The sequence below is a fragment of the Carcharhinus amblyrhynchos genome, chromosome 18, assembly GCF_965287045.1.
Source record: "Carcharhinus amblyrhynchos chromosome 18, sCarAmb.v2.hapA, whole genome shotgun sequence".
Classification (NCBI taxonomy): Eukaryota; Metazoa; Chordata; class Chondrichthyes; order Carcharhiniformes; family Carcharhinidae; genus Carcharhinus; species Carcharhinus amblyrhynchos.
Window position 1 is genome coordinate 9,152,517 of NC_137341.1, and position 144,179 is coordinate 9,296,695.

A 144,179-nucleotide genomic window follows, 5' to 3' on the forward strand; every position below is an offset into this window, starting at 1 on the left:
CACTTATCCTTGGGAGTTCTGCAGTCCACCGCAACAGCAGCATGTAGCTATGGTAATATAGACAACATACCAAGGTTTACAGATTAGGACAGCTGACAATGTGTGGGGGGGTATGAGACGGAGAGAGATGGTTAAGTGGAAACTGGATATGGCCCCTGTGCAAGTCCACAGCTATTGGTCAGCCCCGACTGACAGGCTCAAAGACCAACCCGAAATTGATTCCCAGGCCTCATTGACATGCATCCACTGGCAGCTCAGTATGTACAATATCAGGTTGCATCAAAAGAGCACCACCTCTGGTGGTGAGGCACAGGATGGAGTTTGCAGCAGCAATAAAGGAGGACATAGGTAACTGTAAGGCCTTTCGAGTCAAGACAGCACTCCTGCCCCCCTTGGCCTCATAGGTACATCTTTTAAAATTTTACATAATGAACCTTTGGGTGGCATTCACTGCTTGTCCCCCAACTCTTGCTCCTCTCAATTGCAATGGTGTTCAAAACATCCCTTAGATTCTTTAGTTATATGTGTAAAAAGCTTAATAGCTGTTTTAAATAACAGCAAATTGTCACCTTTGCTTACATGGCACCCTCTGGTGTATATGGCACCTCTAACCTACATGGTATCTCTGGCCTATATGACAGCCTCTGGCCTACATGGCACCCTGTGGCCTACATGGTACCCTCTAGCCTACACAACACCTCTGGCCTACATGGAATCTCTGGCCCATATGGCACCCTCTGGCGCACATAACACCCTCTGTCCTACATAGCACCTCTGGCCTATATGGTGCCACCCTCCTACATGGCATCCTTTGGCCTACGTGGTACCTCTGGCCTATATGGCACTGTCTGGTCGACATGGTACCCTGGCCTAATGGTGCCGTCCGGCCTATATGGCACCCTCTGGCTTACATGGCAACGCCTATCCTTTTTCACTCTTCTGAGAGCTATAAAAAAATCACCAGAAAACAGCAGTTGATGCCAAACCCAATAAAGACCTGCAGAAAGTAAAATGTCTTGGGCAAAGCTTGGTTTGGGCATGATACTGGGACGATGCTAGCGGGGCTAGGGACAAGAGTTCGATTCCCGGCTTGGGTCACCATCTGTGCAGGTCTGTCTTTCTTGTGTAAAACCAAGGCTGTGCTGCTTCACTGGGTCTTTACTTCTCCTTTGGGCTCTGAATGTTTTCTCTTAGTGCGTACAACAACAACACCTTACATTTACACAGCACCTTAATTAATACAAATTTAGGATTTGTTTTTCATCAATGTTTCTGAGGAAAGTAATCCCAATGCTTTTCATTATTGGTTTTTGACGAGTTGAAAACACAGAAATATAGAAAATAAAAGCAGGAGTAGGCCATTCGGCCCTTCGAGGCTGCGCTACCATTCACTATGATCATGGCTGACCATCCAACTCAATAGCCTGATCCTGCCTCCCTCCCTCATAACCTTTGACCCCCTTCGCCCCAAGAGCTCCTTTTTGAAAACATATGCTTTGGTTTCAACTGCTTTCTGTCGTAGAGAATTCCACAGGCTCACCACTCTCTGGGTCTCATCTCACCTTGGGGTGGCACGGTAGCGCAGTGGTTAGCACCGCTGCTCCACAGCTCCAGGGACTTGGATTCAATTCCCGGCTCAGGTCACCGTCTGTGTGGAGTTTGCACATTCTCCCCGTGACTGCGTGGGTTTCCTCCGGGTGCTCCATTTCCTCCCACAGTCCAAAGATGTGCGGGTGTGGTTGATTGACCATGCTAAGAAATTGTCCTGAGATGCACGGGTTAGTGGGTGGATAGGGCCTGGGTGGGATTGTGTTCAGTACAGACTTGATGGGCTGAATGGCCTCTTTCTATACTGTAGGGTTTCTATGATTCATTGCATTGTAAATGTAAGCCTACTTGTGACACTAATAAATAAGCTTTAAATGGGTTACCTTATCCTTAGACTATGATGAGGTCTGTTCTTGGCTTTCAGCAGAAGGGCTGCAGGAATTAATAGTTGTTTTCAAATCTCACAACATTGATGGCCAGGAATTGTTGAACCTTACTAAAGAAAACCTTGAAGAAGACCTGGAAGTTGGTAAGTTCAGTAAAATAGTAATGCTTAGAACAATGTTGTGATTTAAATGAGATTTTTAAAAATATTAAATGTGAATGGTTATACTTGGACATGTACTCAGTACTATATCACAAAATAATTCAGTTCGCTTTTATCAGTGCCCACAAGACTAAACCCCATATTTCAGCTAAAGCTAGGTTCCTAATTGGGGAAAAAAGACAGATTATGAAATTTGCGGTCGAAGCTAACCTGCTGCTTTAATGAACAAGGTTCAAGTGCTTAACTACTTTGAAGAGGTTGTAAACCAAATGTAGTTTCTATCATAAAGTTGAATCCGAATTACTGGCACTTTGAGGCAGTGGTGCTAGCCACTGTGCCACCCCAAGTATCAGAAAGAGACTCAAATACTCGTAAGAGGGAATTAATCATGGTGAGATTTGTAAAGTTGGTTCTTAAGGAAGTAACAGATCCAGAGACCAAGAAGTCCAGGTCTGATGATTAATTTAATTTTAAACTCGTGTCCTAGTTTGCAAATCCTACCATGGCCTATCTCTCACCTCTGCAAACCTTGCCACGCTCCTGCAAAAATATATGCACACGCTTAGCAATCAGTTTGTAAAAGGCCTGTTCGTTTCTGCAAGTTGTGGGGTGGGATATTGTACTTGGTGACACCAGGATTCTCAGCCCACTGATATCTGTGTGCATGTGCTGAGGACAAGAGCAGGTTTGAAGTCAGTCCACCTCGAGTCCGACGAGGGGCGTACACGCGATGAGTCGTACTGGGGCTGCTCTTGGTTGTTCGAGATTGGCCTGGTGCTTCATGTCATTAGTGTGTGCCTAAACTGGACAAGTTACTGGGCAAGACGACAGCTCAGTGACTATTGCTGATTGCTGTGCAGACACGTGGATTTGGGCCGGTGTCTGTGGGAGTTTGCGCATTCTCCCCGTGCTTGCGTGGGTTTTCTCCGGGTGCTCCGGTTTCCTCCCACACCCCAAAGATGTGCTGTTAGGTTGATTGGCAGGAATAAACTGTCCCTAAATCAGTTTCCCTCAATCTGGATGGCCATAAAACATTAGACAGGGGTCGTGGGTGGAGAGGGGGACTGGTGGTGTTGAGATGGTGGCGCGGGCTCGTTGGGCCGAAGGGCCTGTTTCCCGGGCTGTTTTTGTTCTTTGTTCTTTGACCCCTGGTTCTGGACACACCTGACATCGGGAACGTTTACCCTGCCTAGACTTGTTAGGATTTCTTACATTTCCATAAGATCCCCCCCCTCATTTTTCTAAACTCCAGTGAATATAATTCTCACCGACTCAATCTCTCCTCATTTGCCAGTTCTGCCGTCCAGGAATCTGTCTGGTAAACCTTCATAAGAACATAAGAAATAGGAGCAGGAGTAGGCCATCTAGCCCTTCGAGCCTGCCCCGCCATTCAATAAGATCATGGCTGATCTGTCGCTGCTCAGTTCCACTTTCCCGCCCTCTCCCCATAACCCTTAATCCCCTCTCTTATCAAAAACCCATCAACCCGCGTCTTAAAAATATTTAGCGAGGCAGCCTCCACCACTTCAACGGGCAGAGAATTCCAGAAGTTCCTCCTCAACTCCGTTCTAAACCGCCCCCCTTTTATCTGAGGCTGTCCTTCCAGTCCTTGTTCAGATGAGACCAAAACTGCACACAATATTCCAGATGTAGTCTCACCAAGGAGCTGTATAATTGCAGCAAGACATTCTTGTTCCTGCACTCGAATCCTCTCGTTACGAAAGCCAACATATCATTTGCCTTTTTTACTGTGTGCTGCACCTGCATGCTGGCAGTTAATGAATGCATTTATCTCCATGAGCCCATGTTTAAATGATACATCTTCTCAGCCTCTCTCTCTTTGCCTGAATCAGCCTGGTGATGTGTCAGAGACTGACAGCGACTCTACCACCAGGGTCCTTCCTCATCCGTCTGCTGCCTTTACAGCACAGATGTTTACTGAGCAGCTCTCGGTCATCAGAGGTTCTGCGGGAGTTAGGTGGGTGATTGTTTCCTGCTAAATGAGACAGCCCCGTGAGTCAGTTTGCGTTCCCAGCTGGCCATTCTGAATGGTTGGAATAACACAGCAAGACAAATTCTTGTGTTACATTCACCTGATCAAATAGGTGGCACTGCTGCCTTACAGCGCCAGGGATCTGGGTTTGATTCCCAGCTTGGGCCTCTGTCTGTGCGGAGTCTGCATGTTCTCCCCGTGTGTGCGTGGGTTTTCTCTGGGTGCTCCGGTTTCCTCCCACAGTCCAAAGATGTGCAGGTTAGATGGATTGGCCGTGCTAAATTGCTCCTGAGTGTCCAAAGATGTGCCTGTTCAGAGAATTAACCATAAACGATGGATTCCTTCCACAAGTTGAGAGATGTGCTGGTTATGGTGCATTGGCTATGCTAAATTCTCCCTCAGTGTATCCGAACAGGCTCCAGAATGTGGTGACTGGGGGTTTTGCACATGTTAACGTAAGCCTATTTGTGATACTAATAATAAATAAACTTAAAACATTATCAACAGGTTCATATAGGGAGAGACGACATAAAACTGCAGAATGTCTGAGGCATCAGTAAATAAGTCTCCACTAGTTTCACACGTTGAATCTTTTGAAATGTGTAGTTTGCATGAATAGCAATAGATTTGTTTTATTTTTTTTAAAAATGCATGCCTTGTCAGCCTGACACAAATGTCCTCTGGCAATAGGCCACAAATACGACACGAATTCTTAGAAAAACACGATTACTGTAACATTGACTCATAATCAAGATTATTGCACTTAACACGGCAGCTTGTTACTCTCAGAGAAACGTGACAATGATAAATAGGCAAAACATTTCTTTGTACAAATACCGTGTGACATGCATCAACAAAAGACGGAAAGTGTTTGTACCAAAAATGCAAAGGATTTACAATACCACATTTCTATCCTTTGTAACAGAAAGCAGCTGTCCAATAAAGTATTAGAAATGGTTACATGAATATTCCAGGTAGACAACTATTTTAAAAATAGCTCCGCACACCAACTTTCTGACAGGTCATTCTTCATGCGGGTATCCTTGATGACTATGTACAGTGGCTTAGAATGAGCACAGTCACGAAGCTCATCTCAACCTGAGCTACCCATTTTTAACAGAGCATAAACTGCTTTACCAAGTCTGGTAAGTTCTGGCTACCAGAGTGTGTATATTTCTGTGGTGTAAAGGAAATGCGTGCAGCCCAGCGGATCTTCCAGTCCACAGAGGCTTGGTCGAGGAGTAAAGGTGGGGAGGGGTGCGGAATAACTTCAGCAGCCAAGATTTGACCAGAGACTCTTCCTTGGTGATCCTGAAATCCATAGATGCTGATGTGGAGGATTTGGATCACTAGGCCACAGATAATGCTGCATTTAATCTTTCGCATTGGTAAGTGGAGGGATTTAGTTTGCTTAAACTCCATCATGATGCAAAGAAAATCTTGAGGTTTCAACCTCATCTCTTATCAACCTGTCCTGGAAATCTCTGGGCTTCAGTCAGTTGACTGTGTTCGTTTGTCAAGAATTCCCTTTGTTCCTGACTTTGGGGCTCTTAAGCAAGCTCATGAGTTCTCATGCCTCCCAGACACCCAAAGGCCCTGAACTAAAAATGATGCTCGGTTTTGTGTCAAATATCATGAGGAGGTGGAAAATGAGGCTGGATTTTGAACCATAAAATCCCTACAGTACAGATGGAGGCCGTTCAGCCCACTGGTTCTGTACTAACCCTCCAAAAGAACATTCTACCCAGGCCCACCTGCCCTATCCTCATAGTCCAGTGCTTTGACCATGGCCAGTCCACATAACCTGCACATCTTTGGACACTAAGGGGCAATTTTGCATGGCCAATCCACCTAATCTGCACATCTTGGGACACTAACGGGCAATTTAGCAAGGCCAATCCACATAACCCATTCACCTTTGGACCGTGGGGAGAAACCGGAGGAAACCCATGCAGACAGGGGAAGAATGTGCAGACTCCACTCTGAGAATTACCTGAGGCCAGAATTGAAGGCGGTTTCCTGGTGCTGTGAGGCAGCAGTGCTGAAGGGAGGCTGATTGAATGGTTGGACTGTCTGGGAGTGGTATTGCGGCCGATTTTAGTGACAAACAAAATGGAAATAGGAGAGGGGAGGCATGAAAGTTGAGCTGCCTGGAGGAGGCCTCAATTAAGCCATTATGAAGCCAGGTGGTGATGTAGGAATGCGGACAGCAATCTTTTACTTGATTTATTTACAGAATTCCACATTACAAATGACTGCCTCCTCCCTCAATATCCCAGAAGCCCCTCTTCATACCCTCTTGGGCTAACTACAAAGTAATAAACCACCCCAATCAGGGAGTCCGAGCTGGCGTGGGAAGACGCACAAGTTTCTGTTTATACGCCTTTGCGTATACCAATAAAGTAAGTTAGTTAACTAATTAACAGCCCCTTAAAGGGGCACTGTAAGGAACGACAAAACTTTAAAGTAAACTTAAATTGTTAAATTAACATGAAGAGTAATATAGAGTCAAAGGGCCGGATTTAATGGCCTCGCTCATCCCGAAACCATGAAATCCTGTCAATGGATCTTCCCATTGTCTTCCCCTCGTCTGCTCCCATACCTGTGGAGGGCGGGATGGGAAAACTCCAGCCATAGAGCCATGCAGCACAGAAAAGACCCTTCGGCCCATCAAATCCGCACTGACAATATCTACCACTAGAGGCGCGCTAATTCCATTTTCCTGCACTTGTTCCATACCCTTGAATGTTATGATATTTCAAGTGCTCATCCAAATATTTTTTTAAAGGTTGTAAGGTATCCGGCTTCCACTGCCTTCCCAGACAGTCTATTCCAGATTCCCACCACCCCCTGACTGGAAAGGCTTTTTCTCAAATCCCAGCTGAATCTCCTGCTCCTTACTCTAAAACTATACCCCTCGTGATTTATAGTCTTGCTATATTAATAAAACAAAAATCAATAAATAAAGTTTATTTATTGGTGTCACAAGTAGGCTTACGTTAACACTGCAATGAAGTTAGTGTGAAAATCCCCTAGTTGCCACACTCCGGCACCTGTTCGGGTACACTGAAAGAGAATTTTAGGAGGAAACCCATGCAGACATGGGGAGAATGTGCAGACTCCACATAGACAGTCACCCAAGGCAGGAATTGAACCTGCGTTCCTGATACTGTGAAGCAGTAATGCTAGCCACTGTGCCACCATATCAAATTAATGGGAGGGGGTGAAAGACACTGTTGGGGCATCATAACAAAAAAGGAAAATCAGAATTTCGAAAGGAAGCTTACAAAATAAAATCAAAATATCACCCCCTGGGGCGATGATGCATCCCAGCCTCTGTGGTGCCCACTGAGCATGTAAGGCCAAGATTTTCTTTATATTCTTTTTGATAAACCAAAACAAATTAAAATGAGAGGGGGTGACTGGTAACAAAATAATTGAAGCTGCAAAGGAAACTTACAAAATCAAATCAAAGTGTCACTCCCAGGAGTGTAGACCCATCTCTATTCCTTTTGAGAAGATAATAATCAGTGAATTAAACAAATTAGAGAAGGCGTGATAATCGATAGTCCTTGGTGGGACACTAAAACAAAACATCAAGCAGAAACTTAAACTAAATTAGAATATATTCCTGGAGATGAGGATACAGCACAGCCCCCGCCCCACTGGATATAACCAATTAACAATGAAATAAACTATTTGAAAAAGTGTGACATCCCCGATGGAGTGTATGCCTTTATTCCTCTTAAAGTAAAACTAATTTCCAATAAATTAAACTGGGGGGAGGGGGCGGTGTTGACAGCCCCTTATTGGTGGCACAGTGCTTAGCCCTGCTGCTTCACATCACCAGGGACCTGGGTTCAATTCCTGGCATGGGTCACTGTCTGTGCGGAGTCTGCACGTTCTCCCCGTATCTGTGTGGGTTTCCTCCGGGTGCTCCGGTTTCCTCCCGCAGTCCAAAAGACGTGCAGGTTAGGTGGATCGGCCATGCTAAATTCTCCCTTCGTGTACCCGAGCAGCGCCAGAGCGTGGCGACTCGGGGATTTTCACAGTAACTTCTTTGCAGTGTTAACGTAAGCCTACTTGTGACACTAATAAATAAAGTTTCACTTATTCTTAATATTAAATAAATTAATTAATCCAAAACGAGAGGGGTGACAGTCCCTGGTGGGGCACTGTAACTAAGATATTAAAACATCAAAGGGAACTTCCAGAATCAAACAAAAATATCATTCCTGGGGGCAATAATACATGCCAGCCCCTGCAGAGCTCACCATTCACGGAAGGCCAAGTTTCTCTTTATATGTACTCGAGGTACATCATCAATAAAGGTCCTCTACCCATGTGTTCTTAAACTTAATAATGCAATTAGCGTACCATTAACAGTCTCTGAGTCAACACAAGTGCTGAAATGGGGGAGGTAGTGTGTTCGGGAGCAAGCACACGATGTGGAAAGTGTGGAGCACGGTGAGATGTGAAGGTTGAGTGGACAGAGGTAGGACAGGGTGTGGGCCTTGCCAAGCCCACAGAGCGGAGGTCTGTGAGACTCACAGGAGTACTCATAATCCTCTTGATTCCACAGAGGGAAGGTTAAAACTGAGCTTATTACACTGCCCCCAGAAGCCCTATCCTGCCTCATTCCTACATGACTTTGGGTCCAGTCAATGGCCTCAAGACAACTTGACCATTCACTGCTCCCTTCCTGGATTTCCCCACTGTTGTCCATTAAAACCAGGTAGGCCACACACTGAGCCTCACTCACAGTCCAATTCATAGGCCTGCAGAACCCAGGCAGTTTAAAATCACAACTCGGCAGCAGAAGTGGGTAAATTCATCCCACCCGTCAGAAACAAGGCACAGGGAGTTACAGCGTAAGGAACTGGACAAGGGAGAGTTTATTTTTGGTTTAGTTTTGTTCTGGGGAAGGATGGTCATTGTATCAAAAAATACCCCTTCCGAGATCTACAAGTTTAGCACTAAATTATTAAAAATTGCACATTAATTGATAGATTTTAAGTGGCAATCGTCACTCCTTCCTGTCCCTTCAGCACATTTTAAAACACCCCCATGGATGGAGAAGCAAGTCGAGTCTGTGCAAACCACAAACATCAACCATTGGCATCAATTGTTGGATGGTGACCTCTGAGACAAGGAAGGATGACTAACTGAGGGGCGGTTGGCATCCTGTCACCTCTCTGCTGGGCACTTTGGGTGTGTGTGTGGGCGTGGGTGGATGCAGAAGTTATGAAAATCTTCACGGTTAAATTCAGAAGAGAAAAAAAAATCTTCGCAATTCCTTGAGTGGAGGGTGTCGAAATTTGCTGATGACACGAAGATAAGTGGAAAAGCAAATTGCGCGGAGGGTGTGGAAAGTCTGCAGAGGGATCTAGATAGGCTGAGCGAGTGGGCGAGGACCTGGCAGATGGAGTATAATGTTAGCAAGTGTGAGGTTATCCACTTTGGCGGGAATAATAGTAGGAGGGATTATTATTTAAAAGGTGAAAAGCTGCAGCATGCTACGGTGCAGAGGGACCTGGGGGTCCTTGTGCACGAGTCGCAAAAACCCAGGTGCAGCAGGTGATCAAGAAGGCGAATGGGATGTTGGCCTTTATAGCGAGGGGGATAGAATATAAAAGCAGGGAGGTCTTGCTGCAACTGTACAGGGCACTGGTGAGGCCGCAGCTGGAGTACTGTGTGCAGTTTTGGTCGCTGCACTTGCGCAAGGATATTTTGGCCTTGGAGGGAGTGCAGAGGAGGTTCACGAGGCTGATACCGGAGATGAGGGGGTTGGACTATGAAGAGAGACTGAATAGACTGGGTCTGTACTCATTGGAGTTTAGAAGGATGAGGGGGGATCTTATAGAGACATATAAGATGATGAATGGGATGGATAGGATAGAGGTGGAGAGATTCTTCCCGCTCAGAAAGGACAGTAGGACTAGAGGGCACAGCCTCAAGATAAGGGGGGGAGCAGTTTAGAACAGAGTTGAGGAGGAACTTCTTCACTCAAAGGGTGGTGAATCTCTGGAATTCTCTGCCTGTTGAAGTGGTGGAGGCTACCTCGTTAAATATATTTAGGACACGGGTAGATAGGTTTTTTGTAGGCAAGGGGATTAAGGGTTATGGGGAGAAAGCGGGAAAGTGGAACTGAGCCACTTCAGATCAGCCGTGATCTTATTGAATGGCGGGGCAGGCTCGAAGGGCTAGATGGCCTACTCCTGCTCCTATTTCTTATGTTCTTATGTTTTCACATATTCACTGCATCGCAAAATACTTTACAACAGAAGAAGTACCTTTGAAGGCTAGTTATCATTGTCAGGTGGCACAGTGGTTAGCACTGCTGCTTCACAGCTCCAGGGACCTGGGTTCGATTCCCGGCTCTGTGTGGAGTTTGCACATTCTCCTCGTGTCTGCGTGGGTTTCCTCCCACAGTCCAAAGATGTGTGGGTTAGGTTGACTGGCCATGTTAAAATTGCCCTTATTGTTCTGAGATGCGTAGGTTAGAGGGATTAGTGGGTAAATATGAAGGGATATGGGGGTAGGGCCTGGGTGGGATTGTGTTCGATGCAGACTCGATGGGCCGAATGGCCTCTTTCTGTGCTGTAGGGGTTTCTATGTGGCAGATAACCTGTCAAAGGACTAATAACGCTCAATGCTGCCAGACCTGCTGAGTATTTCTGACACTTCTCGTTTTTATTTCAGATTTCCAGTATCTTTCTTTCAGGTCAGAACTCGGCATGACACGTGCAAAATGGACACCTGAGATAAGTCGTGGTGTAGGGTCCCTGGTAGCCATGGCAACCGAAGCTCCGTGCAAATCACCACCGTCAGGAGCAGAGGGAGGAGAAAGGGAGACGTAGGAAAATACACAGTGGAAGTCTTCTGAGATCAGCTGGCATCCTGCAAGTGCCTCACGATACATTCTGAATATTACCTGTGGGACAGCCACTCACATATACATAAAGACTGTACCAAAGGTGGCGGATGTTCAAAAAAAGGAGCCAGTTCAGTCAGATTTGGTCCTCCTTGCTTTGAAAGGAGTGGGGAAACAAACAGAAAAGAGAATTTTCTTGGCAGACGTCAGTAGAAAAATAAAATCACCTTTCCTGAAACATTCCTGCTACTTCCAAGACCCGGTCCTTAGAGTCTGTCCGTGGAATCGAAGGAGGCTTCGGCAGTGACTTCCCCCAGAGATTGCTTGGGCTGGTCCGGTTTGTCGAGGCCAGAGTGCATGATGGGAATATAGATGTCATCCATGTTGGGCATCACAAAAACTTTCTGCAATTGAAAATGGTCGCTGGGTTAGATTCACAGAACACAAACTTTAATTTGTGGTACGCACCTATTACCACACAACACCGTAGTGAAGTATCTCAGTCAGTGGAATGTCTTTGGTTCATCCTAGTCTACAGCCAAGATTTTCCACTCCTGTTGGCTTGGGTAAGTTTGGCACTGGGGAGGGAGGTGCGGGAATATTGTGAGAAGGACAAAGTCATGTTTTATACAGATGGAAATTAGGTGAACCAGATGGGTTTTTACCAGATAGTCGACAATGGTTTTATGGTCATCAATAGATTCTTAATTCCAAAAATGTTTTATTGAATTCAATTTTCACCATGCGCCATGGCGGGATTTGAACCCGGGTCCACAGAACATTAGCTGAGTTTCTGGATTAATAGTCCAGCAGTAATACCACTATGGCATCACCTCCCCAGTGTCAGCTGCTGCTAGAAGCATGTGGTGTGTCTGTCTCTTTCTTTCTCTATCTCTCATTCTCTCAAGGCTTTTAGGAAAGTTCCAGGATTGGACCAATTCACAGCAGGTGTTAAAAAGCTTAAGATCTAGTGTCATGTGAGCATTCTTGTTTCTGTGGCAAGTCTAAAGAAGGGTGAATAGCTGTGGGACGGTGTTTAACTTGGAACAACATAGATAGCTAGCTGTAAAGGTTTATACTGTGTCACGTTTACCTCTTGTAATTGGTAAACGTCAAATCTTTTTGTTAAATTCTCTTCGTTTTACAAAAGCTTCCTAATGGGTCACTTGAGTCATACCTGAAATGGAACACCTTATGCTCACCCTAATGTCAAAATCAAATGTAGAACTTAGGGACTAGGCTAACTTCACAAAACATCTTGGAGTTTCTGGCCTGGGTTTTAACAAGTGAATCTTGTGCTCTGGGTCCCACTACAACATGGGAAATCCTATCCCATGCACCCAAGATCTGTGGGTTCAGTCACATGAAGACCCTGGCTGGTTCCCGCCAACCGGCAGAATCTTCCAATCCCTTTGTCCTGTTTCCTAGCAGTGAGATAGATAGAACCCCATGGTGCAGAAAGAGGCCCTTCAGCCCATCGAGTCTGCACTGAACACAATCCCACCCAGGCCCTACCCCCATATCCCTACACATTATACCCACTAATCCCTCTAACCTACACGTCCCTGGTCACTAAGGGGCAATTTCTTAGCATGGCCAATCAACCTAACCCGCACATCTTTGGACTGTGGGAGGAAAGCAGAGCAAACCCACGCAGACACGAGGAGAATGTGCAAACTCCACACAGACAGTGACCTGAGCCGGGAATCGAACCCAGGACCCTGGAGCTGTAAAGCAGCAGTGGTAACCACTGTGCTACTGTGCTGTCCAAGTCCAAAGTCTAAAGAGGGGGATGCTTATGACGGGAAAGCCCATTGGCAATGGTAGGATCAGAAGATCCCTCCGTCTACCAATGGTGGCCTCTGCCATTGTGATACCTGCTGCAGGGGGAGTGGAAAATCAACCCCCCCGCCCCACCCTCGGCAGGCAGAAGCCCACAATCCTTGAATCGAGGGACAACCTACGACTTTCAGTATCTACATGTCAACCAATAGAAAGGGTAAAACTTGAACATCTTCATCTAAAGAGCAAAGTTCAGCAGTTAGGAGAAGGTTTATTTTCTCACTGCGGATGGCACACTGACCAAACTGTACCAGAAGCAGGAGAATGAATTTGAAAGGGAAGTAGGTAGATAAAGGAACAGGTAATTAAGGAGTTTGGAGAAAGAGCAAAGAATTAGAATTAAATCGATTATATTTTCAGTGAAATGCCACCAATGTTACGGACTGAATCCAGACTCCTTCTTGCTGCTAAATTCGAATGACGAAATGACTTTCAATGATTGTTACCATGTCAGCTCCCTGAAGTGCTTTGCGAGACCTGCCTACCTGGAACTCATGCTGCAATTTCTTCTCGATCCACTCAGTCACGTGCGTGAAAGTGACTTCCCGCTCACCCAGCTTGGGTCGCACCTTAAATTCGAGTCGGGGAGGAGTCCGGAAGCTGTACCTAATGGTGGAAAACACACACAGTACTCACAGCCTTCTCTCCCGTTAGGTTAGCCAGTCTGTTCCGGCATTCTTGGGCGGAATGTTACTCCCGCCGTGGGGGAAATTTTCCAGACCTGCTGGAATTAACAGTCTTTCAAACGGCTTGCTGCATTTTCCAGCCCATCCCCACTGTGACGGGGCCATGAGACCCACTTGTTTTAGGCTAATTGCCCACACAAAGATAGTCATGTTCAACCTCAAATATTTTTATAATGTTCTTTCATTACTAATAAAAGCTATGGAAACATATTTGTCCTTCAACAGTGAAACGTCCCCTAATAACTCACAGACAGATAAACAGCTAATTCTCAAATGCTTATATTTTGCTCTAGCTCTTAGACCAAGCTGTGTCATTTCTCAGGAAAATACAACTCTTATTATGAGTGGATCTTTCATTCCCGATCTGTGGGGTAAAATTAATTATCTGTCTTCGCTGCATATTATCACTGTTCCAATTCCTTGACTGAAAGGATTGCACCGTTTGAAGAATAAGCAGGTTCACTTTTAGTAAGCGGTAGGCACTGCTGCCTCACATCACCAGGGACCCAGGTTTGATTCCCAGCTTGGGCTACTGTCTGAGCGGAGTCTGCACATTCTCCCCGTGCCTGCGTGGGTTTTCACCAGGTGCTCCGGTTTCCTCCCACAGTCCGAAATACACGCTGGTTAGGCGCATTGGCCATGTTAAATTCTCCCTCAGTGTACCCGAACAGGTGCTGTGGCGACTGGGGGATTTTTGCAGTAACTTTAAAAAAACTTTAAAAAAGTGACTTCAGAACTTCACTTCCAAACTCACAACCAAAACTTGCAACATTGTTATTATGCAATAAGGGCCCTGGCTCAATTTGACTGGAGGACCAGAGACAGTTGTGTGCAGTTCACTGACCCTATTATCCACTCTGTATTGTGTCAAAGTGACCGGTCTGTTATATCCTGCTATATTGATATTACAGAATGGAAACCTGTGCAATGTTTATAATGGACCAAAATTTAAAGGATGGGTTAGGAAGCAGCAGTAAAAATATACATAGCTCCAGCATTCAGATCTGTAAATGTGGTTTGTGGATCCTCCTTGTGTTTAACTTTCAACAGAGATAGTTTTAAATAACAAGAACAGAGGAAACTGGAAATACTGAATACGTCCTGTCAGCATCTGTCAGGAGAAAAACAGTTTGTTTTATTATTGTCAGATGTGTTAGTATACAGTGAAAAATTTTGTTTCTTGCATGCTAAACAGACAAAGCGTACCATTCATAGAGAAGGAAAGGAGAGAATGCAGAATGTAGTGTTCAGATGGAGAGAAAGAGCAACTTCATATGAGGAAGGTCCATTCAAAAGTCTGATGGCAGCAGGGAAGAAGCTGTTCTCAAGTCAGTTGATACATGACCTCAGACTTTCGCATCTTTTTCCCCGACAGAAGAAGATGGAGAAGAGAATGTCCGGGGTGCATGGGGCCCTTAATTACGCTGGCTGCTTTGCCGAGGCAGCAGGAAGTGTAGACAGGATGGGACAATAGATGGGAGGCTGGTTTGGGTGATGGACTGGTCTTCGTTCACGACCCTTTGTAGCTTCTTGCAGCCTTGGGCAGAGCAGGAGCCATACCAAGCTGTGATACAACCAGAGAGAATGCTTTCTATGGTGCATCTGTAAACGTTTAAGTCATGGACCCTTCATTGTAAGTGAGAGGGAGAACGTTACAGCAAAAGAAACTGCAACAAAAAGTAGCAACTTTGAGAAATCTATGTTTTTAAGTAATTTATATTTATATTTTTGAGTATTTAAAAATAAGGTATAAATTGAAGCTTAATTTGTGTTTTTGGAGTTGTGAGCTCTCAATGTTATAGTAAAGCAGCTGTGGTGGAAGAATCACTCCAGACTGGTCTTCAGGTTCAAAGCTGTTTTATTGTCAGACACTTCCTCACTGCTACGAACCCACAGGAAGCACTGAGACCCATCTGTTCCAGTTGTCTGTCGTTCTAGTACAATCAATGTCACATGTTTAACCAGCAATTCTCTTAACAAGGTAATTGCCAAACACTCTCTGATGATTGGAATGTTAACCGTGAAAGGATTAAACATTTAGGTAGATTCTTGTTGAACAAAGCTGTTGCACAGATGGGGGTTTTGGTTTCATTTTGAACTGCATTGTGATTGGACTTTAAATGAAGATTGGGCTGTTGCTTAGCAACTAAGGGCAACATTTTAAGTCTAGTTTTAAGCTAGACCCAGAAGCTGTTGGAACCAGGTACCAGAGAGGAAGCAGCTCTCACAGAAACTATCAGCAGAGAGGCAGGTCAGTGGAGTAAGAGGCAGGAAAGCAAGTCTCCTAAGCTAAAGAGTACATCATTCTCGAAACCAGGAAATGATCTGGAATCTGGAATTTTAAAGCTAGTTATCTGTATTGGTGACCGTGAAGCTTTTATCAGCTGTTGTGAAAAGAAAATCTGGTTCATTAATACCCTTTAGGGAAAGGAAGGAAATCTGCCATCCTTACATGGTCTGGCCTACATGTGACTTCAGAGCCACAGCAATGTGACTGACCCTTAACTGCCCTCTGAAATGGCCCAGCAAACCTTAGCTCCTGGGCAACAAATATTGGGCTTGCATTCACACCCAGAGCCTATGAAAGAGAAGAGCTGCTCAGGATTTCTATTGTCTTGAACTAAATATTTATAAATGTTGGGCAGGATTTTTTGTGGTGGCAGAGGCAGCCCACCATTGCAGATCTTCTGGTCCCACTGTTGTTTCCCGCTGACTGCATCCCTTGCTGCTGGGAAATCTGCAGTGGGGGTTCATCACTGGCAGGACTGGAAGATCCTGCTGGCATGAATAGATGGAAAGATCTGACCACTTATTCTTGTTGTGTCCTGAACTGATTCATTGTTGACTCTGTATAATTTTATTTCTTGTAATAAATCTGATGAATAAATTCCATAAGGTGGCATGTTTCCATTGGAGAAATCCAGATAACGGTTAGACCAGCGTGAGAGACAGGTTTGTTTTACCCTACTGATGATATGTGTTGTTGCAATAATAATCCTGCTCAGTAAGAGAGCAACCTCAGGTTCAGACCTTTAGTGTCTGTGCTTGTCTGAGGAGCCAATGCCATGAAGCTACCATCTGTGGGATTATGACTGAACACCTTTAATCAGAAGCCAGCCTAAAAGTAATGATACCCTAGAGCCGCGGGTCACTGGTTGGCTTGGGATAGCTGAGTCCGGGTGCTGCTCGATTCAGGGCTGGAGTATGGCTGGATAGAATCATAGAATCACTACAGTGCAGAAGGAGGCCATGAAGCCCATTGAATCTGCACCAATCACAATCCCACCAGGCCCTATTCTCATTAGCCGACGTTTACCCTGCTAATCCCCCAACACCAGGATCAATTTAGCATAGCCAAACCACCTAACCTGCATGTCTTTTGGACTGTGGGAGGAAGATGGAGCACCCGGAGGAAACTCACGCAGGCATGGGGGGAATGTGCAGACTCAGCACAGACAGTCACCCGAGGCCGGAATTGAACTCGGGTCCCAGGTGCTGAGGCAGCAGTGCTAACCACTGTGCCACCACGTCACCTCTCTCCTGTTAACTGCTGGAATTCTACTCCCCCACCCAACATGGGACTTGGAGCGGGCGAGGGGCAGACAATGGGAAGGTCTGTTGACCTCGGATGGGATTTTCCAGTCTTGGGTGGAGTGAGGCTGTAAAATCCCGCCCATGATGTTTGTGGGGAACCTGGTGCTAAAATATTCGTGGACAACCTGATTCTGGCTCAGGGTTTGGTATGTGGCAGAGCAGCTATCTCACCATGATCTAGTTAGTGGGCTGTGTGATCTTTAACGTACAGCTTAATCCATCCATTTTTAGGATTTGGGCATTTTTAACAAAGCCAACATTTATTGGCCATTCCTGGTTACCCTTGCGAAGGTGGTGGTGGGCCTTACGTCTCGAAGTGCTGAAGTTTGTGAAGGGGGGTTTAACTTCTCCAGAGCAGAGAGGGGGATGGATGTGCAATAATTGCTGTTCTTGCTACCAACACCCACAGCCCGAAGATGAATATTAAAGAAGATTGTGATAATTGCTTGCCTGGTGACAAGCTATCTCATTTACTAACATATGATTAAGGTATGATTCACAGGAAATGTAATATTTCACTTTGAACACGAATAAGAAATATTCAGAAGGAACTTGGATCATTAGAGTGGGTTGGTGCCAATGAAGTTACCTGCGAGCATGAATATTTGGAAGAGAAACAAAGATTTTGCCAGCTACTTGTGTGAATGGCTATACTCTATTCATATGGAAATGGCAATGTACATTTTATAATCATGGAACCCTACAGTGCAGAAAGAGGCCCTTCGGCCCATCAAGTCTGCACTGACCACAATCCCACCCAGGCCCTACCCCCATATCCCTGCATATTTACCCACTAATCCCTCTAACCTACACATCCCAGGACACTAAGGGACAATTTTAGCATGGCCAATCAACCTAACCCACACATCTTTGGACTATGGGAGGAAACCGGAGCACCCGGAAGAAACCCACACAGACACGAGGAGAATGTGCAAACTCGACACAGACGGTGACCCGAGCCGGGAATTGAACCCAGGACCCTGGAGCTGTCAAGCAGCAGTGCTAACCGCTGTTACCGTGCCACCCTAATAATTAAGAAAGTTGCACAAATTCAGACTAACTTGAAAATAAGTTGAAGCTCCTTATAATTTTTTTAGGAAGTCTTTAGCGAACAGGGTCGTGTCCCTGCCTCTGAATCAGAAGCTCTGGGTTCGAATCCCACCCCAGGCCGAGATGGCCAAGGTAGATGCCTCCATAACGTGACCAAACAGGTTGAGTGTCAGCCTGTAAAATCCTTCCAAACACGCCAGTGGCTGGTGGGGAGAGCGGGAGAGACTCCTGGTCAGCCACACTTGATGTGGAGTGGGCGCTATCAGCCCCCCAGGCAACAGACCTGTTCTGAGATTAATAGTTATGGAAACAGAGGAAACAGACAAAAGTCTGCCTTAGTGCACCACGAGGTGTCGGAAGAGAATTTAAATTGAATTTCTTTTTTAAGTGTAATTTCTTCCAATTTAATGACCCTGATATTTTAATTTGACTGATTGTTTCCCTTTCTGAAGCTGTCCTTCTCTCCAGATGCAGGTCTGATGGTTGCTTTTTTAAGCTGCCGATGGAGTGATAAATGTGGGCACTACGCTTTGAAGTCTGTTTGGTGCTTTACTCGTTTGCAAGGTCAGTACATTTCAATTTATTTCACTCATTCCACTTGACTGCACGCAGTGACTGGAGGCAGAGCAACTGGTGCTGCAGCTCGTACAGTCACATTCACTTCCCATTAAAGGTGGAAAGTGGTAGTGTGCTGGTACGTCTGAGGCGCTGGATTTAGGCTCTGGTCTCATTGGAGCCTGGGTTCAAATTTCACCACTGCCAAAATTTCACAGGGGGGCGGGCACAGTGGTGCAGGGGTTAGCACTGCTGCCTCACAGCACCAGATACCTGGGTTTGATTCCAGCCTTGGGTCATTGACTGTGTGGAGTCTGCAAGTTCTCCCCATGTCTGCGTGGGTTTCCTCCAGGTGCTCCGGTTTCCTGTCACATGGATTGGCCATGCTAAATGGCCCCTTGGTGTCCAAAGATGTGTCGGTGAGATGGATTAGCCAAGGAAAACGCATGGGGTCATGGGGAGAGAGCCGGGCTGGGCCTGGGGGGGATGCTGTTTGGGGGAGTCAGTACAGACTCAATGGGCCAAATGGCCTCCTTCTACAGTGTAGGGATTTTAAGGTGTTTAATAGTTTACATTTTGAAGCCCAGTAAAACTGAGGACTTATAACAGGGATGTGAAGATGGTTTTCTCATTCACTTGGGCCAGCCTGTGACTAGGTTCAGTGGGTGCTCTGGGGGTCGAGGTGGTTCCAAGATGACACAACTGGTTATGAACCCATATCACCCCTTACTGCCGCTGTGGGTTTAGCTCCGTTGGCTGGTCAGCTGGTTCATGATGTGGAGCGACGTCAACAGTGTGGGTTCAATTCCCGTAGGCCTGCCTTCTCAACCTTACCCCTTGGCTGAGGTGTTAGAATCCACAGGTTAAAATAACCACCAGTCAGCTCTCCCTCCTCAAAGTGTAGAGCAGCCTATGGTCATCTGGGATTATGGCCACATTAACTTTACCTGAAAACCCATTACCTCCACCATGTCAGTTCACAGTGAACCAGGTACGACGACAATAATCTCTCCCTCAATGTCAACAAAACGAAGGAGATAGTTATCGACTTCAGGAAGTATGGAGGAGAACATCCCCATTCAATGGGGATGAAGTAGAAATGGTTGAGAGCTTCAAATTTTTAGGTGTCCAGATCACTAACAACCTGGGCCCTCGAAGCAGACACTATAGTTAAGAAAGCCCACCAACGCCTCTACTTTCTCAGACGTCCAAGGAAATTTGGCACGTCTGCTACAACTCTCACCAACTTTTACAGGTGCACCATAGAAAGCATTCTTTCTGGTTGTATCACCGCTTAGAATGGTTCCTGCTCTGCCCAAAACCGCAAGAAACTACAAAGGATCGTGAACGAAACCCAATCCATTGGTCAAACCAGCCTCCCATCCATTGACTCTGTCTACACTTCCCACTGCCTTGGAAAAGCAGCCAGCATAATGAAGGATCCCATGCGTTCCGGACATTCTCTCTTTCACCTTCTTCCATCGGGAAAAAGACACACAAGTCTGAGGACATGTACCAACCGACTCAAGAACTGCTCCTTCCCTGCTGTCAGACTTTTGAATGGATCTACCTCGCAATAAGTTGATCTTTCTCTACACCCTAGCTGTGACTGTAACACTACATTCTGCACCCTCTCCTTTCTTTATCTAGGAACAGTATGCTTTGTCCGTACAATGCCCAAGAAACAATACATTGTACACTAATACATGTGACAATAATAAATCAAATCAAATTAAAAAGAGGATTGTTGGCAATTAACCTATAGGATGTAATAGGGATCCGATCGGTCGTTCTGTCACTGGAGTTGGGATTCTTCCCAGTTGGTTCCAGACATTCAGATAACCTGACAACGGGTAAGATTCTCCTAGCCGCCTACCTAATGGGTAATTCACCAATACTCAACTGATTATAATACTGCGGATGCTGGAATCTGAAACCAAAACAGAGAATGCTGGAGAATCTCAACAACCCTGACAACATCTGTGGAGAGAGAACAGAGCTAATGTTTCAAGTTTGGAGCTCTGGATTACCAGCCCACTGACAATACCACGACGCCACCGTCTCCCAGCAGCACGGGTACATACCATATTCGGTCAGTTGGAGGGGGTGGTATATTAACAGCCAGAATTCCCGCCAGCTCCTGAACCTCGACGGTCAGCAGCAGTGGAGTGTTCGACACTTCTTCTATTTTCTTCTTGATGAACTCATTCTCTGTGGCTTTCTGAAAGTACTTTGATTTGGCAATCTTATCCACAAAGCGAAGAATCCTTCTGCTGGTGCTGCCTCCTGCGGTATACCTGGAAGAACAAGGGAGCCTTGTTTGAATGAGGGGATGTGGAGGGATAGGGTCCAGGTACAGGGCAGTGGGACTAGGCAGAAAAATGGTTCGGCACAGCCAAGAAGAGCTAAAAGGCCTGTTTCTGTGCTGTAGTGTTCTATGGTTCTGTGAGGGGCTGCGAGATGCTATTTGATCTCATTTTGTCCCCCAGGAGGTGTTTCCCCCTCATTCAGCCACTCCCCTGCCCATCATCTCCCACTATCAACCATCAGTAAACTCCTTCAGGTCAAACCAAGCTGTGGCTCGCTCAGTGTGCCATCCCCACACAGCGCCAAAATTGTTTGGTCAACGAAGGAGCAGAGGTTGTTGTCTGGTTGCCTTTGGCCGTTGAATGGGAAGGCTGATGATAAGCAAGTTGTCCCAGTTGTGAAGCAGATTCTATTCAATCACAGAATCAGATGTTTCAGTTAATATGGTATCGATACCATTGAGTGCTCTCTATGTTCACACAACTCATGCAAACCAGAGGGTGAAAGGAACAATTACAGGGTGATAACGCAGCTGAGAGATTTACAAGAGTGAGATTGACGCTATTCACAGAACCATCTTCACCACAAGGGTGTATTGTGCTCATGAACATGTTCTCACTATTAATCATAGAATCCCTACAACACAGAAGGAAGCCATTTGGCCCATCAAGCATGCACTGATAACAAACCTATCCAAACTCTATCCCCGTAACCCCAACTATCACATATATACCCTGCCAGTCTTCCTGACACTAAGGGGCAATTTAGCATGGCCAATCCACCTAACCCACACATCTTTGGAGTGTGGGAGGAAACCGGAGCACCTGGAGGAAACCCACGTGAAAAACACAGAAATGTCACAGGCTATGATCCAAGGCCGGAATAGAACCCGGGTCTCTGATGCTTTGAGGCAGCAGTGCTAACCACTGTGTCACTGTGCTGCCAATGTACATGGTTAATAAGTGTATGTTGTTATTTCTAAGGCTGTATAGTCAGAGACCTTTACTGCTACTATTAGGTCAGTTGACTTGTACTCCCATTTGCTTAATGATGTGCAATAGTTTAAATGTCTTGGATTGTGATAGCATTCAAAAATATAAATATAATCCACCACACGTGGTTTATGTGGCCTCCATACAGGTCTGTATGGAGCTGTACTGGATGAAGACTACCAGCCAGTTCACTGTGACCTACTGGCTGCACGTCCTTATATTAAAAACAGCTCCCATTTACCCCTCTGCCCCAGTGGGTGCCAGTTTCTCCCCCGTCAGTCCTTGCTGTGGTTCTGCTGGAGGCACTTCCTCTTCATCTGAAGACCCAGCGCTTGAAGATTCCTCATCGCTGTCTGTGAGCACAAGTGTCCGCGGCTTAAACCTGCAGGAAGGGAGACGTAAGCATTAGCATATCACCCCTACAGCAAAGAAAACATTTCACACTGGGATTTAATCCAACAGAACGGTATCTATTCACTTTCCTTGTCCTCTGTTCCCCTTATTTGCTGCTGGTAACATTGCTGTAGTCATCAGATAAACTGAAGCAGTGACAGGATGACTGCTCGAGACTGTAATAATGAGCTCCCACTGTGTCAACTGTTCTCATTCATTCACTTCACACAACCTTCCACTGCCCTAAATATGTCGATCAGAACTTACTGTCCTTTCCTGCCTCGATTCCTGTAGCATGAGGGGCAGCGTGGTGCCTGTAAACCTGTGGGGTTTTAGATTGAGTCAGTATCCCTGTCGGTCAAAAGCATTCCTGGAGCAAGGTGACCTAAGGCAGTACGGTGGCACAGTGGTTAGCACTGCTACCTCACAGCGCCAGGGACCCGGGTTCAATTCTCGGCTCGGGTCACTGTCCGTGTGGAGTTTGCACCTTCTCCCCGCGTCTGCGTGAGTTTCCTCCGGGTGCTCCAGTTTCTTCCCACAGTCCAAAAGACGTGCTGGTTAGGTGCACTGGCCATGCTAAATTCTCCCTCAGTGTACCTGAACAGACACCGGAGTGTGGCGACTAGGGGATTTTCACAGTAACTTCGTTCCAATGTTAGTGTAAGCCTACTTGCGACACTAACAAAATAAGCTAAACTTGAAAATATTTATCATTCACCCAACAACTAAACCAGATCAGCTGATTGCTGTGTGCAAAATGGCAGCTGCCAATTTCCCACATCAGTGACTATATTTCATAAAATAGCTGATTGGCTGAGGTTGTGAAGGGTGCAGTATAATGGTTGCATGGCAGCACAGTGGTTAGCACTGCTGCCTCGCAACGCCAGGGACCTGGGTTCAATTCCGGCCTCGGGTCACTGTCTGTGTGGAGTCTGCACGTTCTCCCTGTGTCTGCGTGGGTTTCCTCTGGGTGCTCCGGTTTCCTCACAAAGTCCAGAGATGTGCAGGTTAGGTGAATTGGCCGTGCTAATTGCCCCTTAGTGTCCAAAAATGTGTAGATTAGGCTGATTAGCCACGGGAAATGTGTGGGGTTACGGGGAAAGGGATTGGGTAAGATACTCTGTTGGAGAGTCGGTGCAGACTCGATGGACTGAATGGTCTCTTCTGCGCTGTCGGGGCTCTATGATTCTTGCGATCACAAGGAGCAATGGATGGGGGGGTTTGAGCTTCAGGAATCTTTACAAATAGCTGCTCTGGAGGATGGCGGGCGGGAACAACAGGGATGAACTTTCTCTCCAGTGCTGCTTAATTCCCAATACTGGGATTCTCATTGTCCCCACTAGTAAAGCACGTCGCGGGCATTTGGTCAGATTCCCATGACAAATGGTCTGCCTGCTATATTGTCAATTCCTTAGCCAGCACAGGGAGAAAGCGGATATAAATGGGAAATTTCAAATACGGTCCAGCGAAAAGGACTCTCTGTAATTGGGCCCTGAAATAGATTTAAAAGCTGCTCACTAATCATTCTGTTTTCTTCCATTTGTGAAATATGACTTCTAGCACATGAAGCACAGTCTCAGCTAGATTATTAAACCATTGACAAATATGTGACTCTGAGTTTTGATACTGTATGCTTGTTGTTGTTTAAACCTGGTGTTTGTACAAGTCTGGTTAAAACTCTACACTGGTGTCTGAAAGAAAAGAGTGAAATGGAAGTGTGAGTGTTGTTATAAAATAGCCGTTTTCTGTATTTATCCTCACCGTGACATTGAGCTGCCTAACCTTCAGGGTTCTGGAGTGACAGATTCCGAGTTAGTATCAATGTGGAATCAGTGCTGTGCGCACACTTCTGGTACGGTCCCTCCCAGGTGCCATCTCGGTAAGAGTGTGAGCTCAGAAGCCATGTATGTTCACATCTGGCTGTGCAAGACACAACCCAGAGATGTACCGGAACTGCATGGGTTACCACTCCCTGACTGTCCTTTGTGTGTATCTGTATGGGCGGCACGGTGGCACAGTGGTGGCACAGCTGCCTCACAGCGCCAGGGACCCAGGTTCAATTCCTGGCTCAGGTCACTGTCTGCGTGGGTTTCCTTTGGGTGCTCTGGTTTACTCCCACAGTCTCAAAGACATGCTGGTTAGGTACATTCACAGCGCCGGATTGTGGTGACGAGGGGATTTTCACAGTAACTTCATTGCAGTGTTACTGTAGACAGCCTTACTTGTGACTAATAAATAAATCTTATTTTAAAAAACTTTATTCGTTGACCATAATGGATGTGCTTACTAGATTTACAGAGACTATTCTATTATGCAATATTACAGCTAAAAGGATACAGGGAAGTCCAAAGGTGTGTGGATTACATGGATTAGCCTTGCCAAATTGCCCCTTAGTGTCAGGGGTACTAAGAACATAAGAACATAAGAAATAGGAGCAGGAGTAGGCCATCTGGCCCTTCGAGCCTGCCCCGCCATTCAATAAGATCATGGCTGATCTGTCGTGGCTCAGTTCCACTTTCCCGCCCTCTCCCCATAACCCTTAATCCCCTCTCTTATCAAAAACCCATCAACCCGCTTCTTAAAAATATTTAGCGAGGCAGCCTCCACCACTTCAACGGGCAGAGAATTCCAGAGATTCACCACCCTTTGAGTGAAGAAGTTCCTCCTCAACTCCGTTCTGAACCGCCCCCCCTTTATCTTGAGGCTGTGCCCCCTAGTCCTACTGTCTTTTTTGAGCGGGAAGAGTCTTTCCACCTCTATCCTATCCATCCCATTCATCATCTTATACGTCTCAATGAGATCTCCCCTCATTCTTCTAAACTCTAACGAGTACAAGCCTAGTTTATTCAGCCTCTCCTCATAGCTCAACCCCCTCAACTCCGGTATCAGCCTAGTAAACCTCCTCTGCACTCCCTCCAGGGCCAAAATATCCTTGCGCAGGTGCGGCGCCCAAAACTGCACACAGTACTCCAGCTGCGGCCTCACCAATGCCCTATACAGCTGCAGCAAGACCTCCCTACTTTTATATTCAATCCCCCTCGCTATGAAGGCCAGCATCCCATTCGCCTTCCTGACCACCTGCTGCACTTGCAGGCTGGGTTTTTGCGACTCATGCACAAGGACCCCGAGGTCCCTCTGCACCGTCGCCTGCTGCAGTTTTTCGCCACGTAAGTAATAGTCCTTCCTACCATTCTTCCTACCAAAGTGGACCACCTCACACTTGCCAACATTAAATTCCATTTGCCATTTCCTGGCCCATTCGCCCAGCCTATCTAGATCCTTCTGCAGACTCTCCACACCCTCCGCACAATTTGCCTTTCCCCCAATCTTGGTGTCATCAGCAAATTTCGACACCCTACACTCGGTTCCCTCCTCCAGATCATCTATATAAATGGTAAATAGCTGAGGCCCCAGCACCGACCCCTGGGGCACCCCACTAGTCACCAACCGCCAATCCGAATAACACCCATTGACCCCCACTCTCTGCCTCCTATTTGACAACCAATCCTCTATCCACGCTAACACCCTACCCCCAACTCCATGTCCTCTGACCTTCTGCAGTAACCTCTTGTGAGGTACCTTATCAAACGCCTTCTGAAAATCCAGAAAGACCACATCCACCGGCTCTCCTCTATCCACCGCCCTAGACACATCCTCATAGAACTCCAGTAAATTTGTCAGACACGACTTCCCTTTAATGAAACCGTGTTGCGTCTGCCCTATCAAGCAATTCCCTTCAAGATGCCTCGCAATTTCCTCCTTAATGACGGATTCTAACATTTTACCTACCACAGACGTTAAACTAACCGGCCTGTAATTCCCCGCCTTTTGCCTGGCACCCTTCTTAAACAACGGCGTAACATTAGCCGTTTTCCAATCTTCCGGCACTTCCCCGGAATCCAGCGACGTCTGGAAAATAACCACCAAGGCATCCACTATCACCTCCGCCATTTCTTTCAGAACCCTCGGATGCATTCCATCCGGTCCTGGGGACTTGTCCACAATCAGCCCCTCCAGTCTGTCGCGCACCACCTCTCTAGTAACAGTAATGTCATTAAGACCCTCCAGTCCTACCACCTTTCCATCGCTAACACCCGGCAAATTATTCACGTCCTCCTCCGTGAAGACAGAAACAAAAAAGTTATTCAAGACCTTAGCCATATCCCCATCCCCTACCACTAGGTCCCCTTTCTCATCCTCTAAAGGACCAACGTTCACCCTAGCCAGCCTCTTCCTTTTTATATATTTATAAAAACTCTTGCTATCCTTTTTTATATTAAGCGCTAGCCCAGCTTCATAGCTTCTTCTACCCTCCTTTATCAACTTCTTTGTCAATCTTTGTTGACATTTAAACCTTTCCCAATCCTCTTCTCGCCCACTGCTCTTAGCTACTCTAAATTCCTCCGCTTTTAATTTAACACTTTCCTTCACCTCCTTCGTTATCCACGGCTTATTACCTCTCTTCCTACTGTCCTTTTTAACCATCGGAATAAATTTCTGCTGAGCACCAAGAAAGATCTCCTTAAAGATCCTCCACTGCTCCTCAGCAGACCTACCTTCCAACGCACTCCCCCAGTCCACATTCGCCAATTCTTCTCTCATCCTACCGTACTCCCCTCTATTCAAACAAAGGACGCGTGTCCGGGAACCCACTTTCTCCTCCTCCATCTGCAACAGAAACTCCACCATACAATGATCACTCTCTCCAAGAGGATCCTTCACCTCAAGGTCCCTAATTCTACCCGCCTCATTACATAGCACCAGATCCAAGATAGCTCGCTCCCTCGTCGGCTCCAACACACACTGTTCCAGGAAACTATCCCGGCAGCATTCCAAGAACTCCTCCTCGAGCCCACCTCGTCCAACATGGGTCGACCAATCAATATGCAGATTGAAATCCCCCATAACTACTGCCGTCCCATTCCTGCACGCCGCACTTATTTGCGCGTTAACAGCCCGCCCCACCTCCAGATCATTATTCGGGGGCCTATAGACGACACCCACCAGCGTCTTCCTCCCTTTGCTGTTCCTAATCTCCACCCACAACGATTCCACTTTCTGCTCTTTGGCTCCGATATCATCCCTTGCTACCACCTTGATGCTGTCCTTAATCAGCAGAGCTACGCCACCCCCTCTTTCCTCCTGCCTATCCTTCCTAAACACTTGATAGCTCTGTACATTCATCTCCCAGTCCCTGTCACCTTGCAGCCACGTCTCTGTAATGGCCACCAGATCGTATCCATTTGTGTCGATCTGCGCCACCAGCTCATCCACTTTATTCCGAATGCTTCGTGCATTCAGATAAAGCGCTTTCATCCCAGCCTTCTTCTGGACCCTATTTGCCATAACGCCACCACTTGGGACATCCTCAGCCTCTTCCCTTACCTGTACCCTATCCTTAACTGTAGACCTCCTAACATCACCTACCCTCGCACCCTCCCCCCCCCTAATTAGTTTAAAGCCCTGTCTACAGTCCTCTTTACTCGATTCGCCAGCACTCTGGTCCCAGCACGATTCAGACCAACCCCATCCCGCCCGAACAAGTCCCACCTACCCCAATACTGGTGCCAATGCCCCATAAATTCGATCCCATTCCTCCCACACCAATCTCTGAGTGGGAACTGGTGGACCCCAGGGTCCTTCCCAGTGACCATGTCTGCAGTAAGTGCAGGTTGCTGGAGGAGCTCCAGCTCAAGGTGGATGAGCTGGCCTCTGAGCTACAGACACTGAGGCTCATCAGGGGGAGAGAGGGTGCCATTGTCAATGGGGTGCAAGTGACATCCACCCCGCCCCCAGACTGGCTAACTCTAAGGGTCAGGAACAAGAGGGGGCTGCTGAGAGGAGGAAGGGGGGTGAGGAGCGGAGGCCTCAGCCTCTTAATCTGCATAACAGGTTTGAGGTTCTTGCTTCCACTCTGGAAGAGGACGAGGCAGGTGAGGTTGGTGAGCAAACTGCACACGGTACAGTGATGCAGCAGGACATAGGCAAAGAGAAGGGGAAAAGGAACGTAGTAGTGATTGGAGATAGTGGGGTGAAGGGTATTGACACTGTCCTTTGTCACAATGACAAAGTGCACAGAAGGGTGTGTTGTCTGCCTGGTGCTCGGGTACAGGATGTCGCAGCTGGGCTGCAGAGGAATCTGGAGTGGGAGGGTGAGAACCCAGTTGTGGTGGTACATGTGGGTGCCAGCGACGTAGGCAAAGTGCGGACTGAGGATCTGGGGAGGGAGTATGAGAAGCTGGGAATGGAATTAAAAAGTAGAACCGACAAGGTGGTCTTCTCTGGGCTACTGCCTGAACCGAGTGCAGACGGGCGTAGGGTTGACAGGATAAAGGAAGTGAATGGGTGGCTAGGTAGGGTAAATGCATGGGGGTATGGGGATAGGTTCTTGTTGGGTTTGTGGTTGGTGCTGACTTGTTGGGCTGAATGGCCTCCTTCTGCACTGTAAGCTTCTATGATTCTATGAGTAACTTGAATTTTTTTTTACCATATTCAGACGACCTACAGAAATCCAATCAGATCAAGGATCTAATTTTATGCCAGAGTTATTCAGCTTTGGGTGTGCAGGCTGGGAGATGAGGGGGAGGCTCGTAGGGGTGCTCAGTGTCTGAGGGTGAAGCGAGGTTATGAACATTGTGCATGTGCTATGCCAGAGAGAGAGATTGTCGGGTGTAGAGGGTGTGCTGAATGGGGCAGCACCTGAGGATGGTGGCTCTGTTGTAAGAAGAAGATGCATTTAAAAGCCATGACCACTTGTGCGAGGTCATTGTACTGAGTGGAGGACTGCCACGGGCTCCCCAGAGCTGGCACTGCTGGCACTCACCACAACAGAAGATGCCCGCTACTGGCACGGGTCAGGATCTCCTGTTCCTCTGAGAGGAAAGGACCACTCTCCTCCTGGACCCAAAGCTTTGTTTTGATTTGATTTGATTAATTATTGTCACATGTATTAGTATACAGTGAAAAGTATTGTTTCTTGCGCTTATACAGCCAAAGCATACCGTTCATAGAGAAGGAAATGAGAGAGTGCAGAATGTAATGTTACAGTCATAGCTAGGGTGTAGGGAAAGATCAGCTTAATGCGAGGTAGGTCCATTCAAAAGTCTGATGGCAGCAGGGAAGAAGCTGTTCTTGAGTCATTTGGTACAGCGTCTCGGACTTTTTCCGATGGAAGAAGGTGGCAGACACGATGTCCGGGGTGTGCGGTGTTCTTAATTATGCTGGCTGCTTTTCCGAGGCATCAGGAAGTGTAGACGGAGTCAATGGATGGGAGGCTGGATTGCATGATGGACTGGACTATGTTCACAACCCTTTTAGTTTCTTGTGATCTTAGACAGAGCAGGAGCCATACAAAGCTGTGATACAATAGAAAGAATGCTTTCTACGGTGCATCTGTAAAAGTTGGTGAGAGTCATAGCGGACACACCAAATTTCCTTAGCCTCCTGAGAAAGTAGAGGCTGTGATGGGCTTCCTTAACTATAGGTTTTTAAATGATTGGCTGGAATTGGGGATGGCTTTCTCTGCATCCTAGCTATGACTAACATTATATTCTGCACCCTCTCCCTTCCTTCTCTGTGAACAGTATGCTTTGTCTGTATAGCATGCAAGAAACAATATTTATCACTGTACACTAATATGTGTGACAATAACAAATCAAATCAGTGAGGGGAGGGTAGAAGACATGAATAGACCTTCTTTGCTAAAAAGGGCAAGCTCTGATTTGTGATGCCAGAATAAACTCGCAGCTTAATTTACACCGGTTTCTGTAGCTGACTTGATTTCACATCTTAAACACAACAATGTTTTGAAAAGAAATTGCTTTGACTCCCTTAAATCTCTTCATTCAACTTCACAAAGGGGATGCAATTCGAGCCGTCACAGAAAAGAGAAAAACAATCTCTGAAATCCCGGCATGGATAACGCCGATTCCTAACTGGGAAATCTTTCCTCAAGGTCACAAGGGCTGCTGAGTTGGCCGGGCAGACCTTGTGTAACAGCTCTGCTACAGTAACAAAGCGGAGACGGGAGAGGGGATATTCAGTTTACAGCATGGACCTGGATCGAGGCAAACAGCCTGAGATTCAGAGCGAGCCCAGTTATCTCACCCTGTCCAATTTTAATCATACCACAGCCTGACATCCAGATTAAACAAATGAACGGTGTTGGATATAAATGTATAAAGACTGGGGAAAGGCTTTGCTATTGCGGTGAGACAGTGAAACCAATTGAACCAAAATAATATTCCAATGGGACATTTCCTTCTGCCCAATATGACCATTCCCTTATGTCTAAAGCTCAGAAGAACTTTTTGAGTGTGCAACATAAGACAAGAATTTTGGCCATTTGAGAATCGATTTTATAATAATTCAGCTTGAACAGTCTTTATATGCTTTTTCCATACTTCTGATATTTACCAGAAATGTGAGCTCATCTCAGTGTTTACAATCTTACATTTGAACCGTTACTAGGATGACACAAGAATCTAAATCCGCAAAACTGGATCTCTCTGTAAGGGTTGGCAATGTGACCACTGGGGTATCTGCCACAGGGTTCTGTTGGACTTCCCAAGGACGTGTCAGAGCACTGGCAAGGCGCAGAATGTTGATTCACTCAGAAGGAAATCTTCAGTTGTAGGCAATGAAATAAAACGAGACTTACTCCAACTTGTAAATCAAAGAAAAAGGTTTAATAAAGAAACTTCATTACTCCATCACTTGAGGCCTCACCCTGGGCCACCCCAAGCTCTCCCCAATTCCCAATAGATTCTTATTTATCCTGACTCAGCTGGTTAGCTGGCCACCACATCATTTTGTCATTGAAGAACAAAGAACAGTACAGGAACTAGCCTTTCGGCTTTCCAAACCTGTGCCGATCATGATGCCTGCCTAAACTAAAACCATATGCACTTACTGAGTCTGTATCCTTCCATCCCCATTCTATTCATGTATTCATCGAGATGTCCCTTAAATGCCATAATTGGACTTGCTCCCATCACCCCTCTGGGCAGCATGTTCCAGACATTCACCACTTTCTGTGTAAAAAAAAACTTGCCTTGCACATCTCCTCTAAAATTTTCTCTTCAATCTACCTTTCCTAGTACTTGACTTTTCCACCCTAGAACAGAGTATCTGCCTATCTACTCTCTCCACGTCCCTCATAATCTTGTAAACCTCGATCAGGTCACTCTTCAACTTCCGTCATTCCAGTCAGAACGAGCCAAGTTTATCCAACCTCTCCTCATAGTGAATACCCTGCAGGCTAGGCAACATCCTGGTTACATAGTTTACTGGGTCAGCTGACCCTTACAACATGATACCATTGGTCACACTACAACAGATCCAATGTTATCGTTGGTCACATTCTAATACCGAAGAAGGCCATTTGGCCCATCATGTCTGCACCAGCTCTCCGAAAGAGCAATACACTTTGTGCCATTCCTCCACTTCCTTCCCGTAACCCTGCGCAATCCTCCTCTTCATGTCTAATTCCCTTTTGAATGCTTCACTTGAACCCACTTCCGCAGAGCATTCCACACCCTAATAACTCTCTGTGTGGCAAAGATTTTCCTCCGATCACTTTTTACTTTTTTTTTACTAATGATTTCAAATCTGGGCCCATGAGGGAGCTTTCCTCTTTATTTGGCCAATGGCACAAGCCTCACACCACCAGAAGCACAAATTTTCCAAGGCAATGTTCTTATTCCTCAGTGCTGCCAATGAAAGGTCATTGACCTGTAACACTGGGTGGGAGTTCCTGCCCACCGCAGGAATCATTATGGTGGGGGAATGGAGCTTGGGCAAGAGTTTATGTGGAACTGGAAAATCCCCCACATTAATTCTGTTTCTCCCTCTACAGATGCTGCCAGACTACAACCACAGTCACATTTTGCCTATCAAATGGGAGGAGTTCTAGCTTGCACGCTTTCAGTCATCAATATCATGACTTTGAAGTCTGTGGGTATTTTACTCTGGACAGTATGAAGTACAAAATCTGCTTACCCGTCCGTCCTTGTGCCAACCGGTCTGTACCCCTCTGGCACCGACTCTTTCCCCAACTTGCACAGGTTCATTTTAGTCTCCAGCGTCATCTGCAAGGCCCCAGTGTATGCCATCTCCAAATCTACCCAGAGGCCTGTAAAAGGACAGAGCCACACAGTCATTCCTTCCATTGGGAACCCTGTACGCTCTCGTCTCTCCCATCATGGCAGAACCTCCACCCTCCCGAATTAGGGTTGTCAACTCTGGCCAGATGTTCTCCTGGATGTTTCATCACATGACCTTCCTTCTCCAATGACCTTGTCCTCACCGTTGGTTGTCTGATTGTTAGGTGCCCCCTCACTTACCTGGTACCGACCCCTGACATTCAATTGGATGGTAGTTGTTTTCAGTGCCAGCTTTTCCCAAAACCTTTATAATAAGCGAACAAAAATGTTCAAACAAAATTTTTTAGAAGTAATTTTTTTCTTAAAGCCTCTTTGATTTTGCTTTTCTTTCTCGGATTGTTCATATTGATGTTCTAGCAGCTCCAGAACAACCTGGGAAAGTTGGCAGCTCTAATTTACCACTGAGTGAGATGTCACCTCATTACCCAGCCTGCTGGCGTACCTGTTGTTTCTTGGTGAATGATTTGGCACGTTCAGGTACACGCTTGTTCACACTGCGCTTCACATTGTTCTCATTACTGAGCTGATGGATACTTTAGCCTGTTTGGCAAGATTTCCGTTCACTTATTATGAGTTCCACTCAATTTGTTTATCATTGATTACAATAAATTGAAATCATAGGTGTTCAGTAACACAGGTGAAAGGAGATTGCAAGATTTTTGCTTGTGTGGAAGTAAATTTATCTTTAATGTAACATTTCTTTTACACCTACTTGTATCTGCGTTCCATGGGGTAAGACTGGGCTCACTATCCACCAACTTCAAACAGTGCTAGGTGTTACCACCACTAATTTTACTGTTTACATGGAAGAGATTAGCCTTGAGTATCTGACCATTAAGCTCAGCCAAGTAACATTCGCACCACACAAGTGCCAGGCAATGGCCATCTCCAACAAGAGAGAGTCTAACCATCGCCCATTAACATTCAATGGCATTATCATCGCTGGATCCCTCACTATCAACATCTTGGGAGTTACTGTTGACCAGTAACTGAACTGGTCCGCCTATATAAATACTGTGGCTCCAAGAGTAGGCCGGTCTCTGGGAATTCTGGGGAGAATATCTCACCTCCTGACTCCCCAAAGCCTGCCCATCATCTACAAGGCACAAATCAGGATTGTGAAATATTCTCCACTTGCCTGGATGGGTGCAACACTCAAGAAGCTTGACACCATCCAAAACAAAGCAGCCCACTTGACTGACACCCCATCCACTACCTTCAACACCCTACTCTCCACCACCGACGCTCAGTAGTATCTACAAGATGCACTGCAGCAACTCAAGGTTCCTTAGACAGCACCTTCCAAAGCCACCACCACTTCTATCTTGAAGGACAAGGCAGCAGATACTGGGGAACACCACCTCCTGGAGGTTTCTCTCCAAATCACTGACCATCCTGACTTGGAAATATACCGCAGTCGCTGGGGCAAAAATCTTGGAACTCCCTCCCTAACAGCACTGTGGGTGTACCTACACCACAGGGACTGCAGCAGTTTAAGAAGGCAGCTCACTACCACCTTCTCAAGGGCAATTAGGGATGGGCAATAAATGCTGGCCAAGCCAATTACACACAAATCCTATAAGAATATATTTAAAAATACATTGTGGCTTGGAATTACCATTCTCTCGTCATAATTTTCCCCTCTCCATTCTCATATCAATAAACTAATTCACGATATGATGAAATAAATGAGACAAAAGCAGGAAGGTTCTGGTTCTACTGGACCACGGATGACAGGAACCTATGGCTTCTCTGCAGAGACAGATTAATCTTTTGTCTAATCCAGATAAGTACAACTAAATGCATATGTGGGAACTGCGGATAAAAGCAACCCACTTCCATCACAGATTGCACTGAATTCACCTCTGTGAATGTAATCTACAGATTGATGTGACATTAGGAAGGTTGCACATTTCAATCAAAAACATTTTGGAATTCTTTAGGCAAGGCAGTCACATTCCGCAAAGGAGCCAGCAGGATCACGAAGCTCGGAGAATTCATTTAAATTCACATGGCCATGTCGATATAATAAGAACATAAGAACATAAGAAATAGGAGCAGGAGTAGGCCATCTAGCCCTTCGAGCCTGCCCCGCCATTCAATAAGATCATGGCTGATCTGTCGTGGCTCAGTTCCATTTTCCCGCCCTCTCCCCATAACCCTTAATCCCCACTCTTATCAAAAACCCATCAACCCGCGTCTTAAAAATATTTAGCGAGGCAGCCTCCACCACTTCAACGGGCAGAGAATTCCAGAGATTCACCACCCTTTGAGTGAAGAAGTTCTTCCTCAACTCCGTTCTAAACCGCACCCCCTTTTATCTTGTGGCTGTGCCCCCTAGTCCTACTGTCCTTTCTGAGTGGGAAGAGTCTCTCCACCTCTATCCTATCCATCCCATTCATCATCTTATATGTCTCAATGAGATCTCCCCTCATTCTTCTAAACTCTTAACGAGTACAAGCCTAGTTTATTCAGCCTCTCCTCAAAGCTCAATCCCCTCAACTCCGGCATCAGCCTAGTAAACCTCCTCTGCACTCCCTCCAAGGCCAAAATATCCTTGCGTAAGTGCGGCGACCAAAACTGCTCACAGTACTCCAGCTGCGGCCTCACCAATGGAGAGGTAGCGTTTGCTGTCACCATACATCTGGCATGTTTCTTCTTATAATGTCCGTCTGCACGCATATGTCTGAAACTGGAGCGGGTGAGGAGGCGAGGGAGAGCTGGGTGATAGTGACTGAGGGGGAGTTGGGTGATAGTGGGCGAGAGGTGAGGGGGAGTTGGGCGATGGGGGTGAGGGGGAGTTGGGCGATAGTGAGTGAGGGGGCAAGAGGGAGTGGGTGATAGTGGGTGGGGGGAGTTGAGTGATAGTGGGTGAGGGGGTGAGGGATGAGGGGGAGTTGGGTGGCGGAGGGTGAAAGGGCTAGGGGGAGCTGGGTGATAGTGGGTGAGGGGGAATTGGGTGATAGTAGGTGAGGTGGAGTTGGGTTATAGTGGGTGAGGGGGTGAGGAGAGTTGGGTGGTGGAGGGTGAGGGTGTGAGGGGGAGCTGGGTGAGGGGTTGGGGGGAGTTGGACAATAATGGGTGAGGGGGAGCTGGGTGAAAGTGGATGAGGGAGAGTTGGGTGGTGGAGGGTGAGGGGGAGGGGGAACTGAGTGAGGGGGAGTTGGGTGGTGGAGGGTGAGGGAGTGGGATGTGTGGGTGAGGGGGAGTTGGGTGAGTGGGTAAGGGGGAGCTGGGTGAATGGGTGAAGGAGGGTTGGGTGAAGGGCTGAGGGGGCAAGGGGGAGTTGGGTGAGAGTGGATGAGGTGGAGTTGGATGGTGGAGGTGAGGGGGTGAGGAGGAGTGGGGTGAGTGGGTGAGGGGGAGTTGGGTGAGTGGGTGAGGGAGGGTTGGGTGAGGGGGCGAGGTCGAGTTGGGTGAGAGTGGATGAGGTGGAGTTGGATGGTGGAGGAGAGGGGGTGAGGAGGAGTGGGGTGAGTGGGTGAGGGGGAGTTGGGTGAGTGGGTGAGGGAGGGTTGGGTGAGGGGGCGAGGTGGAGTTGGGTGATATTCGGTAAGGGGACGGGGAACTGCAACATTTAGTTGTTGAATTTGAGGTCATTCCCTCCAGCTTGTTTGACATCACATTGTAACTGATCCCATTAAAATTTACACATACAGGGTTTTACTATTTGTGTCACATTTCTACTTTTCAAAGTTGAGTTTGACCATGAACTGAGCCTGTTTCAATTGCTCAATACTAAATGTGTTCACACCTGGAATATATTGCAGGAGAATTATATTGTGCTTGTAACAAAAACACTTTGTAACTTCCTGACTCCCAACATCAGGAATGGAATATTCTTCAATGATAAAACATCAATAAATCTCCCAAATAGGAGAACATTTAAGGGCGAGGACATTGCTATGTTTAAACCATTGTATAACATTTCAATTCTACTGGGAAAACGAATCCCGCAATCTGAGAGACTAAACAGTAGCAAGTTGTTGGGGAATCTCAGAGCTCCGCCTGACCTCACACTCACATCTTCCCATGTGCTCTTTCCAGCAGAGGTCACTGTCTTCAGTCTGCATTTGGGAGCCAGAAGCAGGCCTGCTGCCAATTCCTTCTTCAATTCCCTGCTGGTATTGAGGCTAATTTAAGGGTAACCGGTGTCAGTATCTTGGCTGAGATTAGCTGAGCAGGAGGTGTGCACGGGCCAAAGTGGTGACATTCTAAGTTGGGCAGAGGTTGATATGGCTCAAATGACAGGGTAGTGTGCACCCACCCCACCCCCACCTGCGCGCGTGCGCGTGTGTGTGTATATATATATACATATAAATGTGTGTGTGTGTATCTCTGTATGTGTGTGTATACATACATGTGTGTATACATACGTGTGTGTGTATATATGTATGTGTGTGTATACATACGTGTGTGTGTACATACGTATGTGTATATATGTGTGTGTGTGTGTATACATGTATGTGTGTGTATACATGTATGTGTGTGTGTATACATATGTATGTGTGTGTATACATATGTGTGTGTATATATGTATGTGTGTATACGTGTGTGTGTATACATACGTGTGTGTATATATGTATGTGTGTATACGTGTGTGTGTGTACTTGTGTGCGTGCGTATGTGTATATATGTATGTGTGTACGTGTGTGCATGTTCGCAATTTCAGCAACATTAACACAAATTCCCTCCCACTAATCTTCAAGCAAACGCGTCAGACTCGTCATAATTATGCCAAAAGTAGGGGAAAACATAATCTTACTGGCCGTTCACGCCACGCTCCCGCTGCAGCGAGGTGGGAGAGTTTGGCGGCAGGAAACTCCCTGTTCACTGCGGCGGGATGGGAAAATCCCACTGGTGTGAACGGACGTAGGATTCTGGCCATGAGCCGGACATGTGGCAGGATTTTACAACCTCGCTCAGACGAGGCTCGTAAAATCCTGCTCGAGGCCAACAGAGAATTCCGTTCTGCGAACCTCGCCCGCCCCAATTCCGGGGGTGTGGGCGTGCCGGTAAAATTCCGGCCGTGAAGGTGGAAGATCCAGACGTTAAGCCGATGAGAAATTCAATGCTCAGGTTTGTGTCCTGAGAGAATATACAAATTATTTTCTGCAGCTGACGGAGGAAGAGTATTAAGTTTTTGATTTGTAGAACTGTTTAAGCAGGCTGAAATATTCAGCACTCTAATCCTGTTCCCTCACGTGACCAAGCTGCTTTATTAAGGTGAGGAACGCATTACCGTCAGGGAGTTCTGAGTAGTTTGAAACACTCACCTTGCTGGTTAACAGATGGGCTGGAAGCGTGAATCACCACCGGGAGCAAGGTCCCCATGTCCAACTCTGTCAGGGTGAGCTCATTCATAAAGTATGGCAGCTAACACAAGAAATAACATCGAAATTGAGCAGCTTATTCACTAGCGTGCCTTCTTCCAACAACATTCAACATAAGTGATATGATATAGCCCCTGATCACTTAAATTTTACTTCTATCTTCAGCAACAACTTGGTTTTTTATAATGACTTCAACACGCACAGGAACATTGGCCGGGAATCCTCAGTTCAGTCCATCCCGCAAACCAGCCTCCCATCCATTGACTCTGCCTACACTTCCCGCTGCCTCGGCAAAGCAGCCAGCATAATTAAGGACCCCACGCACCCCGGACATTCTCCCTTCCACCTTCTTTCGTCAGGAAAAAGGTACAGAAGTCTGAGGTGACGTACCAACTGACTCAAGAACAGCTTCTTCCCTGCTGCCATCAGACTTTTGAATGGGCCCACCTCACATTAAGTTGATCTTTCTCTACACCCTAGCTCTGACTGTAACACTACATTCTGCACTCTCTCCTTCTCCCCTATGTACTCTGTGAACGGCGTGTTTTCTTTGCATAACACGCAAGAAGCAATGGTCTTCACTGTATCCCAATACATGTGACAATAATAAATCAATTTAATCATCACCGGTGGGCATTGTTGTGGGTGAGAATGGAAAAATGTTCTTATCCTGCCCTTATCGGAGAATCCTGCTTATTATCAGACAAATGTTATACCAAATGGCATACCAAAGTGGCGTTTAAAAGCTTGGTCAGAGATAGAGGTTTTAAAGTATATCTTAAAACAAGAGGTTTAGCACCTGGAATAAACCCACACAGATACAGGGAGAATGTGCAAACTCCGCACAGACAGTGACCCAAGCCGGGAATCGGACACAGGTCCCTGGTGCTGTGAGGCAGCAGTGCTAACCACTGAACCACTCACATAAAGAAGTGTTTCAAATTTTTACTCTTGTCATCTTTGCCTGGGGATGTTTATTCCTCACTGGGATATCTTTCCAAAGGTGTAACATGCTCTCAGGAACAGGTGTGTCACTAGCTATTATCCATCTATGACAGTGAACACTGCTGAGCTATTTGACCATGAGTAGCATCACTCTAAGCCCATGCTTTCCTTTACCCATTGTACACACATCCAGCAAGGTGCTAGACAGTGATCGGGAGCGGGAACCATTTCATGTTAAACAGGGTTAGAGTGGCCTCCTGGATTTGTTTTAAGTGCCTAAGATGGATTAATGAGGACATTTTCCCCCCCTAATTATCCTGGATTTTATTTGTCTTCTTCATCTCTCCATGAGATGGCAGTGAGATGGGGAGAGTCTACACTGTGATACACAAGGCATCGTCATTGTGTGAGCCTCAATCTTTCCTTGTCCCTATTATAGTCCACATCTTTGTGTCATCTTTCCTGAATGGAACAGTTCTGAAGGTTGGCTCCACTCACCCTGATTTTGCTCAGCTTCTTCTGAACTTTGCAAGCGACTTGATCCGCCCAGTATTTCTCCCGCAGGAAGTCCCAGAAGATCCGGCCAATCAATGCATTTATCCAGGACACTTGGGTTTCTGCACTGACTCGGATATCAGCAGGTATCTGGGAAGTGGAGGGAGAGAGAGAGCATGGGCATCAGACAGGAATCTATCCAATAGAACCACAAAGGCAGAAGAATTCTGAGGACTGGTTTGTTTGTGAGTGAATTGTCCATTCTGTCAATGCAGAAGCCCGGTTTATCAATAAAGAACAGTTTTTTTATTATTCATTCATGGGGTATGGGCACCACTGGCTGGCCAGCGTTTATTGCTGCATTTGTAGTATTTAGGGCAGCGCGATGACACAATGGTTGGCACTGCTGCCTCACAGTCCCAAGGGAGCCGGGTTCGATTCCAGCCTCTGTTCACTGTCTGTGTGAAGTCTGCGCATTCTCCCCATGTCTGCGTGGGTTTCCTACGGGTGCTCCAGTCTCCTCCCGCATCTGAAAGATGTGTGGGTTAGGTTAATTGGCTGTGCTAAATTGCCGCTCAGAACACTAAGCAGCAGTGTGGGGGTTACAGGAATAGGGCTGGGTGGGATTGTGCAGACTCGATGGGCCAAATGGCCTCCTTCTGCACCATAGGGATTCTATGATTCTATTCTGTGATTTTATTGCCCATCCCCAGTTTCCTGAGGGCAGTTGAGAGTCAACCACATTGGAGTCACATGTAAGCCAGACCAGGTAAGAACGGTAGATTTCTTTCCCTAAGGAATGTTTGCGAATAGGATGAGTTTTTGTAATAATGGGTAATGGTTGTCATGGTCACCATCACTGAGACTTCCTGATTTTTACTGAGTGAAAATAAAATTCCTGATTTTCAGGAATTGAATTTGAACTCCACCAGCTGTTGTGGTGGGATTTGAACCAGTGCCCCAAAGCATCAGCCTGGGCCTTTGGATCATACAGCATACTTGCCTTCATCAGCCAGGGCATTGAGTTTAAAAATTGGCAACTCATGTTGCAGCTTTATAGAACCTGAGTTAGGCCGCACTTGGAATATAGTCTTTAATTCTGGTCGCCACACTACCAGAAGGATGTGAAGGCTTTGGAGAGGGTAGAGAAAAGATCTACCAGGATGTTGCCTGGCATGGAGGGCATTGACTACGAGGAGAGGTTGGAGAAACTTGGGTTGTTCTCACTGGAATGGCGGAGGTTGAGGGGAGACCTGATAGAAGTCTACAAGATTATGAGGGGCATGGAGAGAGTGGATAGTCGGAAGCTTTTTCCCAGGGTGGAAGAGACAATTACTGGGGAGAATAGGTTTAAGGGGCAAGGTTTAAAGGAGATGTACGAGGCAAATTTTTTACAGAGAGTAGTTGGTGCCTGGAACTCGTTGCCGTCGGAGGTAGTGGAAACAGATATGGTAGTGAATTTTAAAGGGCATCTTGACAAGTACATGAATAGGATGGGAATAGAGGGATAAGGAACCCCCGGAAGGATAGGGCGTTTTAGTTAATTCGGGCAGCATGGTCGGTGCAGGCTTGGAGGGCTGAAGGGCCTGTTTCTGTGCTGTAATTTTCTTTGTTCTTCATAAGTAGACTGACAATACCATGACAGCATCACCTCCCCTTGTAGGGTCTCAGAGCATCTTGAGAGTCATTAAGTTTTTTTGATGCACACTGTCACAATGTAGAAAATGCAGCAACTAACTTATGCACAGTGTGGTTCTTTGAAATAACTTCCTTGTTACTGCGGTGGGACCTCTCCCAGGGCAGGGCAGTGGTGACTAAGCTCCCTCTTAATAGTGAATGTTTTCAATGACCCCTGACCCAGGGTGAGAGTTCAGGATGAAGTGGGAAGGGCTGATGAAGTTTGGCCTCACTGGCACTCCATCCTGCGGGTAGCAGTGTCGATCCCGCTGAAAGTACCCTTCAGCTATAGGCAATAAAATGAAACAAAACTTACTCCAACTTATAAATCAAGGAACAAAAAAAGGTTTAATAAAGAGACATCATTACTCCAACACTCTGAGCCTCATCTTGGGTCATTCCAAACTCCCAAAAACTCCAGCAGTTTCTTATTTATACTGAGTCAGCTGACCACTGTATCATTTTCTCATTGGTTACATAGTTTACTGGGTCAGCTGACCTTTACAGCATGTTACCATTGGTCACTACAACAGATCCAATGTTAACATGAGTTACATTCGAACAAGAATCCATTTGGGATGTATTGTTTGTTTTTAAAATGATCAAATGGTTGTCCACTGCCACGGAGCGATCACTCCGCCTGTCACCTTGCTGTGTCATCCACCATTCGCAAAATACTCACGAGGTCTGAGTTAAATAATGTCCCATTCTGAGAAATCATGACCTTTAGAACAATCAGAAATCAGCATTAATTCACTTGGGGTGCCTTATTATCTTTAAAAGCTCATGTTTGTGTATTAGTCTCACAAGTAGGCTTACATTAACACTGCAATGAAGTTGCTGTGAAAATCCCCTAGTCACCACACTCCGGCGCCCGTTCGGGTACACTGAGGGAGAATTTGGCAGGGCCAATGCACCTAACCAGCGCATCATTCGGACTGTGGGAGGAAACCCACGCAGATATGGGGAGAACGTGCAAACTCCACACAGACAGTGACCCGAGCCGGGAATCGAACCTGGGTGCCTGACGCTGTGAGGTAGCAGTGCTAACCACTGCACCCCCGTATGAAAGGAATATTACAGGGTGAGTGATTGATGTTTAGAAAGCACCAAATCAAACATGTACATTTTATAATCTACATTTATAAGCTCATTAGATATAGGAGCTGGAGTCTGCTTTCACTTGCTCTACCATTCAATAAGATGATGGCTGATCTGGTTGTGGTTTTAACTCAACTTCCCTGCCCATCCCCCATAAGCTTTGAATTGAAGGTTATTTAGCCAAGGGGTTGACTCCTGTAATTTCTGACAAGAGATTACTAATAAATCCTAACTTCCTGCCAGGGTGGCAGCCACACAAATGTGGAAATAATGCAGGCAGTCTCGCACTTCAGTACAAACTAGGCCAGCTCTGCTGACTGGGAGAGAGTCTGGGCCAAAGGAACAGAAAATGCTGCAAAATCTCAGCAGGTCTGACAGCATCTGTGAAGACAGAAACAGAGCTAACGTTCCGAGTCTGGATGATTCTTCAGCAGAGCTCTGACTGGGAATCCGGCTGGGATCTGGATCTGTCTCCTTGTCTCACCCATGGTGGAGGTTATGGCATTGTGGGCCAGACCTATCTTTGGGCAGAGAGGACTGAAGAAAAAGATGGCAGAGTGGTGTTACGGTGGTACAGTGGTTAGCAGTGCTGCCTCAATGGACTCGGGTTCAATTCCTGACTTGGGTCGCTGTTTGTGTGGGGTTTGCACATTCTCCCCGTGTCTGCGTGGGTTTCCTCCCTCAGTCCAAAGATGTGAGGGTTAGGTTGATTGGCCATGCTAAGTTGTCCCTTAGTGCCCCAGGACTTGTAGGCTAGAAGGATTAGCGGGATAAATATGTGGGGTTACGGGGATAGGACCCAGGTCGGATTGTTGTTGGTGCAGATTTGATGGGCCGAATGGGATTCTATGATTCCAGAAAAAACGCCAAGAACTCTTTCAGCCCCTGTCTGACCAGCCTAATATTGTTGAGGAAGCATATCTGCAATGCTTTGTCCACACGTGTGTGTGTACATATTGGTATTGAACAGCTCATTTTTATAATTCTAATTAGATTTCACTATTTCCTTGGCTGCTTCATTAAATTTGGCTGCATCCCTTCACTAATCAGCCACGTGAATTCAAATTGAAACATATCACATTTCTGAAGTCAAGTTGCTTAAATAGATTGGCAATAGCAGCAATCCCTGGGCCAGTTCACTCGGTAAGAAGTCTCACAACACCAGGTTAAAGTCCAACAGGTTTATTTGGTAGTAAACACCACTAGCTTTCGGGGTTTGCCCTGGACTTTAATCTGGTGTTGTGAGACTTCTTACTGTGTTTACCCCAGTCCAACGCTGGCACCTCCACATCATGACCAGTTCACTCCTGGTCTGGCATTATCATAGAGTCCCTACAGAGCAGGAGAGGCCATTTGGCCCATTGAGTCTGCACTGACTCACTGACGGAGTACTTTACCCAGGACCTTGCCCCGCCCTGTACCCATAACCCCATGCATTTTCCGTGGCTAAGCCAAAATAGTTCCCTTCCTGTTTCTCAGTAAATTCCCCAGTTTAAATGGGGTATCTGATAACTCTACTTAAAGATGGAATAACTTGTAGGAAGCCTATGATCATGCGAGCTGATTCATTCCATTCAATTTATTAGGGACAGCGTGGTGGCACAGTGGTTAGCAGTGCTGCCTCACAGTGCCAGGGATCTGGGTTCGATTCCCAGTTGGGTCACTGTCTATGTGGAGTCTGCACATTCTTCCCATGTCTGTGTGGGTTTCCTCTGGGTGCTCCAATTTCCTCCCCTGTGCTGGTTGGGTACATTGGCCATGCTAAATTCTCCCTCAGTGTACCTGAATAGGCGCCAGAATGTGGCAACTAGGGGATTTTCACAGTAACTTCATTGCAGAGTTCATGTAAACCTACTTGTGACTAGTAAATAAACTTTAACTTTTAATTTTAACCAAACCTGACATTGACAGATTCCTGTTAACCGAAGGCATTCAGGGATAAGGAGGTAGCCTTTCAAGGAACGGACAGGCTAATTCTGTTCCTATCTTCCCACATTCCTCAGTGTGTGCTGTATTAAGAGGTCCATCTCAATAAAGAACTATGCGAGCAGCATCGTAGATTCCTAACCCAAATTTGCCTCAAGCTAAGTGTGTTTCTGATTACTGGTTTACTGTAATTAATTCACTTGAGCTTACTTTACAGTGCTTTATTTCCTAGTGGTTGCTAGGCAATAACTCAAAAACCTAGCAACCTGCATCAGTCCTAGAAAAAAAGGAGTAACAATATCATAATTAGCTCTGGTACCTCCAATATTTAAGTGTCTCCTGTTTAAAGGGTCCAATGTTAAATAGCTTTAGTCCTGGTGTTTGAGCTCAATTTTATGCTTTGTGATAAGAAGGTTCAGGGTTTGATCCCATGCCAGGCAGGTGTAGTCATTGGAGGCTGGAACTCCATCTCTGAATCCTGGGTTGACAGCAATAGGACACTGAGTTCAAGTGGCTTCCTCTTGTATACATGATGTGGAGATGCCGGCGTTGGACTGGGGTAAGCACAGTGAGAAGTCTCACAACATTGGCTCACCTGATGAAGGAGCAGCGCTCCAAAAGCTCGTGCTACCAAATAAACCTGTTGGACTTTAACCTGGTGTTGAAAGAATCTTTACTGTCTCATTGTATAGATGAAGGTAACCCATAATATCTCCCTGACCCTCCGAGCATAGCGATGGACAAATCATTGACCTGCCTAAAGATACTGAAAGGCCATGGCAGCAGCATTCATATTGGTCAGGTTACCAGGCCTTCCACAACTTTATATATCATAGAATCCCTACAGTGCAGAAGGAGGCCATTCAGTCCATCGAGTCTGCACTGACTCTCTGACAAGGAAGAGGTTAATAACTTGAATGAATAAACAGGGACAAACCTTCCCAAAGCAGTGCACAATGTCACTTACACATATTTTAAACATATCCTAGGGCTATAAGGCAGGGCATATCCTAGGGTTATGAGGCAGGGAATTATAGGCCGGTTAGTTTAATGTCTGTTGTAGGTAAAATGTTAGAATCCGTCAACAAGGAGGAAATAGCGAGGCATCTTGAGGGGAATTGCTTGATAGAGCAGACGCAGCACGGTTTCGTTAAGGGGAAGTCGTGTCTGACAAATTTACTGGAGTTCTATGAGGATGCGTCTGGGGCAGTGGATAGAGGAGAGCCGGTGGATGTGGTCTTCCTTGATTTTCAGAAGGCGTTTGACAAGGTACCTCACAAGAGGTTATTGCAGAAGGTAAGGGGGCATGGATTTGGGGGTAGGGTGTTAGCGTGGATAGGGGATTGGTCGTCAAATAGGAGGCAGAGAGTGGGGGTCAATGGGTGCTATTCGGATTGGCGGATGGTGACTAGTGGAGTGCCTCAGGGGTCGGTGCTGGGGACTCAGCTATTTACCATTTATATAGATGATCTGGAGGAGGGAACCGAATGTATGGTGTCAAAATTTGCTGATGACACCAAGATTGGTGGAACGGCAAATTGCGCGGAGGGTGTGGAGAGTCTGCAGAAGGATCTAGATAGGCTGGGCGAATGGGCCAGGAAATGGCAAATGGAATTTAATGTTGGCAAGTGCGAGGTGGTCCACTTTGGTAGGAATAATGGTAGGAAGGACTATTACTTACGGGGCGAAAAACTGCAGCAGGCGACGGTGCAGAGGGACCTCGGGGTCCTTGTGCATGAGTCGCAAAAACCCAGCTTGCAGGTGCAGCAGGTGGTCAGGAAGGCAAATGGGATGCTGGCCTTCATAGCGAGGGGGATTGAATATAAAAGTAGGGAGGTCTTGCTGCGGCTGTATAGGGCATTGGTGAGGCCGCAGCTGGAGTACTGTGTGCAGTTTTGGGCGCTGTACTTACGCAAGGATATTTTGGCCTTGGAGGGAGTGCAGAGGAGGTTTACTAGGCTGATGCCGGAGTTGAGGGGGTTGAGCTATGAGGAGAGGCTGAATAAACTAGGCTTGTACTCGTTAGAGTTTAGAAGAATGAGGGGAGATCTCATTGAGACGTATAAGATGATGAATGGGATGGATAGGATAGAGGTGGAGAGATTCTTCCCGCTCAGAAAGGACAGTAGGACTAGGGGGCACAGCCTCAAGATAAAGGGGGGGTGGTTTAGAATGGAGTTGAGGAGGAACTTCTTCACTCAAAGGGTGGTGAATCTCTGGAATTCTCTGCCCGTTGAAGTGGTGGAGGCTGCCTCGCTAAATATTTTTAAGACGCGGGTTGATGGGTTTTTGATAAGAGAGGGGATTAAGGGTTATGGGGAGAGGGCGGGAAAGTGGAACTGAGCCACGACAGATCAGCCATGATCTTATTGAATGGCGGGGCAGGCTCGAAGGGCTAGATGGCCTACTCCTGCTCCTATTTCTTATGTTCTTATGTTAGTTTACAATAAAATGAAGGCTAAATCAGCAATGTTAAAAAAAAGTCCTGGGATGGAATTCTCCCAGAAAGTTTCAAAGTGTCGAATTCGCAGGAAAACTGAAGTAATTCACGTTGGTTTTTTTCAGTGGGAGTTCAGAGGAGAATCTCCTACACTCTGCAACTGCGGAGGCCACCAGTGTGTATATCACTAAATTTCAGTGAGCTGGGTCCATTCCCACTGTCGAGGTAACATAGCACTGAGCGAACAATTGTGTATGTCGATCTGTCAGTGCCTGAGATCGGTGCATGTGCAGTAACCCTGCACTGATGGCCTCTCGATCGCTGGCCAGTCCCGCCACCCTACAGCCTGATCGATGGCCCCCCACCCCGACCGTTCCTGGGCCCGGCCCTGACCCCGCCCAGCCCACCCCAATCTCCAGCGACTCCATCCCCTCCCGACAATAACATCCTCCACAGTCCTGCCCCACCCCCCAACCTGCAGTGACAACTCCCCCCTCCCCCAGCAGGCTGACTGCCCCCTGGCTGATACCCCCCCACCCCACAACCCGTCCCGATTGCTGGCCTCCCTCCTTTCCCCATCCATTGTTATGCAGAGTGGCAGCGGGACCTCTCACCCCCACCAAGCATTCCTACGCCCACCGCCCCATCAGGCCCTGCCCCCTAGTCTCCACCCCATATGCCCCACCCCTTTGGCACTGCCCTATGCTTGATGGGCATTGACACTTTGTCTCTTGGGCAGTGCCGGGGGCCCTGGCTGGCACTGCTCAGCTGCCACTGCCCAGGAGGCACCAGCCCACCCCTTCCCCCATCACTGCCTGACCCTCTGGGGGGACCCGATTAACTCCCCTTCACTTCAGCAGGGTCAGGTCGCTAGTTTCCCCAAAACTGAGGAGCGATACTAAACCCTGCTGGGGTGAAACACTCTGGCAAAGGGGGAGAGGCTAGCGCGCTTGCAGGCTTCTGTCCTGGACCTGCTAATCATATTTAAATTAGATTCAAATGAGGATTTAAATACTTACCCTGCCTCCCCTCTGATTTCCAGTGTGGGGTAGATGCTGCCAGAAATCCGGCGCTGGGAGATGCTATCGCAGCATCACATGCGCAAATCCTGTGCAGCGCCCACCACGAGATTCTCCCAGCTCACCGTGCTACAAAATCAGCACAGCATCATGGGAAAATCACCCCACGCCGTGTTTGTGGACAACAAAATGTATATGTGAATGTGGGTGAGGGGAATATGCTTTAGAAGGTTTTAAATAATCACTGCAAACAATTGTTTGAACTTCCCTAAGATAGAAGTGAGTGACATTTCTAACCAACATTTCAACTTGCTTTGTCCATCATGGACTTCATAGATTCCCCACAGTGGAGAGGAGGCCATTGAGCCTGCAACGACAACAATCCCCATTTGGGCCATATCCCTGTAATCCCACATCTTTACCCTGCTAATCCCCTAACACTAAGGGACAATTTAGCATAGCCAATCAACCTAACCCTTTGGACTGTGGGAGGAAACCAGAGCACCCCGGAGGAAACCCACGCAGACACGGAGAGAATGTGCAAACTCCACCCAGTCACCCAAGGCCAGAATTGAACCTGGGTCCCTGGCGCTGTGAGGCAGCAGTGCTAACCACTATGTCACCGTGCTGCCTTTGACAATAATCTGGTAGCAAAGGCCATTATGGCACTAACTGATTGGCACAGCGGTGAGATTAAAGGGCGCTTTGCATTTCCTCTTGGTCTACCGTGCTCAGTGGGCCAGAGGTGCCCACGTCACTGAGATGCTGACCGCTTAGCTTCACAAGCTCTGGGATCCAGCAGCTTCAGGTCCCTTACCTGGTTCTTGGTGGGGCTGCTGCTGGTGCTATGCTCAGGGCTCTGCAATGGGCTGGAGCTGTCGGTGATGGTCAACTTTGACATGTAGGTGCTGTAATCCAGCTGAATCTTTTGCCTGATGTTCCCAGCCAAGTCCTTGGTTTTGAAAAGGGAAGGGAGATCTTCTGTGCTGTCTCTGCTGCTGTTATCGCTGTGAACTAATCTCCCCAATGGGCTGGAGCCGAGATTCTGAGTGAGATCTAGAGAATAAATTGAAATATTTCAGTGAGCAAAGAAAAGCCTTCCCAAATTGCAGCCTAGTGATGTCAGTTTCATTTTGGATGTAAACTACCTCTCCTGATATTCATTATAAGCTAGTGGCATATGGTATTGTCACTGGACTAGTAATCCAGAGAGCCAGGGTAATGCTCTGGGGACCCAGGTTCAAATCCCACCACGGCAGGTGGTAAGATTTGAATTCAATAAAAATCTAGAATTAAAAGTCTACTAATAACCATGAAACCATTGTCAATTGTAGTAAAAACCCAACTAATTCACTACTGTCCTTTTGGGAAGGAAATCATAGAAACCTACAGTGCAGAAGGAGGCCATTCAGCCCATCAAATCTGCACTGAAAACAATCCTGCCCAGGCCCTATCCCCGTAATCCCACATATTTAGCTCACTAATCCCTCCAACCGACATATCCCAGAACATTAAGAGGCAATTTAACACGGCCAGTGCACCCTACCTGCACATCGTTGGACTGTGGGGGAAAACTGAAGCACCCAGAGGAAACCCATGCAGACATGGGGAGAACATGCAAAATCCTGTGACCCAAGCCTGGAATCAAACCCAGGTCCCTGGCGCTGCGAGGCAGCAGTGCTATCCACTGTGCCACCAAGCCACCCTTATCTGCCATCCTTACCTGGCCATGACTGTGACTCCAGACCCACAGCAATGTGGTTGACTCTTAAATGTCCTCAAGGATGGGCAGTAAATGCTGGCCCAGCCTCCAACAGCCACATCTCACAAAAAAAAGGAACATTGTTTAAAGTTAAAATTGCTTGCTGATTGTGCATCAGGAGGGCACAAAAGGAAGATCTCCCCTGGATATACTGACTGTTTATAACCTTATACTCTACTCATGATGAATAAAATACTTGGAGCTAATTGTCAACCAAGCAAAAATATAATTGTGCAAGGTATTGGAAATATTCTTCTTCTCCAATTCATTCATTCTTACCAAATTCCACAAATTCCTGATTCTGTTCCTTCCTTGAGTTTCTTAGTGTTTGTCTCTAAGCGTCTGGAACCAGTTTGTACACATTAAATACAGCAGTCATCACTGTCTGCAGATAGTTAGAATCATAGAATCCTACAATGTAGAAGGAGGCCATTTGGCCCATCGAGTTTGCACTGACCACAATCTCACTCACACTCTAACCCCATAACTCCATTCATTTGCCCTAGCTAGTCCCCTTTGACACTGAGGGAGAATTTAGCATGGCCAATCCATCCAACCCGCACATCTTTGGACTATGGGAGGAAACCTGTGCACCGTACAGACACAGGGAAAACATGTAGACTCCGCAAAGACAGGCAACCAAGCTGGAATCAAACACAGGGCTCTGGTGCTGTGAGGCAGTAGTACTGTGTCACCGTGCTCCCACAATGTCATCAGAAGAAGTTGAATAAATCTCCAAAGCTACCCAAACACTTTGCAATAAAATCGTCCAAATTTCTTGCAGCCATTGTAACTTTGGAGGAATTAATGTCAATTGAGACAAAATACACTTCAACTCCTTACTCACTGAATTTAGACACTAGCTAAATAGTCCTTGCCAATGCAAAATCTGGCATTCAACCTGACCCATTGTCAAAATAACGTGATACTTCCCGTTCCTGTACCACACAATTCAAATTTTCTACCTTCCCTCTCTCTTGACAATTCAAAGATTCCTGGTTATTTTTTCATTCTTTGACATTCTAATTCAAGGTTTTGCATTTTTCCTTCATTTTCAAGTTCAATTCTTAGCTTTTCTCCATCCCTTTCCAATTCAGATTGCTTCATTTGTCACTGAATCCTGGCCAACTTGACTTGTGTTTTATCTGGATGACTTTTATCGTTCCTCCATGTTCCAACATTGAGCCGGTACCTCACCTATCTCAGTCTCCTTCGCTCCCATTACAAATTCTATTTCTAATTTTGCCTTCAAGTTAAACTTTGCTAATAGTTCCAAGGCGTCCAAAGACATGTTCTCTTTATCAAGGAGTGCTTAAGCAATGACAAAGCCACTTTAACCTTTCAACAAATACAGCAAACTTCACTGTGAGATCTTGTTTGTTTAAACTCTGTCCAAACCCAGTGTGCTTGTCTTAGCGTGTGGATTGGAAATCCTGCAAGAGTCCCAATTCATTATGACCCCTGTAAAAATTGATAACATTTAAAAATAAACTTGAATCATCAGTTAACCACCGAAGGAATGACATTGAATCATTGATTGGTTACAGCACGGAAGGCAATCATTTAACCTCAGGAGTCCATTCTGGCTCTCTGCACCAGCAATGCAGCTTGTCCCACTCACCCATTTCCCTAATTTAAAGGAGTTTGTTAGAGAACAGTACGGTACAGCACAGGAACAGGCCCTTTGGCCAACCTCGCCTGTGCTGGCACAGATGCCTCTCTAATATTTTCTCGCCTCCACATGGTCCATATCCCTCTATTCTCTGCCTATTTGGTGTTTCTGCCTGGTTAATAAATAAAGTTAATAAACTTTTGCTGTAACAAATGACTATTGAGTAAACCCAGTTTTTGTAGACGACTTATTCATCAAATACAGAAAGGAACATTCCCCTTTTATACTTGTCACACATTTCACAGAATTAGCTTCCTTATAACAAACAATCCGCAATTGCTCCCTGATTCCAGCGGGTTCATAATTCCCTCTTATTTTGCTGAGTATTAGCTTCAAGTGACTGCCTCTCAATGATTCCCTTGGTTTTTGGGGAATTTTCTAAATCCAATACCAGCAGTAAAACCTCATCCGATGATTCTTACCTTTTGGCCGCAGCAGGACACATGTCTTCAATTACAGACTATCTCCCTTCTGCACCCAGCAAAGACAAACAGACTCTTTCCTCTGCTGACCACCTAAACTGCTATCTGTCTTGTACTATTCATTGATTTGTAGGGAAGCCTGTAACCTGATCTCAAAAATGGTTTGCTCTTCACTCTTCCTCACGGGAACATGAAACACATTAGCCTTGATTTCAGGTTGAAATACTGATTCGATATACTTGACCTGCCCCACCACTTCCCCCCACCCCCCACCAACCCCCATCCCTCCCAACTTGCTTTCATCTTAGAAGTAAAATGGACAATTTGCAGCACAATTGTTTACAGCATAACCTAATACTTTCAACACTTTCTTGGGACTTTGAGAGGCTCAAGGTGAATTCAGAGACTGTTGCCATTGTCACCAAGCATGAACACCTCACGCTATCTCAGGTTTCCTTTGAGCTTTAACTGCCCCAGGGTTGATGTCAAGCAGACTTCATAACAGATCACATGGCCTCCTCCTTTTTTTGAAATAATTCATGGATCATGGGCATCACTGGCTGGCCAGCATTTATTCCCCATTCCCAGCGCCCGAGGGCAGTTGTGAGTCAACTGCATTGCTGTGGCTCTGGAGTCACATGTAGAGCAGACCAGGTAAGGACGGCAGATTTCCTTCCCTAAAAGACGTTAGTGAACCAGATGCGTTTTCCAACAATCGGCAATGGTTTCGTGATCATCAGTAGACTCCAGATATTCTTTATTGAATTCAAATTCCACCATCTGCCGTGGCGGGATTCGAACCCGGGTCCCCAGAACATTAGCTGAGTTTCTGGATTAATAGTCTGGTGATAATACCCACTAGGCCATCGCCTTCCCAGTTTGCCTTAAATTAAACATATGGGGGGGAGTTTTCCCATCCCGCCCGCCATGGGAGTCATAGTGGGTGGGGTGGACCATGCAAAGGTCTGTTGACCTTGGGTGGGATTTTCCGGTTTTGGAAATGGCTGGAAAATCCTACCCCCAGTTTCAATCTTCTAAACCTCATAATTGCAACAGGTCAGACAGATCTTTATGGATGAGATGAGCGTCAAATTATGGGGCGTGATATTTACGTTGGAGCAACAAATACATTGTACTTTATCCTAATCATAATCCTAGTTAAATTCAAATGTACGTAGTAGTCCCTCCAAGGAAAATGTATCTTCACTAAGTTGCAACACCTGGATGCTCATTCTTACTCCCGGTTTGGCCCAGTCTGTCAGTGCTCAGATCAGCATCAATATAATTCCTATTACCAGGTTTCCCACCATCCCTGCTGGGGCTCTGCCTCTCCTCCGACTGCATCCTGGAAGCCAGCAGGAAGTAGCGAAACCATTCTTCTTTTTCCCTTCCTGTTCTTCCAAAAAGAAAGAGTGTGTTTTCCCCGCCATCTGTGGGATGTCTCAGAAGGACGTCTGGTGTCGGTGCAAGTCTCTCTGGCCTCTCTCTCTGCTCCTCAGTGTCTGTCTCCACCTTCAGCTCTCTATCTCCAGAGCATCTGAATTTGCAGTGCTCAGCCTCTCTGAGGAAAATACAGATGGGATACTTCTTATTCCACATTCTTTTCTTTGCCAAGCCTGGCGGGACAAGAAAAACCTACAGAAAAAAAAGATGGGATGATTTAAAAACTCAAAAGATCATTTCGTTCATCAAACACATTCTTTCCATAATCTGCTCAACCCTCTGCTCAAATCGCTCCATTTCTTGAAGGAACATTACTCTCCACCTTCAAGTTAAATCAAACAAAACTTCAGAATCATGCCAATTGATTCTAGGGCAGCATGGTGACACAATGGTTAGCACTGGTGCCTCACAGCTCCAGAGACCCGGGTTCGATTCCTGACTTGGGTGACCGTCTACGCAGAGTTTGCACGTTCTCCCCGTGTCTGCGTGGGTTTCCCCTGGGTGCTCTGTCTGAAAGATGTGCAGATTAAGCACATTGGTGATGGTAAATTGCTACTTAGTAGGGGACTAGTTAGGGTAAATGCATGGGGTTATGAGGATAAAATGTGGGTGGGATTGTGGTTGGTGCAGGCTCGATGGACCGAATGGTCTCCTCCTGCACTGTAGGATTCTATGCTTCCTATTGGCTATCAATGTTCTTCTGGAGCATACATTCAGCCAACACTTTGTTACAGCCATTGACCTACATTGCACTAGCTCCTTTCACTAGGAGTGGGAGTGAGCAGGATACATCGATTACGCACTGTGTGAGTAAAGGACTCTGTTCTCGCTTTCCTTGAGTTAGAACAAAGAATAACACCCATGTTCACCTGCTCCATGTTGCTTTTACATCATGTTTAGTGTTGTGCTAGTGTGTCTTTTTTTTATTCATTCATGTGGGCATCGCTGGCTAAGCCAGCACTTATTGCTGGCCTTCAGAAGGTGGTGGTGAGCTGCCTTCTTGAAATGCTGCCATTCATGTTGTGCAGGCACACCCACAGTGCTGTTAGGGAAGGAGGGAGTTCCAGGCTTTCGACCCAGCAACAGTGAAAGAACGGCAATTTATTTCCAATTAAGTCAGAATGGTTTGGAGGGACATGGGCAGCTGGTGATTTTCCCCTGCGTCTAACACGATAGTCAAGGGTCAGGCAGGAGCTTCCGTCAGAGGAGCCTTGGTGAGTTGCTGCGGTGCGCGGTACACACTGCTGTCACTGTGCGTTGGTGGTGGAGGGAGTGTGTGTTCAAAGTGATGGATGGGGTGCCAGTTAAAGTGGGCTACTTTGTCCTGGATGGTGTTAAGCTTCACGAGTGTTGTTGGAGCTGCACCCATCCAGCTTGTCCAACACAGTTCACACATAGCCAGTGGCAGCACCAAACTAAACTGATCACGTTCTCCCAGGAAGCTATTTTGACAGGGAGGGGGCAGGACACAAACCCCTGCATTTGAATGGTTGGAAGGTTGGGACGATTTGATGCACTAGGCACTGAAGAGGCCAGTGTGACCCCCCAACATCTCGGAGACAGATGCAGAACGGTTTGTTCTTCCAAATTAAACAGTGCAGGGCTGTAATCGCTGGGCTTACAGCCAAGGGGAAAGAGTTGGCTGCAGCTGGGAGTGGAATCTGCAGAACTCCAAGGATCCCATGGCAATGCCAAGGTAACATCACCAGATCAGCAAAGCTAAAATTGTCATCAGATGAATGACAGGAGAGTGAACTGAATAATAGAGAAACATGGAACTGTACACGATATTCCAGCTGAGGCCTAACCAGTGTCTTGCATACGTTCAGGATAACCACCTTGTTCTTGTACTCCATGCTGATATTATTAGAGCCCAGGCTACTATATACTTTATTAACTCCTCTCTCTACCTGTCCTGCCACTTTCAATGATCTACACAGATATATCCAGATCTCACTGATCTGACACCCCCTGAAGAATTTTACCTCTTATTTTCAATTGCTTCTCCATGTTCTTCCCATCAAAATACATCACTTCACACATTTCCACATTGAATTTCATCTGCCACCTATCTGCCCACTCCACCAACTTGTCTATGTCCCTTTGAAGTTTTATGCTGCTCACAGTTGACAATGCTGCACACCAAGGTCTAGACCATTAAAATATATCAGTGTTGAATCCTATTGGATCTTGGCTGACAGCAGTAGAGTGGGCAGTCCACCATCACCCCATGCCGGAGTGTCAGTGGATATTCCCTGGAACAATCCATTCCAATTCTCTTCCCACACCTTGTGGTGCCCTAAGCAGACTTTCCACCTGTCTCCATGGACAGTAATTCCCAGAACAAGTCACTAGTCTATCGCCAGGGGCTTATAGCTTGAGGGACACCACTCCACAGCAAGCTGACCAAGATCTCTCCCGCTTTTACCGCCATTGGCGTGTTTGGAAGGATTTGCAGATGGAAACTCAACCTGTTTGACCGTGTTACGAACGCACTTTCCTTGGTCATCAAGTCCTGAGGTGGGAGTCGAACCCAGAGCTCAGAGGTAAGGTTGCTACCCACTGTACCACAAGACCTTCCCGAGCACATTACCTCAGTCATATCCTTTGGGATTTCACATGTTACATCACACTAACCATGTCATGTGCTTTGCCATTTGTAATACACACGGGGGCATTGAAATCTTCCATCTTATAACCTTGCCTCGTTATTATTATCCATTCGGTGAATCCTATGCGCTCAGGGCTGCAGGAGCTGGCGACAAATTAATACAAAGAATTCCACCAGACATCTCATGTTGGTCAATGTCAGACCATTAGGGGGGAAGGCACTAACGTCCAATATTTCGCACAATATGAAGAGGAGATGAAGGCAAAAACTTAGCAACACATTTAGCCTGGCAGCTAGTACGGGAGATTTGCCAGTTTGTGAGGAATTTTTCTTATTTGATGGTTCTATCTATTCTCCGCCAATTTCCTCATAAGCCATCCACCAAGTTGCTGATTTGGACAGGAGGCTGCCCAAGGCCACCCAGACTAGCTATTACTTCATGGCATCATTCAGATGAAGGCCGAAGAGGAAAGACTCTGCAGCACCCTCTGCTTCTGGGAGTACTAATGGCCACAAACTCCACTCCATTACCCACTCTTCAGCAACCCAGTGTCACTTTCCTGAGGGGGTCCAGAGAATGTTAGATGTGGAACTGACACACATTGAGACACAAAATACACTAAGAGTGGACTTGGAGCCCCCTGTTGTTGGGTGAATGTACAGAAAAATATTTGATATACACCAGGCTTTGCAGAATATTAAAGCTCTCATTCTGATGGGAGGAGATCCAGGAAAGCTCAGAATTTTCCAGAGAACATTCCCACCCACCTTGCTGGCAGCTAGGTCACAGGATCGATGGCTGATGAATGCCATGTCATGTTTGCCTTCGTCGAAGGTTGCACGCCTGGAGATGTTGGTCCGAGGGTATGAGAGTTTCAGCGCAGTACCCTCCAGCGTCACATAGACCGAAAAGGTCAGCGATGGGTGGTAGGTCTCTGGATCATAGTTATAGATTTCATTCATCCAACCCTGTAACATGGAAGAGTGAAAGACAGGAAAACATAAAACCAGGCTTGTCCAATATTGTAGCAGACAAAACCCATACAATAGTCTGAAATCTGTAAGAAGTCCATTCCTATGCTGAACAAATTGGTTTCTGAGACAGATGAAGCACTGCAATTCTCCCTAGGTGTATCGGTGGCACAGTGGTTACCAGGATCTGGGTTCAATTCTGGGCTTGGATCATTGTCTTCACGGAGTCTGCACGTTCTCCCCATGTCTGCATGGGTTTCCTCCCACAGTCCGAAAGATGTGCTGGTTAGGTGCATTGGCCATGCTAAATTCTCCCTCAGTGTACCCGAACAGGCACAGGAGTGTGGCGACTAGGGGATTTTCCTAGTAATCTAATTGCTGTGTTAATGTAAGCCTACTTTTTATTTTTTATTTATTTGTGGGATGTGGGCGTCGCTGGCCGGCCAGCATTTATTGCCGATCCCTAATTATCCTTGAAGTGAATGGCTTGCTGAACCATTTCAGCGAGCAGCTCAGAGTCAACCACATTGCTGTAGCCCTTGGTTCACATGTAGGCCAGACCAGGGTAAGGACAGCAAGTTTCCTTCCCTAAAGGACATTAGTGAACCAGATGGGTTTTTCCTACAATCGACAACGGTTTCATGGTCATCAGTAGATTCTTAATTCCAGATGTGCTTTACTGATTTCAAATTCCACAAGTTGCTGTGGCAGGATTCGAACCCAGGTCTCCAGAACATTAGCTGAGTTTCTGGGTTAATAGTTTAGTGATAATACCACGAGGCCATCGCCTCCCCTTGTGACATTAATAAATAAAGCCTATAGACATAATCAAATCAACCCCAATGTGAGAAATCATGCTGATACATTTTGTCTGTAAGACGCATTTTGTTCCGATTGAAGGTTCATGTGCAGTTTCTTGGATCTATTTGAGTAAAACATACTGTGGCATGAATTTATCCTGACAGAAGTCTATAAGATTGACATTATTTGTGTCAGAGCATTGTCGGTATGTTTAAGGATGAGAATGTTTTATAAATGGCATGATCACAAATACAGGCAAGAAGAATTCAATGCTGCAATATTTCAATCTGATTCTTGCTAAGATGTTAATAAGAAAACTGCACAGGCGATGGAAGTGACAACTTTTAATTTCTGCTTCTCTGAATTCACTGAGAACTTGTTTGTATTTAAATATAATGGGATTGTGGAAACGTCCCACTTTAAGGGGATGATCCTGAGGGCTACATGATTAGATTGGACCCTATGGAGAGCCCACTCAAAAGGCTGAGCCAATCAGGAACAAGGGTGCACATCCTGGGTTGGTGAGGAACCACATCTGGAACCAGGGAGGAGTGGAGAGTTGAAGTGTATTGTAGTTCTGTCAGACCTTATATGAGTTGTGGTTTCAGGTTATTGAATACACTACATGGGCGACGAGGAAAAACTTTGGTAGTTGTCAGGTGACCTCATTTGGCAGCTAGAGGGGGAAGAGAGTAAGTGTTGGAGCTTCAAAAAGACAGGTTTACATGCTACAAAAATGCCTTTAATTGGAAAGATTGAGTCATTTGACCCAGAAGTGGAAAATTGTGGGGGTCATACGTCGAAAGGGTGCATAATTTCTTTATAGCTAATGGGATTGCAGTCGTAAAACAAAAGGTGATTCTATTCACAGTCTGTGGCACACAAACTTACAGCCAAATGAAGAGTCTAACACTACCTGATGATCCAGACACACTTTTGACCAGATTGTCAAAATGATCAAAATTTATTTGAACCCCTGACCGAGAACTGTCAAGCTGAGGTATAAATTTCATTCAGCAGCCCGGGAGCTTGGGGAAATTGTCTCTGGCTTCATGGCCAGATTGAGAGGGTTAGCAGAGAATTGCCCAGCTTTAGGGGAGATGTTAAGAGATCTTTTGGTCTGTGGGATAAACAGCCTTGCAATGCAGTTACTTGTTCAGAATAAAACCTCTTTAGAGAAAGCTGTGGAGTTGGCCCAGGCTTTGTACAAAGCAACGGGTTCATTCACGAGAGTGAATTTCAGCCATCCACCATCCCACTGGGGAGATGTTTAACTCGCGGCATTGCGGTTTGTGTTCCTCCTGGGTGGGGGAAGGAAGGCAGGACGATGGCATGGCTGCTCCAGTTGTATAAAACGGGAGGAGGCAAAATGTCCTTGGTCTTTATGGCACGGTTCCGTCACAATTCCAATTCGAATCCAGCAGTAGAACCGGTTTAGATCGGGAATCAGATTAGCGGCTCTCAGTTTTAAAATGGAGATTCCTGTGACCTCCCCCCACACGTTCAGGCACTGAGAGAAAAACGGTCAGTTATTGCTGTGGGGCAGCAAAAGCCATGGACTAGTCATTTTGCTTCCTGAATTCTTCCAGGACAGAGGACAGCTCTTCCCTCTTGGAACTGAGGCTGACACCTGACTGGGCCTAGGCACCAGGGTGGCAGTTCTCAGCCTCTTTGGCCTGGTCTGGTGCTGGACTCTGTACTCTCACAGTCACACACCCATTAGGATTCCTCACCTTTGACCCCACGTTCTGTTGAAGCAGCGGAGAATGGCACCGTGGTTAGCATTGCTGCCTCACAGCACCAGGGACCCGGGTTCAGTTCCATTTTGCCCACTGTCTGTGTGGAGTCTGCATGTTCTGCCCGTGTCTGTGCAGGTTTCTTCCGGGGTGCTCCGGTTTCCTCCCGCCTTCCAAAGATGTGTGGGTTAGGTGGATTGGCCGTGTTAAATTGTTCCTCAGTGTCAGGGAGACTAGCAATGTAAATACACGGGGTTACAGGGATAGGGAGTGAATGGGATTGTTATCATTTCAGAATTGGTGGGCCAAATGGTCTCCTTCTGCATTGTAGGGATTCTATGATTCTAATTGTGTTCTGCTTTCATGTTGCCTGCGCAGGCAGCCTTTCCACTCGGAATCTGCTGAATCCAATGTCTTGAGATTAAGATCATGCTGCAGAACGGAGTGCTATTAAAGATCTGCTTCAGACTCCGCAGTCCATTCATTAACTTCACTATTCTCAGGACAGCGTCTGGCACTGCGGAATGAACTATTACAGCTGGAACAATCCAGGAGCTAAGAAAGGTTGAAGTGGGCACTGTTTGATGATTGGAAAATCTCACAGTTCAATCTTTTGTTTACCAACTTGAAACACTTTGGTTTTACTCATTAAAAAGTACATTAAATTGTTCAGAAAATAGTGCAGGTTAGCCCACACATTCTTCAACAAATAGGATGGGCAGAACTGTAAATGTTACAACCCTGTTCAAAGGGAGGATGGGAAGTGAAACCCAGCAACTACAGAGCAGTCAGTTTAAACATTGAGGAACCTTTCAGGAATGGGAATCAAGAACAAGGCACAACACAGGAGTGTGATGGAATACTCCCCATTTCCCTGGATGGGTGCAGCTCCAACAACACACAAGAAGCTCAATACCATCCAGGGTAAAGCAGCCCACTTGATTGGCACCCCATCTACAAATATTGACTTCCTCCCTCAGTAGCAGCAGTGTGTACTGTCTACAAGACGCACTGCAGCAATTCACCAAAGATCCTGAGGCAGCACCTTCCAAACCCACAACCACTTCCATCTAGAGGGACAAGAGCAGCAGATACAGGGGAACACCACCACCTGCAAGTTCCCCTCCAAGCCACTCACCATCCTGAATTGGAAATATATTGGCGTTTCTTCGCAGCCGATGGGTTAAAATCCTGGAATTCTCTTCCCTAACGGCATTGTGAGTCAACAACAGCACATGGACTGCAGCAATTCAAGAAGGCAGCTCATCACCACCTTCTCAAGGGCAATTAGGGATGGGCAATAAATGCTGTCATAGTCAGCAAAGCCCATGTCCCAAGATTGAATGAAAAAATTCATTTTGATTAGCGTGGATTCATTACTGAAAGCCAGCAATGTTTTGTCAAAGGCACATTGTGTTTAGCCAACTTGATTACACTTTTTCTGCTGAGGTAACAGAGAGGGTTGACAAGGGCAATATGGTTGATGTGGTATATAGGGATTTCCAGAAGACATTTGATAAAGTGCCATATAACAGGCTTGTCAGCAAAGTAAAAATCCATGGAATAAAAGGGATAGTGGCAGCATGGATATGAAGCTGGCTGAGTGACAGGGAACACAGGAATAGAAGCGACTTGTTTTCTTTTAGACTGGAAGAAGATACACAGCGGGGTTTCCCCAGGGATAGGTACTAAAATCACTGCTTTTCTTCATAGATATTTGTCACTTAGACTTGGTTACAATTTCAAAATTTGAAGATGAGATAATACCTGCAGGTATTAGCAACTGAGGAGGACAGCAAAAGACCTCAAAATCACAGAGCCAGGCTGGTGGAATAGACAGACACACGGCAGGTGTAATTTGAAATCTGAAATGATACATTTTGGTAGGAAGATCAAGAAGAGACAATAGAAAGGAAAGGGCAGTTTGAAAGGGAGTGAGGAGCAGAGGGACCTGGGAATATTTTAGTACGCATGAGGTCACCTTCAGCTAGGCTGGAAAATCCCACCGATGGAAAGGGCTGGAAAATCCTGCCAAAGATTCGCCATCTCCAAACATGAGATTGGTGGGAGGCTTTAACATGAAGATAAGGAAGGGAGGTAATACATGGCTGATGTGAAATATTCTGGGTGAATGAAATGTTATAGAAGGAGATCTTAAAAAAGAAATTCTAAGTGTCGAATAAGCATGAAAATGGCAGAGAATTGTGCCATTTTTGGATGAGCTCCCAAATGCAATTGTATTTAAAAAAGGGAAAGTGTGAGTCTTGCCAGTAGGGGGAGTGGACGGAGACTCTTCACACTGAGAAGCCTACTGCTGAGCTGTATGGGTGCTAATGTGCATGTGCCTTGATCTCTCAGTGCACTGTGTCAAGAGTACACTGGGAGATCTCTCAGTCTCCCGCTCTCCTGGATGTTGCATCTTCCCCATCCACACTCCTGATCATCAACCCCCCTCCCTGGACATCTCCCCCTGAATTGGACCACCCCCCTCCCCGGATATTTCCCCCTGAACTGGACCACACCCCCCCTCGGACATTGCTCCCCAACCCCATCGCCCCCTCCAGGCATCACCCCTTGAATTAGACCATCCCCTCCGCTGGACATTGCCTCGCAATCGCCCCTTCCAGACATTGCCCCCTCCCTGATCGCTGGGCCTAATCACTGCCCTGCTTGCGTCGCTCCCCCCTAATTGCAGGGCCCGATGCCCCCTCCCAGCTGATCACTGGCCCCAATCCCACTCCCTCCCCACACCGCCCCTGTTGATCACTGGCACTGCCACACCAACTGACCAGCATGACAAGCTGGCAAGATCGTCCCCAAAGTGGGGGGGGCGCACTGTAAAGAAGGAGACTACACTTGGTAGTGTAAAGAAATATGGTTAATTATATTTTGGTGAGAACACACAGCAGAGCAGAATGTATTGATTGCAGAGTGCTGAGAGGTACACATTATGGCTTTGACTGGTTCAGGGCATGTGTTGGAGATAGAAACATGGAAATAAGAACTCTCCCAAATAGCCGGTAGATTGTCCCCACGAGGACTCCAGTGTGTTTGAATAAGTCTCACAGAGACGGTTTCAAACAGAGAGTGGAACTAATTTGGGAAAGAATACCATCTGTTGGACAAACTGTACTGAACGAAGTGGGTGCCCAAAGGTCGAGACTTGCAAAAATCCCTGGAGGACAGCCAAATGTCTGGGGCTGATAGAATAGTGATGAGCAAAGCAGATGGACCATCACGGACTGGATTACAAAACTCTCCGCAAGAAAGTAAAAACTGAGACAAAACACATAGGCAGCAAAGATGCAGGGGGTAAAGGGCAGTCTAAAGAAACACACAAGGTTGGCACAGCTCTGTCATAGTTGGCATTGCAAAGGGGCAGGTGGAATATGGAATATGATCCATTGAGTTTGGTCAGTGAAAGGTACGGTGGCAACAATACCTCGTCCAGCTGTATGGGTCAGGATGGAATGTAGTAAGTACACAGATATAGCTGGAGAGGGGAAAGAGCGAGAGGTGATTAGCACAGTGTTTCGTATTGCTGCCTCACAGCACCATTCTGGCCTTGGGTGGGCTCAATTCTGGCCTTGGGTGGGTCACTGTCTGTGTGGAGTTTGCACATTCTCCCCATGTCTGCGTGGGTTTTCTCCAGGTGCTCCGGTTTCCTCCCACAGTCCAAAGATGTACAGGTTAGGTTGATTGGCCGTGCTAAAACCTGCCCTTAGTGTCCTGAGATGCGTAGGTTAGAGGGATTAGTGGGTAAATATGTAGGGATATGGGAGTAGGGCCTGGGTGGGATTGTGCTCGGTGTGGACTCGATGGGCTGAATGGCCTCTTTCTGTACTGAAGGATTTCTACGATTTCTTCTATGATCTTTCAGGGCACAGAATTCCAGAGATTCACTACCCTCTGCAACAAGGTATTTCTACACAGCTCAGTTTTAAATGATCAGCTCTTTATCTTGTAGCTGTGTGCCTTGTTCGAGACTCCCCCACTAGTGAAACAAGCTTGCAAAGTCATATCAGTGGCTTTAGTGACAATGATGGAAACGCCTTCAACTCTGCCTGGTGTAGATCTGTCCTTTTCAATTCAAATATCACGTTCTAGAATCCCTACAGGAGAAGGCCATTTGGCCCATTGAGTCTGCAATGATAACAATCCCACCTATCCTCGTAACCCACATATCTACCCCTCTAGTCCCTCTAACCTACACATCCCACATCATTAAGGGAGAACTTAGCATGGCCATTCAATCTAACCTGCACATCTTTGGACTAAACCGGAGCACACGGAGGAAACCCAATCAGATATGGAGAGAACGTGCAAATTCCACACAGACAGTGACCCAAGCTGGGAATCGAACCCAGGTCCCTGGAGCTGTGAGGCAGCAGTGCTAACCACACATTGTCTTGAGAGAATAGGTGAAGGTTAACTCTGCCAGGTTAGCAGGCTAAAGGTCTCTCTCCACCAATCATGTAGCTTGGGACTGGAGTGGAGTGAAGTTCAGACCAAGCAGAGGTGACAGACTGACTTCCCTGAAGGATGTCAATGAACATATGTGACCAAATGCTCACAAAAACTATCGGTGGGTTACTACCCCGTTGCCCTTAAATGTCGAAATCATCAGCTGTTCTTGCCCCAAGACCAAAAGAATCCTGTCTGAGGACAATGGGCATTTGCTTGGTCCTGTCCCACTCGCTGTGATTTTCGTGGTGGGTGGGACGAGAAATTCCACCCATTGAGTACTAAAATGGGCCAAAGTTTAGGTGCTACATGGCCATTTAATAAGCAAATATAGGGTGTGAGGGGCAAGCACAGACTTTCGACAGGAAAGACACCATCTTGGTAAAAGGAATTTGTGCGCATAAACCTGACCTGTGTTGGCAGCATCCAGAACAGGCAGATTGTGACATTATTAAGTGTGTACGACCAACTTGATGCCAATGCTGCCATTTCCAAACTGCTCAAGTGTCTTATTTTAACCTTACACAGTCCTTCCCTGGTCTGGCCTACATGTGACTCCAGACCCCGCAATATGGTTGGCTGTTCACAGCCCTCTGAAATGGCCTAGCAAGCCACTCAGTTCAAGGGCAATTAGGAATGAGCAATAAATGCTGGCCCAGCCAGTGATGCTCTCACTCCCATGAAAGAATAAAGAGACAGCACTGGCTCTTTGATCTCTTCTGTCAATTGCACAATGCTTACTTACAACAGATAAAGAGGTTTCAAATGCTTACAATTTTGGCCCTGGATATTTTAAAGGGTTGGGGTGATTGACATTATTATTGAGCTGTCGTGAAAGAATTTTTTTTAAAGAAAGTGGAAAGTTACTGGTTTCTAGGGCAGAGCTAGATAGATTCTTGATTCACACGGTGGTGAAAGGTTATCAGAAATCGGCAGGTATATGGGGTGACTAGAGCAGCAATGATCTTACTGAATGGCAGAGCAGAGTCAAGGGGCTGCTCCTAAATTGTATGTCTGATCATAATGAATGACTTTTTTTTAAAGCTTTTTTTACACATCCTATTGTCACTATAGGGTTCATTGTTTCTATATGGTGAGTAATGGGTGAATGGGTTGGAAGTATCATACCTTTGCATGGGGCATGAGGACCACAGGGAATGGGTGGGGGAATACAGAGAATAGGTGAGGTACGAGGCAATGTGATGTACAAGGGATTGAACACTTTCTTATCTTGAACATAACTGGGATTAAGCCCTGCTTTACTGAAGCATTTTTAGCCTATCGCCACACCTAGTCGCCATTGTGGCTACCTCCGAACTATCGCCTGTGTTGGCATGCCTGACCGCAGCCTACACCCACCTCCCACAGTGAATATCTCATCCTTGTGGGCACTTCCTCCCAAGGAGGCCAGGCCAGGAATTTTCCCAAGCCTTGCTCCCTGTCTTGAGGATGCAAATCTAGCCCGAACACTTTGCCTCACTCAGGAGAGTGAAAATGGACATTATTAATAATTTTAACTGTTCAGCCTCATTTATAACCACACAAACAGACTTGTAAGAAACCCCAGAGTTGGGAAAACTCCAACTGTTGATATTCCACACCGCAGGATTTAGTGGGCGGCACGGTAGCACAGCGGTTAGCACTGCTGCTTCACAGCTCCAGGGTCCTGGGTTCGATTCCCGGCTCGGCTCACTGTCTGTGTGGAGTTTGCACATTCTCCTCGTGTCTGCATGGGTTTCCTCCCACAGTCCAAAGATGTGTAGGTTAGGTTGATTGGCCGTGCTAAGAAATTGCCCCTTAGTGTTCAGGGTAGCAGCGGTTCGAGGGATTAGTAGGTACAGTATGTAGGGATATGGGGGTAAGGCCTGGGAGGGATTGTGTTCAGCGCAGACTCAATGGGTGAAAGAGCCTCTTTCTGCACTGTAGGGTTCTATGATTCTATGACTCTTCATTTTCGTTTGAACATGAGTTGAGACACCATCTATTTGCTTTCCATCCTCTCCTTCTAACTCCAGCTCCTCAGTGCAGCACTCCTCAGGTGTATTCAGGTTTGCTCTGCTTCCCAGCTCCTGGCTGCAGTTCTGTCCATCTCTCTCTCTCTCTTTCCATGAGGTTTTTCAGATGCATGGATGCTGTCACTCAGAATGACCTACATCTCAATTCCCCTTCCTGGCTCTTCATCCACCTCTGTGGGCTTCTAGTTGTCTTCGGCTCCTGTTACACTGCCACTGTCCTTGCCTTGTCCTGGTTGTTCTCTCTTTCTCTCTTTCTCCATAGCCCTGTCCCTCACCTTGTCAAATGCAACTTGCTGCGGCAAGAGACTCACAGGAGTACCCTGTTTGGAAGTCTCCCCCAGCATTGCCACCTGCTGCTGGAGTCCTCCTACACCATGTGAAGCATAGCCACATGTCGATGAGTTTCTAAAACCAAACCCTGAAAATACTGGGGTCAGTGACTGCTCCTCATGACGCAGATGACTGACCGGTTAACCTTGGTTGGACTGTCAGAAAGGATAACTTATTTTTTGACGTGAGCCATCCTTAAACACAACCTCCAAGGGACACTTCTTTCAAGAGGATTTACAATCTGTGTCACTCCTGTTACTCAGGAATCTCACTCCTCGTGTTTCTTCATTGTTGACACCCTGGGCACTGACAGTGGCGTGGTTCACTGGAGGCTGTGTGGCCCCCCTGGATGAATAGCAGCACATTTACGCCTGGGTTCATTTACTTCACCCGGACTTGGTGCTGATAAACCTCACCCTGACTGTGTCAGAGTTACAATGGAATGATGCACTGAGGGGGAAGGGTGGAATCCAAGACCACAATTTCCAGTAACCAGATCCCATCGCACGTCGTTTAAAACTACGCAAATAGTAAGCTCAGTATGTCGAAAGAGAGCAGATATTTGAGACACAGGATTCCCCAGGTCTCTCGGTGTGTGGGTTTTCCTATGCGGGGAGCTGAACTTGACTCTTGCTCACAGTGGAGTGTAAAGAGGACACTACAGCTACTCACCCTGGCTAATAGAGTGATTGGTATCATTACGTAGATTGTCTTGTATCTCTGGGTTCAATCCATGAAACTGCATTAGTCAGTACTTACCAGTGCCTTGGTAAGCATCTGTGTCCCACCTTAAGGCATTCATGACTGCAGTGAATTAACTAAACTTAACTGACAGGGAAAGCAATCTTGTTTTGCTCCTAATGTACCTACAGTGTAAACCAAAGGCAGGCTTGCAAAGAGGGTTCAAGGCACAGAATCGTAAACTGGACTTGGGTTATCATGTTGCATATAAATAACTGCCAGCGTTTAGTATGTGGGTAACCTCACTGATCACAGATACTTAGAATCCCTACAGTGCAGAAAGAGGCCATTTGGCCCATCAAGTCTGCACTGACTCAGAGCAGCCCACCCAGGCTCTCCTCCCATCCCCATAACCCCACGCATTTACCATGGCTAATATACCTAACCTACATATTTGGACACAGAGCAGTTTAGCATGGCCAGTCCGCCTAACCTGCACACTTTTGGACACTAAGGGGCAGTTTAGCATGGCCAGTCCGCCTAACCTGCACACTTTTGGACACTAAGGGGCAGTTCAGCATGGCCAGTCCACCTAACCTGCACACTTTTGGACACTAAGGGGCAGTTTAGCATGGCCAGTCCTCCTAACCCGCACACCTTTGCAGTGTGGGAGGAAAGCAGAGCACCCGGAGGAAAGCCACACAGACACGTGTGCAAACTCCACACAGACAGTGACCCAAGGCCAGAATCGAACCTGAATCCCTGGCACTGTGAGGCAGCAGTGCCACTGTGCCACTCCTTAGGACCCTATAATTGCGTAACTGATTAAATCTTCGCTGGAAGAGTTAATATAGCCTGCTCAGCAAAAGATGATCAAAGTTTAAAGCATTAAGAATTAAAATGTAGTATGACAAGCAACAAGGACTTACAACAGGATACATTAAACTCCTGACAACATTTTCAACGTTTGGCAGTTTAGGTCTGTGTCTGGTTGTGGGCTGCGGATGCATCGAGTTTAACTCTGGCTGCCTGACAGGTAATTGGGGCATTAAGATGCCCAAGGCTACTAGAGGTGATATGAGACTGTTCAGAGCTGAAAGGGTTAACATGTCGGACTGGCAAAACCGCACCACCCATCTGACCATGTACAAGATACGTGAGAAAGGGTAAAAAAAGAAGAATGCGTGTGGCTTAGTCTCAGTAACACTTAGTCATGTACATCCGTCTGTAGTCAGAGAAATGCAAAATCCTGCCATTGCTGGAATCTGAAACAAGAACCAAAAATGCTGGAAAACCTCAGCAGGTCTGACAGCATCTGTGGGGAGAGAACAGAGCCAATGACTTGAGGCTGAATGACCTGCATCCAGGTTCAAAATGTTGGCTCCATTCTCTCTTCGCAGATGCTGCCAAACCTGCTGAGGTTTTTCAGTATTTGTTGTCTACAGTTACATTTATCCCCAATAAACCAGTTACTGTTTAGACATATCTTATGTTACCACATTCATTCCTTAACCAGCAACAACCAAGAAGTGGGATCTCACAACACTAACGAGCTGAAATGTTGCCAGAATATTGCCATTTTCTAATTTAAGTGAGGCTTCTGGATGGACAGCTAAAATGCTTGGCCAAAGCTCACAGGGTCCTCATTCAGGGGCTGATATAGGCCCTGGCAGTGACTTGGTCTGGACAGGTAAATGGATGCATCTGTCCTGACAGGTGAAAGGAATTGAAGTTATGTTGGGATTTTTAACTTTAGGAACAGCAGCTGGTGATCGTTCAGGCCCCAGAAAGGGGAATATGGGCCTTTCCTGTCCCAGGCATCCCCGACTGCAGGAACCACTGAAACTTCCTTCCCCATCCAAGCCTGAGTGTCGGGTAACAGAAGCTACATCCTGCCCATCTCCTTATAGCTGAAGATTCAATAATTTCACTGAATGGGGCATGCTTAGCTGCTAACAGGGAATGCCTTTTCACAGGAATGAACAAAGGTGGAGATCATTACATCTTTTAAAGGGAAATGGAATACATATTTAAACCCCAGGAAGACGGTAAAGTAGGGGGAGAAGATGGGTTCAGTCTGGATCGCTCTTGTTCGAACGTAGATTATGGGCCGAATGGCCTTTTTCTACGTTCTTAACATCTAATGATTCTTGCAGTGCGCTAATACTTTTTTATATTTGGCCTAATTTTCTTCCAGATTATACAGTGAAAGGAATATTCAGAATACACCGAATAAGTCTCTCAACTTGTCCTTCTATTGAACTCTCTTTTGTCATTCTCGTTAACCGCGAGTCGCTGACTAGGCCACCATTTATTGCCCATCCCTAATTGCTCCGAGCTGACTGGTTGGTTCGGAAATTTCAGAGGCCTTTATTCAAAGCCTGCAGTCACATGTAGGCCAGGCCAGGCAAGGACGGCAGATTTCCTTCCCTAAGGGGCATCAGTGATCCAGATGGGTTTTCCAACAATGGGTTCGTGGTTAGACTTTTAATTCCAGATGTTTTATTGAATTCAAATTTCACCATCTACTGTGGTGGGATTCGAACCTGGGTCTCCAGACCATTACCCTGGGCCTTTGGATTCCTCGTCCAAAAAAGGTACCACTCCATCACCACCATTTGATATTATTCTGAATCAGACTTTAGCCAACTGAGCCAACCAATGTCTTTACAATATATCATGAGTGGGGGGACAAAAAGCTTCTTTATTGCCATTTAATGAGATAAGTTTTCACAATATTGTGATTATATTGTCATGTCTAATAATTAAAGTGTTTCCCCAATGAAGAATAAGTTAATGGAAAAGGTCCTGAGGGAGAGGATTTATGACCATTTGGAAAGATGCAGCTTAATCCGGTTTTGTGAGGGGTAAGTCCTGCCTCACAAATTTGATTGAATTCTTTGAGGAGGTAACTAAATGTGTAGACAAAGGTAGAGCAGTTGATGTCGTGTACATGGATTTTAGTAAGGCGTTTGATAAGGTTCCCCCTGGTCGGCTCATGAAGAAAGTAAGGAGGTGTAGGATAGAAGGAAATTTGGCCGATTGGATAAGTAACTGGCAGTCTCATAGAAGACAGAGGGTGGTGGTGGAGGGAAAATTTTCAGGTTGAAGGCCAGTTACCAGCGGTGTACCACAGGGATCACTGCTGGGTCCTCTGCTATTTGTGATTTTTATCAATGACTTGGAAGAGGGGGCTGAAGGGTGGGTCAGTAAATTTGCTGATGACACCAAGATTGGTGGCGTAGTGGATGAGGTGGAGGGTTCTTGCAAGCTGCAAAGAGACATTGATAGGATGCAGAGCTGGACTGAAAAGTGGCAGATGGAGTTTAACCCTGATAAGTGCGAGGTGATTCATTTTGGTAGGACAAACTTGAATGTGGATTACAGGGTCAACGCAGGGTTCTGAAGAATGTGGAGGAGCAGGGAGATCTTGGGGTTCATATCCACAGATCTCTGAAGGTTGCCACTCAAGTGGTTAGAGCCATGAAGAAGGCTTATAGTGTGTTAGCGTTTATTAACAGGGGATTTGAGTTTAAGAGCCGTGGGTTTATGCTTCAAGTATACCGGACCTTGGTGAGACCACATTTGGAATAGTGTGTGCAGTTCTGGTCACCTCACCATAAGAAGGATGTGGAAGCATTGGAGAGAGCGCAGAGAATATTTACCAGGATGTTGCCTGGTTTGGAGGGTAGGTCTTATGAGGAAAGGTTGAGGGAGCTGGGGCTTTTCTCTTTAGAGCGGAGGAGAATGAGATGTGATTTAATAGAAGTTTATAAGATGATGAGCAGGATTGATAGAGTGGATGTGCAGACACTATTTCCTCAGGTGGATGTAGCTGTTACTAGGGGGCATAATTATAAGGTTCATGGTGGGAGATATGGGAGGGATGTCTGAGGTAGATTCTTTATACACAGTGGTTGGGGTGTGGAATGCACTGCCTGCTGTGATTGTGGAGTCGGACACTTTAGGAACTTTCAAGCGGTTATTGGACAGGCACATGGAGCACACCAGAATGATAGGGAATGGGATAGCTTGATCTTGGATTCGGACATAGCTTGGCACAACATTGAGGGCCGAAGGGCCTGTACTGTGCTGTACTGTTCTATGTTCTAAACTGAATAAAATCCAACCGTTGGGGCACAGTAGTTAGCACTGCTGCCTCACAGTGCCTGTGACCCAGGTTTGATTCCCGGCTTGGGTCACTGTCTGTGTGGAGTTTGCACGTTCTCCCCGTGTCTGCGTGGGTTTCCTTTAGGTGCTCCGGTTTCCTCCCACAGTCCACAGATGTGCGGGTTAGGTGGATTGGCCATGCTCAGTTGCCCCTTAGTGTCAGGGGGCCTAACTAGGATAAATATATGGGATTACGGAGATAGAGCCTGGGTGGGATTGTGGTTGGCGTAGACTCGATGGGCCGAATGGCCTCTTTCTGCACTGTAGGATTCTATGATTCTATAACACTTCAGAGGATGGCTTACAAAGTATTAAATCTGTCGCCACATCAGAAGAATTATGATGCTTTACCTTCACAATTTCAGGATCCTGAGGTTCCCTGACAATGTTATCCAATTGCAGACTCTCATTAGCCAGGCGGGAAACATGGATGGGCTGCGAGGCCCGTGGTATCTGCAGTGAGATAATTAGCAGGCCCATCAAAAATCCACAGGTAAGTCCAAGGCAGAGGCCGGAGAAGAACAATGGCAATGGCAATACGAAATAGCTATAGGCGAGAGTGATAAAACACATCAGAGTTTTACTCGGCACTTTCGGAGGAGGTTGGGATGGAGCGAAGGCTGGTCTGGAGTACACGGCTTCCTGTCCACACAGCGTGCTGTCTTCGCTGGGCCCTGCTTCGACAATCTGCAGCACATCTCCATCCGAACAGATCTCATACCTTGGCTTGTTGTCCCCAAAGATCTGCGTAAAGGACAGACATTGCTTCTTCTGCTTTTCTTTCGAATGTCGCCCAGGGGAAGTCTCTGTGTTGGATGACCTATCGCTCTCTTTCTTTTCCGATTTGAGTATCTCCATTCTGAACTTATCAAAGCCAGACCTTCTGCTCTTACTATATAGATCACTGCTGCATTCTTCAGAGCCAGGGGCACAGGAGGAGTCAGTGCCACAAGTATTGGATTGGGATGTTTTCGATTTGGGGCTTCCACTGCTTTCATCTCCAATGATCTTGCTCAGCATGTTGAGTGGCTCCTGTATAGCCTCGGAGAACTTCCTTTTCGTGTCTTCCAGCTTGGCTTCCACCTCGGGAACTTTGAAGAAACTAATTTTGCTCTCCGTGGGTGAGAGCAGAGGCGACGGTGGGGCAGTTTTGGAATCCCCATTTCTTCCCCTGGGCTGTGTTAGTTGGCGCCAAAGGTGCAGGTTTAGTTTGGAGTCCGATTTTGACTGGGTGACCTCTGGCTCATGGCGTGAAATTTCAGTGGAGATAGACTTGACCAGGTTCAACAAAGGTTTTGGCTTCAGGGAGGACGTCTCTCGGGATTCGATTTCCGTGGACAGAGATTTAACCAGGCTAATCAGAGGCGTGGTCTCTGAGGAACTGCAGGAGTTTACTGAAGATGGTGAAGGGGAGGACACTGTCGGGAATAAGAATTCACCGAAAAATCCCGAAATAGAAGGGGAGGAAGGTAGGGATGAAGCCGGATAAGGAACATTCTTTTCCTCATCCACTGACGTCACCATTCTCTCATCCTCCCTCACCATCGAATGGGTCAGATCAACCCTGTCCGAACTCTCCCACTCCCCGCTTCTGGTGGGAGAGGTTAAGTGGATGACTATCCCTTTACCCTGGGAGGCCAGGGGCAGCTGGTGCATCTTGTCTTGCGCTTTGGGAGAGCAGGAGGGGGCTGACACCATGTCATGACCCAGCTCCTCGCTCCTGAAGTCTGCCATCATTTACAACCTGAAGACAGATCAGTGTTTCTGCAAAAGAAAAGGGAACAAATATTATAATCGCTGACTTCAGTCTGCAGATTCTGTCACTCGGATAGAAGGCTTTTGTGCTACTTGCCTACATAGAAACATAGAATCCCTACAGTGCAGCCGACCCATCAAGTCTGCACTGGCTGTCTGAAAGAGTATTGCACCCAGTTTTATCCCTGTACCCCAACGTTTACCAAGGCCAATCCGCCTAACCTGCACATCTTTGGACAATAAGGGACAATTTAGCATGACCAATGCACCTAACCTGCACATAGAACATAGAAAACCACAGCACAAACAGGCCCTTCAGCCCACAAGTTGCACCGATCATATCCCTACCTACCAGGCCTATCTATAACCCTCAATCCCATGTACTCATCCAGAAGTCTCTTAAAAGACCCCAACGAGTTCGCCTCCACCACCACCGACGGCAGCCGATTCCACTCACCCACCACCCTCTGAGTGACATCTTTGGAGTGTGGGAGGAAACCGGAGCACCCAGAGGAAATCCACGCCACTGAAATTTCACACCACGCTATGCAGACATGGGGAGAATGTGCAGCCTCCGCACAGGACAGTGACCCGAGGCCGGAATTGAACCCAGGTCTCTGGCGCTGTGAGGCAGCAGTGCTAACCATTCTGTCACTGTGCCACCCTTTGGTGATTATCCCTCAGTGGCATGTGCCAAATTCTCCTTGTTAATGCGATATTTTTGTTTTATGAGCTTCAATAACACAACTGCAACTTTGAATTTATAAAAAGTAGCATCTCTTTGTAGTGAAATTGTAGTGAGTTTGCACTCCGAGACCAATCTCAAAATTGACCTATTTAAAATTTCTGTCTCGGGATTCACATCTTGAACAATGTGGATAATTTAAAGCTTCACTCCTTTGCCATTTTCCCAAATTCATCCTCGGTCTCTCTCTGGTCACCCCAGAAACCTTCACAAATAGAGGTGAACGTTCACATCTCCTGCAGCCGTGGGGAAGTTTAACTTCAGGACCTCACTGGAATAGAATCAATCAACCTTCTTCCTGGAAGAAGGCACTTAACAGGTGCCAAGAGGGAAGGAAGGCATTCTTTAGATCCCAGTCATGAAGAGGTTGGTATTGCGGGGAGGGGGATGGTGGTGGGGGTGTGGGGGGTGGGGGGGGGGGGAGGTGGCTTTAGGTGGGTTTCATGGGAGGAGAGAGAGAGAGGGGCAGGGGCAATGGAGGCTTGTGAGGCCTTGTTCAATGCCCCTGCTCCTTCAGGCTCACTAAAGATAACTCTAACACTTAAAAGCTGAGTGTCTCTTTGGCAATCTACTCCATCCTTGTAGTAATGCCAGAGCTGCTTTCCCACTCAAGCTCTAGTTAAAATAGCATCAGGATCATATTGATGCCATTGGCCCCCGATTAACATTTAGATAGGAGTTCAACAGGCGCCTTATTTACCACCTCCCTTGGGGCGGCAATGTGGCACAGTGGTTAGCACTGCTACTTCACAGTACCAGGGACACAGGTTCGATTTCTGGTTGGATCACTGTCAGTGAGGAGTCCACACATCCTCCCCATGTCTGCATCAGTTTCCTCCGGGTGCTCTGGTTTCCTCCCACAGTCCGAAAGACATGATGGTTGGGTGCATTGACCATGCTAAATTCTCCCTCAGTGTCTGAACACTGTGCCGACAAGGGGATTTTCACAGTAACTTCATTGCAATGTTAATATAAGCCGACTTGTGACAATAATAAGCAATAAAAAAAAACCCAGCCTAGTAAAATCTGAGATTGGAAGGAACAGACGGTAAAACGAGATCTCTATTCCAACTGTTTTCATTCTGACTGTGTGAGGATAATTCGAACGGTATCTATCTTGATTTTTACAAATTGCTCCTATTTATACAACTGAGCTACAGTGAAACCACCTGGTTAGGCTGCATAGAAACTCCATAGGGAAAAGCTTGTACGGGATAATTCCATACGTCATATTAGGAATTTGGAGATGAAGATATTTCAGAGTCGATTGGGAACTTAGAATCATAAAATCCCTGCAGTGCAGAAGGAGGCCATTTGGCCCATTGAGGCAGTACCAACCACAATCCTACCCAGGCCTTATTCTCGTAACCCCTTTACCCTACTAATCCAGCTGATATAAGAGTCAGCTTAGCATGGCCAATCAACCTAACACACACATCATTGGAATTAGGTATGTTTGTGATATTTGTTTACGAGGAATTGTTATTTATTCTTTCGTTGGGATGTGGGCTTCATTGGCAAGGCCAGAACTTAGTGCCTGTTCCTCATTGCCCTTTAACTGAGAGACTCTCGAAGCCATTTCAGAGGTTAGTTAAGAATCAACCGCCTTACTGTGGGTCTGGAATCCCATGTAGGCCAGACCAGGCGAGGACAACTGATTTCCTTCTCTGAAGGAACCATTAGTGAACCAGATGGGTTTTTACAACAATCGATGATAATTTCATAGTTGCCATTTAGTTCCAGGTCTTATTAATAGAGGCCAAATCCTCTGATGTTGTTCACTCCACTGACAGCGAGAATGGAGAATTTGGCGGTCAGCGGGAATGGAGAATCCCAGCCGCGGGCGAGGTTGAAGAATTCTGGCCTACGTTTAAATTGCACTGGCTGTCACGATGGGATTTGAACTGGTGCTCCCAGAGGATTAGCCGAGCGCTCCAGATTACGAATCCATCAATATTACCATTACACCTCATCTCCCCAGGGTAGAATAGGTCAGGCTGGAGTTTAATCAGTCCAATGGAGGCCTCGCCCACTGGTTAGAGAATCAGCAGGGAACACACATCAGTTCCATGGGGAAGACCCGATGGTGTTGTGTCCACTTTGGATACTTAAATAGCCACCTTTGGGGCTTTCCTGGGATTCAGGACCCTGGCGCAGCTTCTGCCATTGACCAATCAGAGACATGTGTCGATTTGCTCATGAAGAGATCCCGTCTCTCTGATTGAATTGAAGGAGTTTTTGGCACTGCTGTGAGACTGACACGGGGACCTCTCCTGCAATGGTTCGAGCTGTGACAGCCTGGATTATATCTCTCTCATTGATTGGTGTAAAATGGTCAAAGGAAGCTGATAACTTTGCATCAATGTTTTTACCAGGGGACATGAGGGAACGGGGCAGGTGTAGAATGTCATCTCTGTCGCTGGAGTGAACAAAGGAAGCTTAATGATGAAGTTCTATTAGCATTATCTCCCGGACCAAGGGCCCTTGCTGGACAAGATGGCTGATTGTCCAGACAACCACAAACACTGTTTGCTTATTGGATTGAAGAGTCACAAAATAAACAATGTTTTTATTGATAACACATTCCTCAGACATACATAGGCGTCTCCAACCAAGATAGAGTTGGGACTGTGAGTTAACTAGGAAGTGAGAATGATGGAGTAGTTTAAGATTAGCTGTAGAGACCAGGTGTGTGAATGGACAGGTTAAGGTAATTAAATAATATATTTATATACCCTTAAAGTTTGAGATTTCTCAGAGAAGACATTAAGCTTCACCCTAAGTGATATTGTTTTGATTGTAAGCGTATTAAGGATTGAATAAGGGCAGAAAATTTTATGCTTCAATCAAACATTGTTCTCTTCAGAGTTCTATTTGCAATGAACTATTTGGTATTAAATTCATGGTAAGTTACGTCAGCTCTGACAAAGGGTCGTCCAGACTCAAAACATTGGCTCTATTTTCTCTGCACAGATGCTGTCAGACCTGCTGAGATTTCCCAGCATTTTCCATTCTGGTTTTATGTCAGTCCTGATTGTTTATTGTGCATGGGCGGCATGGTGGCACAGTGGTTAGCATTGCTGCCTCACAGTGCCAAGGTCCTAGGTTCAATTCCAGCTTCAGGTCACTGTCTGTGTGGGCTTCTCACTGTGTCTGCGTGGGTTCCCTCTGGGTGCTCCAGTTTCCTTGTACAGTCCAAAGATGTGTGGGTTAGGTTGATTGGCCGTGCTAAATTGATCCTAGTGTCAGGGAGATTAGCAGGGTAAATATGTGGGGTTATGGGGATAGGGCCTGGGTGAGATTGTGGTCAGTACAGACTCAATGGGCTGAATGGCCTCCTTCTGCACTGCAGGAATTCTATGTAAGTTTAGCATCAGGTTTAAAGGAATTCTGATTCTATTCATTTTCCAATCTTGCAGCACCAGGAAAATACTGGAAAATAATCAGTGAATATTCACTGTTTAAGAATTTGTGACGATTGTCGATTGAGGATGAGATGGTTGCAAGACCAGTCACGAGTCTGATAATAACTGCAACAACATAAAATGGCAACATCGTTACCTATAAAAGGTGAAGATGTAATGTGTTATTTTCGATCAATTAGTCTCATTATGTTAAAATCTACTTCACACAGGCATGCCAACGACAATGAAAGCTGTGACTGAATAATAATAATACAGGATCACAAAATAAAAGTGATATTGTGACCTAGATCAGTAATTAGACCAATGAACATTCAAATGTTGAAATGAGCTAAGAATAACCTGTAGTCACCCAAACTCATTCTTCAGTATTTGTTTTCCTGACTGAGTTCCAACATCTATCTATCCTTCCGAAGACGCATATTTTTCAATATTACCTCATTATTCTCGTGAAGTCAGTTTAATTGAATTATGGTTTGCTGAAAGGATGTTCCAAGTATGGAAGGGAACCTTAAAACCTGGAGATTCTAATGAATTACCACCGTTACAGGATTAATTAAATGTAAATTGTCAGAATAGACCTTATTATGCATGAAATGATGGAAGAATTCATTAATTTTAGGATTAAAGATTAGAATCGTAGAATCTGGACAGTGCAGAAGGAGGCCATTCGGTCCATCAAGCCTGCACCAACAACAATCCTGCCCAGCCCCTATCACCCCCCTGTATTTACCCAACAATCCCCCTGGCACTAAGGGCAGGATTTTTCAGCCACGCTCATCCCAAGACTGTAAACTCCTGCCAGAGATTAATGGACCTTTGCATGGTCCACCCCACCTGCCCGTTACGATTCCCATGGCAGGTGGGATATGAAAATTCCACCCTAAGCGTCAATTTAGCATGGCCAATCAACCTAATCTTTGACTGTGGGAGGAAACTGGAGCACCCGAAGGAAACCCACGCAGACACGAGGAGAACGTGCAAACTCCACACAGACAGTGACCCAAGCCGGGAATCGAGCCTGGGTCCCTGGCGCCATGAGGCAGCAGTGCTAACCACTGTGCCACCACTGCATTGCGATTTTGCATTGAAATTAATTTCAAGATGTAACTTGCTCAGTGAAGAACATAACAAGGTGGTTCACAGTGTGTTAGCACTTTGGCAGCACAATGAATGTTTGCGTAAGTTAGCGTGATTGGTAGCGCTCACATTTCTGGCCTCAAGTTGCACAGTCAGTTTTGTGTTTAACATAAAGGCTGAGACTCCAGGAGTACTGGATTGTCAGAATTGATGCCCCATGGATAAGACACAGGCATTGATTTTCACCCTCCATGTGGCACAGTAGTTAACACTGCTGCCTTACAGCGCCAGGGACCCAGGTTCAATTCTGGCCTCAGATGACTGCGTGCAGTTTATATGTTCTCCCTGTGTCTGCGTGGGTTTCCTCTGGGTGCTCCAGTTTCCTCCCACAGTCCAAAGATGTGCAGTTGATTGGCCATGCTAAATTGCCCCTTAATGTAAGGTAAATTAGGAGGTTAAATACATGGGGTTATGGGAATAGCTGGGATTGAGGTCTGTGTAGGCTCAATGGGCTGAATGGCCTCCTTCTTTAGGGATGCTGTGACATCTGATAACTTCTCACCCCCTTGCGAATCAAGAATCTATTTAGCTCTGCCTTACAAACTGGTAACTTTCCATTTTCCTCCCACAGTCCAAAGATACGTGACATAGGTTGATTGCTGAATCCCCTCTTAGTGTTAGGGGGATTAGCTGGGTAAATACATGGGGTTGTGGGGATGGGGGCTGAGTGGGATTGTTCTTTGTGCAGGTTTGATGGGCTGAGTGGCCTCCTTCTGTAGGAATTCTAGGCTGTTGGCGAGGAGTTGGGCATCAGCCAGGCTAGGCCCATCTGCCTCAGCATAAAGTGTCTACCAAGGCGAGATCTTCATTGTTGGGCGCCCAGGCCGGAGTCACACCACCCAACCCGGGAGGAGGGTGGAGGCAACAACAAGATAGCCAAGGCATGCTGTTTGAAAGGCCCACCTCAGTCCTGTGGGACTTTGCACGAGTAAAAATAGAAATGGGACTTGCTAGCAAACTGGAGATGGATATGAGGCCTCAGGGAGATTGAAGGCCTGTGTGAAGGGGTGAAGGCTGGAGCAGTATTGAGGTGGGAGGAGGATTGTAAATTTGGGGGACAAGATTCAATGAGGGAACGGGAGTTGATGGTCACAGGGGCAGCAGAGACGCGAGAAGCCTAGCTTTGAATTCAGTTCCAAACTCTGCAGTCTTATCAACATATTCAAAGTGGCCCTAGATTACTCTTTGATGTGAGTTATTGCCCACACTTCTTCCTGTCTTCATTAAAGTCAGAAGTAGGTAAGGTTGAGGCTGGTTTTGACTGGAAATTTCATTAAGAATGTAACCATCCCCAATCCATCTGTTTAAAATCAGCATCTCAGAAGGGCTTCTTAAATAAATGTTCTGTCTTCTAGTTCCCAGAATTCACACATTTAGACACAAACTGCTGGAGTTTCATCAAATACATTTTTTTGCAGATGTGCCTGCTAGACTGATACTTTCTCAAAAATCTTTTACTCCATTCTTTAAGTTGCAAAGCCAATGTGCAGATTGGGCCGGGTTAGACTGAATCCATCTCCTTTCCTGCCCCAAAAATCAAATTCAAATTGAATCCAATTCATGGTCCCCACAAGAGAGACAAACACGATGCAAGCTGACAAGAAAAAGTCCCATCTTGAGCGTGATTTTGGCCAAAAGGCTGAGAAGATTGATTGCTTGGCGCCTGACTGCTGCGGATCAGTAAATGCAGTACCCCGGATGGAACAATCAGTTCCTAACTCTTTACAAATAATTTAACGAATGTCAACATGCCATATTCAGCCAATTTAACTTAGCATTTTCAAACTGGCCCTAGATTACAAATACTTACTTTACACCCACATTAGTTGATATTTTCACCCTAATTGGTATTAATTTGTCCTGTGACTAGTGACATTGTGGGGAAAATAGAGCATCTTCTGAATTAATGAAACACTTTTAAGTAACTCAACTCATTTTATAACCAACAAGCAAAATTCGGTACCATTGAATATTGCTGCGAGATTGGAAATATTTAGCTCGTTGGCTATTTTATGTGGTTAATAATGCATTTTGGCACATAATGTACTGTCTTGTCTTAAAGTGCATCAAACTAATACCCTGTCAAATAGTTTGAAAGGACTTTCCTCTATATTATCCCCAGATCTCTTATCGGTTGTTATATTTGTGAGGAGATGGTGGTGTAATGTCACTAGACATTAGACTTAGTGCCCTGGGGACATGGATTCAAATCTCTCCATGGCAGCTGATGGAATTTAAATTCAATTAAAGTGAAAGTCAGTCTCAGAATCGTGATCGTGAATCTATCATCGATTGCTGTAAAGACACCTCTTGTTCACTAACGTCCTTTTAAGGAAGGAAATATGCCATCCTTACCTGATCTGACCTACATGTGACTCCAGGCCCCACAGCAACGTGGCTAGCTCTTAAATCCCCTCTGAAATGGCCTAGCAAGTCACTCAGGGGAAATAAGTAGAATAAGTGAACATCACGTTTGGTAATCATCCACTCAGATATCTTAACATCAGTGTACAATTATCATCTGTTGCTGGCTGATATATCCAAAGATGTGCAGGTTAGGTGGATTGATCGTGCTAAACTGCCCCTTAGTGTCAGGGGGACTAGCTAGGCTAAATGCATGGGGTTACAAGGTTAGGGCCTGGGTGGGATTGTTGTTGGTGCAGACTCGATGGGCTGAATGGCCTCATTCTGCACTATAGGATTGTATGATTCTATATTAGTTGGGATGTCTCATGGATTTAGCCTCAGGAAAACTGACTTTGTTTGTTTCACCCTTTGACATGCGTCCTGTAGATTTGATCAAATAACTCACAAATCTCCAGCGCTTCTTATTTACGGCGACAGATCTCAGGGCAGCCAAAAGGGCACTGGGCCAAATGTTGTGAAGATGAGGGAAAGATTAAAGAAGGTTTGGGTGTCTTCCCAATTGCACAGCAATTTACAGAGAAGGGGCAGTAATTAACACAGTCGAGCAACTATCCGTTTATTAGCTTTAATTTGGAATTAGGCTGAATTCTCCAGTCTTGTTCGTCCTGCCACTTCTGCCAGCAAGACAGGAGAACTTGGCGCTCAGCCAAATCCCCACTCACTGCAGCGCGTTTGGAGAATCCCAGTCATGGAAGTCAGTATCAGCCAAATTTCCATTCACTGTGGTAGGACTGGAGAATCCCAGCTGCGGATGAGGTCAGAGTCAGCCAAACCTCCATTCCCTGCGGCAAGACTGGAGAACTCCTGCCACGGATGAGGTCAGAGTCAGCCAAATCTCCATTCACTGCAGCGGGACTGGAGAACGTCAGCTGCGGATGAGGTTAGAGTCAGCCAAATCTCCAGTCACTGCAGCGGGACTGGAGAACCCCAGCCGTGGGCGAGGTCAGAGAATCCCCGGCCTTAATTTCAATTTAAGCAGCATGATAAAAATAGTGAGAAATTGCTGCTCCCAGATGTAAAATGAGTTCAATAATTTAGTTAATTTATTTTGGACTATTTCTTGTTGAATGCTATCATTTGGAAACAGACAAGCGTTTACAAAGTATCTCAGAGACACTGGGTGGAATTGTCTCATCCCACCTGACATGGGAATCATAGTGGGTGTGTAGACCATGCAAAGATCGATTGAGCTTGAGGAGGAGTTTCCAGTCTTGGGGCAAGTGTGGCTGGAAAATCTCACTCTGTGTATTGTACCAAAAGCCAGCAGGAACCATAGAGTTAGGAATGGTGGCACAGTGGTTAGCGCTGCTGCCTCACAGCACCAGAGATCTGGGTTCGATTCTCAGCTTGGGTCACTGTCTGTGTGGAGTCTGCACATTCTCCCTGTGTCTGCATGGGTTTCCTCCGGGTGCTCTGGTTTCCTCCCACAGTCCGAAAGACGTGCTGGTTAGATGCTTTGGCCTTGCTAAATTCTCCTTCAGTGTATCCGAACAGTGTGGCGACTAGGGGATTTTCACAGTAACTTCATTGCAGTGTTAATGTAAGCCTACTTGTGACTAATAAATGAACTAAAAAAAAGAATACCATGTTAAAGCCTGCCATGAATCCAACTTTTAACATTACTCCCAAAGTAAACAATTCATGAGGTTAATTGTATTTTCACCCACCGTTGATTTTTTTCCCTCTTCTATTTTGTAACAAAGCATTCCAAGAAATATTTCACTAATGCTCTTGCTTGCCAACTTCCCACCCGGCAATTTAAGTCAGTGAGATTTAATTTATTACCTAGGAATGAGCTATTCTAAAATCCATGTTATTACTGTCCGCTGCAGATCTGGCAAAGAAATTTTGTGCACTTTCATTTGTTTTTTTCTAGTTAAACGTACAGTTTCCTCTGTTCTGTTGGACAGGATTACCATTTTACCATTTTTCTAAGTAAACTCAACTTTGAATCACAATTTTATTTTCCATTAAGATTCTAAATATTTGTTTCATTTTACAATGAACTCAAAGTTTGATTTATGTACATTTTCATGATCTAAAAGTTATATAGTTTGCATAAATAGGGGAGGCAATGACCTGGTGATCCAGAAACTCAACTAGTGTTCTAAAGTAAAAGTTTATTTTTTTAGTCACAAGAAGTTACTGTGCAATTCCCTGAGTCACCACAGCCGGGCGCTGTTCGGGGCAAGTGTACCTAACCAGCACGTCTTTCAGAATGTGGGAGGAAACCGGAGCACCCGGAGGAAACCCACATAGACACGGGGAGTACGTGCAAACTCCACACAGACAGTCATCCAAACCAGGAATCAAACCTGGATCCCTGGCGCTGTGCCACTGTGCCGCCCTGGAGACCTGGGTTCGAATTCTGCCACGGCAGATGAATTGAATTCAATAAAAAAAATCTGGAATTAAAAATCTACTGACGACCATAAGAACATTGTCGATTTTCAGAAAAACCCATCAGGTTCACTAATGTCCTTTAGGGAAGGAAATCTTACCTGGTCTGGCCTATATGTGACCCAAGAGCTACAGCAACGTGGTTGACTCTCAACTGTCCTTGGGCAACGAGCTATGAGCAATAAATGCTGGCCAGCCAGCGATGCCCATGTCCCACAAACTCATTAAAAAAAATGCCTGGGTAATTCTATAATTAACTGAATGATATCAGAGCACCTAAACAATGATTGTTACAAATGTTGGTTAAACCCAAAAATGTGAACATTTGTCCTGATCTTCTGGTCTCTGACAATTTGGAGACCAAGCATACATGATCTGGAGAAATGCTTCAGGCTCCCTCCAAATTCATGATGCTCTTACTCGATGGGAATTGCCCAGGAAGTTTGAATTTCCGATGAGCAATTTCCCCACTCCCCAGGACTCTCCGAAAAAGTCTCCAACTCGGAGTTAGAGACCCCACCGAGAATGTTTAGACAGAGAAATCCTAATCTAACTCCTCAGTAACTACACAGCTGACCCCACAATCATCACAGTGACTACCCTGACTCCCCCCTGCTTACTCTCCAACCAGCCAAACTAGTCCCCACCAGCTGACTCTCTCCCATTGCACCCCCTTGGAATCCTACATGACTGATCCAATTTCATCACCCGACCCAGCTCTCACCCTACCTCCCCCTTACCACCCACCATACCCTCTTAACCACTTACCACATCCACCCTGTTCCCTTACCCACCTACCACACCAACCCTCACTCTCCCACTCACTCACCTCATCCATCTCACCCACCCTACCCCCTCACCATACCCACCCGGCCCTCTTATCCCTATCACTCCCACCCCATCCTCTTTCCCACTTACCTCATCCATCTCACCCTCTCACCCACCCTATCCCATAAATCACTTATCTCACCCAGCCTATCTCTCACTCACCCGACCCCTTACCACACCCATCATACCGTCTTACTCACCCTACCCCCTTACCACACCCACCATACCCTCTTAACCACTTACCTCACCCACCCTACCCCTTACCACACCTTCTCATCCGCCCTATTCTCTTACCACACCCACCATACCCTCTTAACCACTTACCTCACCCACCCTACCCTCTTACCCACCCTATCCTCTTACCCACTTACCCTGCCAACTTATATTTTGTTGTGTGGTTGGGGTGTAGACAGTGTTCTTTGGGGCTTGTCTATTCTTCATAGTGAGCTGTTTGAGATCATACTTCCTTAAAGCCTTTATTCTCTTTACTGTTGTTGTGTACATATTGGAGGTTGGAATTACTCTTACTTTGAGTGGTGGGATTTTCTAGCCTTTCCCACTGGTGGGATCTTCCTGTCCAGCCAAGGGCGACCCACCCCCTTCCCAGCGGTGGAGGGTGCCAACAACAGGAATAACCCATTGACTGTGGCAAGACCGGAAAATTCCGCCACTGGCCATTGGCGCGCCCACCTCCGTCACCACAGAACACGCCGCAGAGGGAGTGGAAAATCACAGCCCAGGTCTCTATCGCTCAATCGTGTGATCGTACATCAGCATCATGTATGGTTCCAATGTTAACCCTTCACTCTGCAATGTACACACCTACACACTCACCCAGCCACCCTTACACTCATTTACTAACACACTGAGAAGCCTTGGGATGCTGACCAGAATACTGCAGCTAGAGCTGTGAAAACTCCACACAGACAGTGACCCGAGGCTGGGAACTGAACCCAGGTCCCTGGGGTTATGAGGCAGCCGTGCTAACCACTGTGCCACCGTGCCACCTGAATGTCAAACTGTGCAGATATCATATTTGCAATTGTGCATTTCCATCTGATTTTTTTTCTCCCACAAAATATAATTTATCCATCACTTTTAAATACATGATATAACAGTTAATATTTGACATGACATAAAATGCTATCCAATTCAATTTTGTTTCCATACAGTATATGGCACAATGCCACATGCACACTTAGATTTTGTGATCACAATATACATTTCACAGCTGGGTTCATACAGCTTGAGGGGTTTTACACAGATTCCAGCCCCCCAGTTTACTATAGGGCAAAGCTTTAGATGGGTTCCTTTCCTCTTTGCGACAACTGACAGGGTGGCACGGTGGTTAGCACTGCAGCCTCACAGCACCAGGGATCTGGGTTCAATCCCCAGCCTGAGTTACTGTCTGTGTGGAGTCTGCACGCTCTCCCCATGTCTCTGTGGGTTTCCTCCGGGCACTCCAGTTTCCTCCCACAGTTTGAAAGACGACTCGGTGGATTGTCTGCGCTCAGTGTACCCGAATAGGCACTGGAGAGTGGTGACTAGGGAATTTTCACAGTAACTTCATTGCAGTGTTAATGTAAGCCTACTTGTCACACTAATAAAAAAAAAACTCGCTGCGTGAAACAAATTCTCCTCAACTCTCCCCTGGTTCCTTTGGGTTAAGATGAGTTCACTGGTTACCCGAACCTTCCACCAGCGAAACGACTCAAACAAAACTATTTGGTACCTTGTCCTCACATGACCCTTGTACACAGAGGCAAACACAGCCACGTGAGTCTGTGCCACCGTGCCGCCCTTCACTATAAGCATTCCTTACATCGAAATAGGAAGCATTTTAATTAGTAATTTTCCTGACTGGAATAACTGTCTGATTTAATTCCAAAAGGATTAACATGATTTTGCCTCTTCGGACAAGTACACATTGCTGGATATTTTCCTATCCATTAATAGATCCGAGTTGTGCTTTTTCGTCCCTTGTTGTCTCTCTGCCATGGAGCTGTATCTATTTTATTTGAGTTCTTTCTGCCTGTTTTGCGGCAGCTATAGCTTCAGTAAATCTGGGGCAATCTGCTTGGTTTTATCTGTGGGATTTTGATTCAGTTCTGACTGGAGTTGGGCTGATTATTAAGCTGAAATGCTTGGTTCTGGGTCTTTTGTTCTCCTTGTACTTTGTCGACAATGTGCTGCCGGGCTCTGAGATTTGTTTCCAAAGGCCCCTTTCTGCTTGTCACATTGAGTCAGCGTCCCATCCCTCACTCCGCTGCCTTTTGAGTCTTCATTCTGCTATTTCCCTGCAAGTCAATACCAGCCCGGTAAAGTTCTGTGGGTTTCTGTCCCACGTGAAACACAAATATACAAGGGTGGTGAATCTGATAAGTTTCAGCTTCTATTCCTCTTTCAAGAATTGCCCTTATGTGCGCACGAGTCTTTGTAAATCGCCCATCCCAGGCCTAACTGCCCACTTATAAAAAATAGAACTCAACATGAGAAAATGCCGAATTAAAAGAAGAATGGCCCAAATAAAGTGAAATAAATGGAAGATAGCCACGTGTGCACTGTGTACTTACAAGATAATGAAGGGGCTGGATAGGGTAGAGGTAGAGAGGTTCTTCCCGCTCAGAAAGGATAGCAGGACTAGAGGGCACAGCCTCAAGATAAGGGAGAGGCGGTTTAGATCAGAGTTGAGGAGGAACTTCTTCACTCAAAGGGTGGTGAATCTCTGGAATTCTCTGCCCGTTGAAGTGGTGGAGGCTACCTTGCTGAATATATTTAAGTCACGGGTAGATAGGTTTCTGATAGACAGGGGAATTAAGGGTTATGGGGAGAAAGCGGGAAAGTGGAACTGATCCACTTCAGATCAGCCATGATCTTATTGAATGGCGGGGCAGGCTTGAAGGGCTAGATGGCCTACTCCTGCTCCTATTTCTTATGTTCTTATGTTCACTGCGTGACAGTCGCCTCCTGTTGTTTGTACATCCTAAAATTTGACATCAAAGGCAAAAGGTTTACGGCTTTCATGAAGTTATTTATGAATGATTTATTGGAGAAATTGGGCGGCACAGTAGCACAGTGGTTAGCACTGCTGCCTCATAGTGCCAGGTACCTGGGTTTGATTTGGGCCTCGGGTGACTGTATATGTGCAGTTTGGACATTCTCCCCGTGTCTGCGTGGGTTTCCTCTGGGTGCTCCGGTTTCCTCCCACTCTCCAATGATGGTTACATTAGGTGGATTGGCCATGCTAAATTGCCCCTTACTGTCCCAAGGTGTGTAGATTAGGGGAATTACCCAGGGGAAATGTGTAGAGTTACGGGAATAAAGCGGGGTCAGAGAGTTGGTGTAGACTCGATAGGCCAAATGGTTTCCTTCGGCACTTTCTGTTTTTATTCCTGAAAGAGGAAGTTGTGACTGGTTGTGTTTTACATTGTCTTTGTTTTTTAAACTGAGTAATGGAGATGGTGAGTGATCCTTCCCATCACACCAGCTGCTGCTCAGGTATCACAAGAGATTGTGTGAGGAGGGAATGGTGACACAGTATGGGACAGACAGTGGTCAGCACTGCTACCTCACAGCGCCAGGGACCCGGGTTCGAATCCTGACTTGGGTCACTGTCTGTGTGGAGTTTGCACACTCTCCCTGTTTGTTCCGGTTTCCTCCCACATCTGAAAGATGTGCTGGTTAGTGCATTGGCCGTGCTAAATTCTCCCTCCGTGTACCCAAACAGGCACCAGAACGTTGGGGGGGTGGGGGTGGAGGGTGGGGTGGGGGGGGGTGGGGGGGTGGGGGGTCTTTTGGATCATTCTTTCAGATCAAACCAAGCAAACAAACTTAAATTACGTTTGGACAAAGAAAAAGGGGGCGGCTCCCCAAAAGGAGGGGGAACGGCCCGAACAGAAACAAAAAGGTACAAAGGAAACTTCAGACACGTTAAATCAAAATGTGATTGTCGGGGCCTATAATGCACCTCAGCCCCTGCGGTGCCCAATGGGCACGGAAGGGCACCAGAGTGTGGTGACGAGGGGATTTTCCTGTAACATTGCACTGTTAATGTGACAGTAATAAATAAACTTTAAAACCTTAAACTGGTGTGGAATGTGAGAAGTCAGTATAACCATTTGATACTTCCTATGTTGCCGCTGAGCTCAGACTATATCACAGCTGGGGCAGTGATGGTGAATATCCATCACTTCCATTACGGTGAGGCCAGGCATTCACCTCCCCTTGTGTGTCACCTGTTTATCCAACAGTAAGGATACTCGAATTACGAGCAATAAAAGAACTAACTTAACAAAGTAAAGATTTAATAAAGAAACTTCATTTACACCAACCCCTGGGCCACAAATGTTCCCCACAGTCCCCATCTGCTTTATTTACATAGTGGGTCAGCTGACCACCACACCACTTTGCCATTGGTTACATTGTCTTCCAGGTCAGCTGACCCTCACAGCATGTCATCGTTCTCACATCACCTTGTGGAGCGAGGGAGAGAGGAAGGGAGGGAAGTGTGTCATTGAGGGTGCTGCTGCTGCAACATTGGCGGGTCATGTGGCTGTTGCAATGAAACAGCTGACAGTGTGAGATGTGGGCGTGAGGCTTGCCGGAGTGCTGTGTGTGAGAGGATGAAATGAACTTCAAGTATGGGCCGTGGTTTTTAAGAGATTGCTGGTTGGTGAGTTGATGGGGATGTGGGGGTTCGAGGGGAGTGTGAGCTAATGGTGCAGTCGATGGGATATGTAGGATTTGAAGATGCATTCACTGACCTTGACCGCTTGTATAACGTCACTGAATTCCTTCCTGCACTGCATCCTGATCCGAGGCAGTGCATTGCTACATGACAGCTCCCACTCAATTCACAGTGTCTGTCTGGAGAACCTCTGGGCCACCTGTTAATAAACCATCTGCATCACCATGGGGGCAGCACGGTGGCACAGTGGTTAGCACTGCTGCCTCACAGCGCCAGGAATCCAGGTTCAATCCCTGGCTTGGGTCACCAAATGTGTGGAGTTGACACATTCTCTGCGTGGATTTCCTCTGCTGCTCCAGTTTCCTCCCACAGTCTGAAAAATGTGCTGGTTAGGTGCGTTGGCCATGCCAAGTTCTCCCTCAGTGTACCCAAGCAGGTGCCAGAGCATGGCAACCTGGGGATTTTCACTCTAACTTCATTTCAGTATTAAATTGTGACTCTAATAAATAAACTTAAATCTCTTTTCCCTGACCCCTTACAACCAGCGTCAAAATGTTGCATCAGAGAATTTTGGAGACCGCTCTGTGCCATGTTGTATCATCCTGGGATCTTCCCCAAGCCAAACTCCATTATGGTATGGCCTCCAGCGTATGCCCCAGTCCCTTTAAGAGGCGCAGACTGGCTTTAAGCAGTGCAGGCAAGCTTGAGCTCATGCCAGTTGACAAAGACTTTGTGTCACCTACCCGGGCAAGCAGTCTGTCGACAGCACGCTCTGCATAGCTGCACACTGTAATCATGTCAATAAGGGGGCAGCATGAAGTCTGCATGCTGCTTGCATCAGAAGCAATGGGCACAGTGGGTTCATTACACACCATGATGCCCAGCACTGTTTCTGGGCTCTGATCTATGACTAACATTGTCACTTAGGCAGCAAAGGCTGTCAAATGCGGCATTGTCAATTAGTGAGATCCAAAGAAATTTAAAATAATTTGAATATTGTGTTTTGCTCTATCAAATGTTCATTCCTTTTGATTTTAAATTACGTAATCCCGCTTGGCTGTATGCAATGCAATTACCAGTAACCTTTTGCAATAGATTGCAGAGGATTGAATCTTATCAGCTACAAAACCCACTTAGTCACAGAGATTTAAACCTCCCAGGCTTGCATTTTGGATTAATGAAAGGAGCATTGGTTTTCAACTATGAGAGAGTTCCTATGACATTGAAAAACGACAGATTAAACAGAAGCTATTTTTAGTGGCATTTTAATGCAGACAATGGAGTGACATTGCTGTGTTTGTGTGTGTGCCTGTGTGCGAGTATGTGTCTATGTGCATGTGCATGAGTGTGTGCACTCACAATGGTGTATGTGTGTGTGTGTGTGCATGTGAGTGAGTGCATGTGTGTGTGAAATGTGCGTGAGCAAATGTATGTGTATGTCTGCATGCACGCAATTTCAAATGTGTGTGCGCGTGGGAGCACACGTGTGTGTGCACATGCGTGCAAATGTGTGCGTGTGCGCCCGCGAGCGAGCGTATGCGCATGAGTGTGCGCACGAGCGTGGGTGTGCATGCACGTGAGTGGCTGTGTGTGCTTGCACGTGTGTATATGTGAGTGTGTGTGTGTGCGCACTGCATGTGGATTCACTTCTTATATTGTGAGGAGGCATTGCTGAGGAATGGGTTATTTTCTAGCTTTAATTGATGACAGTATTTGGTGTGGTCTAAGTCGAGATAATGCTGGGATTCTTCTATCTCGTCCTGAGCCTGTGTTTTTTAGCCATTGGACATTCACACTTGGTGAGGGCAGAAGTGGGTGTGAAATGTGCTTCCTGCTGCAATCAAGGTGAAGTCGCACTGACTGGACAATTAACAAGCCAGACAAGGTGCGGGCTGTTCCCAGTCTGCTCCCACAGGGGGACAGCTACTGCAGAGTGGTCTGCATCGCCTACAAAATAAATCCCGATAGAGAAACACTGCAAAGAATGTCTGGGCAACACATTCAGACACAAACCTCAGTCCTGAGACTCTGTTTTAATATTCTTTTCATCCTGCCCTGGATCAAGGTTGCAACTAAAACATAACGGCCTGCCAACTGTGAAGTAAAGTTTAAAGTTTATTTATTTGTCTCACATTAACACTGCAATGAAGTTACTGTGAAAATTCCCTAGTGGCCACACTCCGGCGCCTGTTCGGGTACACTGAGGGGGAATTTAGCACGGCCAATGCTCCTAATCTTTCAGACTGTGGGAGGAAGCCAGAGCACCCGGAGGAAACATGGAGAGAATGTGCAAACTCCACACAGACAGTGACCCAAGCCGGGAATCGAACCCAGGTCCCTGGCTCTGTGAAGCAGCAGTGCTAACCACTCTGCCACCGTGCCGTGGAAGGAGACTGGCCGCGTAACGTGACTTTCAGTTGGCCCCTCCTTGGGCTAAATTACCGGGCAATGTTGGCAGGTGCGCTTCCAATTCTCATGCCTGCTCGCCGACTGAAAAATCACGTGAGTGGGCCACGTGCCTGATTCCAGGCTGGGCACGGGCCTGCCCACGCAGCTTAGAATTCTGGCCTTGGCTCTGGGCACCAAAACCCATGATGTGGGTATGCCGGCGTTGGACTGGCGTAAACACAGTAAAAAGTCTGACAACACCAGGTTTTAGTCCAACCTATTTATTTGATAATATTCTCACAAGCAATCATTGATGGGTGTTCCATTTTCCCTTGATCCTTCCGGAGGATACCCGCATCTTCGGCTAGGTCAGAATTTGTCACCCATTGCTGACTGCCCTTGAGAAGGTCATGTTTTGCCACTTCTGGAACCACTGCAGTCTGTCGGTACACTTGCAATAAGGAGTTCTCCTTTGAGGCTGAGTTAAGGCACTTGTTGAGGCAGTGAGTAACAGCCACTTTGATGTGGAATACTGTTATACAGGACTGCAGACAGACCCAAACCACCCAGTGGAGCAACGTGTGTGCAGGCAGATACATTTTAAAGTGGGGGACTGGAGATGTCAGTGTTTTTATTCTTTAAATACCAAAGATTTATTGAGTATCCAATAAGTTTTGTACCTTCTGAATTCTGTGTCCTCGTGAAGTGAACAGAATTTCTGCTTTTTATGTTAATCTAATTCTTTCTCACCAATATGCATCTGGACTGTTCCAGAAAATGCTTCACATTGACACAACCCATTGGCGTATTCATATTTTAATCAAACTCTGATACCGATGGTACATCTCAGTCCGCGTGCTGGAGCAGCACGGTGGCACAGTGCTTAGCACTGCTACCTCACAGCACCAGGGACCCAGGCTCGATTCCCGGCTTGGGTCACTGACTGCACACTCTCCCCGTGTCTGCGTGGGTTTCATCCGGGTGCTCCGGTTTCCTCCCACAGTCTGAAAGATGTGCTGGCCATGCTAAATTCTCCCTCAGTGTACCCGAACAGGCGCCAGAGTGTGGCGATTAGGGGATTTTCACAGTAACTTCATTGCAGTGTTAATGTAAGCCTGACTTGTGACACTAATAAATAAATGTTAAAGGAAACTGCTGGCTTGAGGCAGGTTTGCCAAATGTTCGGGAAAGTTGGGAGCAAGATTTAGTGGGTGAGGCACCCAGATTTCACAGTTTAATGTTAAAATCACCCTTCTGATGTTTGAAACGGAAAAGCATTCTAAAACTTCTGCAAACTCCTTGGCAATAAGCCACCGTTTAAATGTAAATAAAGGATAACTGGGCTTTCGTTTAATTAGCTTCCATTGATAGTTAATTAGGAAGGAGGTGAATTTCTTATCCACTAACAAATATTTTTCATGTTTAAAAACAGTACGTGGCTGCTAACAAGTTAATAAAAAACATTCAGTGTGAATACTTTCCCATTGCACACACAACAATATCAATATGAATCAGTGTTAGATTCCTCCTGACTCCCCAAAGCCTGTCCACAAGGCACAAGTCAGGAGTGTGATGGAATACTCTTCACTTGTCTGGATGGATGCAGCTCCAACAACACTTGAAGCTCAACACCATCCAGGACAAAGCAGCCCCCTTGACTGGTACCCCTTCGATGAAGATTCAATCCCTCCACACAGTGGTAGCTGTGTGTACCACCTAGAAGATGCACTGCAGCAACTCGCCAAGGCTCCTTAGATAGCATCTTCCAAACCCATGACCTCGGCCACCTTAAAGCACAAGACCAGCACACACTGGAGAATACCACCACCTGGAAGTTCCCCTCGAATCTCCATCCTCAGTGTCACTGGGTCAAAATCCTTCCTTAACAGCACTGTGGGTGTTCCTATATGGGCTGCAGCAGTTCAAGTAGGCAGCTCACCACACCAGCACCTTCTCAAGGGCTATTAGGGATGGGCAGTAAGTGCTGGTCTCGCCAGCGATGCCCAAATCCCGTGAACAAAGATAAAATAAATCGAAAATGATTGTTGTTACTATTTTGAGTCTAGATAGCCCTTTGTCAGAGCTGAAGGGTCATCTAGACTCGAAATGTTGGCTCTATTCTCTCCCCACAGATGCTGTCAGACTCGCTGAAATTTTCCAGCATTTTCTGTGTTTGTTTCAGTATCTGCAATGTTTTTCTTTTATATTTAGATGATCATTGTTTAGTGGTCTTTTAAGCATCGGAGGATGACTACAGAGTCAGAGCACTTTTTCAGTTTCGGATTTTCCAGTTTTGGGGTGTGTGGCCGGAAAATCCCACTCAAAGTCTAATGAGGAAATGCTGGAAAAGGCTGGAGAAATGAGGAAATTAGTGCAGAACATCAAGGAGAGAAAGACACAATATTCTGGTCACATCATTAGGGCATGCGCAGCCATGGTGACACAGTGGGTTAGCACTGCTGCCTCACAGTGCCAGGAACCCGGGTTCAATTCCCAGCTTGGGTCACTGTCTGTGTGGAGTTTGTACATTCTCCCCGTGTCTGCGTGGGTTTCCTCCCACAGTCCAAAGATGTGTGGGTTCAATGAATAAACCATGATAAATGAGTGGAGGTATGGGGATTGAGAGAGGGGGCCTGGGTACGATACTCTGTCAGAAAGCTGGTGCAGACTCGATGGACTGAATGGCCTCCTGCGCTGTAGAGATTCTATTCTATGATTCCTAACAGCACTGGGGGTGTACTTACACCACACGGTCTGCAGCGATTCAAGGTGGCAGCTCACCACCACCTTCTCAAGGGTAACTAAGGATGGGCAATAAATACTGGCCAGCCAGTGACACCCGTATCCCATGAATGAATAAAAGAAAATGGCGTTTGTCTGTAACTGTGAGGGTCACAGGTCAGGCCATCAGGATGTGTGTGTCACCCAGGCAAATGAGCAGCAGAGGAGGGTAGAATGATGAGAATGAAGACAGATATTCAGCGCTTCAGTAAAGTGTCATTGAAGATAAGAGATTAAAACATTCTTCAGGAAAGAAAAACACGACAGCAATATGTTAGAATGTTGACAGCATTTGCTATCTCATCCTGAAGAGCTAAGCAGTCAACTAATTATGAGGTGCGTTTGCCAGTTTTATATCATAATCAGAAGCACTTAGCTCTGCTGGACTATAATCAGCCATGAATAATTGAATGCTCCTCAGGAAATCAGAAGGGACAATTATAGGTTGGGAGTAATGAAGTTAACCATTGATTAGCTTAAACTGTTGGAATTTTGCCGTAGGGACTTTGTGTTATGCAGGGTGATGGAGATGACATGGGTGGTGGGATGGTCGGGGATGGGTGGTGAGGGGGAGGGGATGGGGGGGGAGGGGATGGGTGGTGAGGGGGAGGGGATGGGGGGGAGGGGGAGTTCCTTGTGCGCATCTTTTTTTGTCTTCTTGACATCACTTGCAGCAAGACAGGAGGAGGAGATGGAAAGCCTTGTACTTCCCTCATCAAAAGCAGAAGAAGGACAAAGAAGGTGAGAGAAGGAGAAGTTGTACATTGAAGGTATGGTTGCTACATTTGTTGATGTGATAATTTGATTTGATTTACTGTTGTCACATTTATTAGTATACAGTGAAAAGTATTGTTTCTTGTGCACTATACAGACAAAGCATACTGTGTATAGAGTAAATAGGGGAGAAGGTAAGGAGAGGGTGCAGGATGTAGTGTTTTGTCATAGCTAGGGCCTGGGAAAAGATCAACTTAATATAAGATAGGGTCCATTCAAAAGTCTGATGACAGCAGGGAAGAAACTGCCCTTGAGTCGGTTGGTACATGTCCTCAGACTTTTGTATTCCCCACGGAAGAAGGTGGTGTGTGGGGTCCTTGATTTTGCTGGCTGCTTTTCCAAGGCAGTGGGAAGTGTAGGCGGAGTCAATGGATGGGAGACTGGTTTGCGTGATGGACTGGGCTTCATTCACGACCCTTTGTCCCTCCTTGTGGTCTTGGACTCCCCAAATGGTATTGAGGCTCGCTGTGAAGATAGGAACTGCTACCTACTCTGCCAAGGCCACTGTACAGATGTTAAATGCATATATTTGTTAAAATGGAATTTCTTTAATGGCATGGTGAGCTTCGCAGACAAGGCCAGAGTTGTCCATCCCCAACTGCCCTTGAGATCAGAGAATCCTACAGTGCCGAAGGAGGCCATTCGGCCCATCGAGTCTGTATTGACAACAATCCCACCCAGGCCCCATTCCCATAACTCCACCTATTTACCCTACTAATCCCTCTAACCTCTTCACATCTTGGGACACTAAGGGGCAATTTAGCATGTCCAAGGCACCTAATCCACACATCTTTGGACTGCGGGAGGAAACCGGAGCACCTGGAAAAAGCCCACGCAGACATGGGGAGAAAGTGCAAGCTCCACACAGAGATGATCCATGTCTAGAATCATTGAATCCCTACCTGGGACAGTAACTCTGTTTCTTTATCCCGGGTGTTGCCTGACCTGCTGAGAGTTTCTCACATTTTTAATTTCAGACCTTAGTCTTTTGTTTTGGTTTTGGTATATGAATTGGATGTCTGTACGAATTGGAATAGATATTTAGTGAACTGGATATATTGTCAGTAAATCGCCTCAATGAACAGATTAGGAATAAGACATATTTTTCCCAGTCTGTTTAATTTTCAGTGTTTTCTGATGCTGTAACATACATGGGCCCGAATTCTCCAACCTCATTCACAGCTGGGATTCTCCAGTCCCGCTGCAGTGAATGAAGATTTGGCTGAGCGCCAAATTCTCTGTTCTTGCTGGCAACAGTAGCAGGGTGTGCGAGAGAGGAGAATTCCAGCCATGAAGGCTTGCAAAATATCTGTCACGCTTCAGAAATTGCAATGATCAAAATGTCCGAAATACAGCAAAAAGACAAATGGTTCTGTTTCCTTTTCTGAACTGGAGCCAGAGGTTCTTCAGCACTCTCTAATTTGTAAACTGACCTCACAAAAAAGCAATTAATCTCCGGCTGACCCTGAAGTGGTGTTTACTTTCATCAATAATCTTTGAAGCCTTAAAGAGACAGTGGAGCTTAATCAAAGCTCAAATGATTTTGAACTCATTTTATGGGATGTGAGTATAGCTGGCTGGTCCAGCATTTATTGCCCATTTCTAACTCCCCTTTCAGAGGGCATTTGAGAGTCAACCACATTACCGTGGATCTGGAGTCACATGTAGGCCAGACCAGGTCAGGACAACACATTTCCTTCCCTAAAGGACATTAGTGAACCGGATGGGTTTTTCCGACAATCGACAATGGTTTCATGGTCACCATTGGACTTTTAATTCCAGATTTTTATTAAATCATCTGCCCTGGTGGGATTCGAACCCTGGTACCCAGCACATTACCCTGGATATCTGGATTATTTGTCAATACCGCTGACAATTTCAGTGACAATAGCACTGTGCCACAGCCTCCTCAATTTAGCAACAGAATAATTCATTGAGCTCTCATTATTAATAAACAATATTAAATGTCTGACTTGCTATAAGCACAGGAGCTCCCATTAATCTGTACATGAATATTACTGCCAAAGAAAGGTTGATGGCGGAGTTTTATTGCCAATATGATGTTAGAAGAGATATTCGACATTTGCTACTTATTTTGCTTGTTAGTTAGTGTGCACGGCCTGGCCAGATGGCTGAGTGCTGAGTGCCAACACGCTGCTTGAAGCTACTTGGTACAATGACATTAATGCACAGCTGAACTCACAGAAACTGAACAGTATGTTATACTCAGTGAAGCTTGGAAAGAGCCAGTGCAGGGATGGTGAGGTTTGTTATAGACTTGATATATAATACTTCATCACATCCCAAAGTGCTTTATGGCCAATGAAGTGTATTTACTATATAGAAAATCTATATGCATGAGTAATGTCAGCCAATTTGTACACAGCAAGATCCCACAAGCTACAATATGGTAAACTGGGCGGCATGGTGGCACAATGGTTAGTGCTGCTGCCTCACAGCGCCAGGAACCTGGGTTCAATTCCGGTCTTGGGTGACTGTCCTGTGGAATTGACACATTCTACCTGTGTCTGCACGGGCTTCCTCCGGGTGCTCTGGTTTCCTCCCAGGTTATGTGGATTGGCCATGCTAAATTGCCCCTTGGTGTCCAATGATGTGTAGGTTATGTGGATTGGCCATGCTAAATTGCCCCTTGGTGTCCAATGATGTGTAGGTTATATGGATTGGCCATGCTAAATGCGTGACATTATAGGGTTAGGGGGCAGCGGGGGTGATTGCTGGGTAAGATTCTCTTTTGGAGAGTCGATGGGTCGAATAGCCTCCTTCTGAACTATAGGGGTAATCTGTTTTTTTAGTGATGTTGGTATTGGTCTGAACAACAGGTAGACCTGTCCTGCTCATCATTGAGTAGTTCCAAGGAATCTTTCACCTCGATCTGAGAGGGTAGGAGGGAGGGAAAGATGGGACCTTGGATGGTAAAGCTTTTGGACTCAGAGGTGGGAATATTACCAACAGAATCATAGCTAACACCAACTGTACAATACATGCTTCCACTTATAAATGAATATAACTGTCAACGGTGTAGCAATCTTCCTACATTGAGTATGTTGGCCACCCTCAGCACAACAACAGAATCAGACCGTGTATAAAGGAATGCTGGGAGATGTGTGACTGCGTGGAGCGGCACAGTGGTTAGCACTGCTGCCTCACTGCACCAGGGACCTGGGTTCGATTCCTGGCTTGAGTTACTGTCGGTGCAGAGTTTGCACATTCTCCCTGTGTCTGTGTGGGTTTCTTCTGGTTGCTCCGGTTTCCTCCCACATTCTGAAGACATGCTGGTTAGGTGGATTGGCCTTGCTAAATTCTCCCTCAGTGTACCCTAACAGGTGCCGGAGTGTGACGACCAGGGGATTTTCACAGGAACTGAATTGAGGTGTTAATGTAAGCCTACTTGTCACACTAACAAATAATCGTAGGATCCCTACAGTGCAGAAGGAGGCCATACGGCCCATCAGGCCTGCACCGAGCACAATCCCACCCAGGCCCTGTGACCTTAACCCCCTTCCATTTACCCTGCTAGTCCCTCTAACACTAAGGGGCAATTTAGCATGGCCAATCAGCCTAAACTGCACATCTTTGGATTGTGGGAGGAAACTAAAGTACCTGGAGGAAACCCACGCAAACACGGGGAGAACGTGCTAACTCCGCACAGACAGTGACCCAAGATGGGAATCGAACCTGGGTCCCTTGCGCTGTGAGGCAGCAGTGCTTTCCGTTGTGCCAAAGGTCACCTGTTTAGCTTTTGCACTGGGCAAATTAAAACAGAGGGGGGTAAATGTTATTACTTTCTACAAGCTTGCTTTCGCCAATCACAGAGCAGCACTGGTCGATGCCCACTGTTCATGACCCCATTCTACGGCCAGAGTGGATCCAGTGGCAGCAAAGGATTATGGTCAATGTTAGCGACTTAGTATTAATGTAATCGCCAACAAACAGGAATGAAAAGAATTAACTTGTTTTGTGGGCTCCAAAGTATTTCAGAAAATTCTGAAATATTTTTATAGGCCAGAACTTTCCTGGCAGAGGGTTTTCCCATGGCGGAGGCGGTTTGCCCTTCGAAACTAGCGGGATCCTATGTCCTGCCAAAATCGATGGCAATCTGCATGGCTGGCGCTCCGGATGCCGGGGATCCCATGGTGGGGATCAACTTCGTTGGGACTGGAAAATCCCACTAGTGAGAAAGGCTGGAAAATGCCCCCCTAGAGTTTTTGAAAATGGTGTTCTTTGTTCTGTCTTTTCCATTAGCCTTGGCCCAGTGGCAGCTCTGATGCCACTAACGCAGCTCATTAAGTGTAAAGCTCTCTCTCGGGCTCTTAAGCACATTAACAGATTAATAGTTCAGTGCAGTATGGAGGCAGTACTGCACTGTCAGGTAGGCTGCATTTTAGATGAGACTGAGGGTCCCATCTGTGAACCCTCAAAAGATCCCATGGCATGATGGGACAGTGGTTAGCACTGCTGCCTCACAATGTCAGGGACCTGGGTTCAATTCCTGGCTTGGGTCACTGTCTGTGTGGAATCTGCATGTTCTCCCCATGTCTGTGTGGGTTTCCTCCGGGTGTTCCAGTTTCCTCCCACAGTCCAAAAAATGTGCTGGTTAGGTGGATTGGCCATGCTAAATTTTCCCTCAGTGTACCCAAACAGGTGCTGGAGTGTGGCGACTCGGGGATTTTCACAGTAACTTCATTGCAGTGTTAATGTAAGCCGCCTTGTGGCACTAATAAATAAAGTTTAAAGTTTATTCAAAGATGAGCAAGTTAACAATGATTCCACAGCCAACACCATTGGAACAGATAATCTCACTGTTGCCTGTGGGATCTGTCAGTGTGCAATTTGCTCGCTGGCTTCCTCTACATTACACCATCTCCAAAACGTATCAGCTTTGAAGTGCTTTGCGTTGTCATGGGATTTGTGGCAGATCCTCCCTGACTTCGAGTGTAAACAGAGTAGATGAATGTATACGAAACATTCACTCACACCCCCATTCCTCTCTCTACTCTTGGAATTTTGATGCACACTTGAAGAAACAGTTATCAAAGATTCCCTTTTTGTTTAGTTATTCAGCCCTTGGCCTCCATCGATATTTCCCCGTCCCACACAGAACTACTTCAGTTGACTGAGTGGGTTGTGGACAGAGCTTTGGAGGACGTTTCATTGCTAATTTCAGGCACGATTGGCAGACTACCATTGGAAAGATAGGGCTTTGAATGTTGGTTTTACTGTTGTCCGTAGAACTGTTGTGAAACAGCCCTTCAGAATCAAGAGTTTTGCAGCTTAACAAGAGGCCCTTCAGCCCATCGTGTCTGCGCCAGCCATGAAGAACTTTGTCTGGATTACCTGGCACAGTATCCAGCCATCTTCACTGCAGTCTGTGGGGCCAAATTCCCCTCCGACTCAATTTTCAGGTTTGCCGATGACACCACCGTACTGGGTTGGATCTCAAACAACGATGAGACAGAGCATAGGAGTGAGATAGAGACTCTGGTGAACGGGTGCGGCAACAATAATCTTTCCCTCAAAGTCAACAAAACGAAAGATTGTCATCGATTTCAGGAAGCGTAGTGAAGAAGATGCCGCTGTTAACATCAATGGGGACAAAGCAGAAATGGTCGAGAGCTTCAAGTTTTTAGATGTTCAGATCACCAACAACCTGTCCTGGTCCCCCCATGCCAACACTATAGTTAAGAAAGCCCACCAACACCTCTACTTTCTCAAAAGACGAAGGAAATTTGGCATGTCAGCTACGACTCTCACCAACTTTTACAGATGCACGATAGAAAGCATTCTTTCTGGCTGTATCACAGCTTGGTATGGGCTCCTGCTCTGCCCAAAACTGCAAGGAACTACAAAAGGTTGTGAATGTAGCCCAATCCATCACGCAAACCAGCCTCCCATCCATTGACTCTGTCTACACTTCCTGCTGCCTCAGCATAGCAGCCAGCAAAATTAACGATCCCATGCACCCTGGAAATTTTCATTTTTGCCTTCTTCCATCAGGAAAAAAAGACAGAAGTCTGAGGCCACTTACCAACCAACTCAAGAACAGCTTTTTCCCTGCTGCTGTCAGACTTTTGAATGGATCTACCTCGCACTAAGTTGATCTTTCTCTACACCCTAGCTATGACTGTAACACTGCATCCTGCACTCTCTCCTTTCCTTCTCTATGAATGGTATGCTTTGTCTGTGTGGCGCGCAAGAAACAATACTTTTCATTGTATACCAATCCATGTGACAATAATAAATCGAAACAAATCAAAAATCAAATTCTTATCCAGTAATTAGAGTCTGATTTTACGAACAAGCCCAGCAAGGACATTTTGAAGTGGATGAGTCCAGCAAGAGAAAAGTCAGTTGTCAGACTTTTGCTGTTGAAGGATTACAAAGCTACTTTCCTTTACAAGCAGCTGGTTTATCGTTTAAAAGCTCAATGGCAGCTTTGGTCTGAGTCCTGATTTTCTCCAGTGACGTCTCTGTTCCTATCAAATCATATGAACTAGTTATACGATGTACTGTCTGCTGATTACAGCAAACTCCATCAATAATAATAGCATCTTACAATGATTCCATTAAACTGGCACCCAAAGGTAATCAGTTTTAAAGTTTAAGGTATTGGTTTAAATGCGATCCATTGTTCAGTGCTGACTGTTCTTTATTGTGGTCGGCAGTTCACGCTTTTTAAAGTTTATTTATTAGTGTCACAAATAGGCTGACATTAACAATGCAATGAAGTTACTGTGAAAATCCCCTAGTTGCCACACTCCGGTGCCTGTTCAGGTGCATTGAGGGGGAAATTAGCACAGCCAATGCACCCAACCAAAACGTCTTTCAGACTTTGGCAGGAAACCAGAGCATCCGGAGGAAACCCATGCAGACACGGGGAGAATGTGCAAACCCCACACACACAGTGACCCAAGCCGGGAATCGAACCTGGGTCCCTGGTGCTGTGAGACAGCAGTGCTAACCAGTGTGCCACCGTGATTCACTTTTAAACTTTTATTAATAATTTATTTAACCCTAATTATTTGATAGCAAAAGATTATCAAATGTGTTTTTTGTATATATGAATGCTGTATATGATGTAAATAGTGTGTATTTAGCAGCTCTTTGTGAAGTTTGTGGATATTTTCTAATCTAATGCCAAACAGAGAGTCAAGGAGGCTCTCATACCTCGTTGGGAAATTGAAAATGTTTGTTTCAAATGGATGTGAAACTTGATGTTGCATAAAAACAGAGGCTTACACAGGATGGAACTTTCCATTCTGGAGACTAAGAGGGTGGTCTTACCAAAAAAACCTAAGTGCCGAACGAGCGTGAAAATGGGAGAGAATCACGCCAATTCTCTGGGTGAGCTCCCAGTCACAATCAAACAGCACTTAAAAAAAAACAGATGTGATTCTTGCCAGTAGAGGGAGGGGCAGACCCTATTCTTACTGGAAAGCCGGCTGCTGAGCTTTCGGAGCGCCATTGCACAGGTGCCCTGATCACCCAAAGTACTGTGTCCATAGCATATTGGGAAATCTCCTGACAAACCCCAACCTTCCCCCACCCTGCCAAACAGAAGTGGACAAGAAGTCGGTTGCCTTGCCATTACCTGATGGGGGTGGGGGAGTTCAAAGGATCAGGCGCCATATTTAAACTGCACCCAAACAGGCACTCACTCAGTAATCCAAGAGCTCCACACTACTCCTCCCGAGTCCTTGCGGTCATACTGGAGAAGTTGGCAGATGTGAGCAACCGCATCCTGAGACATATGTAGATGTCTCTGACATTAATTATACAGAATTAATCTATATAGGAGCATTACCCTTGATGCGTCCCTGGTTGAGTCAATGCTCAGATTACTGTGGTCGATATTTGCCAACTTCTTGATCTTCTGGAGGCCCCACTGCCTCTAGCTGCAGGTCAGTACTAAGGCTTTCCCCTGGCCTGGTATCCCGATGGTATCCCACTCTGAGCCCTTCTAAATGAAGTACATCCTAGGGGATCAGAGATGTATGTTTTTCGTTCAAATGTGGCCATATACGGAGATGGTGTTTTTTGAGCAGAATGTGCAAGAATCGTCAAGTCGACACTTTTCCTCATGTCCACTCCTGTCGAGATTCGATAGATAGCCATGAGAGCTTAGAAAGACTAACCACATGATCCCTTCTCAGCCGTGACCATTCACCCAGGAGGGTGGAGATTTGGGTTACGAGTTAGAATCATAGAATCCCTGCAGTGCAGCAGGAGTCCATTCAGCCCATTGAGTCTGCACCGACCACAATCCCACACAGGCCCCATCCCCTTAACCTCATGCTGATCCCCGACACCAAGGGGCAATTTAGCATGGCCAATCCACCTAACTCAAATATCTTTGGACTGTGGGAGGAAACCAGAGCACCCGGAGGAATATATGGAGAACGTGTAAACTCCACACAGACAGTGACCCAAGACTGGAATTGAACCCTGGAGTTGTGAGGCAGCAATGCTAACCACTGTGCCACCTGTACCACCCCAGGATTGGCTGCCCTCCTCCAACCATGCTCCTTCTCTCTCCCTCCCTCCTTCCCTCTCTCTATCCCTTGCTCCCTCCCTCCAAATTTCCTTCCCTCCCTCTCTCTGTCCCTCACTACCTCCTTCCCTCTCTCCCTCTTTCTCTCCCCTTTCTCCATCCCTCTCTCTCTCCCTCACTATTTACCTCCTTTCCTCTCTCCGTCCCTCCATCCTTCCCTCATTGGCAGCTCCATGCCTTACTGGGACCTCGAAGTTATGAGATCCATGAGTCAGGAACAAACCTGGGTCATCCAGACTTGGAACATTGGCTCTGTTCTCTCTCGCTGCTGAGAGACCCACTGAGATTTTTGTTTCAGATTCCAGCTTCTGCACTATTTTGCCTATATCTGCCTCAATGCAGCCTCCACCACCGAGAGGAACCACAAGGAAACATCCACTTGCCTCATAATCATTTAGGCTGCCCTTTTAGTCATTACACACACCCAAAAACACCCACTTGAAGGCTTTGTGAGAAAATGCTCCACCACTTCTCACCTCCCCCAGTCACACACTAACATTCCCCATCACCATGGACCCACCCATTCCTCTTCCTTCTCTCACCCTTGAACCTCCCTCTGTTACCCCAGATCTCATCGTGAACCACCTCCACATGCCTTTCCTCAACTCAGAGACCACATCCATTGCCACCCCCATGCCCGTCCTGATCCTGGTCACACGACATGTCCCCTTTCAGCACTCACCCGATAAGCCCTTCACCTACTGGTGTCTCCCTCTACAGCATCTTACCTGCCACCCTACTGCATCCCACTCCCTCCCCACCTCTCTGATTGATACCTCCCACTACCAGTGCCTTGAGCTCTCCCCCTGGGATCCCACCATCGACACAATGGCCCCGTCCACTCCACTCTCCGCTATTCCCTGGACACTGCTCCCCTGTCCCAACTACCTTCCCTGGGCACTCCGAACCACTGGATACCGCGCTCCCTCTCCAGACTCCCTCCCCACCCTTCCCCCGTATGCCTATTTCAGCTGTCTAGCCTGGCTCAGTGATACAAGTACCCAAAATCTTGCTGCAAAGCTCTCAAGCTCATTGCGAAAGCAATGTCTACTGCCTTGAAGTTGTTGAGGAAGTGAAGTTTGCCAGATGCACACCATTCTGAACAGTCAGAACACAATTCTCACTATCTGCTGGAGGGAACTTATGTTGGAGCGGGGAGCCAGGCTTGGGCTGACTGAGCAAGCAATGACTGTCTCCAACCAGAGAGAATCCACCGTCACCCATTTACTTTCAATAGCATCACCACGGCTGAAACTCCCACCATGGGCATTACCATTGACCAGAAACTGAACTGGACCCAGCCATATAAAAACTGTGGCTACAAGAGGAGGTCAGAGGCTAGGAATCTTGCAGTGAGTAACTCACCTCCTGACTCCCCAAAGCCTGTCCACCAGCTACAAGACACAAGTCAGGAGTGTGATGGAATCATTTCCACTTGGCTGGGTGATTGCAACTCCAACAACACTCACGAGGTTCGACAGCATCCAGGACAGAGCAGCCCCACTTGATTAGCACCACATCTACCACCTTCAACATTCATGTCCCTCCACCACCAACACGTAGTGTGCACCATTTACAAGATGCACTGCAGGAACTCACCAATGTCCTGTCAACAGCACCTTCCTAACCCATGACCACCACCATCTAGAAGGACAAGGACTGCAGATACGTGGGAACACCAGCTCCTGGAGATTCCCATCCAATACTCTGTCCATCCTTCACTGGGTCAACATGCTGGAATTCGTTCTCTAACAGTACTGTGGGTCTACCTACACCGCAGGGTTTGCAGCGATTCAAGAAAACAGCTCACCATCACCTTCTCTCGGGCAATTAGGATGGGCAGTAAAGGCCACCCAGCGATGCCCACATTCCGTGAACGAATGAGAAAGTGTCATATTGATGAATTGGCCTTTAAATGAGCACGTGGACCCTGATCTAGATCAGCGGGAAACCCGACCTGCCTTTAATTCACCATCAAAAACCAGGAGTACAATATTCCAAACTAATTTCCCACTGGCAAGAAACAGACTTTTCCCTTCGTGCCAAATTTACTGCCATTGTCCATCACACATCCCAAACATTCTGCCTGCAGAATTTACGACTTACAAGCAGGATATTTGTCCCAACTGATGGAAGGTGGTCTTTATGTTCCACACCAGCTCCCTCACCCCTTCCCCTACCTGACTCAGAACATGCTCCGAATCCTCCTTCCCCTCATGCGTTAATTTTACTGAAATGTTAACAAATGTAGCAAGTGTATTTTGTGTAGTACAGCTCAGTGAGGTAGAGATACAAATCATACAGTGCATACAAAATGGTTTGACGGCCAGAGGCTGTCAACTATCGTTGAGGACGACATCTTTCTCAGAGTGCCTTTTAGCGCTACGTCATAGCTGCATTATCTCCAGATTAAATGACTTAGCACTCACTATGATTTTGCAATTTCAAAAGCAATCAAAGTAACTTTCAGCAGAAGGAAGTATTCCTTTGTTGTAGCGGTAGTTTGAACCAATAACCAAGACATGTCAGATTTTAGACAGGTAACAGGTTGAAGATGTATAATTATAAATGCCATTTTCTAACTTGTTCATTGAGAATACATCGTCCAATGTTTTATTGCCACACCCGCCATGGGAATCGGAGCGTGCGAGGGACAGACCATGTAAAGGTTCGTCAGCCTCAGGTGGGATTTCACGGTTTCAGGACAAGCGATGCCGTGAAATCCTGCCCATGATGAGGCTTAGGAGCTGAATCACTGATCAAAAGGGCACGATGGCACAGTGGTTAACACTGTTGCCTCACCGCGCTAGGGACCCAGGTTCAATTCCAGCTTTGGGTCACTGCCTGTGTGGAGTTTGCACATTCTCCCCATGTCTGTGTGGGTTTCCTCCGGGTGCTCTGGTTTCCTCTCACAGTCCAAAGACGTGTGGGTTAGATTGATTGGCCATGCCAAACTCTTCCTCAGTGTACCCAGACAGGCACCACAGTGTGGTGACTGGGGGAATTTCACAGTAACTTTATTGCAGTGTTAATGTAAGCCGACTTGAGGCGCTAATAAATAAACTTAAACTAAACTTATCACTCGCTGCCCTTAAAAGGGCATCTGAGATTTTGGGGATTTTACTTGTATTTAGTTGTCCTCCGAAATATGACTTAATTTGAATGGGCCAATAGAAGCTAGTAGAGATGTTCATAGAATCCTACGGTGCAGAAGTAGGCCATTCGGCCCATCGAGTCTGCACTGATCACAATCACACCGAGGCCCTATTCCCATAACCCCATGCATTTACTCTAACTTGTCCCCCTGACAACTAAGGTGCAATTTAGCATGGCCAATCCACTTAACCCACACATCTTTGGTCTGTGGAGGGAAACTGGAGCACCCAGAGGAAACCCACACAGACACGGGGAGAATGTGCAAACTCCACACAGACAGTGAGCCAAGCCGGGAATCGAACCCGGGTGCCTGTGAGGCAGCAGTGTTAACTACTGTGCCGCCACTTCAGTTTGGTATGAGATTGAGGGAGTTTTGACGGTGTGGAAATGTCCTGCTGGGAAATGTTACACCGTGCTCTCATTTAGAACCCATTCTTCCGTTGTCAGTAAACTGCATGTTTACAACACCTTGAAAACCAAACAGTTTAAAATCCTATTTCCCTGACCCAGGGTTTGAGAACAAACAGCAAAGTCACCTTTATAATATCATGGTTTCCTTCTGAATTTTCCTTTCTACTTGGAATGAAATATAGTTCAGTTGTTTTTCATGATTTGCATTTGGGAATGTCCAAATTTAATTTAACCAGAATCTGCGTACGCTCTCGGGCTGGAATTCTCCGGTCTTGTTCATCCCACGAGGCTGCCTGCGAGTATGGAGAATTTTGGCGCTCAGTCAAATCTCCCTCCAGCGCAGCGGGAGCGGAAAATCTCAGCTGCAGGCGAGGTTGGAGAATTCCAGCCTGGATAATGAAAAACATTACTGACTGATGCATCAATTCTGCTCTGTCAGAATGTAATTAATTACAAAAGGTTGTCTTTGTTGGACTTTTGAACCATATCGAAAGGTAATATTCTGGTCGACTTATCTTCACAGCATGGAGAAGCCTGGAATGACCATGCTGATTTGATCATTAAATGTATACGCTGTTTTACTCAGACGAAGAGTGCGACTGAGTGTAAATCATCTGAAAGGAAGCAAGAAATTAGATAACAAAAAGAAATAGTGGGACCCTCCCCATGCAATCCCCACCACCCTTCCATTTACAGGTTTGTTGTCCAGTTCTGTGCCAGCTGTTTAAAAGAAAAATGAAGAACGTGCGGTTAAATAGTGACGTCACAGCGTTCCAAAGGCTTCACCGCCAATGGCTGGAATTCACTGATCTCGTTCACCCCCGTTGCCAATTCGGAGAATTTGGTGCTCAGCCCAAAATTCCATTGACTGCGGCAGGACTGGAGAATCCCAGCCGCGGGGACGAGGTCGGAGAATTTCGGCTAACCTAGAACTTTCTGAAGTGTAGTCATTGTTGGAATAAAGGGAAATGTCAGCTTGATAACAGCAAGATCGTGAATGCAGCCATATGTCTCATGATCCAGATCCTCTGTTTGAGTGATATTGGTTGAAGGATAGATATTGGCCAGGACACTCGTTGAACCCTGCTGTTTCCTTGGATTGTTCCATCAGATATTTTGCACCCACTTGGTTTAACAGCTGAAAGAGCACCTCCAACAGGGCTGCACTGAAGTGTCAGCCCGGATCCTGTGCGAAATACGCTTAAACACACAACCTTGTGGCTCAAGGGGAAAGATTCTGAGCGAAAGGTGATCTTAGGGGGATCTTAGCAGGCGTTTGTTGTAGGTGCAAGATAATATGATGATGAACATCAAATCACAAGGGTGATTTATTAAGTAACGGTTATAACACACTTCCTTAGCACAGATACAGGTCTACTCCCATCGATGTCCTGCCTCACACTGGGGGCTCCACCTACCCCTAACACTCAAGGTTCGCATGTTGCGTTCCAATAGGCTGTGGGAGGGTCATGTGACCCGTGAATGATTGCCTTTTAAAGGGATCAAGCAATCACAGTGTTCTTGCAGATTGAGATCAGGCTCTCTGCTGCCTCAGTGAGGAGACAACCAGACAGTCTTTCCCAGGTCCCTGTCATATGAATGGCAGCATGTTGGTAAGCAAGGCCAGTCAGGCATTATGATTGATGAGCAGCAGAACATGATTTCTATTGTTCGATGCCATGGAAAGGGCAACACAAACTTGGAAATATTTTTAAAAGTTTTTTTTAAAGTTTATTTATTAGGATCACAAGTAGGCTTACATTAACATTGCAATGAAGTTGCTGTGAAAATCCCCTAGTCACCACACTCCGGCACCTAGTCAGGTAGACTGAGGGAGAATTTAGCATGGCCAATGCACCTAACCAGCATGTCTTTCGGACCGTGGGAGGAAACTGGAGCACCCGGAGGAAACCCATGGCAGACACAGGGAGAACGTGCAAACTCCACACACACAGTGACCCAAGCCGGGAATCGAACCCAGGTCCCTGGTGCTATGAGATAGCGGTGCAAACTACTATTGCCACCATGTCACCCCATTGTAAACCGTGAGGAGGACAGTGTAGAATTCCAAAAGGATATAAACAAGTTTATGGGATGCACAGATAGATGACAGCTGGAGAAGTGTGAGTTGATACATTTTGATGGGAAGAAAATGGAGAAGGAAAAAAAAAGAAGGGGTACAATTCTTAAAGGGATGCAGGAACAAAGGACCTGGGTATGTATGTAAAATGGAGATGATTGAAGGTAGCAGGTCAGATAAAGAGAGCAGTTAATAAAGCATGTAGTATTCTGGGCTTTATTAATAGAGGCAGAGAGTACAAGAGCAAGGAGATTATTCTGAATTTATATAACTCACTAGTTAAACCTCAGCTGGACTATCTTGTACAGTTCTGGGTCCCACACATTGGAGAGAGTGCAACAAAGGTTCACAAAAATGGTTCCAAGGATGAGAAACTTCAGTTATGAGGGTAGATTTGAGCGATTGGGACTGTTCTCCTTGGAGAGAAGAAAGCTAAGAGGAAATTTGATAGAGATGTTCAAAATCATGAGGGGGGGGGTGGACAGTGTAGATAGGGAGAAATTGTTCCCACTTGTAAAAGGATCAAGAATGAGAGAGCACAGATTTAAAGTGATTTGCAAAAGAAGCAAATGTGATGTGAGAAAAACATTTCATACAATGAATGGTTGGAGTCTGGAATGCTCTGCTTGGAAATGTGATGGAGCCAGGTTCAACTGAGGAATTCGAGAGGGCATTAGGTGATTATTTGAATAGAAACAATGTGCAAAGGGGTACGGGGAACTGGCACTGAGTCGTTTGGAGACACGATGAGCCGAATACCCTCCCTCTGTGTTTCTGAAGAATCAGCCAGCAGAATAATTATTCAGGGCTTGACTTGAATCAGGGTTTCTCCACAAGCATTCGCCACCTATTAAAGCAACTAAGGTCTGGTGGCCTCTGTTTGCATAGGTGTGGACGTGTGGCCAAGGTTAACTCCGTTTCTCCCTCACACATGCCGCCAGACTCGCTGAGTGTTTCCAGCATGTGCTGTTTTAATTTCACATTTTCAACATCTGCAGTATTTTTGCTTCTATATTTTGCAAACCCCCCGAGCCTAAGCAAATTGACCCTTCGAATGTGTGTATTATCCAAACTGATAGATCACAATCTGTCAGATACCCCACCTGCTGTGATGATTCTGGCCATCTTAGTGTACAGAATAATCTGGAATGTGAGTTTTCCTTCCTGGAAATTGGATGGCAAACTCTTCAGTGACTGAAGTGGCATTCCAAGTCCCCTGCTGATTTATCTATCCAGACCGCACGACTATTTCTCTGCTAAAATCGGATGGATTCTAGTTCCAATCCTTTCATCACATTCCAAACCATGTTGTGAGTCAAGAAAATCATACAACCCCTACGGTGCAGAAGGAGGATATTCAGCCCATCAAGTCGGTTCTGACCCTCCGAAAGAATATCTAATCCAGGCCTGCTCCTCTGCGGCCCCTGCCCTATCTCCCTAACCCTGCACACTTACCATTGTGAATCCATCTAACCAGCAGATTTAAGGGGCAATTTAGCATGGCCAATCCACCTAACCTGCACATTTTGGGACACTAAGGGGCAATTTAGCATGGCCAATCCACCGAACCTGCACATTTTGGAGACTAAGAGACGATTTAGCATGGCCAGGCCATCTAATCTATACATCTTTGGACACTAAGGGGCAATTTAGCATGGTCAATCCACCTAACCTGCACATCTTTGCACTCTAAGGGGCAATTTAGCATGTCCAGTCCATCTAATCTACACATCTTTAGACACTAAGGGGCAATTTAGCATGTCCAGTCCACTAACCCGCACATCTTTGGACACTAAGGGGCAATTTAGCATGGCCAGTCCATCTAATAGACACTAAGGAGCAATTTAGTCTGGCCAATCCACCTAACCTACACATATTTGGACTGTGGGAGGAAACTGGAGCACCCAGAGAAAACCCATACAGACCTGGGGAGAATGTGCAGACTCCATACAGACAGCCACCCAAGGTTGGAATCGAACCCGGGTCCCTGGCGCTGTGAGACAGCAGTGTTAACTCAATACATCTCCCTTCAGCATTTTTTTAAAAAATCACTTCTCTCTGAAAAACAAGCTGCTCGTACATTCTAATCTGAAAAAAAGCCTTTCAGTAAACATAGGGTTAACTGTGTTCCACTGTTGCGAAACAAAATGTGCAGCGGATGGAGGCTGCGAACCACAGTAGAATCAATTAACAAAACAACTGATTATCAAATGGAAAGTGATTGATTTGTGAGGTGGGCGATGCAGGTTCATTTTCCCCACACAAACCTGTGTGCCAACAGCGGTGTGCAGGGAATCAGGTTCTAACAACATTGCCTGTTGGTTTTCAATGCCGGGGAACCTGAGAATCACTGAACTGAGATTCCTGTGATCCCAGGTTCGATTTTTACAAAAAAAATGTCACAGAGTTTGAACAGTCATCTTGCCATGCAAAAACCTCAACTAGTTCCCCACAGTTAATTCAGAATTCTATCGCACTGGCTACACTTAATGCGTACCGAAGAGAAAAGCCAGCTTTAATGAAGGAAGGAACGGAGCTTACCAGTTTATTAAGAGAAGTGCAGCACTGGGATCCATTCTCTGACAGATGAAAAATAACGCAGGGCTGCAAAATTCTCTCGCTGCATTGTCTGACTTCCACCAAGTGTTCCACTGTAAATTTCCTGCTAATAGGTCAGCTCTGGCACCTTATTCCTCTGTGAGAACAGATTCTTATCCCGATGACTGGTGGCATTATCTTTACTTCCTTTGTTTTGTTTCTCTTTCTGTCAATGTCAAATGCCACAATGTTGGGGAGACTGGACCTAACTCACAATACACCATATACACACACACACACACAAATCTCTCCGCTGAGACACCCCCCCGCCTCACCACTCAGCCAATGCTGCCCTCCAGGAGCAGCTGCAGCTGGAGACTGCACACACATGTGATTATCCCTTTGCCCCAGCCCTGCTTAGCCAGCATGCATTCTGAATCCGAGCTGCTCTCCACATTTGAAGTGTTCACGTTGCTAAGCCTGCCCCGTTTGGCAAGCCTGCCAGTGAGGGCGTATCCTGGCCCCGTGATGTCAGGGAATGATGCTGACCCAGTGCCCAGGCTGGTGCCAACTGCTGACTTATTGGCAGACGGCTTGTAAAACTTCAGAGAGCCAAACAGAGTGAGGGGACAACCATTGAAAAGAACAATCAGGATGGTGATCATTCATATTTAAACAGTCTCCAACAGTTCTGATAGCTTTGAAACAAATTCTGCTGCCCCTAATTCAAGTCACCCTATGTGCAATTTATCTGAAAGCAGGAGCTTGATTTGATTTGGTTTGATTTGATTTATTATTGTTACATGTATTAGCATGCAGTGAAAAGTATTGTTTCTCGCGCACTATACAGACAGAGCATACCATACGTAGAGTACTTGGGGCAGTGGTTCGTACTTCTGCCTCACAGCACCAGGGTCCCAGTTTCGATTCCCAGCTTGGGCCACTGTCTGTGCGGAGTCAGTACATTATCCCTGTGTCTGCGTGGGTTACCTCCGGGTGCTCCGGTTTCCTCCCACATTCCCAAGATGTGCAGGTTAGGTGGATTGGCCATGTTAAATTGCCCCTTAGTGTCAGGGGAATTAGCAGGGTAAATGTGTGGGGTTATGGGAATAGGGCCTGGGTGGGATTGTGATTGGTGCAGGCTCGATGGGCCGAACGGCCTCCTTTTGGACTGTATGGATTCTATGATTCGATGATACATGGGGAGAAGGAAAGGTTGGGAAGTTGCAGTAGTTAGTAGCAAATAATTTCACCTGTCTTCGCTTGGAGTATCTTGAAGTTATGGTCACGGTTTTCTTTCTGCTGTCGATATTTCCCACCCTACCAAGAGGAAGCGTTGGCCGGAATTCTCCCAAAAAATAAATGAAGTGCCGAACAGACGGAAACAGGAAAATATCCTGCCTTTTTTTGGGCGTACTTAACTGAATGGATCTCCCACACTCTCAGCACTGCAGAGCGCCTCAGCGTCATTCATGCCAGAAAGTGGGGAGTTGGTGGTGGGGGGGGGGGGGGGGGGGCTCGTCCCACTGGAGAGGCCGGCAGCATGGTGGGCCACTGCGCATGTCCCAATCTGTTAGTGGCGCATGTGCGTGCACTGCTCCATTGACTCCCCCTCTCTCCCACTCTATCACCAGCCTACCGATCACCTGCCTGTAATTGCTGGCCCCCCACCCCCACCCCACCCGATCACTGGCAGGCTTCCTGATTCTCCACCCCTCCCAATCGCTGACCTACCAAACTCCCCGGGCCCAGTCCTGATCTTCCCCTTCCATCCCCAAAGCCAGCCCCGACCACCCTCCCGAACCCTGATCTACCCCCCTCATGACCAGCCCCAACCCCTGCCCGCCCTCCCCATCCCCATGAGCAGCCCTGCTCACCTTCTTCCCTCTGTCTCCCACTGATCCTATTGCAGAATGGCAGCGAGACCTGGCTCTTCCCTCCCCCACCACTGATCATTCCCCCCGATAGGCCCTGCCCTCTGGCCCCATTTCCTTGGCACTGCGGGGTGTCCAGTGGGCAGTGCCAGGGTGCCAAGCTAGCATCGCTCAAGTGGCATTCCCCCTCCATGCCTCAGGGGTGCCTCTGTCCTCACCAGTGGGGTGTGGATACTTCTTCCCTGTTAGTAAGGAGCAGTTGTAAACCCTGCTGGCAGGAATCTCTCCCCAATTCTCACGCTTTCCTACCTCATAAGCTGTGTTATTTTAGTTCTGGGTCTTGGCAACCTCCAACTCCAAATAGATAAGAAATTTATTTTTATATTACCAATGAGGCTACTTAATTGGGAGAGGCAGTGGTGTAGTGGTATTGTCGCTGAATTAGTCATCCAGCGGATAATGCTCAGGGGACCCGGGTTCAAATCCTACCACAGCAGATGGTGAAACTTGAATTCAATAAAAATCTGGAATTAAAAGTCTACTGATGACCATGAGTCCATTGCTGATGTCATAAAAACCCCTCTGGTTCCCTCATGTCCTTTAGGGGAGGAAATCTGCCGTCCTTACCCGGTGTGGCTCACATGTGACTCCAGAATGACAGCAATGTTGTTGACTGTTAAATGCCCTCAGGGATGCGCAATAAATGCTGGCCCAGCCAACGAAACCCATGAACGAATAAAAATAAAGTTACAGGCAAATCACATAGTCAGCGACAGGCTTGTTCCCCCATCCTACGAGTTCCTGAGGATAACAACAACTAACATTTGTATAGCGCCTTTAGCACAAGGTGATGCACAGGGTTATTATTAAATAAAGTGACACACCAAGCTGCACAAGGCCATATAGATCAGGTGACCAAAAGCTGGGTCAAAGAGGTGGGTTTTAAGGAGTACCTTATGGACCATAAGATATAGGAGCAGAATTAGGCCATACAGCTGATATGATTCTGATCCTCATTCTCCCTGTATCCTTTGATCCCCTTATTGATCAAGAACCTACCTATCTCTGTCTTAAAGACACTCTGACCCGGCCTCCACAGCCCTCTGTGGCAATGAGTTCCACAGATTCACCACACTCTGGCTGGAGAAATGCCTCCTCATCTCTGTTTTAAAGGAGGGAAGTGAAGTGTAGAGATATAGGGAGGGAATTTCAGAGTTTAGAGCCTGGGCAACCGAAGGCACAGACACCAGTGATGGAGTGATGAAAAGAGATACACGGGAGATCAGAGTTAGAAAAGTGCAGATATCTCAGAGGGTTGTGGGGCTGAAGGAGGTTACAATGATAGGGAGGGCACTGCCATGTAGGGATTTGCAAACAAGAATAGGAATTTAATAATAAATATATGGCTAGGGGTGGCATGATGGCACAGCGGTTAGCAGTGCTGCCTCACAGCACCAGGGTTCGATTCCTGGCTTGGGTAACTTGCACGTTTTTCCCATACTTGCATGGGTTTCTTCCGAGTGCTCCGGTATCTTCCCACAGCCCAAAGATGGGCAGGTTAGGTGGATTTCCATGCATATAATACACAGTCTTGGTCAGACGACATCAAGTCACTGAAGGCAAGCTTGCAGATGCAACAGGTGGTAAAGAAGGCAACTGGTATACTGGCCTTCATTGTGCAAAGTTTTGAGTACAGGAGCAGGGATGTGTTGTTGCAATTATACAGGGCCTTAGTGAGGCCACACCTAGAGTATTGTGTGCAGTTTTGGTCTCCTTTTCGGAGGAAGGATGTTCTTGCTTTCGAGGGAGCGCAGTGAAGGTTACCAGGTTGATTCCGGGGATGGTGGGACTGATATATGAAGAGAGATTGACTAGGTTAGGATTGTTTTTGCTGGAGTTCAGACAAATGAGGGGGGGGATCTCATAGAGACTTCTAACAGGACTAGATAGGATAGATGCAGGGAGGATGTTCCAGATGGTGGGGGGTCCAGAACCAGGGGCCACAATCTGAGGATTTGGTGGATCATTTAGGACAGAGGTGAGGAGACATTTCTTCACACGAAGAGTAGTGAGCCTGTGGAAGTCATTACCACAGGAAGTAGTTGATACCAAAACATTGAACGTATTCAAGAGGCAGCTTTATATAACACTTGGGATGAATGGGATCAAAGGATATATGGAAAAACTAGGATGATGCGATTGAGTTGGATGGTCAGCCATGATCGTGATGAATGGTGGAGCAGGCTTGAAGGGCTGAATGGCCTCCTCCTGCTCCTATCTTCTATGTTTCTATGTATCCCTGTGATAATATGGTCAGTCCAGTGCTGGAAAGACAAACACACTGACCTTGCATCTCTCTGTCCTGAACTCCATTCAGAATGTGTTTTCATCACAGTCTACTTCAAGATAATGAACCATTGAGTGGCGGATTGTTGCATTTCTTTGTGTTAAACCCAATATCATTTCATTCTGGGTTATGCATTCAGAGCATCACTCGATTACCAAGGGAGAGATAAAGCTGTAAGTGCTCTTATCTGAGAGATGGATCAGACGTTGGAGTAAGTGTATGTACTTTAGCAGCAATCATACAGTTCATTGTTCTTGCAGTGTTCTCTGCTTGGAGTCATTATCAAATGTAACAATCAGTTTTTATATTCCAGAGTTGCACCACATTCAAAGCTGTACTTCCCTAACTAGCTGGAATGATCTGTCATATTATCATTCTGAACATGACAGGGACAGCTGTCTACCCAGACAGACCCAGCTGAACCACTGCTCAGTGCAGCTCACATGTTGCAAATTGCTTGTCAGCAACTATACAGAGGAGCAGCACACTGCTGACAGGTAGTTTAAACGGTTGATTAAAGTGTTGTAATGTGAACTCCCTCAGGCCAGCAGACTTTGGGGATTTTACAGTTTTTTATAGAATCCTACAGTGCAGAAGGAGGCTATTTGGCCCATCAGGTCTGTACCAACAACAATCACACCCACAACCTATCCCTGTTACCCCATTCATTTACCCTTCTACTCCCCTTGATGCTAAAGGGCAATTTAGCATGGCCAATCAACCTAACCCGCACATCTGTGGTAGAGGAAACTGGAGCACCCGGAGGAAACCCACGCAGACATGGGGAGAATGTGCAAACTCCACACAGACAGTGACCCAAGGCTAGAGTTGAACTTGGGACCCTGGAGTTGTGAGGCAGCAGTGTTAACCACTGTGCCATGTGTCGCCCATATCTTGCCAATCCGTTTGCTCAGTTATTGAATGATGCTGTTCAGCAGCATTTTAAACCACCACTGCTGTTGGCAGAATGGCCGCATTGGCCTTCGTTGGATGGTCTAATTGGCCACCCACTTGTCGAGTATTGAAAATTGCATCATGCATTTTGTCCACTTGAGGACATCATACACACATGTACCAGCAGAGGGAGTCTGCTTGGAAGAGATGACAAAAGGTCCACATTTAACAGCCTGTGCAGTTTTAATTCTAAATGTCTCCGACCAGCTATCTTTATTTATTTGTTCATGTGATGTGGGCATCATAGTCCAGGCCATTATTTATTGTTCAGCCCTGATTGCTCTTGAGAAGGTGGTGATGAGCTGTTTCCTGATCTGCTGCAGCCTGTGTAGTGTAGGAACGCCCACAGTGCTGTTAGGGAGGGTGGTTCCAGGATGTTGACCTAGTGAAGGACTATGTATAACTGTTTCTCTCCCAACAACATGACATCCTCACTTGTGTATGGGTAGGCATCACCACCTCCCACTCCTACCCCTACCCCGACTCAGTCCCCCAACCCAGCCTGTTCCAAATTAGGAGGAACATGCTGGCAAAGTGGCGTGCTGGCAGGCAATGGGAAATTGCCAGTCTACTCACACCCCATCCCACCTCTACAGCAGAATTAAATTTCGGTCCATCTCATGCCCTTCATAATGGTGAATAAATTCATGGTTACTTCAGGAAATCGGATTTAAGTTGAGCACTTGTTCCCTGCCGGCATGTTGGCGGTTTCGATGCTCGGTTTGACATGCGGATGGGTTGAATTTCCAAGGCTGGTTTGTGTGTGAGAAATGTTACTTCGATCTGGGAATAATGAGTTGCTTATTTGGTGGCCTCATAGAAATCAACAGCTCAGCAAAAAGAACAAAGAGAACAACAATGCAATGTCAGCCAGTTAATTATTCATGATTTTCAACTAATGCAAATATATCAGCAATTCATCATATGAATCTCTCCTGAATTCTCATCGCCCTGTATCCTCTTTGTTAACATCCTCCTTATTTTAGTTTAATTTTATTGGTGTCAGAAGTAGGCTTACATTAACACTGCAATGAAGTTACTGTGTTGCCACATTTTGACGCTATTTTGGGTACATTAGGGAGAATTTAAAAAGGCCAATGTGCCTAACCAGCACATCTTTAGGATAGAAGGAAGAAACCGGAGGAAACATACTCACAGGGAGAATGTGCAGACTCTGTACAGACAGTAACCCAAGCTGGGAATTGAACCCAAGTTGCTGGCACTGTGAGGCAGCAGTGCTCACCACTATGCACCGTGAATTCTATTTAACTGTAAGGATCTAAAATGAAACATGATACCAACTGAATAAGGGACAATACAGTGTTGGGTCTTGTGGAATGAAGCAGGGCAAATGGATGATTTTTTAATCGGGGAAGAGTGATCATAACATCATGTTTCAAATAGTTATGGAAATTTAACACAGTGCAATGTGAGGTGATATATTTGGTCAGAAACAGAAGGGAATGTAAGAAAAACCAAACGGTGCAACTTTGAAGTGAGTTCAGGAATAGCAGGAACTGAAAGAGAAAATGTGGGAAAATCTCAGTAGGTCTGGCAGCATCTGAAAGGAGAGAAAAGAGTTGATGTTTCAAGTCCAGGTGACCCTTTGTCAAAGCTAAGAAAGCATAGAAAGTGAGAGTTATTTACACTGCAGGGGGAGGGAATGAAGGATGAGTCATAGCCACAGAAGCCAGGGGAAAAGACTGCTAATCGTTGTCCACGGAGAGAATAAAGGGTGTGAATGGCCAAACGCAGAGAAGCTGTAAGCTGTGACAGATGAAAATGTTGGGAGAGGCAGAGGAAGAAGATAGGACAGAGGTAGAATGTAGAAAAGGGGAAACGGGGGAGGGAGAAAAGGTAAGGGAAGGGGAATGAAGTAGGGGAAAGAGTGGGGGGGAAGAGAAATGAAGAAAGACAATAAAGAAATAAAAGGTAGAGAATAATAAAAAGTAAAATTAAATGAAAACAAAAGGATGGGGTAGAGGAAATAATCTGAAGTTGTTGAATTTGACGTTGAGACCAGAAGACTGTAAAGTGCCCAGCTGGAAGATGAGGTGCTGTAATTCCAGTTTGCATTGAGCTTCACTGGAACGTTGCAGCAAGCCAAGGATAGACCAGGACATGGGAGCAGGATCGTGTGTTAAAATGGCAAGCAACAGGAAGGTAGGGGTCCTGAGTGCGCACAGACTGAAGGTGCTCAGCAAAGCCATCACCCAGTCTACGCATCATCTCTTCGATATGGAGGAGACCGGATTGGGAACAGTGAATGCAATACACCACATTGAAAAAGGTGCAAGTGAAATGCTGCTTAACCCAGAATGAATGTTTTGGATCTTGGATGGCGAGCATAGGAGAGGTAAAGGGATAGGTGTTACACCTTCTGTGATTGAATGGAAAGATGCCATGAGTGACGGGAGAGGTGTTGGGTATACTGGAGGAGTGGACTAGGTTATCCCGGAGGGAACGGTCTCTGCAGAATGCTGATAGAGGAAGTGAAGGGAAGATGTGTTTGGTGGTAGCATCAGGCTGGAGTTGGTGAGAATGGCAGAAGATTATGCTTTGCATGTGGAGGCTGGCAGGGTGAAATGTGAGAACAAGGAGGACTCTATCCTTGATCTGGGAGGGAGGGGAGGGATTGAGGGTCATGGCGCAGGAGATGGATCGCATGCTAATTCAGGAATAGCAGGACCTTGGTCAGATTTGAAACAGATTATTGAATGTGAGAGACAAATTTGTTAATAGAGGAATAGAGTACAAAAGCAAGAAAGTGATGAGAAAAACATCAGAGCAGGAGTAGGCCATTCATCCCTTCATGTTTTCTCCACCATTCAACCAGATCATGGCCAATTCTTATCCTTAAATGAAACAAAATATTGGTTAGGCTTAAATCTGAGCACCTCACCTTTGGCAGCAGGACAAAAGGACCTTGAGGAAGGTGCAGAAGAGATTTACTGGAATAGTATGTGGATTTAGGAATTGCTTCCCAGATTTCCTGGACGTCGTCTACTTGATGAATTAGCAATGTTCTGTGACTGTGGTGGATTCAGATGTCAGGAAGATACGTTCCACACACAAATGAGTAGCCCATGAGGTACAGAACAGGTGGCACATTTCCGTCATGGATTGAAGATGGATTTAAGCTGCGGAAGCCGCACAATGTGATTATGCGTTTCCCTGATATTTTATTGGGTGCACTAATGGATGGTAAAGTAACACATGGCACAATGCCACGCCAAATCATTGGCTGAAATTCTACCAGCTCACCCTACCCGCCAATGGAAATGTCCATTGATCTAGGGTGGGAATTTCTGGTCTCGCTCGAGCTAGGCTGTAAAATCCCACCCATTAAGTCTGCTATTGTCACCAACAGTGATTACCAGCCCCGAAACACTGACATTCATCTTCTGGTTCCTGTTGCTGCAGCGTGCTGCCCGGTTTTGTCCACATTTTCGAAAGTCGCAGATCCATTTGCTGGAATCTAATATTTCTTTTGTTTATTTCATTAAGAAGATGCAGTAAAGAAAATAATTCAGTTGAACTAGACAGAAAAATCTATAATGCCCAGAGAAGAGTCCTCAAAATGTCAACACACACTTCAACAAGCACTTTACCTCCTATCATCTGGCCGCATTTTCAATTACTACCAGATTACACCACTCCACGCATGGTAGCACGGTGGTTAGCACTACTGCCTCACGGCACCAGAAACTTGGGTTCGATTCCCGGCTTGGGTCACTTTCTGTGTGGAGGTTGCATGTTCTCCTCGTGTCTGCGTGAGTTTCCTTCGCGTGCTCCAGTTTCCTTCCACATTCTGAAAGGTGTGCTGGGTTAGGTGCATTGGCTGTGCTAAATTCTCCCACAGTATACCCGAACAGGTGCCAGAGTGTGGCAACTAGGGGATTTTCACAGTAACTTCATTGCAGTGTTAATGTAAGCCTCACTTGTGACTAATAAATAAATAAACAATAAATAAACTTAGCTGTCACAAATGAATTCTAAAAGGCACCTTGATGAAGATTCCTGGCTGGCTTGTCAGATTGTTAAACTGAGTTGTTAGCTGGAATTTTACTGGCCTGCCTGCCATGGAAATCGGAATGGGCAAGGGGCGGAGAATGGGAAGGTCCATTGACCTCGGGTGGGATTTTCTGGTTTCCGGACCAGCGAGACTGTAAAATCCTGCCCAATGTTCCAATCCGACAGCCTAGTTATTCCTCTTATAAAACCTTTTAATTATGGGAGATGGGGATGCGGTAATGTCACTGGACTAACAATCCAGTGACTCCTGGACACATGGTTCAAATGCCACCAGGGCAGCACTAATAAAGTGTAGAACATCAATCTGGTCTCTGCAATGGTGACCATGACAACTATCACTGATTGTTGTTAAAAACCCATCAAGTAAATTGCCCCTTAGTGTCCAAAGATGTATAGATTAAGGGGGATTTGTGGGGTAAATTTGTGGTGTTGCAGGGATAGGCCTGGATGGGATGCTCTGTTGGAGAGTCAGTGCAGGCTTGTGGGTAGCATAGTGGCACAGTGTTGCCTCACAGCACCAGGGACTCGGGTTCAATTCCAGCCTTGGGTCACTGCCTGTGTGGAGTCTGCACCTTCTCCTCATATCTGAGTGGGTTTTCTCCGGGTGCTCCGGTTTCCTTCCACATTCTGAAAGATGTGCAGGTTAGGTCAATTGACCACGCTAAATCGCAGAAGGACTAGCAGGGTAAAATCGGAGGGGTTACAGGGATAGGGCCTGGACGGGATTGTTGTTGGTGCAGGCTTGATGGCACAAATGGCCTCCTTCTGCACTGTAGGGATTCTATGATTCTCGGTTCACAAATGTTCTTTATTTGTTACTTGAAATTTGAAGTGGGAGTGATTGCAGGCTGGGTGTAGCTGTCCGCATTCCACTGCACTCCAGCTTTGTATCTCCATCGATCATATTCATTGGATAGGCATATGGATAATATTGGAATAGTTTAGGTTCGAGGGTCATTAGATTGGTTCCACTGGTCGGCGCAACATCGAGGGCCGAAGGGCCTGTATTGCGCTGTAATGTTCTATGTTCTATCGATCAATGTCCTGGCTGGTCTGAAAACCTTATGAGACCACAGATGACAATCAGACCTTAATCTCTGCCTTCCCTATTCCAGGATGAATTGACAGAACATCACAATGAGATTCACTGTACCTACTCTCTATTCTATTCTAGAACCACCATGCTTCCATAACTGTCATGCACGTACCACTTACCCTGTGCAAGGTGATGCTTTGTCTTGTCTTGAATCAGTCCGTCGCTGCAGGTGAACTCCACTTTCATTGTCAGGGCAACTCCCCTCTCCTGCAGGATTGCACCAGATCTGCCCAGAATGTCAAGAACCATGTTGGCAGAGTTTCTTCAACATTGGGATTGGCAGCTTCTGATCATCCTCCTTGCCAGAGAGGATGTCTGCTTGCCTAATGGTTCTTGATGAAGCCTTGTGCTTCATAAAGGTGGACAAACCCGATGGAGGAATCTCCTACTCCTTCATTGAAAGGGCTCATAATCACACAAGTTCAAAAATCACTTAAACTTCGATGAGAATAACCATAGGCCTCAATTAAAGCAGACTCAGATAAACGTCAAGGCCTAGATACAAGGGAGGCAACCCTAGAATATAGACTTGTTTCTCTATCGGTGACTCATAGTCATTAAATCAGACATCTGGACGTGGGAGAGATAATTGATTTCTACAAACCCAGACACAAGCTGGGATGTTAAGGACAACTTGTAACAATAATAAATTTGGTTAGCTGGCATGTTCAAACCTTCACACTAATTGGATATTATAATTAAGAAGATAAGCAATGGTTGTGATTGGTTTCTAATATCTTATGCATGATGTAACCCTAATCAAATAGTTGTGAGTGGACTTAGATAACTCCTGTAACTCTCTGATTGGTTTATGTTAATCATTTGTTATTGAATCTGAAAGTATATCTGTTTGAGTTGTTGAGGATTAATGCACGGTGAGTATGCAAATCTTCTAAGCTTTTATTACTTGCCAGCAAGCGGAGTAGACACAGTGAATCTCATTGTGATGTTCTGTCGATTCATACGGATAATTGGCAGTTATAGTTAATAACAGCAAATAAGAAATGAGCAACTTCCTAATCGTTTATTTGCATACATTGTCCACCAATCATAGCATAGTTTTTTGCCCTGTCTTATTCAATAGAAAACCGTCTCCTTCATTCGTGTAATATGTCAACATATCTTGTTTCTTGGTATTTGTCATGGTAACTTGTCTTTGTTTCATCCTGTGGCCAAGGCCGGGAATACAGTGTTTATGAAACTGACGTAAGGTTAGATTAGTCTCTTTCCTGAATGAGCAACAACTGACCTCAATGAAGGCCTTACTTCCATAAGACAGAGTTGCCCTGTCTTTGTTGTATCTCCACACCAGCATCTCCAGTTTTTAACTGCCTTTAACTACAGTTTCAGCAACCCCATGGTGCTTTATTTGAACTGAGCATCCTTCATCATGCAGAACAAAGTGAATTAAATATAGCTGGAATTACAACTTAATTTCCACAAGTGTAAACCAGGTATTTGGGACTCTGAGTCACCACCTGTAGGTAGACTGGTGTCCTTGCTGCAGCTAGTAATAAATAGCTGATTTAAACTCCGAAACCTGATCTGGCAACTTTAAAAAAATATTTATTTATTAGCCACAAGTAAGGCTGACATCAACACTGCAATGAAGTTACTGTGAAAATCCCCTAGTCGCCACACTTCGGCACCTGTTTGGGCCGTTGCACCAAACCAGAACACCTTTGGACTGTGGGAGGAAACTGGAGCATCCGGAGGAAACCCACGCAGATATGGGGGAGATGTGCAAACTCTCCACGACAGTGACCCAAGCCAGGAATCGAATGCAGGTGCCTGGTGCTGTGAGGCAGCCGTGCTAACCACTGCGCCTCCGTGCCACCAACTTGAAGGGATCAAAGTCTGTAAAAGCTAAAGAGTCAAATACCAACAGCCCCACAATCTTTGTGATCTCAGCTTTCCACTTCATGCCACAGTTTTCCATTTGCTGGTTCAACTTTGTCTTCTCTCCAATCCTCAGCACTTTTAACTTTCGCCCTGGTTTAGGATTTTACCAGTCCTTCCACAGGACAGACCTCGATGACACAGAGTCATAGAGATATACAGCACCTAAACAGGCACTTCGGCCCAACTTGTTCAGTTTTGGAAACCTACCAGGTTTCCAAAACTGAACTAGTCCCAATTGCTTGCGTTTGGCCCATATCTCTCTAAATCTTTCCCATCCATGTACCTGTCCAAATGTTGTAATTGTACCCGCCTCTACCGCCTCTTCTGGCAGCTCATTCCATATATGCACCACCCTCTGTGCCCCTCAGATCCTTTTTAAACCCTTCCCCTCTCACCTTAAACCTATGCCCTCTAGTTTTGGACTTCTCTACCCTAGGGAAGAGACCTTGGCTATTCACCGTATCTGTGCCCCATGTCAGATAGTGACTGGTGCAGCATGCCACGATTTGGAGTTGCCAGTTCGACTTATCACGGATATCATTCCATGGGATTTGCTATACTGCCGACAGGAATAATTGATGACTGTGACACAGCCCAGGAATTCCATGTGATCCGGACTTGGCTCATTGCCACTTCCACTGTAAGAGCAAGCATCTCATTCTCAAAACAGTGACATTGGAAACAGATTGAACTCCTTCATTTCGATATCCAAAAATCCTTGACGTGTTTTGACACATGAGGCTGCCACAATGGCTTGACAGTTGATGCAGCAACTCTGTCTGCAACATTTGGCTGAAAACACAGATAACTATCGGCACCAAGAAGCATTTCAGCATTCGGTTTGAGGCAAGAAGTAGTCAAACAGAAAGGCAGACATGGATTCTCCACAGTGCCTCTCGCAACCTCTTGAAACACAAAAGGGACGATCTTACCAAAAAAATTCGAAGTGCCGAGTGAGCGTGAAGACAGGAGAGAATCACTCCCATTCTTTCAGCCAGAAAAAACAAACCTTAGCGCACTTAGCAAAAACTAATGAGGCAACGTGTGATTCTCATCTGTAGGTGGAGTAGGCAGAATCTATTCATGCTGGGAACCCTACTGTTGGCTTCTAGAGGGTGCTATTGCACATGCGCCATGACCTCCCACTGTGCTATGAACAAAAGTGCACTGGGAGATCGTCATTCCCCCACTATCCTGGACATCGCCTCCCCACCTTCATGATTGCCCCTCCCCCAGTCGTGGCCCTCCACAGTTGTGTACTTCCCCTCCAGCACGATCGTCACCCCTAAACCCCAGGCCCCCTTGCTGATCATTGTTCCTGATTTTGCCCTCTTCCCCAGATTACCCACCCGTTCAGCCCCCGATCAATCGCCACCCTTGTTCACCCCCTCTTCCCCCACCCCGGTAGGTCACCACCCCAGCCATCCCCGACTGTAGATTGCGCAGCCTCTACATACACTGTCTCTCCTTCAGGCTGTACCCTCTTCTCTTAAGCTGTGCCTTTAACATTGCCCAGTGGGCAATCCTTGAGTTCCCAGAACATTAGCTGAGTTTCTGGATTAATAGTCGAGTGATAATACCACTAGGCTAACTGTCCAAGGCCAAAACACCTAAAGCGAAAAACCAAAGATGATTCAAGAGGTGAGACAGCGCATCAAGAGGGCACACACAGCCATGCCTCTTGGTTAAGTTCCAAGTTCATGGATTTTTGTATTGGAATAGAACATTTTGGTTAATAACCATCTCACAAACTTTAAATTAGAAGCACGAGCCTTTTGGATGGAGAATCTCAGCTGAGGGACCTCTCAATTAAATAAAATCTGGAATTAAAGTCTAATGATGATTATAAAACCACTGTCAAATGTTGAAAAAGTCCCATTTGGTTCACCAATGTCGTTATTGAGAAACAATAAGGGTTAATACATACTTCCTTGTGTAATTACAGCTCTCCAATGGACTAAACATCCAACGTAAATTCACACAATGTTTTGTATGGAGGAATATTGAGAGCTCTTGGTCTCAAACAATAGACAGACCACTTCATGGACCGGTTTCTGGTCAGAGATATGATTCTGGAATTATTAAGGTCTGGCGACAAACAACGTTTCCAGGTGGCGTACGTTATCCATAACCAGTCCCTTTCTCTCTTGGGTAGCGATGCCTGCATAGCCCAAAATCTCCTCAAAACACCAGGTGTCCAGTTTAAAGTTTATTTATTTGTGTAAATAAACCTGACTCGTACATCTCCTGGATAGACAAGAGAGTAATAACAATTGGAAGAGCCTTAAGCTCTGGCTCCAGCACCTGTTGATAGGGTCAACACTGCACAGAGCAAATGCTGCAACTCCAGGCAATACTGGAACCAATAACAGTGCCCATTGCTGACAGCACACCACACAACCAAACACTTAAGGTGAGCTTACTAAAAAATCACATCCTCATAACAGGAAAGACCATCTTCCTTCACAAAGGATAACCTACGTGAGGAAAGAAGAAAAGAAAAATAAAACTGCATGGAGATGAGTACAATGTTTGTCCACCCTACAAGGAATGGGATTAAAATACAACCACCTATCCACAACCACAGTGTCAATATAGAACTATTCATAACCAGGGAATGGGAAAAAAGGAATAAAAAAGATACCCAATTGCCAGAACAACCTCCAAATCAAAAGTTTTCCGGCAACTATAGAGCCCACCGCTCCTCTGACTATCCGCGAATGAGATATGGAAGGGTTATGAAGCTGGAAACCCCCTGAACCGATGAACTCAAGACACTTGAAGGGGGGAAATTGGTTAGATATAACAATGTAAATACATGGGATAAACTAGACTGACTTGAAATACATTGGATAAAGACATGGGGGGAGGTGTAGTATAAGGGTCTGGCACATATAGAGTTAGAAGTCTCACAACACTAGGTTTCAGTCCAACCAGTTTATTTGATAGTAATCCCACAAGCTTTCGGAAATGGTATCTTCCACACACCTGACGAAGGAACACCGTTCCCAAAAGCTTGTGGGATTACTATGAAATAAACTGGTTGGATTTAAACCTGGTGTTGTAAGACTACTTACTGTGTTTATCCCAGTCCAACGCTGGCATCTCCACATCATGACGTATAGAGTTAACATGACACTAAGACAAGTACTATCTGTGCACTGATGTAAGAAAATGCAAGGTTCAGTCCAGAGTCATGAGTATGGAGACAGCCTCTAACTTGAACCTTTTACTGTCTGTATGAATATAGTTCTTGTCATTAATAAATTCAGACGGGTAATGCCTACATACAGGCAGCACGGTGGCACAGCAGTTAGCACAGCTGGCTCACAGTGCCAGGGACCAGGTTTAATTCTGGCCTCGAGTTACTGTCTGTGTGGAGTTTGCACATTCTCCCCATGTCTCCGTATGTTTCCTCTGAGTGCTCTGGTTTCCTCCATGAAGATGTATGGGTTAGGTTGATTGGCCATGCTAAATTGCCCTTTAGTGTCAGGGAGATTAGCAGGGTAAATGCATGGGGTTACAGGTATAGGGTCTGGGTGGGATTCTGTTGGTGTAGACTCGATAGGCTGAATGGCTTCCTTCTGCACTGTAGGGATTCTATGATTCAACCTCAGATTGCAGTGACGTATCGAACAGTATTTAACACTCTGCCACATCACTGACTGCTGAAATGCTAATGAGTCCCAGTTAAGAAAGTGCTTCAGACTAACAGCTGCAGCTCCTGGACATCTTTCCGCTCAAGAATGAGAACTCCCTCTTGTGTATTTTGTCACTTCACACAGGTCAGTGCTCATGCATTTAATTAATTTAATATCAAGGCACTGAGAATGGAATATTCAAAAATAGAAGCAAGAATGTAAGCAGGCTTTGGATTAGATTATCAAAGAAGAGTTTAAATAAGCTGAGTGGTACTTTGCTTGCTCCTGCGTAGAATTATATTTCACTCTTCCTGTCTTTCAGTCCTGGTATCATTTGGTTGCAAAGTTGAAAGAAAAGAAGCAAACAAAGACATTTGGGTTGAAATACCATTGCACGAATGCTCAGTCTCATTGCTGGCCGTGGTTCTCCCCCACCACTCCAGTGTAAGGTATGGACCATGGAGATCACCCTGGCTGCCGGCCTCTCAGTTCTCTTGAGGTCTCATTCAGTTGATAGCACTCCTACTTTGCCAGAAAGCTGTGGGTTCACATCCTCTTCCAGAGGCTTCTAACTCAAAAATCTAGACTGACCCTCCAGTGCAGTATTGAGGGAGGGCTGTGTTGTTGGAGGTGCTCTCTCAGGTGGATCGAAAAGATCCTATTGCAATATTCATGGACTGATGGAAGTCTGTGATGAACAACCTCCTCTTTGGGACCTGGTACCTGAATAGAGAGAAAGGGCTCTTATAGATTTAATTTATCTAGGTTGATGATATTGCAAAGTCTTACAAGAAGATGTTTTAGTCATTATGGGCTAGTCAACTAAACTGAACTTATTTATGACCCAGGTTTGTAAAGGCTGGGTCTGCTCTACTCTGATAATTAAGCTGTCATTCCTGCTGAAATAAGTACTTATATTCACATAACGTTTTCTCATCGCCAGCGAACATCTCGAAGTGCTTAGTCCTCCCCAGTGTCCCAGCCAATATTTATCGCTCATTTAACATCACCTGATCTGCTCTGTGTGCAAACCGACTGCCTCATTTCCCACAAGGACTGCTTCTCAGAAATACATCACTGCCTGTAAAGCACTCTGGGCCACCCTGAGGTTGTGACAGGCGCTATTTAAATGCAAGTCTTCCTTGCTCAATTTGGTCAATTTGTGCATATCAGGATGGTCCAGGCAAAGGAAAATACGGTGTCCACCGGTTTGCTGAAGGCCTTCGCAATCCTCTAAAGCCTGGAATGGATAATGGACAGGCAGAATAAGATTATCATTCATTTGAATAAATTTCCTTTGTCTTTTTGGATGTCCTTGATTATTACAAAGCCCATTCAGGCCAAGGTGTCCTTGATAATTTATGTTCTACCGTGATCTCCTGCCACTTCTCCTCATCAAACCCTAGCACAGATACTTCAATTCCTTTCTCCCTCCTGTTCGTATTGAGATTCCCCGAAAAATATCTGTTATTCTAGCTCAGACCAGACAGGGCTGAATGGCCTCTTTCTGTGCTGTTACCATTCTATCATTCTATTCACTTGAACTACTTATTGTGATTGCATGGTCCAAACTCCCTCCTATCAATGGGTAGAGAGGTTTCTCTACAATTCCCTGCTGGATTTATTAAAGAACAAAGAAAATTACAGTACGAGAACAGGCCCTTTGGCCCTCCAAGCCAATGCTGATCATGACGCCCTAACCAACCAAACAAAAAGACCTACTGCCCTTACTTGGTCGATATCCCTCTATTCCCTCCCTAATCATGTACCCATTCAGATGCCTCTTAAATGTTGCTTATGTGCCTGCTTCCACCACCTCCTCTGGCAGTGCGTTCCAGGCACCCACTACTCTCTGCATGAAAAACTCCCCCCACACATCGCCCTTAAACATTCCCCCTCTCACGTTGAACCTGTGCCCCCTCGTAATCGACACTTCTAGCTCGGAAAAAATGCCTTTGACTATCCATCCTGTCTATGCCTCTCAGAATTTTGTAGAGCTCTATCAGATCTCTCCTCAGCCTCCATCTTTCCGGTGAAAACATCCCTAGTTTATTCAACCTCTCCTCCTAACCAATGCCCTCGAGACCAGGCAACATCCTGGTTAACCTTCTTTGCACTCTCTCCAAAGTTTCCTTCTGGGAGCGTGGCAACCAGGACTGCATACAGTAATCCACATGTGGCCTAACCAAGGTTAATTAGTGACTATTTTATATTTAGAACCTCTGGTTTTGTAAGAACATGGTGACTTGTGGCACTAGTGTCCCTGCTCCGATCCAGAAGCTCTGGGTTCAAGCCCCACCCTGGGACTTGATGGCCAAGGAAGTTGTGTTCATGATGTGACCAAACAGGTTGATTATCTGCCAATAAATCCCTGCAATAGGCCTATGGCTGGTGATAAGAGTGGGAGAGTTTGCTGGTCAGCTGTACTGTAGAACGGCAATCCACTGCAGCACGTTGCCAAATATAACCATGGAGGAATCCAATGGAAATCTGTGAACAACGATGCCCTCTAAGGGGAATAATACCCATACTAATAATTATAGAGGTGAATAGAAGTCTCATTAATAACTGTGTCCAGTGAAAGGACTATATCGAAGAAAAGGCTAGTTTAACAGCAGGCACAGGATAGTAAGCTGCTATAGAAAAGTCAGTAAAATAAAAATGTTTTTTAAAAGATAAAAACTTTGCAGAAAATAAAATGTCTTAATCTGGGCAAGGTCATTTAATCAGACATTGGATTGGGAGGATTGATTTGTGTTCTAACACAGCTGGGGTGTCCAAATGTCGTTGGAACAAAAACTTACTGATGCTATTAAAATCTCACACTGATTGGATATTATAATTAAGCCAGCGTGAAGTGATTGTGATTGGTTTTAATATCTGTACCTTATGCATGATGTAACCTTAATCAATAACTGTGAGTAGATAGAAATAACTTCTATCCTTTTTTATTCATCTGTGGGACACAGGCATCACTGGCTGACCAGTATTTATTGCCCACCCCAGGTTCCCGTTGAGAAGGTGGTGGTGAGCTGCCTTCTTGAATCGCTGCAGTCCATGCACTGTGGGTTGATCCTCAATGCCATTAGGGAGGGAACGCCAGGATTTTGACCCAGCAACTACAAACGAATAGCGATATATTTCCAAGTCAGGATGGTGATTGGCTTGGAGGGGTACTTGCAGGTGGTGGTGTTCCTGTGTATCTGCTGACCTTGTCCTTCTCGCTGAAAGTGGTCATGTGTTTGGAAGATGCTATCTAAGGATCTTTGGGGAATTGCTGCAATGCATCTTGTAGATAGTACACACGGCTGCTACTTAGTGTTGGTGGGTGGAGGGCTTGAATATGGATGTGATGCCAATCAAGTGGGCTGCTTTGTCCTGGATGGAGTCAAGCTTCTTGAGTGTTGTTGGAGCTGCACCCTTCCAGGCAAGTAATTGATATATGATATTCATGTACTTGAATTTGAAACTATAACTGCTTGACTATTCCATAATTCTGGGTTCTGTCTAGTTACCAGCACTGCCTCTAACTTTACAGGGCCCTGGCTTGATTCCATCAGATCATTTTGTGATAGTCCATTGCCTCAAAGGCACTATACAAATGCAAGTTGTTGACTTGGCAATAAATGCCCCTTTGACAAAGCCCTGACAACAAAGTCCTGAAAGAGGAGGGAAAACTTTCAGAAATATATCCTTGGCAGTTCACCATTGGTTTCTCTCACTCCTGGCTCAATGACGCCCTCCTCAGGTCTATCCGTGTAACCTCAGCTCAACCAGCCCCCTGAGCATGCGCCCTCTCACCGGCCAGACTCCCGGGCGCATGCGTTCTTCCCCTGCCGGTCGCCGGCCCCTGAGCATGCGCCCTCTCCCCGGTCTGCCCCTGGCGCATGCGCTCTTCCCCTGCTGGCCGCCGGTCCTTGGCGCATGTGCCAGCCTGAGGGCCGGGGTGATGGCGTTCTGCTCCTTTGCCGGTGGGGAGATTTATAAAGATCACTTCGAAGTGGGTAAGTCCCGGGGAAGCCGGGAATGGGACCGCTTCGGGCTTCAGGTTCACCTCTTCAAAACCCGCGCTGAACTTCGGTCAAATATCAGTCTGGTGAAAGTGGCGGAACCGGTAAAAACTCAGAGACTCAGTCTCCCAAATCCCTCAATCCCCAAATCCCCCTATCCCTCAGGCCCCAAATCCCCCTATCCCTCAGGCCCCAAATCCCCCTATCCCTCAGGCCCCAAATCCCCCTATCCCTCAGGCCCCAAATCCCCCTATCCCTCAGGCCCCAAATCCCCCTATCCCTCAGGCCCCAAATCCCCAACTCCCAAATCCCCAACTCCCAAATCCCCAACTCCCGAATCCCCTAAATCCCGAATCCCCAACTCCCAACTTTCCCTCTCCCTCAATCCCCAATTCCTAAATCCCAATCCCTGTCTTTATTCTCACATTTTCCAGATTCCAACTCCCTGCCCTTATTCCCCAAACCTTAATCCTCACAGTAACTTCTTTGCAGTGTTAATGCCTACTTGTGACGCTGTAAATAAACTTAAAAAAAACTGTCCTTGTTCCCAATCCCTGTCTTTATTCCTAAATCCCAAATTCCAATTCCCAAATCCCATTCTCAAATCCACATTGCAAAATCTCAACCTAACATCCCAAAATCCCAAACTCAGAGGTTTTTGATTTGATTTATTATTGTCACATGTATCAGTGTACGTGTGAAAAGTATTTTTTCTTGCGTGCTATACAGACAAAGTATACCATTCATAGACTACATAGAGAAGGAAAGGAGAGGGTGCAGAATATATTGTTACAGTCATAGCTACGGTGTAGAGAAAGAACAACTTAATGTGAGATAAGTCCATTCAAAAGTCTGAAGGCAGCAGGGAAGAAGCTGTTCTTGAGTAGGTTTGTACGTGGCCTCGGACTTTTGTATTTTTCTCCAGATGGAAGAGAGATTGTGTGGGGCCCTTAATTCTGTTGGCTGCTTTTCTGAGGCAGTGCGAAGTGGAGGCAGTGAGAAATGTAGACAGTGTCAATGGATGGGATGCTGGCTTGCATGATGGACTGGGCTATGTCCACAACCCTTTGTAGTTTATTTTCGTCTTGGTCAGAGCAGCAGCCATACCAAGCTGTGATGCAATCAGAAAGGATGCTTTCTATGGTGCATTGTAAAAATTGGCGAGAGATTGAGTCCCAATTCTCCTGTCCTCAATTCTATCTCCCTGTTCCAGTTCCTCCAGTTACAAAGTTTCCATCGCCAATCCCTCTATTTATTCACCAGTCCCTTAAAGCAGACTCCCAGTCTGTGTTTGCTCTCCCCCATGGACAGGAGAGAATATTATTAGGAGCGAGGACTGAAAGTGCAGGTAAATCCCAGCTTCACCTGGAATGAGCATTTGGGACATTTGGCCGTGAGAGGGTGAACGGTCAGGTGTTGCAACTCTTGCACTTGCCATGGGGAGAGGATGGGATAGCTGAAGAGTGGACCAGACAGTCACACAGAAAGCACTCTCTTTAGAATGCTCGAAGGCTCTGGAGTCAAAGCTTTTTGTTCCAGATTTATGTAATTAACTTGATTTAAATTTCACAGAGGTGGGATTTGAATTCATATTTTTGGAGCATTAATCCAAGCTTCTGCATTAACTAGTGCAGTAACAGAACCATGGTGCTCCAATTCCCAGCCATACCATTCTTCTGGCTTCTGTTGAGTTGCATCAGTGGCAGGAAGCTGAGGAACAGGGAAGGCATAGTGGAGCAGCGAGTTAATTGACAAATGATTGCAAAGTCAGGGTGTTGCAGGACTAAATGTGTCCTGCAAATCAGTCACTCAATCTGTGTTCCGTCTCTTCAGTGTTGGAGAGACTGTTGTGAGCAGCAAATAGATATGTTAATCTGAAAGGAGTAGAATTAGTTTGAACACTTTGTTTTGTGGAGATAGGGTTGAGGGAATATAAAGTGGGTCTCATTGGACAAGTTTAAGTTTTAGGTTTATTTATTATTGTCACAATTACACTAACACTACAGTGAAGTTACTGTGAAAATCCCCTAGTTGCCACACTCTGGAGAATTTAGCATGGCCAGTGCACCTCACCAGCATGTCCTTTGGACTGTGGGAGGAAACGGACTGTGGGTGGCACGGTAGCACAGTGGTTAGCACTGCTGCTTCACAGCTCTTGGGACCTCGGTTCAATTCCTGGCTCGGGTCACTCTGTGTGGAGTTTGCACATTCTCCCTGTGTCTGCATGGGTTTCCTCTGGGTGTTCCGGTTTCCTCCCACAGTCCAAAGATGTGCAGGTTAGGTTGATTGGCCATGTTAAAATTGCCCTTAGTGTCCTGAGATGTGTAGGTTAGAGGGAGAAGTGGGTAAATATGTAGGGATATGGGGTAGGGCCTTGGTGAGATTGTGGTTGGTGCAGACTCGATGGGCTGAATGGCCTGTTTCTGTACTGTAGGGTTTCTATGATTTCTATGAAACTGGAGCACGGAGAGAATGTGCAGAGTCCGCACAGATGGTGACCCAAACTGGGAATTGAACCCAGGTCCTTGGTGCTGTGAAGCAGCGGTGCTTACCACTGTGCCAACGTGCTGCCCAAGTTGATCTGGGAGAGTGGGAAGAGGGGAGATTTTAGCGAAACTAGAGAGAGATGAGACCTGGGGGGGAGGGAAGCCTTGAAGTTTGACTTGATTAAACTTTATACTTCAAATGTAAAAAATTGTTTGTGTGCATTAGGATGTTGGAAAAACCATGGTCTTAAAATACATTAAATTCTAGGAAAACAGGAATATAAGTATTTTCTGTCATTGATCTAGTTGTTATTGTACATGGTGCTGACGTTCCGTTTTGTCCATTGTTTGTTTTCAATATAGGGATATACGTCTGCACAAAGTGTGGACATGAGTTGTTCTCAAGTCGAGCTAAATATAACCATTCCTCACCATGGCCTGCTTTTACTGAAACCATTTATCCAGACAGCCTATCAAAAAGAAAAGATGGCAGAAATGCCCTAAAGGTAGGAGGTCGCATGTGGTATGAAATGGAAGGTTATTTCTTGTCTCTCTGATGGTGTTAGGTGCCTAAGTAGCACAATTCTAAAATCTCTTTACTTCAGGTTTCTTGTGGGAAGTGTGGCAATGGACTAGGTCATGAATTTCTCAATGACGGGCCCAGTCGAGGCCAGTCACGTTTCTGAATATTCAGCAGCTCGTTGAAGTTTGTTCCCAAAGGTAAGTGTGTTGTGACCAATTCAGTTTATAACAGCTCTGAATGGCTGGAGAAGATTGGCTTTGCTTGTATGGTCTTGTTTCCTTTAAATTTAAATCCAGTCAAACTAAACCAGTTTTGCAAGTAGAACTGCAGCAAGAAACAAATTAAAATTTATTTTTATTAGTGTCATAAGTTGGCTCAACAGTGTAGTGAAGTTATTGTGAAAAATCTCTGAGTCGCCACACCCCAGTGCCCCCCACGGAGGGAGAATTTAGCGTGGCCAATACACCTAACCAGCTTTCAGACTGTGGGAGGAAACTGGAGCATCCAGAGGAAACTCAACGGATATGGAGAGAATGTGCAAACTCCACACAGTGACTCAAGCTGGGTGTTGAACCCTGGTGCTGTGAGGCAACAGTGCTAACCACTGTGCCACCGTGCTGCTTCAGAGTGATGATGGTGTAGATGGTTTATTAACAGGGAAGCAGGAGGTTCTCCAGACAGACAGACACACTGTGAAAGTGAACCCAGATCCCTGGCACTGTGAGGCAGCAGTGCAATCACTGTGCTGCCGTCAGTCTACCCAAACAAGCTGTGCAAATGGAACCTGCAGTAAGAATCAAATTGTTGTACTTCATTAAATTCCTGTGTCACTGAATCAGACTTGTTTGCCATTTCAAATGTTGGAACGTCGCTTTGCAGCAAGTGTTGACATTTCAGCACACTATCTACACTACTTAGTTTCCTGATAAATAGAACAGGCACGTTTATTTATCAGGTGGAGTCTTTGTGTTCTGCTGAATCATGAGGGTAGGGTTGGTAATAGCAACATAACTTATTGATTTTATAAAGAACGAGACTTTGAAATCAGTATTGCATAACAAAATAAGAAGTCTCTCACACCAGATTGAAGTCCAACAGGTTAATTTGGAATCACAAGCTTTCAGAGCACTGCTCCTTTATCAGGTGAGCTCTTTCATCACTCACCTGATGAAGGAGCAGCACTCCAAAAACTTGTGCTACCGGATGAACCTGTTGGACTTTAACCTGGTGTTGTGAGACTTCTTACTGTGCCCACCCCAGTCCAACGTCGGCATCTCCACATCATGAATGACAAAGTAAGTCTTCAAAAGATCCATGTTGAATAAATGTGCATGAAAAAGTAGGCTTATTAACACTGCAATGAAGTTACTGTGAAATTCCCCTAGTCACCACATTCCAGTGCCTGTTTAGGTACATTGAGGGAGAATTTAGCACGGCCAATACACCTAACCAGCACATCTTTTGGACTGTGGGAAGAAACCCACACAGAGATGGGGAGAACATGCAGACTCCACACAAACAGTGACCCAAGCCAGGAATTGAATCCAGGTTCCTGGTGCTGTGAGGAAGCAGTGCTAACGGTGCCACCCTAGTTAACTACACACACTTTAATGTTAAAATGAACACTTTTGATTGATTGAATATGGGATGGAGGTGATGGTAGATAGGGTTGGGATGAGGACTAAACAAAGATAAAGACAATAGGAGACCTCTCTCTATACCCTCAGAGCATTGTGCATCTTTGTACGTGAATTCTGACCTAACTTACCTGCTTCAGATAGCTTACGCCAACTTTGTCACGAAGTGTTTTGGACAAGAGTGCCACCTACATTTTCAGTACATTTACTGTGACCATTCATCCTTTTGACTATGTGCTGGATAGAAGCATTGTACAAACCTCAGGGAACAAGTTTCTGTTTCAGCATCTCTGATCCTCAGACAGGGAGAACTTCAGCAAAGAGGCCGAATTTGTCGTTGCAGTATCGGGAAATGTGAGGAACCGAGATGTTGTTATCCTAGTTTCAAAACATGGTGACAAAGTCGACCTGACAAAAGTGGATCTGTTGGTTTCACAATAGCAGTGGAAATAGTGAAATCAGTTGTCTATAAACTTGACCGAGTTCTGTTACTTAGCAGCAAACATTAGTTCAGAGGGGAAGATTCTGTCTGATAGACTTTCTTAACCTTTTGTTGAGAGCGGGTGAACTGCAGAAACTCCAATGACAAACATTGAATTAAGAAAGGGATAAGAATTTCTGTGGCTGAGAAAGAAGCAGATATGTGTTTAAGGAAATTGTATTGAAGATCAAATGAGTACTGCATATTGTGCTCTAGAATTGACAGTCAGGGCCTGATTCTCTCTCATTTACATTGCCCAACTGTCTATATAAACTAGCAGGATTCACAGAGAATATTAAGCTGGGGCAAAAGATGGATCCTTCAAAGGAACGCGATTTATAAAATGGGTTAGATAAAATATGTAAATGCATGCCTTTTATAGCAGATGGGACAAGTGCCAAATGAACAGCATAGATATTTTGCGAATGGCATCAAAGTAATTTGGATAAAACTGAAAAGAATCTTTGGGTATTAAGAACGGTGTTCATGTCAAACCCGCGCAGGATGACAATCAAAAAAAGCTATTAGAATGCTACAGTATCAAAGCAAACAATGTGCTGAACTCTTTTGACAAAATAGTCATGTAGTTCATATGAGGTTATTACTTAAACTATATGGTGCACGAGTCACACTACACTTCCGGGGCACTAACCCGATCTTTAGTCACAGAAACATTAGGTAGATATTTAAAGCCCTAAAAATGATTCAAAGAAAACCAGTTTTAGAATCAGGAAATGACAGATACATTACACAAATATTTTACATCTGTCCTCACAGTCAAAGATGTAAAAAGCATTCCAAAAATAATGGAGAACCAAGAAATTAAAATTGGAAGTAGAGAAATGGAATATTGGCATTTACAGCTAAAGGAATAGAATATAAAGGTAAGGAAATATTGTTGTGACTATACAAGGCATTGGTGAGGCCACACCTGGAGTATTGCGCACAGTTTTGGTCCCCTTATTTGAGGACAGATGTAATGGCATTGGAGGCAGTTCAAGAAGGTTCAGTGATTCCAGAGATGAGGGGGCTGTCGTATGAGGAGAGATTGAGCAGTTTAGGCCTATATTAGGCTCTGGAATTTAAAAGAATGAGGGGAGATCAAATTGAGGTACACAAGATAATAAAAGGTACGGATAAAGTAGATGTGGAGCAGATGCTTCCTCTTGTGGGACATTCTAGGATGAAAGGTCATAGTCTTAAGGGTAAGCAAAGGTACCGAAGGTAGCAAATTTAAAACAGAGTTGAGGAGAAACTATTTCTCCCAAAGAGTTGTGGATCTGTGGAATTCGCTAGCCCAAAGTGTGGTAGATGCTGGAACAGGGCATAAAAGTAAGGAAGAATTAGGCAGATTTTTAATTGGTAATGGGTTGAAAGGTACTGGGGGAAAAAGCAGGAAAATGGGGGTGAGGAGCATATCAGCCATGATCGAATGGCAGAGCAGACTCAGTGGGCCGAATGATCTAATTCTGCACGTATACCTTATGAACTTACATAAGAAAGGAATGGGACTAAAAGCTGACAGATGATTAGGACCCCAATGGCCGTCATTCTCAAATGCCAAGATATTGTCCCAAGTAAACAGCTACTTGGAGCCACTGGGTATCAGGTGGGGTCTAATGTTGGCGAACTGCTCTAAGAAGAGCATGACATGGTACCCTGTCAAAGGTACTAATGCCTGCTATGACACCCCAAGGTTGTATAAAGTTGTAGTAAAAGTTTGTTCATCCTGATGAACTTCAGCAACATTTTTAGTGCAGAAAAAAACATTTCAATTGAAGCTCTTATTGCAAATAGTCAGTTCAATATTATCATTTTGATAGTCATCTTAAACTTATTATTTTGACTTGACGCAGAACATTGCAGCTTTTATTGCATTGGGTGAGAAGGTAAATGATGGAACCAAAGCTTAATATTCAATTTTTAATCTTGTGTGTTTTGGCTTAATTTCATTCAATATTTAAGTTTAAATAGAGCTGTTAGTATTTTTCAGATGTCAGGAAAGACATAAACCTGTGAAACCTGATTCGTTGATGTATCATTGTGTTTATGTATAAAACCATTGTTTTGTGCAATAAGTGCACTAATAGATTTAATTACTATTCTTACTACACAAAACAATGGGTGGCATGGTGGCACAGTGGTTGGCACCACTGTCTCTGTGCCAGGGACCTGGGTTCGATTCCCAGCCTTGGGTCACTGTCTGTGTGCGGTCTGCATGTTCTACCCGTGTCTGCGTGGAGTCTGCACGTTCTACCCGTGTCTGTGTGGGTTTCCTCCCACAGTCCGAATGACGTGCTGGTTAGGTGCATCGGCCATGCTAAATCCTCCCTCAGTGTACCTGAGCAGGCGCCGGAGTGTGGCACCTCGGGGATTTTCACGATAACTTAATCTCAGTGTTACTTGTGACCCGAACTTAAGAGATTTGTTCTAGTCATCACTGTGTGGACGCAGCTGGGTATGATGCAAAACTATTTGACAAGTAGTTTATTTACCTATGCAAATTGACTAGATTTAGGATACAACACTTTTTTATTGAACTTAATTTTAATAGATTTATAATACATCTGAACGAACTAGTTATCAAGTAAGTGCAGATAGGAAAAAACTTATTGTGCAAAATGTTAAATTGTCTTTTCTTCCATTTGCAGTCAATAATGGACCTCTTGAGGAAAAATAAGGCGAGCATAGAACAACTACTTTATGAATCAGCTGGAATTTGTAATGTTCTTGAAAATGCCAAGCAGCTAAACATATAGAATAATTACTGTTTCATCTGGAAATAACAACTTGGGATGGTATTTTGTTTTGGTGTGTAGTCATTACATGAAGTTTTCTGGATAAACTCTTGAATGTCCAGAAGATAGATACTTTCATGATTACACTGACAAAAATACTTGCTGCTTTAAGTAAGTTGGACTTGATTTTGAAATGTTATCTACTCTTTTGAAATCATGAAATAAAGCACAATGTGGGAGTTGGGGAACAGTTGCTGCAGCTTGGTTTTCTCTGGGAATCTGCAACAGAAAGCAGTCCTACTTATTTGTCCAAATAATGCTTTGCGTCGCTAAGATACTAGGACAAACTATTCAACTAACATGTCGCCTTATCAGTTAAAGTGAGCTACACTCCTAATCTTAAGCAAATAGTGACTAGTGACACCAAATCTTGCAGTATGATTCTAAAACAACAATCCCTTCAGCTAAGCATTTACACAGCGTATTATTGTTTAAGTTCTGTAAGAAACATATTTTACAGAAAAGGAATGTATGTGGGAGAATCACAGGAATTAACAGGGAATTATAATTTAAATATCATTTAAGTCCCGGCTATGTGATCGACTTTGGTGTCATTGCTGTCAATTAAGTAGGAAAGTCATTACATTGAAATGCAGTGGATTGGTCAGCAATCTTCTTTTTATTACAGTATTAATCACCAAGGCCCTGATTTTACCTGTACAGCCGCCTGAGGCTCATAAGATCGTGCCTGAGGGCAACGGGGAATGCCGTTCTGCGAACCTCACCCTCTGCCCTGATTTCGGGGTGGCTGTGCCTGTAAAATCAGGGCCCAAGTATCAATAGTAATTTCTGTAGTCAGTCAAATGGCCAATGGACCCTTTCTTCTCTGCAGCCCTCCTGCTATACTTAAGGACACATAGAATAAGTAGCAGGTTAATATTGTGGAGGGTAATGAAGATTCTTGGAGGAGTTGAGTGGGAGATGAATGAAATTAAAGATTGAAGTTTATCTTTTCAATGATTCTTTTAACACTGTGTGCTTTGTTTGGAGTAAGTGTTTCTGATTAGATTTTAAACCCACAAAATAATATATGTACTGTAGACTTTTCTCAATTAAAAAATATTTTGGATCTATTGTTCATATTTGCAGTTCATTTATTTTGCCAACGGTTTGGCTTTCTTCCCCAACTTTTGCGTTTGGCCTTCTCAACTTGGAGTGACGTTAATAAGAATGGGAAAGAAATCATTCAGGTACGTAGAGTTGAGGAAATGGATTTGGCTGATGGCTCAGTGGGTAAGTCTGCCTGGGAGCTTTTCGTGTCACTGTCCCATTCTGTGTTGATCTCGGTCTATATGGACTATTGGTGAGGATGTGGTCTGCAAGTGCGCATGGTCTGGGGCCCTCGTGACAAGTGACCACGTGGTGAGGTGTTAGACCACAACTTAAGGAACGCAGTAGCATAAGTTCAGGAGAAGACGAAAGAAAATTGAGGCAGGGCGGTCATCTATATGGAATGGAGCAATCAAATAATGCATACCCTCAATTTTTCAATCAAAACCATAAGAGCTAGGCTTATCTTGACTTGGTATTAGCTAGTGATTTTAAAAGTCAAAGTTATAGCAATGCTTGGGAACAGGGGCCAGAAACCTAACGTGATCTGGAAGTCTGAAATATCTAAGGCGGTGATGTTGATATGGCAATGATGGTTTAAAGAAAAAAGGAGGAAGTAACCATTTCAACACAGCACCTTTTGGGGCAGCACAGTGGCTAGCACTGTTGCCTCACAGCGCCAGAGAGCCGGGTTCGATTCCCGGCTTGACTCACTGCGCGGAGCCTGCACATTTTCCCCGTGTCTGCGTGGAGTTTCCTCCCACACTCCAAAGATGTGTGGATTAGGTGAATTGGCCATGCTAAATAGCCCCTTCGGGTCACGGGGACTAGCTAAGAAAAATGCATGGGGTTATAGGGTATATGATCTGTGTGGGATTGTGATTGGTGCAGACTTGATGGGCCGAATGGTCTTGTTCTGCACTACAAGATTCTATCCAAGACCAAGTATATAACATGAGAACTGAGAACTAGCATTATTAGAATTTTTCACAGCCTCAGCATGACTAAGCATGTAGTAGCCGGTGGGGTGTGAACTATTAAAATAATGTGATAAGTAGAGGCACAGGGCAAGGTTAGAATATTTAGTGAGTACTGTGTGTCTGAATTTACTGAGGAAGAGGATGTTGATAATATATTGGTAAAAGTGGAGATGGTAGAGTATGGAGTTAAAATTGCTAGGCAGGATATAAAAGTAAGTACCAGAAAATCAGAGTGGCGATTGGTGTTCCCTCCGACGACAAGCCAGTCAGTTTAAGTCAGCGTGTGGAAAGTTTTCAAAATAATAATCTGGGAAAACCATCAACTGGCACTTGGGGAGTTTTGAGTAAACGAATGAGAGCCAGCCTGGATTTGTAAAAGGCAGATTGTTCTTGACTAATCCACTTGAATTCTTTGATGAAATAATGAGAACTTTTATGGATGGAGTGGATTGGATGTTGTCCATGTGGATTTTCAGAAAGCATTTGACAAACAGCCACCTAAAGGGCTCATTAACAAAACTGAGGCTCATGGAATACAAGGGGCAGTGTTAGCTTGGATAAAAATTAGCTTATGATCAGAAAGCGGCGAGTCACAGTAAGTATTTGTTTAATTCAGACTGGAGGATGGTTGTGCTATTCCTCAAGGGTCAGTGTTGGGGTCAGTGCTTTTTTGATGTATAATAATGACTTGGAAGTTGGAATACAGAGTAAAATTTCAACATTTGTCAATACTACCCAACTTGGAGGTGTGGAAGGCAGGGAGGGTGACACTCACTGACTGCAACAGGAGAGATAGGTTCGCAAAATAAACAGACAAGTGGCAGATGGAATTGAGTAGGGAATCATAGAATCTCTACAGTGCAAGAGAAGGCCATTTGACCCAGGCCCTGTCCCTGTAATCCCATGTAGTTACCCTACTAGTCACCCTGACACTAAGGGTGGAATTTTCCCCTCCGGGAACTGTAGAGTGCAGGACACGAACCATGCAGAGTCCTTTTGACCTCGGGCAGGAATTTCTGGCATTGGGTTGGGTGTGGCCAGAAAATCCTTCTCAAAGGGGCAATTTAGCATGGCCAATCCCACTTCCTTGGAATGTGGGAGGAGACCAGAGCACATGGAGGAAACCCACATAGACATGGGGAGAATGTGCAAACTCCACATAGACACCCGAGGCCAGGAATTGAACCCGGAGCCCTGGTTGCTGTGAGGCAGTCGTGCTAACCACTGTGTCACTGTGCTGCCCTTAAGAAGTACGGCGAAATGTATTTTGCAAGACGATTTCACCAGAGAGGCAATGTATTCTTCATGGCTCAGTTCTAACTCGTGACAAAGGGACACATACTGAGAAAGTAATTAATAAACTGTGAGATTCGTAATTATCAGTACAAAAGGAAGCTATACCAAACTTTCATAAAACTCTGGTCAGGCCACAGCTAGAAAACAGTTTCCAGGAAGGAGGTGAGAGTTCTGGAGAGGCTGCAGAGGAGATTTACCAGAATGGTTCCAGGGATGAGGAATCTTCATGACAGGTTGGGGTTCTCCTTGAAGTTAAGATTGGGGGTGATTTGAGGTGCACTCATATGTGACAGATTTAATTAAGGTAGGCAAGGAAAGGTCCTCTAGCTAATGATACAAGATCTAGGGGACTCAGATTTAAAAGTTTTGGGCAAGAGATGCAGGGGGATAAGAGGAGAACTTTATTAACACAATGAGTGGTAAAGACCTGCAATGTGTTGCTTACGAGGCTGATAGAAGCAGAGGATAGGGCCTGGGTGAGATTGTTGCTGGTGCAGGTTTGATGGGCTGAATGGCCTCCTCCTGCACTGTTGGGATTCGCTGATGTGCTTGCAACTTACTACAGTCTGCCTGTCTCTGGAGGGATCGCAGAGAAAGCAGAGGGCCCGAAAGATCTGAGCACAAAGGAGCAGGTAGAAAGCAGGAGCACACTGGGAATGTGGTGGTGTGCAAGAGGGATGGGTTAAGTGGTGGATGGTTGGTAGGGAGGGGTTGCAGAGCTCCAGCTTCCCCTTAGTTCATCTTGATTATAGCGTCATGGGTGCTCACCCACATTGCCTGAGTAGCAAACCCCGAAAGGTCTCTGTGGATGCAGTATTAGAGCCAGTAACATTTTGACTCTCCTAAGGTGCTTCATTTTGTACTCCCCAGTATGTGATTCTTCCAACCCACGTCATCCTGAGGCCTAGAAGTAGTCTCCCACATTCTCTACTCCTTTCCCAAGTTTTGTATTGCTGGCAAAGGGGAAGGCGATGGCATAGTGGTATTGTCACTGGACTAGTAATCCAGAAACCCCCGATAATGCTCTAGGGACCCAGGTTCGAATCCCATCACGGCAGATGTGAAATTTGAGTTCAGTAAAAATCTGGAATTAACGGTGACCATGAAGCCATTGTTGATTGTCACACAAACCCATCTGGGTCACTAATGTGCTTTAGGGAAGGAAATCTGCCGTCCTTACCCGGTCTGGCCTACAGGTGACCCCCAAGCCACCGCAATGTGGTTGACTCTCAAGGGCAATTAGGGATGGGCAATAAATGCTGGCCAGCCAGTGACCCCTCAGTGTCCAATGGACAAATAGAAAAAAATGTTTTTTAAATTTCTTTGAAGGGTTAGTGGCCTCTTATGAGAAACTTCATCAAACACTTTTGGAAAGTTCAAACAACATTCACAGACATTTCCTTGTCCATTACTTTTATCCACTCTTCAAAAAATGTCAGATCTGCAAATCCTTGCTGAGCATTTTCAGCCACACTATATTTAATTTTAGACACATTATTTTCCTCATTACTTTGTTTATCTTCATCCGATCAGTCGCTGTCCCCAGTTCAATGTTTCCTTGGAACGTCTGGCGCACTGAACTCTTCCTCTAATCAAAACACTGACACAAAGTAAATATTCAGTACATCTGCATTTCCTTATTTGTTTTTTTTAAGGGAGCAACATTATCTCATTTTTTTTACCCCAATGTAGTTATAACTTTTTCCATATTTCCTTTTACTAATGTTTAGTCAGTCTTTGCTGCTCTTTACGTCTCTTCCATTTGCCAGGACCTGTGCTTTTCTTTAGTATTTTTAATGCTTTTCCTCTATGTCCATTCAAGTGTAAATATTTATTTTAGCATCAGAGTCCAACAGCATGGAGACAGGCCCTTCGGCCCAAACTGGTCCATGCTGAGCAAAATGTCCATCCACACTAACCCCATTTCCCTGATTGGCCCGTATCCTTCTAAACCTTTCCTGTCCGTGTATTTGTCCAAATGCCTTTCGAATGTTGTTAATGTACCCACCTCAACCACTTCCGCTGGCAGCTCATTCCATATGCGTACCGCCCTCTATGTAAAAATAAAGTTGCCCCTCAGGTTCCCATTTATTCTTTCCCCTCTTACCTTAAACTGATGCCCTCTAGTCTTCGCTTCCCCAACCCTGGGAAAAAGACTGAGTGCATTCACCCTATCCATGCCTCTCGTGATCTTTATACACCTCTATAAGATCACCCCTCAGTCTCCCACACTTCAAAGAAAAAAGTCCGAGCCTGTCCAATCCCTCCTAATAACTCAGTCCCTTGAGACCTGGCAACATCCTTGCAAATCTCTTCTGCACTCCTTCCACTTTAATAATATCCTTCCTCTAGCAAGGCAACCAAAACTGAACACAATACTCCAAGAGCAGCCTGGACAACTGTAATATA

The 144,179-nt window shown here is 45.8% G+C and overlaps 2 protein-coding genes across 2 annotated transcripts; one reads left to right on the forward strand and one right to left on the reverse strand.

The window, feature by feature from the left end:
* Positions 1 to 10,497: 10,497 nt before the first annotated feature.
* On the reverse strand, positions 10,498 to 110,946 carry tex2l (testis expressed 2, like). The gene is made up of 12 exons (XM_080206074.1): positions 110,664 to 110,946; positions 70,911 to 72,323; positions 56,159 to 56,359; positions 52,632 to 52,971; positions 48,298 to 48,536; positions 39,321 to 39,467; positions 37,821 to 37,920; positions 32,381 to 32,513; positions 22,230 to 22,370; positions 20,774 to 20,986; positions 13,290 to 13,410; positions 10,498 to 11,366 (listed from the first exon to the last, which is right to left on the reverse strand). The coding sequence occupies exons 2-12, from the start codon at positions 72,294 to 72,296 to the stop codon at positions 11,229 to 11,231; spliced, it is 3,159 nt and encodes a 1,052-aa protein (XP_080062200.1). The 5' UTR covers positions 72,297 to 72,323; positions 110,664 to 110,946; the 3' UTR covers positions 10,498 to 11,228.
* A 19,474-nt stretch (positions 110,947 to 130,420) lies between these two features.
* Positions 130,421 to 139,515, forward strand: LOC145354644 (methionine-R-sulfoxide reductase B1-A-like). The gene is made up of 4 exons (XM_080206075.1): positions 130,421 to 130,513; positions 133,369 to 133,511; positions 133,611 to 133,725; positions 138,298 to 139,515. Exons 1-4 carry the CDS (start codon positions 130,459 to 130,461, stop codon positions 138,324 to 138,326), a joined length of 342 nt encoding a protein of 113 aa, XP_080062201.1. The 5' UTR covers positions 130,421 to 130,458; the 3' UTR covers positions 138,327 to 139,515.
* Positions 139,516 to 144,179: the final 4,664 nt, after the last annotated feature.

Excerpts from the sequence above, each read along its gene's own strand:
- tex2l (XM_080206074.1), bottom strand. The coding sequence starts at position 72,296 with ATGATGGCAGACTTCAGGAGCGAGGAGCTGGGTCATGACATGGTGTCA. Across the intron at positions 52,972-56,158 it reads GTGACCTAGCTGCCAGCAAG|GTTTTTCTTGTCCCGCCAGG; the intron begins GTGGGTGGGAAT and ends TTTTTTCTGTAG. Across the intron at positions 39,468-48,297 it reads GCAGCCCCACCAAGAACCAG|ATACCTGCTGATATCCGAGT; the intron begins GTAAGGGACCTG and ends TCCACTTCCCAG.